Source organism: Convolutriloba macropyga, chromosome 10 (assembly GCF_964194025.1).
Source record: "Convolutriloba macropyga chromosome 10, txConMacr16.3, whole genome shotgun sequence".
In the NCBI taxonomy this organism is placed as follows: Eukaryota; Metazoa; Xenacoelomorpha; order Acoela; family Convolutidae; genus Convolutriloba; species Convolutriloba macropyga.
In genome coordinates this window covers 12,835,376-12,976,752 of record NC_134477.1, presented here as the reverse complement: position 1 = coordinate 12,976,752, position 141,377 = coordinate 12,835,376, and the positions used below count along the sequence as shown (strand labels likewise).

Here is a 141,377-nt window from a genome sequence, read left to right as displayed (position 1 = left end):
CTCAACTTCTGAACTTCTGTTGAATCCCCTTCGTCAAACATGCTTAGTCATTCTGGGGAGAGGTGAGATCAAATTGACCAAGTCTGTCCAAACTTGTTTTTATTCAATTTTTGCTTCTTTCTGGATTTTATCACTGGCCTCAGAGCTTCCGATAACTGATCCCAGGACTCAAGCGCTCTGCGCGATTTCCACATTTGTGCCTACAAACACAGTTGACGCTTAGCGCTCGCCTCCTGGCTTAAATATCAACTGACACTTCGGAGGATTGACAAGATATCCGTACTTTGTACCAAGTTGAGTGAGCTTGTCGAAGAGTGGGTACCCTGATGTCTTTCAACTTACCGACGACGCTAAAATCATCAGCATACAATTTTTGGGTCAAGGAGTCATTGTGAAGTCTTGTTATTAGGGGTAGGTTTGCGATTCCATACATTGCCATCGCAAGGGGATCGCCTTGTGTCGTACCTTCCTGAGACAGAATCGCCGATTTACTGATGTAGAGATGAGACGGGTGGGCATAAGGCTTTCACGTCCACTAATGCTGTTCGTCTATTGAGCAAGTTAAATGCTTTTCTGGCACCAATTATTAGAATTGCTTCGTTTTTGGTATCAGCAAAACTCTGGCGAAACGAATGTATGGCATGTTCTATGCCGCATTTCTGGCCGAAGCACAGCTGCATATTTCCACCGAGGGATGTTAGTTCTTGCCAAAACCAATTGGTCTCCTACTTGGACATTTATCCAGAGCCACAAGTCGACAACCATTGTATGCAATCAAATCATCCGGTGGTATTATGGACAGCCTCTTAGCAAATTGGCAACAACTTTGCACAGATTCGTGGAGGTTTGCGCGAAAGCAGAAAGTAGTCTACGCCCAGTCATTGGCATCAAGACCTGAAAGCGCCGCAGAGCCATAAGTCTTCATTGCATGCTTTTCGACGAGCTTGGCACTGAGTTTGTCAAAAACAGCGCGGTGGTAGCGAAATTTGCGTGGATGTTTGCTCTGAATGCAATTGGGCTCCAAGGGCTGCTGTTCAGAATGTTTGTCGCGTAAAATCTCGAGGACCGGTCCATCGTCTTTGAGATTGGTAGCTGCGAGCCCGCTGCCTTTGTGCTCATCCGAAAGAACGCAAATAGCATAACTGATTCTACCACAAAACACTAAATCGTTGAACATCTTGAGGTCAGAGTGCTGCTTTTTGTTCCTTGAACTCGTTCTCATTTGGATTGCGTTCGCTTCACATGACAATTCAGAGAAGTTGCAGCTGTGCAAAGCACGCAGTCTACGCTCGACGATCTTATTGTTCAATCCATCGTCCGTGTTCATTAGTCGACTGAGGGTTAGGTGCGGATGTATCATACAGAGGGTCAGAGATACATCGGATCCATCCCTGTTTACGTCAATAGGAGAGGACGCTGTAAAAGGCTTCGGCGAACTGCTCCCTTGTCTTGTTCTTACCGAGCGTACAGGGCTTCCATGTGTCGATCTCGCGATATATTTCGCGCACTGTTACCGCGTGATGAGGCTGGAAGTTGTCCTATAAGTTATCCGATGGTACGTTGACGGAACCTTCGGGGTGTGCGATGTTGCAAGATCTCTGAGTGCATTGTCGGGAACGGTCAAAAAACTTTGTGGTGCCGGCGTTGCGATTGCTGCTTTGGTGGCTGCCTTGACCTTGGAGCAGCTTTTGCAGCTGAAGTTTTTTGTCCAATCTTTCGCTGCGGCTAGACCACTGCATTTCACGTAAAAATGATAACACGTATGACACCAGACGCCTCCCTTACGTAGGGGAACCTTGCAGAGTGGACAATGGGTTTGATCAGCCATCAGGCTACGGGCTAGGAGTGGGGAAGGCTGCACTGAGGGGGACTAGAATAATTTAATTACAAGACTGTGATAAAAGCAACGTTATTTATATTATTGTACGATATTAAACTAAACAATAGTGAAAACACGGTTTCCATGAGACAAGCAGTGCACGATGTTTTTACAGAACAGGTTAGGTTCAAGAACATTTGCTAAATGAGGGTAAAACAATCAACAAATTTGAGGCACAAGAATCAATATGAATTCACAAAGCGTCGTTAGGGACACTGATTTTCTTATTTATGAGGCGATTACAGCAAATGCGAAACCGAAAAAAAACAATGGGGAGTCTGCCATTAAGTCCTGTACCAAAACACAACAAAAATTATGGGCCAAGGGAAGCCGGAGCCAAACAGAACAAGGGGGGGGGGGTTTGTCTTGGTGAAGACCACAACCAAAAGATACAAGGAAAGCGAGCATATGAGATTCACTAATTTAGTGATTTCGATGCAACTCTACAAGGAAAGCGAGCATATGAGATTCACTAATTTAGTGATTTCGATGCAACTCTACCAGCTGATGGTTACTACCCCAGACGAGACGGGATAGTTATCTTGCGAGATCTTGCAAGATGAACGGTTAACTTGCAAGATCTTGCAAGATGAAGGGTTATCTTGCAAGATCTTGCAAGATGAAGGGTCTGTTGGGTCTGTTGGGTCTGTTGGGTCTGGCCCAGGTCCTGAGTCTTTTCGGTCTGGCGCATGGTTGGCCCTGGATCTGTTCTGTCTGGCCCAGGGTGAACAAGGTCTGTTCTGCCTGGCCCCTACCTGAATTCGGTTCGGTTCGGTCTGAAACCCCCTGTCCACGACCCAGGTCCGTCTGACCCATACCTGTCTTGGTTCGAGGAGTTCATCCTGGGTAACACTGAATATGAAAGGCAGGTAATTTCATACTATTAACTAACAAGCTGAGAGAAAGCACCTATATATATATATATATATATATATATATATATATATATATTTAATTAAATTTATATATATAAATATATTTATATATTTATATATATATATATATATATATATACATTTATATATATATATATATATAGCACACATGAGGAACTGGTACGGAAGGATTAAAATAAAAATGGAATATCGAGAAATAAGCAAAGAAATAATGTTAAGCAGCCAAACACTCAGTGTAGCCTTCCATCTTCCACGACGGCGCTAATCATAGTCTCACTGAGAACACGAGGGTTGAGGGCTTGACATCCCCTCAAGGAGAGAACACAGCTCCTCAGAAATGCAAAGCTGATTTTTGTTCGGATGTAATTTTTTAGTGTCGGCGTACGGCTCTCCGCGTTTTTCGCTGATCTTGGTTAGGAGTTGTTTCATAACACGCGATACTAATGGCCCAGCGCCGCCCGAGCAAGCAAAAACCAGTACGTTGAAGCCGCTGTGTTCGGTTTCGCGGATTGGCTCTTCGTATTCATTTCACTTGATGCTCTCGTGATATTTTTATGCATCTTTTATGGTCTTAGGGCAGCTCATCGCATGAGGGTTGAAAATCTTCACATCGAAGAAAATGCGATTGAAGCCTGGGCGCGACAGACAATTAGCCTTGATGTCTAGTAGACCGTCATCATCAGTAGTGGTGCAATTACTCGAGAAAATGTCTCCATCGAGCGACTGAAGTTTTGGCTCTATCTGGACATCGTGGCAAACGTCATCTGTCAGATTTGCAAACACGTCTTTGATTTCAATGGGTTGTAGGTGCGTAAACCCGCCTTTGGCGCAATGTAGGGCATGGCTGATGCTAAATTCTTTCCCGCATGGGCATATGGCTGGCGTGTTCTTTGCTTCCCAGGTGTAGTGAAGTGCTATTCCATAACAGTTAACGGAAGCGCGTCGATAACGGAAGCGCGTCAAGCCAGCTGGATGCTCCTTTTTCAGAGGCCAACTGGATGGTATACTTCATTCCTGGTAGATTGCTTTCGATTCTGGATTTTTTCGAGATGAGTTTACGTTGCATGTCTGCTTTCTGCCTCAGACTGATCTCGGTTTGTTCTGATTCCCATTGGTGAATTTCGAATGAATCATTATTGAGTGACGCCAATGGACTTGAGGGTTCAATTGATTGCTCAAGATTTTTTGAAGATCTTGTGATAGGGCGATGTTAAGCCCACCCATTCTGAGAGGTAGAAAAAAAAGTTCTCTTTCCTCTTGAATTATTTCTGTGCCGACGATGTTTGGTATGACTCGGCCAAGCAGCTCCTCAAATTTGTCAAGAACTCTGTTCAAGGAAGGTGTAGTACGCGAGAGGAAGCTCAACTTCTGAACTTCTGTTGAATCCCCTTCGTCAAACATGCTTAGTCATTCTGGGGAGAGGTGAGATCAAATTGACCAAGTCTGTCCAAACTTGTTTTTATTCAATTTTTGCTTCTTTCTGGATTTTATCACTGGCCTCAGAGCTTCCGATAACTGATCCCAGGACTCAAGCGCTCTGCGCGATTTCCACATTTGTGCCTACAAACACAGTTGACGCTTAGCGCTCGCCTCCTGGCTTAAATATCAACTGACACTTCGGAGGATTGACAAGATATCCGTACTTTGTACCAAGTTGAGTGAGCTTGTCGAAGAGTGGGTACCCTGATGTCTTTCAACTTACCGACGACGCTAAAATCATCAGCATACAATTTTTGGGTCAAGGAGTCATTGTGAAGTCTTGTTATTAGGGGTAGGTTTGCGATTCCATACATTGCCATCGCAAGGGGATCGCCTTGTGTCGTACCTTCCTGAGACAGAATCGCCGATTTACTGATGTAGAGATGAGACGGGTGGGCATAAGGCTTTCACGTCCACTAATGCTGTTCGTCTATTGAGCAAGTAAATGCTTTTCTGGCACCAATTATTAGAATTGCTTCGTTTTTGGTATCAGCAAAACTCTGGCGAAACGAATGTATGGCATGTTCTATGCCGCATTTCTGGCCGAAACACAGCTGCATATTTCCGCCGAGGGATGTTAGTTCTTGCCTGATGCAGTCGACGATTATGCGTCCGGTGATGCGACGCATTACTTCACCAAAACCAATTGGTCTCCTACTTGGACATTTATCCAGAGCCACAAGTCGACAACCATTGTATGCAATCAAATCATCCGGTGGTATTATGGACAGCCTCTTAGCAAATTGGCAACAACTTTGCACAGATTCGTGGAGGTTTGCGCGAAAGCAGAAAGTAGTCTACGCCAGTCATTGGCATCAAGACCTGAAAGCGCCGCAGAGCCATAAGTCTTCATTGCATGCTTTTCGACGAGCTTGGCACTGAGTTTGTCAAAAACAGCGCGGTGGTAGCGAAATTTGCGTGGATGTTTGCTCTGAATGCAATTGGGCTCCAAGGGCTGCTGTTCAGAATGTTTGTCGCGTAAAATCTCGAGGACCGGTCCATCGTCTTTGAGATTGGTAGCTGCGAGCCCGCTGCCTTTGTGCTCATCCGAAAGAACGCAAATAGCATAACTGATTCTACCACAAAACACTAAATCGTTGAACATCTTGAGGTCAGAGTGCTGCTTTTTGTTCCTTGAACTCGTTCTCATTTGGATTGCGTTCGCTTCACATGACAATTCAGAGAAGTTGCAGCTGTGCAAAGCACGCAGTCTACGCTCGACGATCTTATTGTTCAATCCATCGTCCGTGTTCATTAGTCGACTGAGGGTTAGGTGCGGATGTATCATACAGAGGGTCAGAGATACATCGGATCCATCCCTGTTTACGTCAATAGGAGAGGACGCTGTAAAAGGCTTCGGCGAACTGCTCCCTTGTCTTGTTCTTACCGAGCGTACAGGGCTTCCATGTGTCGATCTCGCGATATATTTCGCGCACTGTTACCGCGTGATGAGGCTGGAAGTTGTCCTATAAGTTATCCGATGGTACGTTGACGGAACCTTCGGGGTGTGCGATGTTGCAAGATCTCTGAGTGCATTGTCGGGAACGGTCAAAAAACTTTGTGGTGCCGGCGTTGCGATTGCTGCTTTGGTGGCTGCCTTGACCTTGGAGCAGCTTTTGCAGCTGAAGTTTTTTGTCCAATCTTTCGCTGCGGCTAGACCACTGCATTTCACGTAAAAATGATAACACGTATGACACCAGACGCCTCCCTTACGTAGGGGAACCTTGCAGAGTGGACAATGGGTTTGATCAGCCATCAGGCTACGGGCTAGGAGTGGGGAAGGCTGCACTGAGGGGGACTAGAATAATTTAATTACAAGACTGTGATAAAAGCAACGTTATTTATATTATTGTACGATATTAAACTAAACAATAGTGAAAACACGGTTTCCATGAGACAAGCAGTGCACGATGTTTTTACAGAACAGGTTAGGTTCAAGAACATTTGCTAAATGAGGGTAAAACAATCAACAAATTTGAGGCACAAGAATCAATATGAATTCACAAAGCGTCGTTAGGGACACTGATTTTCTTATTTATGAGGCGATTACAGCTGGTGGGTATAACTTTGGTAATCATCAATTTATTTGGGCTAAATTTAACAATAATGAGCGGAATGAGGAACTTCCAAAGCTCTATGAAATTTTTAACACTACTACGGTGATGATTGAAGCCAGCAATTACTGCAACAGTGTTCAACTTCTCATTTGAGTGATGATTGATAACATCACAGAGATCTAGCAGTTTAGCACCTCGATAGGAGTGAACAAAACCCAGTACTTGACCCTCGTCTATATAGTTGGTACGAGAAGTACCCAAGACAAAGTACGGGCAGCTAGAGGGAAGAGGGTTGGCATCAAAATGTCCCATTCATGGAGCTTGCTAACATTCAAAACACCAAAAATTGTTCTAAAAATGAAATCAGTTAGAATGTTACGACTTGATGTGATGAAGAAAGATGATTGGCATCAAAACATTCCGTTCACGGAGGGAGACTAGTTAAAGTTAATTACGGGAGCGTAATAACAGCAATGGTATTTGATTTATCGAGTGATTTAAACAGAAAATTGCGAAAACATGGTTCATATGAGACGAGAAGTAAACGGTGTCTTTACAGAAAAGCTTAGGTTCAAGAATATTTGCTTAATGAGGGTGAAACATAAAACAATTTTAAGGCACAAGAATCAATATAAATTCACAAAGCGTAGTTAAGGGCAGTGATGTTCATATTTATGAGGCGATTACAGCTGGTGGGTATAACGTTGGGAAGAATCAATTTATTAGGGCTAAATTTAACAATAATGTGCTGAATCAGGAATATCCAAAGCTCTATGAAATTTTCAATACTACTACGGTGATGAATGAAGCCAGCAATTACTACAACAGTGTTCAGCTTCTGATTTGAGTGATGATTGATAACATCACAGAGATCTAGCAGTTTAGCACCTCGATAGGAGTGAACACAACCCAGTACTTGTTCGTCGTCTATAGATTTGGTACGAGAAGTACCCAAGACAAAGTACGAGCAGCTAGAGGGAAGAGGGTAGGCATCAAATTGTCCCATTCATGGAGCTTGCTAACATTCAAAACACCAGAAATTGTTGTAAAAATGAAATCAGTTAGAATGGTACGACTTGATGTGATGAAAGAAGATGATTGGCATCAAAACATTCCGTTTACGGAGAGAAAATAGATTAAGTTAGTTACGGGAGCGTAATAACAGCAACGGTATTTGAATTATCGAGTGATGTTAAACTGAATAATTGAAAACAAGAATTATATGAGACGAGAATTGCACGTTGTCTTTACAGAACAGGTTAGGTTCAAGAATATTTGCTAAATGAGGGTGAAACAATAAACAACTTAAAGGCACAAGAATGAATATAAATTCAAAAAGCGTAGTTAAGGGCACTGATGTTCATATTTATGAGGCATTTACAGCTGGTGGGTATATCTTTGGGAACAATCAATTTATTTGGGCTAAATTTAACAATATTGAGCTGAATCAGGAATTGCCAAAGCTCTACGAAGTTTTCAATACTACTACGGTGATGAATGAAGCCAGCAATTACTACAACAGTGTTCAGCTTCTGATTTGTGTGATGATTGATAACATCACAGAGATCTAGCAGTTTAGCACCTCGTTAGGAGTGAACACAACCCAGTACTTGACTCTCGTCTATATATTTGGTACGAGAAGTACCCAAGACAAAGTACAAGCAGCTAGAGGGAAGAGGGTAGGCATCAAAATGTCCCATTCTCGGAGCCTGCTATCATTCAAAACACAAGAAATTGTTCTAAAAATGAAATGAGTTAGAATGGTACGACCTGATGTGATGATAGAAGATGGTTGGCATCAAAACATCCCGTTCACGGAGTCTGCTAACATTCAAAACACAAGAAGATGTTCTAAAAATGAAGTCAGTTAGAGTGATATAACCTGATGTGGTGAGTCAGATCTTGCATCTAACGATCCATACATTTAGCTTGCCTTTAAAACGCTCCCATTGGAGGTCTCCAGTACAAGGATTTTGTCATAACAAAGTTAAGTAAGTTTTTAGGTGTCTAAAAACACCTCGGTAACCCTTCAAAATCACGTTATAGGGCGTCACTTTATCTTGGCATTGTGACTGTTAATTTCAGAAGAATCTGTTACTGATCATTGCGGCTTAGAATGGCAAAAAAGTCTCCGGTTCTTGCATAAAAAGTCTATTCTGAGTTCTCAATATCTTCGAGGGGTTTGACTGACTAATTTTTGTTGTACATTTTTCAAATTATTGGTCTGGCTCTTTGCGAGAAATCCAATTTCCTGAACGACATCGTTTATTTGCAGACAATAGCTGTTCCAAAGTTGCAGAAGTTTTTCTACGTCGGTTTATCCTCGAGCTCTCATCAACCGACTGTTTTTCGTTGTCTTCAAGTGCAAATTATTTTTTCTGCTCCTGCAAAAAATTAAACCACTGCAAATAAGTGTAGTTTTGATTTTCGGCAATGCAACCAGTGGTTTTTTGTTATTTTTTTGTGTATCTGTAATTACTGTTTTGTGGGGCTGTGGAGGGCACAGTTAATGATCACTTGGCGGTAAACTTCGAAGCAACACATCACTGAGCAGTCAGGTTGATAAGTTTTTTAATGGTTCAGAGTTGATGCAATATAAGATTGCAATAACAACACCAACATAGGTGTGTTTGGAATTCTTGGGTACCTTCTGCGGTTTTGTTGCTATTGTTGATGTATAGTCCAGTAATTATTCAATTGAACCGTTCTTGTTTTTTAGTCATGGCTCAATTACGCAGTACATGCAACTTTCTTCTCTTCATGAGACAGAGACCTTTTTTCTTCGTGTTCATTGTTATTTTTTTTATCTGGAATGGTACATCCATGAGTTATAGTTATTAATATTATTATTATTATTATTATTATTATTATTATTATTTTTATTATTATTATTATTATTATTATTATTATTATTATTATTATTATTACTATTATTATTATTATTATTATTATTATTATTATTATTATTATTATTATTATTATTATTATCATTATTGTTAGTATTATTATTATTTTTATTATTAATGTTAGTATTATCTTTTATTATAGGTTTACGCATCATTTACAAACTCAAAAGTGCTTTCAAAAGCAAATATTAAATTTTAAAAAGTTTTCAGTTTTTTGCGATAATCAAACTCACGATGTAATAGTTTCATCTCAAAAAGCAAGTTATTCCATTTGAAAGCAACAGAAAAATTGAATGCAGTTCGCCCAAATGCAGTCTTCGCCCAAATGCAGTTGTGACATTAGGAACCGTCAAAATGTACAATTTTAGCATCTAGTCATCTGATCATTTCGGAAAACTAATGTGCAAAGATACATCGGAATTTTCCACGGATGGTGAACTAAACGGTGAGCAAAAAGTAGAATTTTGTAGAGGATACGTTGTTTCATGGGTAGCCAGTGAAGCTCTTTGACATAATTTGCTGTTGGTGAACCAGGTGATAGTCTAAAAATGAGACATGCTGAATTCATTATACGCTGTAATTTCTGTATAATATTTACAGATAGTCCATAGTGCAGTGAGCTGCAGTAGTCTAGTCGCGAGGGAATCAATACGCGAACTAATTTGATCAACGACTTTCTGTCGACTGTATCTCTGATGGAATAAATTTTTCGCATGAAATTATAACATCTACGGCACACGGAACTAACTTGTTTCGCATATGAAAGTCTGGAATCTAAGTTGAAGCCCAATAAAGTAACATTGTTAGAAAAATTTGCATCCGTTGGAAGTTCAATATCGCTATTAAAACTATTCTTTCTACTTACAAACATGTATTCAGTTTTATTCGAGTTTAATCGGAGCTTAGCACCACTGAACCACTTTTGCAGAGTCGTAAGTATCAAATCAAAAGCCTCCTCATTTATAGAAGAATGGTAAACAAAATAGATAACAGAGTCATCGGCATAAAATAGATAATTGACATCAAGACGTTCAAACACAACTTCCACAGGAACAAGATAGCATGAAAAAAGAACGGGACCTAGAGTAGATTTGAGTAACACCCGTTTTTATAGTTCTTGGCATCGAATATTCACTATCAATCAACACTTTTTGAGATCTACTACTCAGATAACAATTTAAAAAGCTAAGCATTTTACTTTTGAAACCCAAAATTTATTCAAGAATTGAAAGAAGTAATTCATGATTGAGAGTGTCAAAGGCAGTTGATAGATCAAGTCTAATATAAAAACTGCTTTTTGTCCTGTCTAAATTGAGGAACATATCATTTGTCACCTTAACCAGCGCTGTTTCTGTAGAAAAAAGATTCCTGTAGGCACTTTTTTTGCCAAGGAGACTATTCTTAAAAAATTTTTCATGCATTTGCATGAAAACCGCCCGTTCTAATAGTTTTGAAATGAGGTTAGGTTTGATGTAAGTCGATAATTTGAAAAGTCTTCATTGTCAGAATTTGCTTTCTTCAAGTTGGGCTTAACAATGGCCGTTTTAAAGGTCTGGGGGAAAATCCCGCCTTCAGCGAAATATTAGAAAATTTCAGGAGGTGGAGAAAATAATAATCTGGAAAGGATGTGTCGTAATGGTGTCCAGTGGAGATGTACTGTTTGACGACGCCAAAATCAAAGCTCTAAAGGGACTTATCGACAATTCTGTGAAAGAATTCATTGAGTTAACTTCAGTTTTTAGAATTTCAGGTCCTATTTTGGGGATCGAAACTATAATACTTTCCACTTTAGATATAAAGAAATCGTTGAAGTCGTTTCTAAGCTGTTTTTTGGTTTCATAATTCGGGAGCTGTTCTACATCTTGGCCAAGAAGCAACTTTAAGGTGTCAAAATTTTTACGGCTGCATTTTTCCATCAACGCATTCTCAATGTACAGTCTACGTTTTGTAAGATTTTTTCAAAAAATATTTGGTTGATATTTTCTTATTCAGATTTTAGGACAGATGTTTTCAACTTTCTGTATTTACGCCTTTTTTTTCTCTTCTTTCGTTTCAATCTCAAAAGCTCGTAGTCAAAGAATGGGAGAATGGGCACTGATGTTAAGTAAATATTTTTATTTTGAGTGGTAGAACGGAATCTAAAATATTCTCCTCAAACCTTAGATACATATCTCATGCGTCATCAATATTTGAGGCAACATCAAACTTTTAACACGACTTCAATAACTTAATAAAACGTTCAGAGTCAAACTTCTTCCAATTTCTATATATCAAAAGTTGTTGAGATTTGCGTTGTTTCACACTGCTGAGCGAAAAACAAATAAACGAACGGTCCGAAGAAGAAATGAAGCTACTCGATTTAATGTTAATTGGAATATTTTTTGACGCAATAACTTGGTCAAAAATCCCACCACTTCTATGCGTTTTCTCGGAGACGTACTGAGTCAGGCTGAAATCTTCAATAAATGAGTTACAAATTTTTGATGCATCGTCATGTACATTCAGTGAAGTGTTAAAACCAACCAGGAAAACAATCTTGTCGAATTGTAGCCTTTTCTCTTCAAAAAGAATAGTAAAGTGATCAATGAAAGATATAACATTTATTCCAGGTGGTCGATAAACAGCGATTACGGAAAAACTGCTAGCCCCAACAGTTAAAGTGTCATAGCAGAATTCAAAAATTCAGAGGTAAAGTTTTAAAAGTTTTTCAAATGAAGATCATATCTGTAAAAGAGGCAAATCCCATCTCCTCTTTAATTCACCTTCGGTGCACTATAAAAAAAACCCCCGGGGGACAACACTGCTTGGAATAAAATCGTCATCTGAGCTGTTCGTATTCCGCGATTCTATAAATTCTCCCAAACTAAATTTATTAAATCCCAAGAAGGCATTTACATATTTTATTTTGTTTCTGAGACAGCGTACATTATGTTAACAAATGTTTAGTTCTGTAGGTCTTTGTTTCGTCGAACTTTGTTTCGTCGATCTTTGTTTTAAAGAAGGACTGACTAGTAGTCAATCTTGATAATTTCTTAGCCAACCACGGGCGGCTTCATTCAGGTAAAATCTTGACACCGTAACGTTTTCAGGCCAGAAATCAGGTAACTCAACTTTCTCTTCATGAAACTTAAATACACAATGGAAGGCTTTCAGGTGAAACTCTGATTTCGGAATTTGGCAAATTTGACGTTATTTTCTGCACAGTACTCCTCTATTTCTGATGCTGTTATATTCTGACTCAATTGAGCTACTTATAAATGACGACGTTTCGGCGGCGTTTTGACACCCTTGATGACTGCTGGATTGGTGTTCGTTCTCGTTTTTACCTCCTTAGTTGATCTTAATTTTCTCTGTAGTGTCAAATTCAAAATCATCCGACTTTCTCTTTTTGTTTACTGTCGCACTATGATAACTGGATGTGCTGTCGTTTCGATTCCTGACGGGTCCACTTTTTGCAGCTTTTAGAGTTTCAGTATATAATTTACAGTTTTGTAGTCAACAAATTTTTTCCCATTTTCTTCCTGAGTTGTTCTTCAATCCACTCTAATTGTATACGTTTCCAGATGCTGAACATTCATTTTGTATTTTGTTTTATGGGTAACTACAAAAGATGTGCTGCCTCCATTTTTATCTATAGCCTGAGCACAGATTTTCATCACTCACACGTTTGTTGAATGGCGTAATCTAATTCTATCTCTGCAAAAGTTTTAGGCAAGCTTATCGCTTCATTAGGCAATTACTTATCTCCAGTGATTGTTAATTGAACTCTTATCGTTCATCTTCCCAATGATACGCTCTCTTAAAAAGATGGCGCCCTTGTTTTTGTTCAAACAATTGTTGCAGAAGAGCGTTGCAAGCTGTGCCAGCACTATGTTGCCAGTTTACTGCCACTTCTATTACTCCTAAGCAGCTGAGTTTGGCTTTAATGAGAACATAACATCACAAATGATTGTATAATTAATCGGACTTGCAATAATGATCAATTTCTTGCATTTATAGCAGGTTTTTTAATCTTCATTTAACACACTCGCTTTAATTTGTAAAGATAGAAAACGGCTCAAATATTAACGTCTTCGCACATAACCTGGTCAAATTAGGCTAGTCTCCTCGCAAAGCTGAATTAATCAATTTGCAGTGTTAAACTTATACAAGAGTCTTGAGCAACAAAATCTGGTTAACTGAGATTTTTATTACACAATAAATAAACTCACTTTATTCGGAATCAACGTCTTAAATGGCTGTCCTCTTTCTATTCACTTCTAGATTTTTTCAAAATTGGCGTTTGCTTTTTCGCAAATATGTTTGTTGCTTGAAATTGTTATTGAAAACAACTTCAAGAGTGGTCACTCAATTCTGTGGTCCTGGTCTTGATAATTGGCCACGTTTTTCGTGTTTTTGTTCAATAACAAGGTTTTATAACAAGGTTTTTCACAACGTATACTACTCCGAGCGCTGCGACTGATACTTGCATCGCCTATTTCGCAGTACACGGTCACATTAAATTGGCGGAGAGCCTGAAACTCGTGTAGAAGCTATGCAGTTTTATACGGAGTTCGCTTGTCGTAGGGATGATTGTTGATATTGTTGTTTGTTACGTCATGCCACAAAATCACTTCTTCGAAATTGTTAAAGTACCGTAGTATCTTTATTTCATTTGACGTTCAAATCAAAGTTGTTCGGCACTGCACAAGTGTCTTGTCAATTTTGACCCCAGTTTGATCAATTCGGGCTCCTGGGTGTTGAGAGCTCTGACCAAGGAGTTTGATCACGGCCTTAAAGGGTAACCACGGCTGCTTTGAATATGATTTCTTTTTGAACCTTTCAAGGTTAGATCCCACATAGGAACCAAATTAGTTTTTTGTGGTGTAGGCTAATGCGACGAAACGAAGGAACCAAAAGTTCATCTTTCACTGTTCTCGATGAGGGACGGTTGAAAAGTTTTTGCAAATTTTTCCTACTTAGGCTTGAGCTGACAAATCAGAGCTGCAAAGAAGAACAAATTGTCCATTAAATATGAATTTGATCTTTAAAGACAAGCGCTTTCACATTTTCTGTTCATCAGGTTGACTTTAATTTGATTCACACTCGAACAAAATGATTTACGAAACATGTACCTCTAAGATTATTTCTATGACTAGATTCAACAATTTCTACGAAATGAGTTTAAAAAGCAACTAAATATTGAAATCCTTGACAGCTTTAATTACATTTAGAACTTTGTATTCACTTTTAATACATCTAAAAATTATATTTTTTATGCCGTACTTTAAGAAATTTTGGGTTTTTTGTTTTGTTTTCAATCCTGAACAGAATTTTTTTCCTCAATCTTGTCTGTTGTCACGATTACAACAGACAAGATCGAGGAAAAAACTTCTGTTCACCAAAAAAAAACTATTCGATCACAAAGTTCAAAAAGTTAGTTGACAAATACCCGAGTTTCATTGTTATATGTTCCTTCATATTACGCAGATAGCAAAATTTTTTATCCACCGAAAGGTCTATGTATGTGTGCAAATATTTTTACGCATTGACAATTGTATCCCTCTTCTTCTATACAAAACATGGAAGATGTATCTAACGTCCAGTAGATACATGTAGCAAAAGAAGTTGCTGGGAAAATAAGAGCTATGAAAAGAGGACCACCTGCTCACAGAAAAGAATTGATGATAAATGGTTCGTCAGGTTCGAAACGATTTGTTGCTTCAGCAATCTGTACACTATTTTGACTCCAGAAATTTTGATATTTAATTGCGTGGTGAATGGGAAAGGATGCGTTGAGCCTTTTGAGGTCAAATAGGGTTTAAATTGGGTGGTCAATGAGAAAAGATGCGGTGATCATTTTCTGTTCGAATATGTTGTAAATATATCGAATATATCGATATCGAAGATGTCGAATATATCATTGTAAATACTACCTAACTGAAGAAAGCTTAACTTGAAGTACATAGGTAAAGTTCTGCGTCGAGAATCAAGTCTACTCTGTTTTGTCACGGTCGATCTGTACCGATCCTAGACAGTGTTTGAAATCGTTCAAGTGTCCTTTTTTTCAGCTTATGTCTAACTTTTGGGCGAGGACCCGCCAGGTTTTCTTAATTCAATGTAATTCGCCAGAGACACTAAAACATTATCGGAGCACCAACTCATTCTTTCTCTTATTTTAGCACCAACTCATTCTTTCTCTTATTTTAGCACCAACTCAATCTTTCTCTTATTTTAGCGTCAACTCATTATTCTCTATAATTTATTCATCAAAAGGTCATGTATATGTGCTGATACTTTGGTTTATTTTTACCTGTAGCAAGATCTCAAAAATTAGGTTTAGGGTTATTTAGTTAACCTGAAGCAGGCATTGACGATGAGTTCTACAAATTGAGATCTGTTTTTTTTAAAAAGTATCTGGTCTGCTACTCCTTATAAAAATGAAAAATTAGTTTATTTTTCCGTGAGTTCCGAACAGTATGATGGTTCCAATTTAAACCAGATGTCTTGTAAGGTATCACGGCTGTTTTACTTTTTGTGAAAGTGGTGGATGACGACAACTCGAATCTGATACTACCTGAGGATATATATAATGATTGTCGAGATATATAAAGATGGTCGAGTTTTCAAACTGCCGAAGAGACGCACTGAGAGGAGACTAACTGAAATTTTGGATCTTTTGCGTTGGTGCCCCCCCCCCCCAAGTACGTTATGCTCCCCCCAGTTACAGAGCACGTGTCGGATCTTTTCAACAATTGCCCCCAACCGCTTTGGTACTGTATTATCTTTTTATGCAATATGAATAAAGGGCCGTGTACACCATCCGGCATCGATGGATGTAGGTCAGAAAATAGGGCATCATGAGTAGCACGTAGTAGCCGGATGCTGCACTCCAAGCTGTTCCCCTCCAGACAGTGTAAAGACGGCCCAGTCACAAAAATAAGTAACAAATGGAGGGGAAAGCACCTATATATAGCACACATAGGGCACTGGTATGGAAGGATTAAAATAAAATTGGAATATCAAGGAAAAAGCAAAGGAATAAATTTAAGCAGCCTAACACTCAGTGCATCCTTCCCTCCTCCACGACGGCGCTTATCGAAGTCTCACTGAGAACACGAGACTTGAGGGCGGGACATCCCCTGAAGCAGAGAACACAGCTCCTCAGAAGTGCGAAGCTGATTATCGTTCGCATGTGGCTTATAGTGTCGGCGTACGGCTCTCCGCGTTTTTCGCTGATCTTGGTTGCGAGTTGTTTCATAACGCGCGATGCTGATGGCCCAGCACCGCCCGAGCAAACAAAAACCAGTGCATTGAAGCTGCTGTGTTCGGTTTCGCGGATTCTCTCTTCGTACTTATTTCGCATGATGCTCTCGTGATATTTGTAAGCATCTTTTATGGTCTTTGGACAGCTCTTCGCATGAGGGTTGAAAATCTTCACATCAAAGAAAAAGCGATTAAAACGGGAGCCCCACAGACCGTTTGCCTTGATGTCCAGTCGAGCGTCATCATCAGTATTGTTGGAATTACTCGAAAAAATTTCTCCATCGACCGACTGAAGTTTTGGCTCTATCTGGACAATGTGGCGAACGTTATCCATTTTGTCTGGTCATTTTGAGTGTCTCATCATTTAGGAGAAGAATGTAAAATTGACCTTTTTAACAAAAGGAAAGCTATAGTTCCCTCTGCAAATTCCTCTTCGTTACTGGCTACCACTGTTTCTTCTCGATTTATGTCTCTGATAAGTACTAGCGTCCTGATAGATGCAGACAAAACTTTCATGTCTTCCGCCGAGGTCGTTTATTGATAAAAACATAAAGGTCGGAAAATAGAGCCTTAGGCACTGTAGTTTACTTGACAACGGACTTGATTTGACGTTACCTATTCGTATTGATTTACTGGTCCAGCACTTTTTTTAAAATGTGAAAAAATAAAAGCGAGGCTCTTTTTTCGACAGTCAATTTTTCACTTTTTGTTTACGCATCGTATGGAAAGAAGAAAAAATCGTGTGGCTCTCACAGTTCTGATTTATTTTTAAAAAATGTGCTTTTAGAATTTTCAAAAAGAAAAATGCTTGAAAATTTAGCAGGATTGCCACCTGTAATTCTTCAGTTTCGCGTCTAAAATTTAGCTTCAATTTAAAAGGAATTGTCAATTGAAAATGAATTGGATTAATAAAAACGATCGGTTTTGAACTGTGTGGTCATCGTCAGGTTGACCTAAAATTACGCCAGGATTCGTAATCAATTAAAATATTTTACTGAGTACTTACACTTGTCTTTGTCTAAAATTATTAAATTCTTCGAAATGCTTTAAAATAACAAATTTTTGAAATCATTTAGATTAAATTAGATTTAAAGTTTTGTTCACATTTAATACATCCAACAATTTATAATGTTTATTCAAGAGTCTTCATTTTTGGTTTTAGAATGGAAAAAAAATGTCGAATAAACGTGAACCAAATAAAGAAACTTAATACAAATGTTCATATTAATTTTTTGAAAGTTATTTTTGACTTATGTGATTTTATCTGTATTTTGAAAACGCTATTCGAACTTGTGCTTTCTAGTCCGCGAGTGTTTCTGTAGATTGAAAAACAATGTACGTTTTTTATCGTGAAACTTGTCAAAAGATGAAAAATTTTTTGAACAGTTAATTTTTTGATATTCCGTTCACATAAAAGTTCCGTTTGTATTCCAAAGAGTGAAAGGTTCCAAACGTAAATATTACTGAAAACCAATGTTCCTGAACAGTTCTAAATAACTGAGTGTTAGAAAACGGAAACAGTAACCACAAATTGATGGAGGGAGCAAAAACTCAGTAATCTTAAGGAATTAGAAAATAGTAATGTTTGCTACAAATTGTGGTTTTAAATATGTTCAAAAAGAAGATGTCTGTCTATTAGAACTAGCTGCTAAGCCATTTGCGAGATTTTCAATTAGTTGTTTGCATATTGTGCTCATAACAGATAAAAATAAAAGAATAACAATTTTTCTGGGAAAAACTGTTTAAAAGTTTATTTCAAAATTTTGTTTCGAAATTGCAACTACCGATACATTTTCTTCAAAAGAACACGCATCATTTCTAAAAAAGAGGTTCTAACTGAACGGTGACGAACCTTAATCAAAGAGAAATTACCAAAAAATAAGTTTTTGCGGTGTCGGGGTTTTCTGTTAGTTTGCCTGTTTACGATCGTGTGTGGGGGTGGGTGTTTATGAGAGTGAGTGAGAGCGTTGGTGCGTGTTTGTAGCTTTGTCTGTATCTTTCAAATTGTAATCACGAATTTTTGTTTGCAGAAGAAAGACGGCATATGATTTAGATCAAACATTACGAGTAATTTCCTCCAACAGATATAAGTTGCTTTCGGATACTCCCAACCGTTTCTCTGACAGAATTTTGAAGTTGTTTTCAGAACCTTAGATGAATGATTGAACATTCTGTTCCGCAGACAGACTAGCACGAGACGTCTTGTTTCCTTTAAGTAACTGATTTTTATGCATTGAATACAGCCCTTTGATAGGGAACTTCGTCGAAAGCAGTGTAAAAACTTACTAATTTCGAGTTGGCTTTATCTTTGAGGTCTGTATAAACATTGTTGTGAGATAACAGTTAATGTTGATTTATTTTTGATAACCTCGGTCTCTTTAGTGCTATCTGAGGTCTTATATTGTGCATATAGTGAAGTATAAATGCATTGTTGGAAGAGTTTATGACATCTAGAAGTCACTGATCGATAATCATTTTTGTTGAATATTGTTGGGATTGCTTCGACTTTCCTGGCCTCGAGAGTTTTTTTGTCTTTAAACGTTCTCGAAAATGAGGTTGAGAAAAAGGCTTATTGATTTGTGAAAACACCGGGGAACTCTTTCGGGTTTTCGCGATTTTGTGACATCAAGTTCAAGCAGAACACAATCAAGTCCAAAAATTAGAAGTCTATTAATTAGATCTCTGAATTTTGAGATCTTGCTTATGTTTTAGTCATCGTTATTTCCACTTTACCTATTGGTAAATCACCCCTCAGTCATCAGTTCTTTTCATTGCATTTTTTGAACAATATGCACAACACAGAGCGTGTCATTTACAGTCTGGAATTCCAATTTGACGAAAATGGAATTTCGATTTTCTGCGTTGATTTAGACTTGAAACTTTGGATCTATTCTGCCCCATTGAAAATTATGTGTTGTTATATAGTACGCTGCTATGTATAAATAGCACGTGCTCCTGGGGGCGTAAAAGTCATGTGCCCACTTGCAAAAAAGTTTTATGTGGAAACAGAGTAGATCCTAAACTTTTTCGAAGTGTTTGCTGTGAACCCGAAGTCTCGCTATGTGATTTCACTCTTGATCTCAATGACAAATTTCTGCGACATTTTGAGATTGAGAATCTTATTTAAACAGCTGTTAGATCAGTTTCCGTAGAGTTTAATTCAACAAGATCTACTCTTATGTAATGTGAATTGCTGCTCAGCTCAATTCTCTATTTGTATCAGCTCGTTGGCTCTATCTTTACAGAGAATATTAGTGGGATGTTATTAAAGTGATGTCCTTTTATCTAGTTAGTTTCAAAATATCGCTTCCGGTATTTCCAATATTCTAACTTTTGTTGGTGCGTAATATTCACAACCCCAAAGCGAGCGTGCTTGCATCTATATAATGCTTTACCCTGAGTTGATATATAAAGTGAATCATCTGGGTGGGGTAATGTGTGTGTGTGTGTGTTGGGGGGGGGGGGGGTGGCTTAACCGGTAAATATCAGCTGTCTCCACTTAGTCCGTACTGCTTGACTTTACTGAATATCTATTAAAAGGTCTAACTGAAAAATGACATTACGCTCCTAAAATGACATTACGCTCCTGTTGGGGGGGGGGGGGGGGGGTGGCTTAACCGGTAAATATCAGCTGTCTCCACTTAGTCCGTACTGCTTGACTTTACTGAATATCTATTAAAAGGTCTAACTGAAAAATGACATTACGCTCCTAGATTGTTTGAACATTAAAGTACAGAAAGAAAATTCATTTTGATTTAGCTGTACTTTTTTCTTCCTTTACTTCTGATTTTGTTTGGTCAGTGAGACAAATAAGGCTCTAGGTTTTGGGGTTTCTTTGAAACAGTCATAGCCGTATTAGTGAATGTAACAACTGTAATGTCTGCAGTATGTGTGACATTAGTATTCCGGCTGGTCTGGTGCGACTGGCTAGCCGTAAGCGCCAATTTACAGGCAAGTGAACAATTTCTGTTTCAGGTTTCATGTTCCTATTCCTGCTGACATGAAATCAAGTTGGTGTTTTTCTTTTCTGTCTATACTTGTGTTTGGTGGGCTCAGCTTATGTTGTGATTTCGAGAGTGAGCAGACGATAGAGTTAAAGGTTGACGAACAGCTAATTATCAACAGCTCATGCAGCAAAGCTGATCAGCAGAGAACTACTTGGTATTTCATACCGTTCGTCAATAATAGCCCACAGTTGCCAAAACAGGATTACACTGGCTATGCTGTGGGTGGGAAATTACAGATTAATAGGGCTAAGAAAATGCATAATGGGACTTTCTTCTTTGGGGTAGCTTCTGACGAGGGTACAGTCAAATACTCCAACAATGTTTCTGTCATCATTAAATGTGAGTGATTATCCCTCTTAACTCCATAATGACATCTCGTGTTTTCAGGGATCCAAGAATTGTATGCCCGAAAGTGATTGTGACTTTTTGTAAATATTTACATGTAATGTTGGGACTGTACCGGGAGAACATGTAAATTACGGAAATGTGCAAATATCAAATAGCCCTAAGGTGACAATTCTATAGATTTCGAAATGTGACGCTTTTGAAGTCTACAGAAGTTGGGGCTACATGAGCCTAATATTTCCAATTAGTTGCCCGTCAAAGTAACGTGGATTTTAAGTCAGTAAAAGCCACAGTAAAAATACTATGAATTAGTTCATTAATTTCAAGGTGGTTGCAAAAAGATGTAATGTTGTTCATGTAATCGGAGTCTAGCTATCTACTATTTATACCCTTTGTGTGCTACTTACATCAGCTTTGATACCTAAAGGCACTGATGTATTAAATGAGTTTTACATCCGAATTCTGCTGTGGCAAATAATATATAAAATCAATTGGTTAATTTTCTCCAAGCTATTGTTGCATGTCATTGAGAAAACAAAATCGTGATGTCAAGGTCAATTTTTAGGAGGTACGAACTTAATGCCATACGCCGGCTTTTGACCAAATTTTTAGCCTGGCAACTGTTTTCGCGAAAAAAGCGGAGTTAAAAATGACCCAATATTAATTGAAGAAGATTTGAATAATTGCTGAAGATTGGCAGGCTCTAAATACTTTGCCGGTTTTGCCGTTGCATTTAGCCATGTATGATACTCAAATAGAGATAATGTTGTGTTAGATAGCACGTTTTTTTTGTTAAAAATAATGCGTGCTCTTCGGTAGGTGGTGGTGGTTGGGTATGACTTTTGTTCTCACTATGCTGAAACAGAATACATCCAAAATTTACTTTTTTTTCAACACAAGTTATTTTTATGATCGGTGTTATTAAATTATCAGGTTAAAAACTCTTTATTCGGTTTGACATGTGCTCAAGCAAATGCTTTAAGGCAGCATGAATTGTGGTTAAATATTAGACAGACAATACAGTATAGTAACAAACATGAAGAAAAGGAGTGTTCCAATATTTTCTCTTTTATAATGCATGTGAGCACGTGCTAACGGACATCAACATAGAAAATTACGCAGAAGCTATTGATTTAGTGTGCATCTTTGTACAATGCCGACTGCACATTTCTTGAATTTACCTAAAATTCCACACCAAATATTCTCCAAAAATGATCAATTTCTAGCTAGTATTGCTTGATTCAAAAAGTAGCCGTTTTAAATTGTCTTTACAATTTTAATTGCCTATTGCCATTTTGAATGGCTTTAAGTGGCAAAATATCTTGTAACTCAAAGCAACAAAGAAAAATTTGAAAATTCATTTGTAAGATAAAATTTTAAAATTGATAGATTGATCGATCCTAAATGGGATGCAAACTGGATTCATTCGTTTTGCAAAAGATCAAAAAACGCATCTAAAGTGAATGTTTTATATTGGTAAAAAACAATAAAATGGTGCAAAGAAATAAAATCTCCCAGAGTTATAGATTCAATCTTATGTGCAACTCAAAAACAAGAGGACAAGGAAAAAGCTGTTTATTTTGTTACTAAGTCGTTTTACCACGAGACCAGCATTAAAAGGAACTAACTTTGAAGAAACAAAAATGAACAGATTTCACTTTTTTCCTTAGATTTGTCTTCGGAGCGGAGTACCTCGATGTGAATACATAGATAGCTCAGTGACGTCTTTGTTATTTGCTTTTGGAACGTGGATTTTGGATTTGCTTTTCGGATAAAAAATTAATTTGTTTTTGGAAAGTTTTTTTAGAACACCTGCACATCTATGAATTAATTAAATTTCTTTGAAGTCAATCAGTGGCCTTCATTCTGAAACTTTGTAATGACTTATTGGTACCTTATAGGTTCTAGAAAGAGACAAGAGGATCGGCAAGTAGGTTACTCAAACAACCTTTATGTGAAAAAAATAAGTCACTGTTCAATTAAATTTCGAGCATCAATACGATACAATAAATTGAAAAGCCTGGGAATTGTTCCAGCAGACTTCGAACCGCAGACCTGTTTTTTTTTTGTTTTTTGTTTTTTTTTGCCATAAGTTGAATGGTTCCTTTTTAGTTAAATCACGAACTTGCTAGATTTATATCTAATGTTTATTTTTTGTTTCTCAATTTCTAACAGTATTAAGATGTAAGTTGAAATTGTTGTAATTGTAGTTTAATTTTTGTGTAATATGAAACGCAGGGGTAGACTGAAAAGTGGGTGTCTATAAACTTGTTGCCCGTCCCCTCCAATGCAATACGGTATTTTGCTGTAATTAGTACATATTTTTTTCATTGGAGAAATTAATTCTTTTTCTAGAAAATATCCTCTTTGTTAGCAGTTTTGTTTCTCATCCACTACCCTATCCCATGAAAAAATTTTGGCCCTCCTAGATTTGAAATTAAGATTACAGGAACCTGAGATTATTTTTGAATGACCTCTATGAATTGTGACCAAGGTCAGTTGAACAGCAGCAACAGTTTGTCTGAAAAACGGACAAAATTGTGAAAACCACACCACATTCTGCTCATAATTTTTTTTGATCGTTCCACCTTAAATTGTGGCCTTCCCTGTAACACCAAGCATAATGATTGATAATAATAATTGTGGTTTCTGCTCAAGCGCAGCGAACAGCATTAGGCCACAACGGCCCGTCCTGAGCTTCCTTTTTTCTTTTTTATACTTGAAAGACAACTAAAGCCAGCCTAGGACTCTGTTGCAACTTAATGCCACCGGTATTTACCTGTTTATCCCGTTTCGAAAAACAGTGAAAGTAATCGAAAAAAATGTTAAACCTCTTACATATTGCAAAAATAGCAGCAGGAGACGGTCCTAATTCCTTGGATTGTAAAAAGACTGGCACAATGTTGCCAATAAGGGCTTCGTGCAGACTCAAAAGTGTACGGTTCACCAAAGCTGCTTAGAGAAATTCATGATCTGAAGGAAAATTTTTAGGGAGATCTGAACCCCCTTCTCCCGTTTTTACCCCCGTCGTGCGGAGTTAATCGGCTATTTTTCTTCTTGGTTACTCTATTTCCGTTGAATTTTGCAGACCAATGATTTTATCCCAACCTGAAAATCTTCTTATCAAAATACATAGATGAATTTATTACAGTCTACATCATCTGTGGTTGGTTAAGTTTAAATAGAAATAATAAGAGATTATTTCGAGGTTTAAGGCAATTTTTGTAGTGTTCGACCCCTCACTTTTTACCCCGTACACAGTAGTTTTACTATAGTACTATTAGCTAGCCTACATTAGTAAGTTGTAATAAAGAGAGATGTTAAATTTAATTCTAGGGCGTGGTACGGAGACGTCTGTAGCTTTGTTCAAACCATCAGGAGACGATGTTATCAGACTTGGGAGTCTTGTCAAGCTAGTTTGCAACTTCCAAGGTCATCCTAAGCCGGAAGTGACGTGGCTGAAAGATGGATCAGAAGTAGTCCCTTCTGACAATGTGGAGTTGAACGGAGATATTCTGACAGTGAAGTCACTCACACATGATGACTGTGGTTCCTACATGTGTAGAGTTGACGAAATCTATCAAGAGAGGCCTTACATTGTGGACGTTCCAAATGGTGAGTGTGCGGCATCTAGTGCTAATCTGCTACTGCTAGCTTTTGCTGTTTCTCTAGGTTTGCTATTTGAGTTCGTTATTCCAATTTTATTCAAAATTCTGCTGAGTTTTTTCCGAATGGTGGGCTCGGCAAATACGTACTGTTTGTTGGGTTAAATTCTAGGTTATTTCGCAGTGCTGCATAGAGCCAGCTCAATTGTAGAGCGATGGCATTAACAGCGGAATTTATAAAATTTTACTCCATGCATTAGTTTTTCCTGTTAGACTTAACAGCTAATCAAAAGCTGGAAGCTTGATTGAGTTCTTCATGAAACCCCTTACGGTGTCTTTAGTGTTCACACATTTTCATGATTTTTGAAGTCAAATTGGAGTAGTGATTTGATCACGCCGAAACAGGAAGTGGAGCGAAAAAGCGAGCGTTTTTGCGGCTTGAAAATTTATCGCTCTAACTTTAAAGTAGAGTGAGAAAACGGCGTCTGGACTAAAATTCCCTTTCTCGCTAGTGGCAACTAGTGTTCACATGCGGCAATTTTACTTTCATTTTTTGGATCGGATTTTTTTTCTAAGTTGTTTTCCCACTCCATTCATAGTTCATTCTAGGCCTAGTTGTTTGTTTGAACCATATTTCTTTTTCTCGCTTGTGGTTTTTCAGATGCGGAATTTTGACGTTGATTTTCAGTTTAAGAAATTTTTGTTGGTCTGATTTATTTTTGGAAATGGTTTCCTCAATTCACTTATAATCCGTTCTAGTTAATAGCCGCACAGCGATAGCTGGGGCTATTATTGGCCTTCTCTTGGTTTTTTTTTATTTCGTCGCGATTTTTGTTACGACCATATGACGTCACAACCACTTCAAATCTGCTTTTTGTTCATTCGTTCCTGCAATTTCAACTGAAGTGCGTTCGTGAAGTCATTTCTCGCTCTTATTGGAGCGATTTTTTTTGTTCATTCGCTTGATTCAATTTTTGGTCACACTTGACTTACCTCATTCTCAAAAATGACTTCCTCACTTTTAATTTGACTTTTATTTACTTTAATTAAAGAGATATGGTCAAATGAGTCTGTGTCACTTTAAATGAAAGTTATTTGAGAGCAGCTAATAGAGGCAGAAATAACTTATACAGATTCTTAATCAAAATATAACATATCTGCCTTCAATAAAAAGACGATTTTTTTTGTCTGTCTTTTTAACTTGTTTTTTGAGACTGCAGATCTACGAATCTATTGCGGCTATTTTCTGGCAACCTGCCAATTATGTTTCTAGTTTTTGATTAGTCAATAAAAGTTCTTTGAATTGTACGTCAGGACTTCCCCTTCTTCTTCTTCTGAGGGCTTCGCCCAGTTATTGGGCATCCCCTCCCGGTCGTCTTCGACATTTCTCGTCGTGTCGGGCCATGTTGGAAGCTGAATGTGAGACAGTGCACTTCTCACATATCTTCCGTTTGGCTTTATATACTCTGGCTGGGTCAGGTTTGTGGTCTTTGCTGGCTTTAAGGCAGCTTTTTTGTGGTTCTTTTAGGTGTTTTCCGACTGGAAAGTTTTTTCGCAACCCCGACATACAGACGTGACGGTTGACTCTCCATGCATGCGTTTTGCGTGGATCTTAAGGCCACCAATGGATTTACATACTTTTCCACAATCTCTGCAGGTCAGCGAGTCGGTTGCGCTTGTTTGGGGGTTCCGTTTCAGCGTCGTGTCTTCGTTTGTATTGCCATTACTTTCCCACTCATATAGGTGGAGCATGCGACTTTTAATTCTCTTTTCCCACTGTTTTCTGTCTTCGGCAAACTTTTGGTCACAGCTCCAAGGTATGTATGCTTCTCGTAGTATTTTCTTCCAGTAGAAAACAGTTTTCTGCTTCCTTCCAGGGTTTTTCGGCAGGTCCTCTAGGTGTGCCATCCATCCCAGAGTGGCAGTCTTGACTAGTCTCTCATTCGGTAGCCTCAAAACGTGGCCTATCCGTTCGAGCGTCCTTTTTTCTATTTTCCACTGGATTGACTTTATTCCAAGTATATTCCGGATATCTTGCATGTTGAGGTGTTCTTGTTCCATTTTTATGAGGGGCGGGAATCTGCCTCCGCTCCATATTGTTCTGTACCTGCGATCGATCCAGGACTGTAGGTTCTTGCCCTCTTCGTGTACCACGGTCTGGCGTTGCAGTCGAAGAGGAGTCCGCTCTCTACACACGCTTCAACTACTTGTGCTTGCTTCTGCTTCGGGATTGTTGCTCCCTTGAGCATCCTTCAACATTTCGCCAAAAGAGCTCCTGCTCGTTTCTTTCTGTTCTTCAAGTCGCTTGCGGGGCCCAGCCAGCTACCGAAAACACGTATTTCTCCAGCATCGACGTTTCCGAACACCACCTTTTCTTCTTTGTCGTCGTTGTTCCGTTCTTCGAACTGGCTCATTACTGCTTTCATTTCGTTGACACCTTCCTCGATTTCTCTTCGTTCTCCGATTATCGTGGTGTCGTCCGCGAACAGGATTAATGACAAGTTCCGGGTTTCGGCTTCACTGTTAAACTTTTCACTCTTATTCTGGTCCGGGATCCCCGCGCCAGGAATCCATCTCCAACGTGCTCCCATGTTTCCATATTCTTCCATGGCCGACTCGTATCTCTTCTGTTCTCCCAGTCTCATGACCACTTGATGAAAAATATTAAACCGAGCCGGAGATGTTGAACACCCTTCTCGTAGACCTCTCTCAGGGACCCAAGTAGTGCTTTCCACTCTGCCTTTGATGCTGTACTCTGTCCCTTCATGGAGATCAATCAAAGTGTTCAGAAAGGGGCCATGCATAACATAGTTTGCCAGAATCCTCCAAAGCGCAGGTTTGTTTACCCTAGGGTAAGCTTTCCTCAGGTCTAGCAATCTCGCTTCTGGGTCCGTGTTCTTCTCTGTTGGGAGATTCGCTCTGCTTCTGCGACTTTTCAGATCCCTTGTGTGTTCGTGTATCCGTACTAATAATTGGGTCTTGTCTGCCGTTGATCGATTCGATCGAAAGCCACTCTGGTTCTGTTCCAAAAGATTTAGTCGCTCACTCCAACCTCTCAGGCGATTGGCAGCAATCTTTGCAATTATTCGGCTCCCCATCGCCAAAAGACAGACGCCTCTGTAGTTATTCACATCACTTCGGCAGCCCTTTTTGTGTAGGGGGACAATTTGTCCTGTCTTCAGGATGGCATCCCAATTTGCAGCTCTGGTTGTGAACATTTTTTTCACAATTTTCACAATTAAATTCTGCGTTCAACTCCATGCATATTTAATGAACACACTTTTAATACCGTCCTTTCCAGGTGCAGAGTTCGAATTTTCGATATGCACTGTTCGATTTCGAAACTTGAGGGCAGCTCGTTTAGTTTCTCGTTCTCTCTCTCCATTTTGATTCGGTCCACGTTGACTGGCATTTGCTTCGGGAGCATTCTCGAATCTTTGAGCTGACACCTTCTGGAAGTGGTCTTTGAACTGCTCTGAGGTTATGGTGGTTCCTGAGTTCGTTTTGGAGTTCCGCGTTTCGAGCTTTCTCAAAGCACGGTACATCGCTCCGCTGTCTCCTTTGTCGTTAGCTTCTGTGCACTCCGCTATTATGTTTTCCCGCCATTTACTCTCCAGATTCCGCAGTTTACTCTTCATTGCTTTGCGAGCGTCTTTCACTAGCCGCTGCGCTACCTGGTTTCCTTCGTTTCTGCTTTCGATAGCCTTGTTAATGCGGTTGTGAAGTTCTTCTAGCTCCGATTCGTGACCGATCGTCCATGGGTTCGCTATCTGTCTCTTCCTTAAACCACATACTTTGTTCGCCGCTGTTGTGAGTACTTTCGCTACATCGGTCCAGCTGCTTCGTCGGTAAGGAATTTCTGGTGGAGTTCTTTAGTTTCCTTCTTGTACTGTACTAGTTTCTCCGTTCCAGATAGGACTTCCCAGTTTATTGTCGGTACAAGTTTGATCGGCCTTTTCTTGGCGCTCGTCGGGTTTCGCAGGTACAAGGTTACTAGCTCGTGATCTGACAGGGCGTATTCATGCGTCACTTTCATTTTCCAGGCCTTGGAGTGCCTCTCTCTGCTGCGCATTAAAAATCCGTTGAGCTCGTACCACTGTTTGTGGCTTTTGTTGAACCACGTTCCTCGTTTGGAGCAGGCAAAATAGGAGTTGACCCACTGCAAGTCGGACTGCAGGCAGCAGTCCAGGAGATCCCCCTGCTGGTGTTGTCGCTGTTTGCAGTCCTTGTGGTCCTCTGTTTCTCTGGCTTGGGCCTCGCCCTATATGAGCGTTGTGGTCTCCGCCGGTCGCTCCATTTGGGGATCGAGATAATACGTTTTCGAGGGCGTGTCTGTATTCCTCGATACCTTCTAGGCCGTTGCTCCACAGTGGTTGATATACTGCAATCAGGTGCCATCCCGCCAACTGAACCTGATGTAATTCTGTCGGCGAAATTCTTCCTCTGGCCTTCCGCTTTCCATGCCTCCAAAGCGGTCCCAAGGAGGATAATTCTGCTGCGTTCGGAGTGATTGATCGCTGCCTCGTCCTCTCCTTCGCCAAGGAATATCACACCAATTGATCTTGCTCGCACTTCAGAGATGAGAGTTATCTCCCATCCTTCTCGTTTAATGAACGAAACGGTTCTTCTTAATCTCGCTCTGTTTCGTTCGTTCATTGAAATGCCCTGGAAGTTCCTTGTTGTGATCTTGATATTCGTTGAGGCAACTTTCGGGGCGTCGGTTCGGGCTCTTTTGTCATTCCGTCTCTGTTTCCGACGTTCTCTTCGTGCCTGCCTCTGTTCCTCGGTCTGGCGTGTTTTGCGCTGTCTGACTGTTTGCCGACACTTTGCGCATTCGAACGCATAAGACCGTTGCTTTGGCATCTCTCTAATTTGGGTTCTGTCCAGACCACTACATTGTTGATGAATTCAGTGTTGGCACCAAGTACATCTGATGCTGTTGCTTCCCACCTTCTTCTGGCATATCCCATCCCGCACAAAGTGGGACCTGGATTGCTTTCAATATCGCCTGCCAGCAGGAGCAGCAGACCTAGGTAGGCTGGTCTCTTTGGGTCTGCCTCCAAAAACCCGACATGCGGTGAGGTTTTTCGGACTGTTGGGGTCCGGGCCTTGAAAATTTGTTGAAGGGGGGCTTGGATTGGCTGGGTCCTTTGCCCCTCTGTTGGCTCCAGGAGGTAGGTTGTTGTCTTGTTTCCCAGTTGGCAAGCTCCTTGCTGGGTCCCTGTGTGAGTTTTTGACATGTAGACCACGTTCTCGCTTGCGCCGCTGGGAGGCACACAAGCCCCCCCAGGACTTTCCCTTCAATGTTTTTTTTTATTTCTTCGTCAAGATTTTTGTTACAACCATATGTCGTCACAATCACTTCAAAACTGCTTTTGGTTCATTTGTTCTTGCAATTTCAACTGAATTGCTTGCGTGACGTTATTTTTCACTCATAGTGAAGCGAGTTTTTTACAATTCAAAGACAATACAATTTTACAATTCAATTTACAGTTCACGCATTTTCATGATTTTTGAAGTCAAATTGGAGTAGTGATCTGGGTCAAGCCGAAAAGGAAGTGGAGCGAAAAAGTGAGTGGTTTTGCTGTGTTATTTTCGCTCTAATTTTAAATTACAGTGACAAAACGGTGTTTGAACAAAAGTTTACTTTCTCGCTAGTGGTTTTTTGTTCACATGCGGCAATTTCACTTTGATTTTTACTGTTTTTTTAAATTTTTTGAATCAGATCCTTTTCTAAATGGTTTTTCCAATCCATTCATAGTTCATTCTAGGCCTATTTAAAACAAATTTCTTTTTCTCGTGAGTTGTTTTTTGTTCACATGCGGCATTTTGGCATTGATTTTGTTTTTTTTTGTAATTATCTGATTTTGGAAATGGTTTTCCCAATTCACTAATATTCCGTTACAGGTCTAGTTTTTTGTTTTGTCAATGAAAATTCTTTGAATTGTACGCCAGGACTTGTCCTGCTATGTTTTTTGTTTATCTGCGTGATTAAGTTTTTGATCACACGTGACTTACCTCTCTCTCAAAAATGACTTCCGCACTCTGAAATTGACTTTTCGTTACTTTAATTCTAAGAGATTAGGTCAAGTGATGGTATATCCTTCTAACTGAGGGTTTTTTTAAGAGCAGCTAATGGAATTAGTATGTTATACAGATTCTTAATCAAAATTGAACATCCCAGCCCTTAATGAGGAGAATAAGTTTCTTTTTGGTTCGTCTTTTTTAATTTTTTTGAGACTGCAGATATACGAAGCTATTGCGGCTATTTTCTGGCGATCTGCCAGTTATGTTTATTATATGTGCAGTTTTGAGATTTTAAATGTTCCTAAAACCAATTATGTCAATAATTCATATTTTATAAACTCTGTTCAACATTGTGTCTCTGGGCCATGAAGAATTATATAGATCATTGTTCGGTGAAGGGCTGAGAACAATTAAAGACCGGATATGAAGACCTAACTCAAACTCCATGTAACCGTCAGTTATATGAGTTATAACATTCTTCTCGACTTGTTGATCATATAACACTGTTCCAATTAAAGGCCCGTGCTTTCTCTTAGTTCCGGCTTTGTGCTATAATTAACTTCAGGTTGGTTTTAATTAAACTTTGAAATTTAGAGGCTTATCTCACTGCTTTGTTCCTATGATGTCAGATCAAAATGGGGGAGGTTTATGGTGAGAATAGTTCCAAAGTATGAGGAGGGTTATAGTAAAAATAGGTTCGAATTGTGGTGAGGGTAATGGTAAAATTAGGTCAATCATCTCACATTTTTCATTGTCGTTTCTGATATTCTAACATGAAATTGATGAAAGCCTTGGTAATTTGCTATCAATCATACTGAATTGTAGCATGTCAATGCAGACCATCTTGTTGGCCATTTATCTTCTCGTTTTCTAACTCACCTTTCATATTTGGTTTGAGGTATCTCTAATAATCTTGTTGGCTCCTTCGTGTCTCTGCAATTGTCGCCTATCAAGGACGAAACGGTACAGGTGTTTCAAAAGAACCAAATACTTCAAACATTTACACCAAAGATCCGGAATGCGTTTTATAGCACGCGTTGACCCCCCTGGACCACGACATGGTCAAGAATCCTGCATTTGTTCACAGAATATATTTTGAACCAAATTTTCCAATGTTTGCACTGAAAATGCCTTAAACTGGTCGAAATTTTCTCTCTAGAATTTGTGCTTTTGTTTATATTGCCCTTCAATTCAAGTAATGTGTATACCAAGCAACCTGACGCCGTTTCATTAGCTTCACACTGGATGCACTGGACAAAATGAGAAAGCATAAAATTTTGTTTCTGGTTTGCATGTTGGGGTGTGATTAATTGCATCAGTGGGCAATGATTGATGTTTATCACATGCGCCAATGTGAAAGTTTTGTTTTTCATAATTTATGTCTGAAAATGTACATTTTTTAATGTTTTAATACGCCTTTTAGGAAGTGGTCATTTGTGTGAATCAGAGGCGAAAATGAGAACTATATGAAAATTTCAATGAAATTTTAAGGGTAAAAGGAAACAGGTAACCTAGAATGTCCCGAAGGAAAGGGTAATAGGGAATCGGGGCAAGTTGGGAATCTTTGCTTCAGTTAGAGAGTTTGGTTAGAGACATGGGAAATATCAGCTTTAGTTTTCTGAATTTCTATTCTGTTCAGGGCGTACAACGGTGCATTTTCTGGAATCAAACACACTCTGCCCTATCACAACGGAGGAGTCCAAGGATGTCTGGATCGACTTCCGTGCCTCAGGTGGAGAATTCCTGCTGAACGGTCGACCAGCTCAGAACACAGACAAGTAATATCTGTTTTTCTATACATCTGTCAATATGCCCCCCCCCCTCGCATGCCTAAGACTCTAAGTGGCTGTGCTGGTTGTAAATTTTCCTGTACTGCCATTTAGTTTAATCAAACAGAGGTTTAGTTGGCTCTCTAGAGAGGCGTAGTTGAATCTAATTAATGGTCTCAGTTGATTTGATATCTACTGGTACCAAGAAATTACACTATATGTTCATGAGACAGTGAATTTTGCAGCTCTGCCAGTTTTTGTAGTCTTTTTACTGTCACGTAGCTGGTTTAGGCACAGGTCTCATTGGCTTTCTAATGAGCCATAATTGTCATCATTGAGTACTTTTAATTGTTTCTATTCATATCTAACCATTTCAACTACTCAGACACCATTTGTGTTCACGAAGTTTTCCTAATTCAGCTCTGACCGTTTTAATAGCCGCAAAGCGATAGCTGAGGCTATTATTGACCTCCTCTTGGTTTTTTACAATTCAAAGAATTTAAATTGTATTGGGGCGCTGTCTTTGTTTTTAAGATCTGTTCACACCTTTTCATGATTTTTGAAGTCAAATTGGAGTCGTGATTTTGGTCACGCCGAAACAAGAAGTGGATTTGGGGGGTGAAATTTTTTCGCTCTAATTTTAAATTAGACTTAGAAAACGGTGGTTGAACAATTTTGCTTTACGCTTGTGTTAATTTTTTTCTCATTTTACTTAGTTTTTTTCTCATTTTTAGTGATGTTAGCGAGCTTTTTATTGGTTGCCTAATATTTGCCTAATAAGTTGCCCAAGAGCAATTTTTAAAGTCTAGAAAAGAATTGTTTAGTTGTACTGTATAAAAAGTAATCGAATTTTCATGATTTTTTAAGATACATTTTCTTTTTGGCTAACTTTTCTGTTGTTAGCTGCTTTCATATGTGCTTCTATTAGGCACTAGTTGTTTGGAAGTCCTTTTTTTTGGGATGACGAATTAGAGTTGATTCTGGAATTCTTCTGGTTATATATTTTTTAAGATCTGTTCACACATTTTCATGGTTTTTGAAGACAAATTGCAGTATTGATTTTGGGCACGCCAAAGCAGGAAGTTGAGCAAAAAAAACGACTGGTTTTGCGTTTTATTTATTTTTCCAAGTGGAGTGGAAAAATGGTGTATGAATAAAAAACGGATTTCTCGCTTGTTTTTTTATCACATGCCGCATTTTGCTCAAGAATTTGATGCTAATCGTTTTCATAAAAAAATTCGTGTGTTTTGTTTTTTGTAGTCCTTTGTTGCTGTTCTCCTAATCATTCAGATTAATTAAAGGTTGTACCGTATTTCTTTTGTGTTGGCACGTGCGTCTGGGCTGGGGGTTTAAATAATATGACCCAATAAGCTGGGGGGCACAAACGGAAAAGATCCGTTTTCACAAATTGTTGGTGATTTTTTTTGCTTTGTTAATAGCCGCCCTCTTCTTCTCAGCCGACTATTTTAGTGCTCCTAATTTCTTTACTTCGTCGAACAAAAAAGTGTTTGGATTTACCTCATTTTTCCGCCTTTTCAACATTTTGCGTGAAATCATTTTGACTTCTCTAGGCTAGTTTCTCTCTTCTCTCATTCTGTTTAAAGTGATTTTGAACATCAGTTGCTCAGCAAAGCAATTTAAAATGAACAGAGTTAGTACAATAAAATGGAAGTCAGAACTAGAAACGGGATAAACCCATAAAGCCCAATTTTAGATGCCTGCTATTTGAACGTCGTTTCTATAAGTCTTAGTTACCATCTCTAATGCTTATTGGTATTGATGGTACCCCCTGTAGCCTCTCTCTAAGAAACAGAAGTATGTTCAACTACGAAATGCCATCAAAATAAATCGGACTTAAAAAAGTGTTTTTGTACGAAAATTTTTTTTCAATATCTTCTATTCTTTCAATCCCAATTATGCTTATTGGAATCAACGGCGGCTATTTTCCGGCAATCTGCCGGGTATGTTTGTCTAATTACTCTGTCTCAGTAGTTTCGAGAAAACATTTTGCATTTATGTTGCTGCAAAGACTCTACCTTAATGAACTTAGCTTTTTTAATATTAATGTTAAAACCTGTTGTTTCAATGTTTCCAATTGTTCGATGCCGGACTTGTGTGTATATACTCAAATCACTGAGGTGGTTTTTGATTTGTTGGTTGAATACTTTTTTGTGAACGGTTTTTACAACCAGAAAACAATTTTTTCTCTACGCTTTTTCCCGATAATTGCTGCTTATAACCGGTCTTCACGAATGCACCCACTAAGCTGAGGGGGAGGGGGAGCACACACGGAAAAGATCCGGAAAAAGATATGCAAATTAAGGCCAGTTAAATTTAGAAATCAGAATCTAGGTAAATTAGAATAAACGAACTAATTTGTCTTCTTTTGTAGTTGCCTAATGTTCCCAGATTATTTGAAATTTAACTGGCCTTCTGAAAGTATGAATAATGAGACACTAAGGCGCAATCAATAGTTCTACATAGTAAACGATTGATTTTGTTAATTGTTCTCAGACGAAGAGCATTTCTCTTAGAGTCGTTCGGCTTATTAGTCTTTTGTATGCGGTTCACCGAATTGTTTTTGAGACTGAAATTTATGTTGTGAAGGGCAATTCTTGGCGTTTTACCCCCTCCTCCCCCCATACACACACACACACACACACTTCACATCCCTATCGTTTCTCTTGTGACCAATCGTGCTGCGCCCCCATCGTGGCCCTCCATACCCCCGTGGAGCTCACCACGCCCTTCAATTAAACTAAAGCTATCCTCCCTAAACCGTAGCTAGCTTGTGACGAAGCGAACCGCTCGACAGTCGTTTAAAAGCAATTTTCCTAACGTTTGTTGGTTTTGTTGACTTTAGTCCTGTTGATTTTTTTTCATGCATTTTTTCATTGATTTTTTTGTCCTTGGCTTTTTCGTTTTGCGTGATCTAAATTTCTCTCTTATTCACAAGCGTCCCTTAATGAGTTTAGTTAATGTCTCCCCCGACTGAAGCAGGCTGCAATAGATTTAGTTTCCCTTGTAGTTTTTGAGAGCAATTTTTCGACGTTATTTGATTAATAATTTGATATATATTTGATAATTAATAAATCCGACGATTAATTTAATCAATTTTTCCGACGTTTCTTAGCCTATTATGGCTTGCCTATTGTTGTGCGAGCATTTGGATACCCTATTGGCTGGAAAGAATTTTTCTTTGAAATTAGGTGCTTTTGTAATATTAAAAAATTTATAAACTTTTTCCAGTTTTTTTAGACAAAGTTGTTTGTAAGAGCTTATTTTTTTCATGATTTGGCTTCAAGTATTTTTTAAAAATTCTAATGAGTGGTTTTAGTAGGTACTAGTTGTTTTGATGAAGTAATTTTGCAGAGATATTTATTTCGGGAACTCAATTTATGACGAAATCTGATCAGATATTTTATCATATTTTTAACATATTTGATTTTCTTGTTTTTACTTTTATTTTAATGGTTTTGTTTTGATAATCATAATCTAGTGGAGACACGTTTTGTTTGATGAGTAGCTGGATGGCGTTTAAGTGGATTTGCACTTCGAGTCGTTTCCGGAATTCTTCCGGCTATGTTTTTAATTTTGTAAGATGTTTTCACACAATTTTTCATGAATTTGAGCTTTCAAAACGAGATAAACAGGTAAAGCTCTGCGGGCATCAAGTTTCATTAGAGGCCCGTAGCTGCGTTTAGTAGTCCTTCAAGTACTTAGAGTGGTGAAACTACTGAGAAGGCCGTAATTCAAAGTTAAAAGATCATTTTTAGTTTGAGCCCAAAATATTGATTTTTTTTTTTGTCATTTTGCAGACTTTTTGTTGGACCAGTCTAAAATTGAGGTTTGTAAAAAGTTGATAAGTCTTTTGCAAGACGAAATTACTTTTTATTGCCATTTTAAGAGCTATATGTATTGCTGCTCCAAACATAAACACGGTAATTTATACTAATTTTTTCCAGTTTTTTAAAATTTTTGGCTTATTTTGAATTATTTCAGCGCTTGAAGTCAAGAAACCTCTGGGGTTTAATAATAAGTTGTTGCATTGTTTGTAGTAGTAATGGAATGGTTTTCAACATTTTTACTTCACGAATTTTAACATTTTTTTGATAAAACTTGCAGTTTTTTTCAAATTTTCTGACATTTATTGTCGTTTTTCAAGTTTTCCAGCCCCAGTAGCAAAAAACCTCATCTAGGGTTTGCTAATGGTTTAGTTTATTGAAAAATTGTTACGGGCCATGGAATGGTTTTATTGGTTTATTGGAAAGTTTTTAATATCACAAAATTTGCCATTTTTTTTATACAAGGGCCAATGGATCTCCTCTAGTATTTTTAAATAAGGTGCTGCATAGTTGCTGGTTGTATGAGGAATGTGTTTCAAGATTTCATTTTTAACAATTCTAGCGATTTTCAAATTGCAATTATTTCCGTTAAATTTCTGAAATTTTATTGTTTTTCTTCAATGGCCAGTATGTTACTGCATAATTTCTAGTAGCAATAAATTAGTTTTTCATTTTTTTAATTCTGCAATTGTTAGCATTTTTTTAAATAAGCTTGCAACTTGAAATTTTTGATAGCTTTCAATTTTTTCTATTTTTTTGTCATTTTCTGAGTTTAACCATCTGTACTGGCCAACGAAACTTTAAATGTTGCAGGCGGGTTACAAGACAGAACTCCAGAAAACAAAAAATGTTTTTGAACTTTTTCCCAGCCATATTTCCGTAAATTTTTATAAAATTTTAACTCCGCAATGTTTTGAAGCATTTGTCATAATTCCCAAGTTTATCTACATTTAGTAGCAAAATGATCTCTTTCAAGGCTTTTGCGTAAGTTAGTGAGTATATTGAATTGTGTCATATATGTGGCCTTCAGGTTAAAAGGTTCAAAAGTTTTAGCGATGATTATTTTTTTGTATAGCTTGTTTCATTCTTTGTTTCTTAACTTTTGAGATTTTCTTTTTGGCTAGGATTGTTCAATTGATCTGCTGGTCAGGCGCATTAGGCCCGTTTTTCATTCAATTCCTCGGATTGTATTTCAGCACTTGTCCTGCTATGTTTTTTTACTTCGTCTAACAGATTTTTGTTTCGTTTTACCCTGACTTCTTGGAATTGACTTTTTCAATGACTTACCTCACTAAAAAAACGACTTCTGAACTCCCTTATGGAACTTTAAATTTTACGAGCATTTACTTATTAAAGGTCAATAGTGTGCATCTAAGTAGTGCCAAACGTATATTCCCTAATTCTTGATAATTAGAGTCTAGAGTTTTTGATTTCGAATATTAATTTTGGATCTTTTCCGTTTGTGCCCCCCAGTACGTTATGCGCCCCCCAGTTACAGAGCACGCGCCATTACATAGTAAGTCATTATGTAAAAAATGGAAAAGATCCTAATTTTGAAAAGCCTTATTAGGGCTTTTCCTTATAGAGCTTATTTGTCTCATGAAAATGACAGTCCGAAGCTAACTCAAGAAGTCTAGTGGTCTATTAAAGGACTGGTGGTCGATCTGTCTATTTTATTTCTATAGTTGTTTCAATTCATGCAACGCCACAAGCGTCTATCGCGGCTATTTTCCGGCAATCTGCCGGCTCTGTTAGTTTAAAGAGGTCAAGTGTCACTAGCAGTGGTCTTTATGGCAGAATTGGTATGAGAATTAAAAGTAGCCCAATGGTGCTGCTCGTCCCTTAACAGGAGGATTCAAAGTAGCTGCAAAACTTTTGTGATCGAAGTGTTAAACAAATTTTTTTCATTGCTTTAATCTGATTTATTTATGGCTATTGAGAAATAGCGAGAAAAAATTGGTGAAGGGGTTTAAATTGAAGATGCCACTGCTTAAAATCCAAAAAATTTACATATATTTTGTGTTATTTAAAGCATTTTTTGTGAAGATTTTTGATCAGTATTGGGGACATTTGAGTACTTTATGCTGCCTGATGGGTTCCTTATTTACGCTTTTATGTGGTCGTCTAATTTTAACTGAATTTAAGCCACTAAAATTTTGTAATTCATACAGAAGTTGAGTTGGCCTAATAGAGCTTTCGCCTAATATAGTGTAATTGATGTATGAAAATGCTATTTTATTTCGATTCGGCGTTTTGGTACTATAGTGACCGAAAAATTAGATTAGACGGTCTTTGTTTTTCAATTGGCTACATCTATATGCGACTTTTTTATTGTACCTACCAAAAGTCCGCCATTTCTGTTGTTTCTGGTTTTCTTCTAATGCTATCAAATGGCATTTAAATCGGCGGTTCAATCTCTTTTTTGAGTTTTTCTGAACAACTTATGTAGTGCAATACTACAGACGGAGATTTGTTGTTTGTTTTCTTGTAAATCTAATCAAGGCTAATTTTCTTATGATTACCTTTCATTGCTTTGATTATGGCTTTCCGCCATTCTGCCTCTGATAAAAACGACTTTATTCTCAGAATGCTTTGAACCAAATATGGCGGCGGTTGTTTTTGTTTGATTGTGATGTACTGTTTATTTGTTTGTTTGTGTTTACAGAATCCACCTGTTCAAGCACAATGGCTCTGTGCACATTGAGGACATTGAGAGAGAAGTGAAGAATGTTGACATGATCAATGCTAGGAACACAGACGGAGCTTTAGTCTGTGAAATCAATGTACAATGTAAGATCAATCACCCGGTTTATCCCATTATAGATCTCCAGCACAATTATAGCCCTCTCTCCCCTTTGTGATATTGGACCCATGGGAGGGGGGATATACGTTATGTGACCACTAAGATGGGGTGGGGGTTATAAAGAGAGCGACCCTATCTCACCTAACTTTAGTGAAAATTGTAAGTTCTTTGGGATAACCTTTCGATCTTGTGCTTTGGCCCCTAAATTAGTGGACGTATAATGTAGAAGGCTCCGTACGAGCAGGACGAAATTTAACTTGTACTGTGCTGTATTTTGGGTGAGTTTTATGGGGGTGCTATATAACATCTCGTGATTTGGGTGGTTGATTGGGTATACCGATCCTTACAAATGTGTACCAACCAATATACGCTAAATGCTGAAAAAATGCTATAGAATCTAGCAGCGAATAATGATCTGGTGTGAACCACGTTTGGGTATAGAAAATTTGAAAAATGATATTTTAAAGGAGATAACTGAAAGTCAACCGTTTCTGTACTAGAGAAAAAGGTTTCATTATTAACGTCGAGGAGCAGTTTTGTATTTCTATATACAACATGGGCTGTACTAACGAAATTTTGCTCCAATTTTGCCATCAGTTGTGTACAATATGCGTTTCAGGGTCACAAACTGTTTTTATTTCCCAAATCGATTACTTTAATTAGTTGAGTCACGATAATATCTGAGTCAGTATGCTTCTACTTTCTTTAATATATCTAAGATGTGGTTGGAACGATGTATTGACCTTCTTAGAAACAAACGGTGTTATCTGTTTAAACTGGGTCAACTGCGCGTGTGAGCATGCTTGCTCCCATTTCTGTTTCATGGCCCCATTTTTCAGGTTTCAGTAAAATCAAATCTTTGCAATCTGCTACTGAAATTGAGATGTTTGCAAGAATTCCATGCTGCATACTAGATAAACAGTTGCAGTTACTCGAAATATGGACTACATGTTTTCCAAGTTTTAACTTAACTATCAGAAAAGGTGCTCCTGCAATCGTCTAAACATCTGAAACATATGAAGTGATTTTGAGCAATTTAAGCCTTCATCTGTTTTCTTTGGATTATTCCGAATATTTTAATTGAAATCACTTACGTTCTTTTGGCTCATGTAGCTTTCAGCGTGGCTTAATGCCAAAACCCTATTCAGTCGTCTGCATTGTTTCTTGAAATGACTTCAACCAATGATTACCGACTTTTAAATAACCTTGAATGAGAAAGTTACTTGTGCAATGCATAATATAGATAAATTGTTAATTGGTCTCAAACGAAGTTTGTAGCAATTATATTAGTCCTGTCGGTCTTTTTTAATGCGATTTTTCGCTTGAGCAATTTTTCGTCTGACGCATTTGTCTTTTCATCCTCAAAAACGGGATAAACAGGTAGCGCCCAGCGGGCATTAAGTGCTCTTAGAGCCTTTCAGCCCACTAGTGTTCAAGTATGTGATTCACAGAATATGTTTTGGAGTTATACTGTGAGAGTTTTTGATTTAGTTCATTTGGGAAGTGAACCGTGGATATTGTTTTTATAATTATTTTAATTGCTATTATAAATTATACTTATGGTGCGAAGGGCGGTTCTTAGAGGTTGACCCCCCCCCCCCCCCCACCCACTGTTACCACCCCATCAGCCCCCGGTGCAACCCCCCCCCCGCTGCACGCCCCTTCAATTAAGCTAAAGCTAGCCTCACTAAACCGTGCGTAGCTACTGACGAAGCCAACCGCTCGCCGTTCGTTTGAGAGCAATTCGCTCGACGTTAGTCGGTTATGTTTGTAGTTTCATCGATGGATTCTTAGATTGGTACAAATTGAGAGAATATACGTAGAGTTCATTTTTAGAGCCCTCGAAACGGTTTGAAGTGATCACCTTATTAACGTTTTCCGCCGTCAAAATTGTTTCCGATTTTGCTCATTTTTAAAGCCAGGAGGTCCGAAATTTATGAGGTCGTTCAATCATAAGGCAGTGCATAAGAAACAAATTCACAATAGAAAAAGTCACAATTTCCCGACAAATCGCTTTCTAGTCGGTTTTTAACAGTTATCTCCAATAGTTGGACAGCAAAATTTTTCTAATTTAACAGAGAACCTTTTATCCCCTTGAACGGTTAATATTTTTTCTTGAAAATTACAACAGATTAGCGCTCAAGGTTATAACAGCTTGTCAAAGCGAAAGATGATAATGTTTTCTATTATTTGTAATATTTTGAACTTTTTTGAAACGTTTTCTGTATGAAGCGCTGTTATTTTCACAGATAATAGATGTTCTGGTATGTTAAGGTATGAGCCGCTCAAGGTATGGGCAAGTCAATTGCGCACATTTTCAGTGGCTCGTTCTAGAGTTTAGTTGTTTTTTATTAATAGCCGCTTCAGCTTCTCGGCCGGCTATTATAGCGCTCCTAATTTTTTTTTTTTACAATTCCAAGAATTTGAATTTTATTGGGGCACTGTCTTTTTATTACGACTCGAAGAGGAGTATTGGAGAAGTGCTTTTTTAATCAATTTTTATTGGAGTGATTTTTGAAGCGGGAAATGAAACGCGTAAAAAAATTGGAGTGATTTTGGTGCTGAACAAAAGTGAAGAGTGGACCGAAGAGAGAGTGGTTTTTGTTCATACCGCTGTTTTTAAAAGAGAGCGAGAAATTGATGTGTGAAAAATTTTTCTCCAAGCTTTTGTTCTTTGATGAGGTCAAATGGGTTTTGTTGATAATTAATAGCCGCATCAGCAATTCCAGGCGGCTGTTTTTGCGCTCCTACTTTTTTTTACAATTCAAAGAAATTTTAAAGTAGAGTGAGAAAACGGTGTTTGAACAAAAATTCGCTTTCTGGCTAGTTGTTTTTTGTTCACATGCGGCAATTTCACTTAGATTTTTACTGTTTTTTCGATTTTTTTGGATTTGATTTTTTTTCGAATTGTTTTTCCCAATCCATTCATAGTGCATTCTAGGCCTAGTTTTTTGTTTGAAACAAATTTCCATTTCTCGCTAGTGATTTTTTGTTCACATGCGGCATTTTGACATTGGTTTAGTTGTTTTTATTTTATGATCTGATTTTTTAGAGCGTTTTCACAATTCACTGATAGTCTTTTCTAGGTCTAGTTGTTTGTTTAGTCAATGAAAATTCTTTGAATTGTACGTCAGGACTTGTCCTGCTATGTTTTTTACTTCGTCGAATAAAAAGTTTTTGCTTTACCTTAGTTCACAGCTTTTTCCACATTTTGCGTGAAATCTTTTTGACTTCTCTAGGGTAGTTTCACTCTTCTTTCATTCTGCTGAAAAGTGTTTTTAGACAGCAGTTGCTCAGCAAATCAATTCAAACTGAACAGAGTCAGTATCAAAAATTGAAATCTGAAATAGAAACGGGATAAACCCATAAAGCCCGATTTTAGATGACGGGTACTCGAACTTTGTTCTTAGTTAACATCTCTAATGCTTATTGGTATTGATACTAGCCCCTGTGTGGTCTCACTACGAAACAGGGGCGTGTTAAGCTCCAAAATGACATCAAAATAGTTCGCACTTTAAAATTGTTTGTACAAAGTTCATTTTTTCACTAGCTTTTTCTCTTCTTTCAATCCCAATCTTACTTATGGGAATCAGCGACGGCTATTTTCCGGCAATCTGCCGGGTATGTTTATTTTTATTAGCGTCTTTTTAGCGTTTTGTGCTTTTTTAGTATTTAAAAGCTTATATTAGCTAGTTTTTAGTATTTTATGCTCAAAGTAGTAAATTAGTTTATTAGAGAATTTATTAAATCGCGTGTCCTGACTATTTGCAAGCTATTATAAACTTGACCTCATTTGGTAAGCTCTTTGGTTTGAGATTCAGTCCTGTTGATTATTTTTAGAGCAGATATTCTTGTTTTGAATTTTTTATGAATCGCACTGAAGTGATTTTTTTGAATTCTGGCAAGGGTGTATTACTGAGAAAGCTTAATGAAACACGTACATCCCGTTATAATTCTTTGGTTTAATTTTGTTTGTGACGTTTTGATTACAGGTCTGGTTGTCAAATTACTCTTGATTTTAAATTTACTCTTAGGATTGTACATGAAATTGTCTGAAGCGCTGTAAGTCATGTTAAGTTTCTTTTAATTGTTCCAATTTATGCTTATTTAGAACAGCAATTTGGATGTAAATGATATTACTTTTACTCGTTTTATGCACTTCTTCAATGGACGTTTTGTTATCTCCAAATTGCTGTTTCCGTTGATGAGTTACTTTTGAGCTGATCACCGTGGTATTTTAAAGCACCCGACCCACTTGTGGAGACTCTTTTCTATAGCTGCAAAGCCGTAACCTGAGCGGAGCTATATTACGGTGCTCTTGTTTTTTTACAGTTCATAGAATTTGAATTTTATTGGGGCGCTGTCTTTTTAATTGCTCTCAAGCGAAGTGTGAAACAATTATTGTAAACGTGTTGGTCATTTTTGCCTGATGGATTTGACTTTTCGAGTGAATTTTGCGCCCTTGACTTTGCGTTTTGCGTGATTTACATTTCTCTCCCTTTCACAATTTTAAGCTGCTGAACTCAAGTAGCAGCAGCCCACTACTAAAAAATCAACTGAAAAGTGCGACGAATTATGCGGTTTTTTTCACTTCAAATTTTATGAGTGACTATAGTAGTATATATAATCTCTAATGACGTCATTCGAAGCCCTCATATTGAGGTGCTTGGTTTTTTTACAATTCAGAATTTAAATTGTATTGGGGCGCTCTCTCTCTCTTAAGATCTGTTCACACATTTTCATGATTTTTGAAGTCAAATTCAAGTGATGATTTTGGTCACGGCGAAACAAGAAGTGGAGCAAAAAAAGCGAGTGGTTTTGTCGCAAAAAGTTTTTTCACCTAAATTTTAAAGGAGTGAGAAAAAGCTGTTTGATTAAAAATTCGCTTTCTCGCTTTTTGTTTTTTGTTCACATAAGGCAATTTGATTTTTTTTGTTGGTTTTTTCATCTTTTATGATAGGATTTTTTCTAAATGGTTTTCCAATCCATTCATAGTCCTTTCGAAGTCTAATGTTTTTGTTCAGTCTGTAAGAAATTCTTTACCATGCTATGTTTTTTGTTTTGTCGTTTGACGCTCATTTTTGTCATACATTATTGTTCACGCAGCCAAGCTGGAAAGTCAAATTTTCTAAATGATTTCTTCCTCTCATTTACGGCTTTCCCACGCGTATTGTCGTTTCTTACTCCCTCTTGCAAAAGTTTTTAGGTCATTTGCGTGATTAGATTTTGACCATACGTGACTTACTTCACTTAATAAAAATTACTTTGCACATAAAGACCTAAGTTTAATTTGAATTAGTGTAAGGTCAGAGGAGCTGATATTTGTGATAAAGTTCACTGATAAAAAGGGTTTTGCGGAATGAATTTGAGAAAGCTTTAAGCTTGATTAATAGCCGCAGAGAAATAGCTGATGCTATTATTGGCCTTCTTTTGGTTTTTTTATTGCTCTTGAACGAATTTCACAGCAATTATTGTAAGCGTGTTGACCAACACGCTTACAATAATTGTTATGAAATTCGGTCATGAAATTTTTTCGGAATGGAAAATTTTCGCTTGACCGTTTTGACTTCTCGAATAACTTTTTCAAATTACATCTGTATCTGTCTCTATCTATACTATACGGCACGCATTTTATATCTCAGCAAGTCTTACTTCTGTCAATCTGCCGGCTATAATTTTGTCTTTTTTGCATTGCTTGGGATCTGCATATTGCCAACAATTTTGTTAAAAATATTATTTTGATGTGAAATCCTCACTAAGATTTAAGCAATATCAAAGTAATCTAAGCTCTTGTTGGGAAGAGCTTATTTTAACTGTGAAGCGTTAGCTTTGAAACTTCTACTTGCATAGTTAAATTTTCATGTAATGAGCGGGAACAGCTCTGCAACGATCAATTTTCATAAAATTAATCCAGGTCATTTTTTAAATTTTTGCTCACATATGTGGTAGTTTTTTTAATTGCTCTCGAACGAAATTTTATGCAATTATTGCAAGCGTTTGTACCTTTTTTGTGCAAAATTTTTGCTTGACCGTTTTGTTTTAATTGATTCCTGAGTGACTTTTTCTTGCTTCGGTTCTTCATTTTTTAGTTATCGAAGCTAATATAAAAGCGAGTTTTTGCGAAAGGAATCAGAGCCGCTTTTAGCTAAATGGATAAGATGTTTGATTGGCATCTGGAGGTCCTGGGTTGGCTATTTTCTGCAGACCTAAAATATTTCTAAGCTAAACCCTCTCTAACATCAATTGACCCCCGTGTCGTTTGAGAGCAAATCATCCGACGGTATTTAATATTTAATTATTACGTAAACCTCAAATATGCTTTGCAGAGCTGACTATTTATTTGCTTTTATTTTCTTTAACACCAGTAATCGCTCTTGAAAGCATTTTACCCCTTTTTTTTCTAATTTTCAACTTCCGTTAGCTCATGTTTTCGCTTTATCTGTCTTGTCATATTTTTTTACCTCAGCTGCAAACACATTGTCTTATTAACTAATTGTACTGACATTCTAAAAATTGCATTATCACTCGTTTCCTTCGAACTGATTTTGAATCAATAGTAGCTTTTAATGATCGTTTCTGGCGTTATTTTAAAAATAATTAGGTGTTCATAGCTTTTTGGTGTATTTATAATTGATAAGCATCATAGAATATGATATTTGTGTTCAGATATTGACGCTCCAAAACTTTCTCCCCCGAGAGCGTACCATGGAGCTGGACCTCTAACACCCACCAGGTTCGTCTGCAGTGCCGGAGATGCCAACCCACCAGCCAACCTGTTCCAGTGGTTCAAAAATGGCAAGTTAACCCAATGCTTCTACTTTTATTAATACATCAGATTTGCTTTAGATTGATAATTTTGATGATCAGGCAACCATTTACACTGCCTGGGAAATTTATGCATTGTTTTGCTACATAATGAAAAATGTTTTAAGTAATTATTATCTAATTTTTTTTACCATCATAATGTGCTAATCTATAAAAACCATTTCCTCTCTTGTATTTCTCTGCTGATTATTTGCTCGTCTTCCTGGCATCTGTTTGATAGTAAAATCTATTTTTGTTTTGCTGAATATAACCATCAATAGTTGTTTTGCAGCCTCTTAGCGGTATGTATCAGCTTATCTTCTAAAGACACCTCAATAGGATTACAGAGCTGTTCCGAGACAAAAACGCGCTTCACTTTGTGTTTGAGAGGCTTATGGAAACACGCAGGCTTATATATGAAAAAGTATCATTCCCGAAGTTTAAAAAATTGGAACTATTTCCTTTTCCCTCCGTGAAAAAAGTTTTGTTTTCATTACCACATGTGAACAAACTAATGCTCTTTTCGCATCAACAATGGTTTGCATAGCCTGATAAGAGGTGACATTACCAATCATAATCGATGCATACATTAAAAAAGAGTAATTTAGATGTTTTTACTGCCAGTTCAATCTTTTACTACCCTGTGAAAGAAAACAGTTCCAAGAAAGTTTTGAAATTCTGTGCAATGAATTATTACAACAAATTGGAATTTTATAGGCCAGCTTCTCAATTCGTCAGACTCGGGGAGCGACTCAGGATCTCCGAGTGGACAACCAACTGTGACGAAGGCTTCCAGTTCAATCATTCTGCAGTTGCCAAGTGACTATCAACCTCCATTTGATGATTTCAGCTGTCACATTGGGAATGGAGTGAAGACTCTCAGCATGGTCCTCAAGTTCCAAACAGGTTACTAATTCTTTCTAAAAGCAGATAAAGACATGGTATAAGAAAAATTTTACGAGCTTGGCCAATAAATTGAAAATAAGCATATAGTTGTAGCACCATGTAGATGGTTTTAATTGCTGTCCAATAAAGTGCACAGAAAATATTGGGGTCTCTCTCTAGTCTTATGCCATTATTTGTTGCTGGATTGTTTTTTGTGCGGCGGAGTTGACCTTCTGTCGATAGAAACGGGATAAAATTTCTATTGTTAGATATTTACTAATCTCTTAGCGCATGGTTCAACCAAACTGCTTCTGCCCGATTTGAATTTTTATGTTCAGAAACGGGATAAAGCTCAAAGGCATGGAGTCGGTGTGCAGTTTTGTTAGAGTTCTGCTAGTCTCTTAGTTTACGGTTCATTGAAACGGATGACAGGAATAAATTCATGTTACAAAAGGCCATTTTTGTCATCTATCGGGCGCTCTTATCTTGCCTTTTGTCCTCTTACCCATCTATTCTATCTTTCTAAAGCTAAAGCTAGCTACTGCCAAAGCCAGTGGTGTTAAAATAATTCGTCAAAAATTAATCGGTTCTGTCTAAAAGATTGTTGAATGTAAGGGAAAATGCGCGCTATAACTCGAAACAAAGTTTTGGGGTTCGTGATGGTAGAAGAATGCATTAAATTTGTTCTCAAATCAATCAATGATATACACCAGCATAATTTAGGCAAAATTTTGTTTCACTTAAAATCGAAGGACAGGAAAACGAGAAGTGTTATTATAGCTGCGAAGCTGTAAGCTGAGCGAAGCTATATTGCGGTGCTCTTGGTTTTTTACAATTCAAAGAATTTGAATTGTATTGGTGCGCTGTCTTTTTTTTACAATTAAAAGAATTTGAATTGTATTGGGGCGCTGTCTTTTTTTTAAGATCTGTTCACACATTTTCATGATTTTTGAAGTCAAATTTGAGTAGTGACTTTGGTCACGCCGAAACAGGAAATGGAGCGAAAAAGCGAGTGGTTTTGCGGCGTGAATTTTTTTTGCTCTAATTTTAAAGTAGAGTGAGAAAACGGCGTTTGAACAAAAATTCGGTTTCTCGGTAAAGGTTTTTTGTTCACATGCGGCAATTTCACTCTGATTTTTACTGTTTTTTCGATTTTTTGGATCGGATTTTTTTCTAAATGGTTTTCCCAATCAATTCACAGCTCATTCTAGGCCTAGTTTTTTGTTTGAATTAAATTTTCATTTCTCGCTAGTGGTTTTTTTGTTCACATGCGGCATTTTGACATGGATTTTTTGTTTATTTCTTATTTTTTTGTTCTGATTTTTTTTTAAAATGGTTTTCTCAATTCACTCATAGTCCACTCTAGGTCTAGTTTTTCTGTTTAGTCAATGAAAATTCTTTGAATTGTACGTCAGGACTTGTCCTGCTATGTTTTTTTTTAAGATCTGTTCACACATTTTCATGATTTTTGAAGTCAAATTGGAGTAGTGATTTTGGTCACGCCGAAACAGGAAGTGGAGCGAAAAAGCGAGTGGTTTTGCGGCGTGAAATTTTTTTGATCTAAATTTTAAGTAGAGTGAGAAAACGGTGTTTGAACAATTTCGCTTTCTCGCTAGTGGTTTTTTGTTCACATGCGGCAATTTCACTTTGATTTTTACTGTTTTTTTGATTTTTTGGATCGGATTTTTTTCTAAATTGTTTTCCTGATCCATTCATAGTCCGTTCAAGGTCTAGTTTTCTGTTTAGTCAATGAAAATTCTTTGAATTGTGCGTCAGGACTTGTCCTGCTATGTTTTTTTGTTTCGTCGTCTGACGCTCTTTTTTCGTTTTATATTTGTTCACACAGCAAAGCTGAAAAAGTCAAATTTTCTGAATGACTTCTGCCTCTCACTAACGGCATTTGCGCGCGTGACGTCATTTCTCACTCGCTTTAGCAAAAGTTTTTAGGTTATTTGCGTGATTAGATTTTGATCATACGTGACTTACCTCACTCAATAAAATGACTTTTGCACTTTAAAACTTAAGTTTAATTTGAATTTGATAAGGTCAAAGGAACTCATTTGTGCAGTAAAGGTCCCTAATAAGAGAGTCAGCGGAGTGAATTTTATCAAGCTTTATTAATTTATCGCTAAATGTTTTTTACCTAGTTTTTTTTAGTGGCGTCGATTTTTTTTTCAATTTAGATCTGTATCTGTTTCTATCTCTATTATATGGCACGCAGGTCTATTCTTTCGCAGCTATTCCGGCAATCTGCCGGCTATGTTTCTTAAACCCCTGCAGGATCCGTTTTGGAACAAGAAGCTGGAGCGCAATTCAATGCGTTTTAGAGGTGCTAAACTATAACAAATTAAAGATAATGGGGATCATTCCCACTAACTTAAGACAATTACCGACAAGCTTTGCGGAAGCTGAAGTGACAAGGTTTTGCAAAAAGTTGAAATTTATTACCTGTTGTCGAACTATGAGCTAATTAGGTTCGTTTTTAACTTAAGCAAAGAACTATATTTAAAACATGTTACTCTAGTCTATAGAATTTGTGTCAGTTTATTTGAATCACTTGTTTGCTATTTTGTGAACATGTTTAACAAACGTATATTGTCATTGTATCTTGTCATTAATGTATTTGGGCAAATAGAAAAAGAAAGTTGGTGGGATCTCGCTATTTGTCCCCGTTGTCTGTAATGCTTTTTATTATTAGCCGCACAGCGATAGCTGGGGCTATTATTGGCCTTCTCTTGGTTTTTACAATTCAAAGAATTCGAATTGTATTGGGGCACTGTCTTTTTAATAGCCGCGAAGCGATAGCGGCTATTATTGGGGACATCGTGTTTTTTTTAATTCGTCGTCTCCATCGATGATTCTTACGACCTGACTTCTTGGAATTGACTTCTTGGAATTGACTCCTTGGAATTGACTTCTTGGAATTGACTTCAGTGACTTCTATTGCTTTGCAGTTAAAATTTGTGCGTCTGACGTTATTTCTGCTTTTAGGTCAATTGCGTGACTTACCTCACTCACAAAAATTACTTCTGAACTCACTTATGGAACTTTTAAATTTTTTGAACATAAAATAGTGTGCATCTAAGTAGTGCCAAACGTATATGCCCTAGTTCTTGAGTATTAGTCTTGAGCTTTTGATTTCGAATATCAGTTTTGAAAAAGCTCTCTTAGCGCTTTTTCCCTATAGACTGTATATGTCAAAAAATTGACAGTCCGAATCTAACCCAAAAATTGTAGTTGTCTATTAAAGGACTGGTGGTCGATCTGTCTATCTTATTTCTTCTGTTGTTTCAATTCATGGAAGGCCACAAGCGTCTATCGCGGCTATTTTCCGGCAATCTGCCGGCTATGTTTTTTAAGATCTGTTCACACATTTTCATTTTTGAAGTCAAATTGGAGTAGTGATTTTGGTCAAGCCGAAACAGGAAATGGAGCGAAAAAGCGAGTGGTTTTGCGGCGTGAAATTTTTTTTGCTCTAAATTTAAAGTAGAGTGAGAAAACGGTGTTTGATTAATAATTCGCTTTCCTGCTAGTGGTTTTTTGTTCACATGCGGCAATTTCACTTTGATTTTTACAGTTTTTTCTATTTTTGGATCGGATTTTTTTTCTAAATGGATTTTCCAATCTATTCATGGTCTGTTCTTGGTCTAGTTTTTTGTTTAGTCAATGAAAATTCTTCGAATTGTACATCAGGACTTGTCCTGTTATGTTTATTTCGTCGTCGCGATTTTTGTTACGACCATATGACGTCACAACCACTTTAAAAGTTCTTTGTGTTCATTCATTCATGCAATTTCAACTGAAATGCGTACGTGACGTCACTTTTCGCTCTTAGTGGAGCGAGTTTTTTTTTGTTCTTTCGCGTGATTAAATTTTTGGTCACAAATGACTTCCTTACTTTGAAATTGACTTTTATTTACTTTAATTCAAAGAGATAAAGTCAAATGGGTGTGTATCACTCTAAATGAAGGTTTTTTGAGAGCAGCTAATAGAGGCAGCAAAAACTTATACAGATTTTTAATCAAAATATAACATATCAGCCTTCAATGAAAAGACGAATATTTTTGTTCTGTCTTTTATACTGTTTTTTTTTTGAGACTGCAGATCTACAAAACTATTGCGGCTGTTTTCTGGCAATCTGCCAGCTATGTTTTTAAATATAAAGTAACGGAATTACTGCTTTCTCTTTTTAGAAACAATTGGCGGCACTAATGTAATCGGTACAACGATCTGACGTACCATGGGATATGATGTAAAGTTTGACAAGTAGCCGCATGATTAGGTTTGACAACTTACGAACTGGAACTCGATCATTTTGTGGATTCTTTTTCATATCATGGTGCGTTGCAATTGATAGGAGAGTGATGAAGAAAAAATCTTCATGTTCCAGCTTCAAGTTTTGCTCGACCGTATTTGTTCTATTCTTTATTTTGCTTGTGCTGTTCGACTTTTTGTCAAAAGTATAGTGATAAACTTGTATAGCTCGAGGGTGTGAGGCGTCAATGTAGCCCTCTTAGATCCTTAAGAAGCAGGTCTTCAATGTGTGAAGGGAAATTTTGAATTTTGGTTGACTATCCCCCGTAGTTTTTGTACGTTCTCTCCTTTTTTAATACGTGAGGTCATTTGATACCATTTCTTTCTATCGAATCTGTTGGATATAATTACTGCCATTTAAGTTTTTGAGTAAATTCATCGGTGATTTTCACCACTTAGTTCGCATAGTCGAAGTGCTATTGATATGCAAGTCTCTTCTACTTAAAGTTTTAAACTGTAAAGATTTACGAAGATTTTATTTGAGCTCTTTTTTGAGATCTCTTTAGCTGGTTAAGAGCTAAAGGAAAAGTGGGTCTAAAACTTATTGGTATGTTCAATGCTGTAAGAATTTTTGATAATTCGTTGTTTTTCTAAAAAGAATGTCCGTTTTTAATATCTTTGTTTCATTTCCAAATGGTGTTATGAGAATCACTTGTGGCAGAATTTGGCCTACTAATTAAAAGCATTTTTTCAGCTAAAATTTTATTTTTCAAAGTTTTTGTTCTTTGCTGCAGTTCATGAATGTTAGGAGATTTGAATAGGTTGTATTTGTTCATAGCTCTATAATTTCAAAAATTTCAAGGTAGTGCAAATAATTCATAGCTAAATTAGTTTAAAAATTTCAAGGTAGTGCAAATAATTTTTTATTGCTCGATATCTTCGATTAAATTCTGAGCGATTCTTGAAAGGTCCATTTTTCAGGGCTTGGTAATCATCTATTGTTTCAAATTGCTTAAGCAGAACTTGATTATAAAAATGTTAATTTAAAGTTTTAGTGCCACCTGCAGATATTTTCTGGAATTTTGTCCGTTGATGAGAATTTTTATGAATGTGTTTGTTTAATCGAGTATGTTTAATTGCTCTGGAACGAAGTTCACAGCAATTATTGTAAACGTGTTGGATTTTATGCAAGTTTTTTGCTTGATGGCTTTTGCGCTTTGTTTCGAGAACGTTTTTTGACTTCTCAAGTGGCTTTTTCACGCTTCCGTGCTTCATTTTTGAGTGATCTCTAGTTAATCGCCTACTTTCGTTCTTCTCAGAAATTCGAAAAGTATTGAGCGTTGAATAGATTTAGCATTAAGTTTCGTGCAACGCCATTGCTCAACTTAGAAGCAAATTCTTACAAGATAAACAAATCTTGAGATCTTACACGATAAGAGTACATCTAACAATTTTCTTCTAAGATCTTGCAAGAATAATGTTAACTAAGATTACGTAATATGTTACGTAAGATCTTATAAGATATACAATATTGAATGACCAGGGTAAGTATGACGCACTGAACGTCATATGTCATCTCGTTATTCCTGAGATTTGGCTATTGACATGTGTTTCAAGTTAGTGTTTTTGCAGTGGTGCACAAGCCCTCAGAGAATACACGGATAGTGGTGAAGGAGGGGGAGCCAGTGGTGGCCAAGTGTTTGAGTGACGATAGCGATGTGGATCTCTTCACTATTGAGTGGAACTCATTCGGAACTACTGAGGACCCTAACACAAAGTCATTTGTAAGTGTCCCTCCCCTTGTTATTCTTGTTGCCAATAGAATTTACTGAATTCTAATTTAACATAGTTCACGGCAGCAAGTTGGTGCTGCTAAATTGGCAATGATATACGCAACTTTGCAACATTAGAAAAACTTTGTGTCGGAGCGTTTTTTTAAATAGCTTTTCACATTACTTTCAATATTATTTTCGAAACTTCGTTACCCTAAATTTAGAAAACTTCAAAGGAGTTCAGATCGATAAAGCGACAGGAAATTGTATTTATTGTTTGACTAGATCTCTGGTTTCTTAATTTTGAATTATGAAGTTCATGCAATTTTAATTTATAATAAATATATTTGAAAAAATCATAGCAATTTAAAACTAGAAATCTTGATGGAGATTATTAAGTAATATGCAAACATATATAAAAAAGATAATATATTAAGCTTTTCTTGCGAGTCTTGGTATAATATAATGAAGTATTGGTGTGTTGTTAGCTTGGACGAGTGAATAGAGTGAACAATGACAACGAGTTGTCTCTCAGCAATGCGACTCTGAGTGACTCTGTCAAAGTGACATGTGCTGCATTTGGGAAGTATACTGAGATCGGATCATTCACCACATCCAACACTGTCACCATCACTGTCCTCAGTTAGTACTTCAGTAGTATACATAGCTGTGTTGTAACTATTTTAAGCTGCCCAAGAAATTTTCTCAACGTGTCGTGATAAAATCTAGTCAATATCTCACCTAGGTGATCCAAGACATTTTTGCCTCTCGAGATCTTGGCAACATGTTTCAAATTTCACAAGAGTTCTCAAAATCATGCACCATATGCACGGTGTATTAAGTTTCATTTCACTGGCAGAGGGTCTTAAATATTTTCGGCTAGTAGCGAACAAAAAGTAACCTTTTGTTGCCATTTCAAGAAGCCAATTTTTCTCTGATTCAATCCGAGTTTTTAACATTAGCTGCCTGATTGCATGATTTAAAGGTCGACCTGAATTCTCGATATTAATCAAATGTTTTACAGGACGTTTCAAGTTGCTGAATCCTACGTCATGGACCAACAACAACTTCGTCCACTATTTAAAGGAAAAGCAAACATCAACCATTAGATGTAGAGCTGAGGGTCCTGATAAAGACCCACCACTAATTTCGTGGACTAAAGACGGTCAAACAGAATTGCCACAAGGCGTGGTGAGTTGATGCTGATATTTAGCATACTTTAAAATTCACATTTGTTTAACTTAGTGTTTGTTAATCTTACTAAAGTGAAATGTGGGTCCTGTTGAACCGTATGCAATTTTGATCTCGAAGATTTTGACTTTTCGGCGAAATTAACGCTTTGTTATTGCCATTTTGATCTTTGTAGATTTTCTGCTAGAATTGTCCTCGTGTCTGGAGTCTAGTTTCTGCGGTTTTTTGGACTTAAAGCAGTAGAAGCCATGAATTATCAAGATGTTAAAATTTTTCTTTCTAGAAGCAATAGTTTTGACAAAATTTAGTGCTTTAATACAAAAGAATTTCTTGTCTCTGAAGGAAATTTGTTTGTCTCTTATAGCTTATTAATAGCCGCCATCAGCCTCGCAAACGGCTATTATTTAGGCGCTCTCTCTTTTTACAATTCAAAGAATTTTATTTGTATTGGGGAGCTGTCTTTTTTTCAAGATCTGTTCACACATTTTCATGATTTTTGAAGTCAAATTGGAGTAGTGATTTTGGTCACACCGAAACATGAAATGGAGCGAAAAAGCGAGTGGTTTTCCGGCGTGAATTTTTTTCGCTCTAATTTTAAAGTAGAGTGAGAAAACGGTGTTTGAACAAAAATTCGGTTTCTCGGTAGTGGTTTTTTGTTCACATGCGGCACTTTCACTCTGATTTTTACTGTTTTTTCGATTTTTGGGATCGGATTTTTTTTCTAAATGGTTTTCCCAATCCCTTCACAGCTCATTCTAGGCCTAGTTTTTTGTTTGAATTAAATTTTCATTTCTCGCTAGGGGTTTTTTTGTTCACATGCGGCATTTTGGTAATCATTTTCTTTGTTTTTTTCTTATTTTTTTTTTCTGATTTTTTTTTAAAATGGTTTTCTGAATTCACTCATAGTCCATTCTAAGTCTAGTTTTTCTGTTTAGTCAATGAAAATTCTTTGAATTGTACGTCAGGACTTGTCCTGCTATGTTTTTTGTTTCGTCGTCTGACGCTCTTTTTTCGTTTTACATTTGTTCACACAGCATAGCTGAAAAAGTCAAATTTTCTGAATGACTTCTTCTTCTCAATAACGGCATTTGCGCGCGTGACGTCATGACGTCATTTCTCACTCGCTTTAGCGAAAGTTTTTAGGTTATTTGCGTGATTAGATTTTGATCTTACGTGACTTACCTCACTCAATAAAATGACTTTTGCACTTTAAAACTGAAGTTTAGTTTGAATTTGTTTAAGGTCACAGGAACTCATTTGTGCAGTAAATGTCCCTAATAAGAGGCTTCTGTGGATTGAATTTTAACAAACTTTATTTATCGCTGAGTGTTTTTTACCTAGTTTTTTGAGTGGCGTCGATTTTTTCAATTTAGATCTGTATCTGTTTCTATCTCTATTATATGGCACGCAGGTCTTTTCTTTCGCAGCTATTCCGGCAATCAGCCGGCTATGTTTTTCAATTGAAAGAATTTGAATTGTATTGGGGCGCTGTCTTTTTAAGATGTGTTTACACATTTTCATGATTTTTGAAGTCCAATTGGAGAAGTGATTTTGGTCACGCCGAAACAAGAAGTGGAGCGAAGAAGCGAGTGGTTTTGCGGTGTGAAAATTTTCACTCTAATGTTGAAGTAGAGTAAGAAATCGGTGACAGAACAAAAATTCGCTTTCTCGCTTGTGGTTTTTTGTTCACATGCAGCATTTTGACATTGATTTTCTGTTTTTTATTTTTTGATCTGATTTTTCCCAAAATGGTTTTCCCAATTCACTCATAGTCCGTGCCGGGTCTAGTTTTTTGTTTAGTCAATGAAAATTCCTTGAATTGTACGTCAGGACTTGTCCTGGTATGTTCTTTTAATTCGCTTTACCTTTCCATCACGTTTTTCGTTTTACATAAGTCACCACTTTCACGTTTGACTTCTGACTTACCTCAATCACTATTTCAACTGAGTGGTTTTTAAATCCATTCACTCAATGGATTACGCAAAATAGTGAATACAGTCAAGGTGAAAAGAGCAAAATCAAAAGAGACGGGATAAACCGATAAAGCGCGATAAAGAGTGTTTGCTAGTTGACATTGGTATTAAGCTTATTAGCTTTCAGAAGCTGAATAAAGTATAGCTTTAGAATCGAACTGAAACTGCACGCCGAATTAGAACGCTGTTTGACACTGAAAAAAATAAGAAAAACAGTTTTGTCAATTTATCTGTTTCGATCCAGATATGCAGCAAGCGCATCAACCGCGCCTATTTTTCGGAAATGCCGGCTCTGTTCTTATCTGCTTTATATGCTTGGTTTTATGGGAGTTCTGGCAGTTATCCTCAAAGTAAGCGCTTAGGACATCGGTTTTTTGCGCACATGATTGCTGAATAACTTTTAAAAGATGTCTTAAGTCAAATGAAAAAGTGCAGATATATTCAACAGTGATTTTTTTTTGCTCTCGAACGAAATATGAAGCCATTATCGTAAACGTGTTTGTCTTTTTATGCTAACTATGCTACCTCTAGAATATTCTCTCAAGTGACTTTTTTACGCTTGACTTCTTATTAATTGCTCTCAAACGAAGTTTGTAGCAATTATATTAGTCCTGTTGGTCTTTCTTTTTTTATGCGATTTTTCGCTTGACCGATTTTTCGTCTGACGCTTTTGACTTTTCGTCCTCAAAAACAAGATAAACAGGTAGCGCCCAACGGGCATTAAGTGCTCTTAGAGCCTTTCAGCTCAAACTGTTTTGGAGACTTATACTTATGGTGTGAAGGGCGGTTCTTAGAGGTTGAGACATCCCCCCACCCAGTAGACTTCCCACCCCCACTATTGCCTCCACCCCTCACCGCGCTGTTGCACCCCCCAACCCAGTGTTGCCCCCCATCAGCCCCAGGTGCACCCCCCGTGGCTAGCTACTGACGAAGCCAACCGCTCGCCCGTCGTTTGAGAGCAATTCGCCCGACGTTAGTCGGTTATGTTTTTTCGTGTGATCTGAATTGCTCTCATTCCGAAATAAAGTTGCTAAAATAGAGATTCTGAGCGGTTGAGTATCAAAGCCTTTATAGTTTAGTATTTGAGATGAAAAACTGCTGTCCTGGAGGTCGAGGTTTCGAACCCCTATGTAGTCAGATTTTTTTCACTCATAAAAATCTTTTAAGTAAACCCCTCAAATGAAATTGCCAACACCCTCCTCCCCCCGCCCGCCTCTGGTGCGAGAGCAATTCAATCGAAGTTCTTTTGGTTTATTTTATGATAGCCCCTCAGCTTCTTAGCCGGCTATTATAGTGCTCCTTCTTTACAATTCAAAGAATTTGAATTGTAATGGGGGCGCTGGCTTTTTTTAAGATCTGTGGAAACAGGAAGTGGAGGGAAAAAGCGGGTGGTTTTGCGGCGTGAAATTTTTTCGGTCTTATTTTAAAGTAGAGTGAGAAACAGTGTTTGAACAAAAATTCGCTTTCTCGCTAGTGGTTTTTGTTCACATGCGGCAGTTTCACTTTGATTTTTACTGTTTTTTTTTTAATTTTTCGGACCGGATTTTTTTCTAGCGTTTTCCCAAGCCATTCATAATTCATTCTAGGCCTAGTTTTTCTGTTTGAACCAAATTTCCATTTCTCGCTAATGCGGCATTTTGACATTGATTTTCGTTTTTTTTGTTTTTTATCTAATTATTTAAAAATGGTTTTCCCAATTCCCTCAGTCCGTTCTAGGTCTAGTTTTTTGTTTAGTCAGTGAAAATCCTTTGAATTGTACGTCAGGATTTGTCCTGCTATGTTTTTGCAATTCAAAGATTTGAATTGTATTGGTGCGTTGTGTTTTTTATTTTAATGTGTTCACACATTTTTCAATGACCTTGATCTTTCTAAACGGGATAAACAGGTAAAGCCCAGCGGGCCTTAAGTTTCATTAGAGGCCCAAAGTGGGCTTTAGTAGTCCTTTAAGTGCATATAGTGGTGCAGCTGATGGTATGGCCTTAATTTAAGGTTAAAAGGTCATTTTTAGGAGTTTTTGGGCTCAAAATGGTGCAATTTTTCATGTTTTTTGTGCTTTTTTTAAAGTTTTTTGCTTGATTAGTCTTAGGTTGAAGTTTTTAAAAGTTGATGAAAGCCTTTTGCGAGACAAAATTGCTTGTTAGGACCATCTTATGAGCTATGTGTTTTGGTACTACAAACACACACACAAAATTATACTAGTTTTTGCAAATTTTTTCAGGATTTTTTTGAAATTTTTTTGTCATTTTCTGAGTTTTTTTTGCCATAGGTGTCAAGAAACCTCCTCTAGGGTTTGATAATGGGTTTGATGATAGATTACTGCATAGTTTCTACTGGTAATGGAATGGTTTTCAACTTTTTGCCATCATGATTTTTAGCATTTTTTGACATTGTCATTATTCAAGTTATTTGAGTCCCAAGGGCCAGAAAACCTCATTAGGGGTTTGATAGTAAATTACTGAAAAATTTTTATTTGCCATGGAATAGGTTTCAACTTTTGAATATCACAAATTTTGGCATTTTTCCAGCTTCAGGGACCAGGCAATCTCCTTTGAGGTTTGTTGATAGGGCACTGCATACTTTCTAGTAACAATGGAATGGCTTTTAACATTTTAATGTCTCGAAATTCCGTTTTTTTTAAATAAAATCTGCAATTTTTTCAAGGTTTTCTGAAGTTTTGGTCAATGTTTGATATTTGTCCATTCTCAAGTGCCAGAAAGCCTATTCCACGGTCTGATAAAAAATTACTGCATGCTTGTTAGTTTCATTGGATTTGTTTTCAGCAATTTAATTTTTCTAATTTCAGAAATTTTTTGATAAAATTTGCAATGTCTTTTATTCAATTTTTCTTGCCTCAGTAGCTAGCTAATCTCATTCAGAGTTTGATAATATGTTATTTGATAGTTCGGGGGCAATTGAGCGGTTTTCAACTTTTTAATAGTACAAATTTTTATTAGTACAATAATAGTACAAATTTAATAGTACAAATAGAAATTTGAAATTATTTCTAAAAACTTGCCTACCTATCTTTGAGCCAATGAATTTTTTAAGGCTTGGAATTGGGTTACTGAATAGCCTCTAGAGACACAGAAAGTATTCCGAAGGTTTTCATATAACGATTTTTAGCAACATTTCATTAAAATTTGCAATTGATTTCATTTTTTTAAAAAAATTTTTGGGTATTTTTCCAGTTAATCGATCTTCAAGGGCCAATGAATTTTTTTTCGGGTCTTGCAGATAAATGCTGGACCGATTTCAGAAACAAAAATTGTTTTGAACATATTTTTGAAATCGGTATTTTTAATGGGATCAAATGTTGCCTTAGGGGTAAAAGCTTAAAAGTTTTAGCAAGAGTTTTAAGAGTTTATTTTTGTTTAATTTGTTTGATTATTTTAGTTTCTCATTTTTTTTTGATGATTTTGTTTGTGTATTGGCTGTTTGCATTGTTCAGTTGATCTGCTGGTCAGGTAGAGTACTTCTAATTTTTACATTCAATTCTTCTAATTGTATTTCAGCACTTGTCCTGCTATGTTTTTTTTATTCGTCGAATAAAAATTTTTCGCTTTACCTTAGTTCACAGCTTGTTCAACATTTTGCATGAAATCTTTTTGACTTCTCTATGCTACTTTCACTCTTCTCTCATTCTGCTAAAAGTGCTTTTACACAGCAGTTGCTCAGAATGGGTTAGTACTCTTAGTACTCTAGATGATCAATACATGCATGGAATCTAATCGCAAAAACAACCAAGAACGTCATCGCCAAGAAATAATGACTGCTTTTATTTATTAAAGCTGCGAAGCTGTAGGCTGAGCGTAGCTATATTGCGGTGCTCTTGGTTTTTTACAATTCAAAGAATTTGAATTGTATTGGGGCGCTGTCTTTTCACACATTTTCATGATTTTTGAAGTCAAATTGGAGTGGTGATTTTGGTCACGCCGAAACAGGAAGTGGAGGGAAAAAGCGGGTGGTTTTGCGGCGTGAAATTTTTTCGGTCTTATTTTAAAGTAGAGTGAGAAACAGTGTTTGAACAACAATTCGCTTTCTCGCTAGTGGTTTTTGTTCACATGCGGCAGTTTCACTTTGATTTTTACTGTTTTTTTTAATTTTTCGGACCGGATTTTTTTCTAGCGTTTTCCCAAGCCATTCATAATTCATTCTAGGCCTAGTTTTTCTGTTTGAACCAAATTTCCATTTCTCGCTAATGCGGCATTTTGACATTGATTTTCGTTTTTTTTGTTTTTTATCTAATTATTTAAAAATGGTTTTTCCAATTCCCTCAGTCCGTTCTAGGTCTAGTTTTTTGTTTAGTCAGTGAAAATCCTTTGAATTGTACGTCATGATTTGTCCTGCTATGTTTTTGCAATTCAAAGATTTGAATTGTATTGGTGCGTTGTGTTTTTTATTTTAATGTGTTCACACATTTTTCAATGACCTTGATCTCCAGCGGGCCTTAAGTTTCATTAGAGGCCCAAAGTGGGCTTTAGTAGTCCTTTAAGTGCATATAGTGGTGCAGCTGATGGTATGGCCTTAATTTAAGGTTAAAAGGTCATTTTTAGGAGTTTTTGGGCTCAAAATGGTGCAATTTTTCATGTTTTTTGTGCTTTTTTTAAGTTTTTTGCTTGATTAGTCTTAGGTTGAAGTTTTTAAAAGTTGATGAAAGCCTTTTGCGAGACAAAATTGCTTGTTAGGACCATTTTATGAGCTATATGTTTTGGTACTACAAACACACACACAAAATTATACTAGTTTTTGCAAATTTTTTCAGGATTTTTTTGAAATTTTTTTGTCATTTTCTGAGTTTTTTTGCCATAGGTGTCAAGAAACCTCCTCTAGGGTTTGATGATAGATTACTGCATAGTTTCTACTGGTAATGGAATGGTTTTCAACTTTTTGCCATCATGATTTTTAGCATTTTTTGACATTGTCATTATTCAAGTTATTTGAGTCCCAAGGGCCAGAAAACCTCATTAGGGGTTTGATAGTAAATTACTGAAAAATTTTTATTTGCCATGGAATAGGTTTCAACTTTTGAATATCACAAATTTTGGCATTTTTCCAGCTTCAGGGACCAGGCAATCTCCTTTGAGGTTTGTTAATAGGGCACTGCATACTTTCTAGTATCAATGGAATGGCTTTTAACATTTTAATGTCTCGAAATTCCGTTTTTTTTTTAAATAAAATCTGCAATTTTTTCAAGGTTTTCTGAAGTTTTGGTCAATGTTTGATATTTGTCCATTCTCAAGTGCCAGAAAGCCTATTCCACGGTCTGATAAAAAATTACTGCATGCTTGTTAGTTTCATTGGATTTGTTTTCAACAATTTAATTTTTCTAATTTCAGAAATTTTTTGATAAAATTTGCAATGTCTTTTATTCAATTTTTCTTGCCTCAGTAGCTAGCTAATCTCATTCAGAGTTTGATAATATGTTATTTGATAGTTCGGGGGCAATTGAGTGGTTTTCAACTTTTTAATAGTACAAATTTTTATTAGTACAATAATAGTACAAATTTAATAGTACAAATAGAAATTTGAAATTTTTTCTAAAAACTTGCCTACCGATCTTTGAGCCAATGAATTTTTTAAGGCTTGGAATTGGGTTACTGAATAGCCTCTAGAGACACAGAAAGGATTCCGAAGGTTTTCATATAACGATTTTTAGCAACATTTCATTAAAATTTGCAATTGATTTCATTTTTTTAAAAAAATTTTTGGGTAATTTTCCAGTTAATCGATCTTCAAGGGCCAATGAATTTTTTTTCGGGTCTTGCAGATAAATGCTGGACCGATTTCAGAAACAAAATTTGTTTTGAACATATTTTTGAAATAGGTATTTTTAATGGGATCAAATGTTGCCTTAGGGGTAAAAGCTTAAAAGTTTTAGCAATGAGTTTATTTTTGTTTAATTTGTTTGATTATTTTAGTTTCTCATTTTTTTGATGATTTTGTTTGTGTATTGCCTGTTTGCATTGTTCAGTTGATCTGCTGGTCAGGTAGAGTACTTCTAATTTTTACATTCAATTCTTCTAATTGTATTTCAGCACTTGTCCTGCTATGTTTTTTTTTATTCGTCGAATAAAAATTTTTCGCTTTACCTTAGTTCACAGCTTGTTCAACATTTTGCATGAAATCTTTTTGACTTCTCTATGCTACTTTCACTCTTCTCTCATTCTGCTAAAAGTGCTTTTACACAGCAGTTGCTCAGAATGGGTTAGTACTCTTAGTACTCTAGGTGATCAATACATGCATGGAATCTAATCGCAAAAACAACCAAGAACGTCATCGCCAAGAAATAATGACTGCTTTTATTTATTATAGCTGCGAAGCTGTAGGCTGAGCGTAGCTATATTGCGGTGCTCTTGGTTTTTTACAATTCAAAGAATTTGAATTGTATTGGGGCGCTGTCTTTTCACACATTTTCATGATTTTTGAAGTCAAATTGGAGTGGTGATTTTGGTCACGCCGAAACAGGAAGTGGAGGGAAAAAGCGGGTGGTTTTGCGGCGTGAAATTTTTTCGGTCTTAATTTAAAGTAGAGTGAGAAACAGTGTTTGAACAAAAATTCGCTTTCTCGCTAGTGGTTTTTGTTCACATGCGGCAGTTTCACTTTGATTTTTACTGTTTTTTTTTTAATTTTTCGGACCGGATTTTTTTCTAGCGTTTTCCCAAGCCATTCATAATTCATTCTAGGCCTAGTTTTTCTGTTTGAACCAAATTTCCATTTCTCGCTAATGCGGCATTTTGACATTGATTTTCGTTTTTTTTGTTTTTTATCTAATTATTTAAAAATGGTTTTTCCAATTCCCTCAGTCCGTTCTAGGTCTAGTTTTTTGTTTAGTCAGTGAAAATCCTTTGAATTGTACGTCATGATTTGTCCTGCTATGTTTTTGCAATTCAAAGATTTGAATTGTATTGGTGCGTTGTGTTTTTTATTTTAATGTGTTCACACATTTTTCAATGACCTTGATCTCCAGCGGGCCTTAAGTTTCATTAGAGGCCCAAAGTGGGCTTTAGTAGTCCTTTAAGTGCATATAGTGGTGCAGCTGATGGTATGGCCTTAATTTAAGGTTAAAAGGTCATTTTTAGGAGTTTTTGGGCTCAAAATGGTGCAATTTTTCATGTTTTTTGTGCTTTTTTTAAAGTTTTTTGCTTGATTAGTCTTAGGTTGAAGTTTTTAAAAGTTGATGAAAGCCTTTTGCGAGACAAAATTGCTTGTTAGGACCATTTTATGAGCTATGTGTTTTGGTACTACAAACACACACACAAAATTATACTAGTTTTTGCAAATTTTTTCAGGATTTTTTTGAAATTTTTTTGTCATTTTCTGAGTTTTTTTTTTGCCATAGGTGTCAAGAAACCTCCTCTAGGGTTTGATAATGGGTTTGATGATAGATTACTGCATAGTTTCTACTGGTAATGGAATGGTTTTCAACTTTTTGCCATCATGATTTTTAGCATTTTTTGACATTGTCATTATTCAAGTTATTTGAGTCCCAAGGGCCAGAAAACCTCATTAGGGGTTTGATAGTAAATTACTGAAAAATTTTTATTTGCCATGGAATAGGTTTCAACTTTTGAATATCACAAATTTTGGCATTTTTCCAGCTTCAGGGACCAGGCAATCTCCTTTGAGGTTTGTTAATAGGGCACTGCATACTTTCTAGTAACAATGGAATGGCTTTTAACATTTTAATGTCTCGAAATTCCGTTTTTTTTTAAATAAAATCTGCAATTTTTTCAAGGTTTTCTGAAGTTTTGGTCAATGTTTGATATTTGTCCATTCTCAAGTGCCAGAAAGCCTATTCCACGGTCTGATAAAAAATTACTGCATGCTTGTTAGTTTCATTGGATTTGTTTTCAACAATTTAATTTTTCTAATTTCAGAAATTTTTTGATAAAATTTGCAATGTCTTTTATTCAATTTTTCTTGCCTCAGTAGCTAGCTAATCTCATTCAGAGTTTGATAATATGTTATTTGATAGTTCGGGGGCAATTGAGCGGTTTTCAACTTTTTAATAGTACAAATTTTTATTAGTACAATAATAGTACAAATTTAATAGTACAAATAGAAATTTGAAATTATTTCTAAAAACTTGCCTACCGATCTTTGAGCCAATGAATTTTTTAAGGCTTGGAATTGGGTTACTGAATAGCCTCTAGAGACACAGAAAGGATTCCGAAGGTTTTCATATAACGATTTTTAGCAACATTTCATTAAAATTTGCAATTGATTTCATTTTTTTAAAAATTTTTGGGTAATTTTCCAGTTAATCGATCTTCAAGGGCCAATGAATTTTTTTTCGGGTCTTGCAGATAAATGCTGGACCGATTTCAGAAACAAAAATTGTTTTGAACATATTTTTGAAATAGGTATTTTTAATGGGATCAAATGTTGCCTTAGGGGTAAAAGCTTAAAAGTTTTAGCAATGAGTTTATTTTTGTTTAATTTGTTTGATTATTTTAGTTTCTCATTTTTTTGATGATTTTGTTTGTGTATTGGCTGTTTGCATTGTTCAGTTGATCTGCTGGTCAGGTAGAGTACTTCTAATTTTTACATTCAATTCTTCTAATTGTATTTCAGCACTTGTCCTGCTATGTTTTTTTATTCGTCGAATAATTTTTCGCTTTACCTTAGTTCACAGCTTGTTCAACATTTTGCATGAAATCTTTTTGACTTCTCTATGCTACTTTCACTCTTCTCTCATTCTGCTAAAAGTGCTTTTACACAGCAGTTGCTCAGCAAAGCAATTCGAAATGAACAGAGTCAGTATTAAAAAAGTCAGAAATAGAAACGGGATGAACCCATAAAGCACGATTTTAGATGCCCGTTACTCGAACTTTGTTCTTAGTTACCATCTCTAATGCTTATTGGTAATGTTACGAGCCCCTGTGTGGTCTCACTACGAAACAGGGGCGTGTTAAGCTCCAAAATGACATCAAAATAGTTCGCACTTTAAAATTGTTTGTACAAAGTTCATTTTTTCACTAGTTTTTTCTCTTCTTTCAATCCCAATCATGGTTATCGGAATGAACGGCGGCTTTTTTCCGACAATCTGCTGGGTATGTTTTATTAAAAGGAAGATATTATGGAAAGAAGAAATCATTGTCGTCCTTGGTGTCTTTCACTATTTATGCAAAATTTTGACTGGACCGATTTGACTTCTTTAGTGGGACTTCCGATTTGATCCATGCCCTTGACTTTTTGAGTTGTGACTGATCTAATTTGATCTTTCATAGTTTTAATGAGCTGGGGTCAATTGCGGAATTTACGACAAAATGTGATGGTTGATTGCGCCAAATTGGTTTCATCTCTTTAAGTCTTGTAGTGGTCAGGAATAAGCGCAATAACATCATTTAAAGCTTTTTATATGTTCTGAAGTAAAGTTTGTAGCTATGATTTGGGTCCTATTAGACTTTTTAATAGCCGCCCTCATCGAGCGCTTATTTTATTTACACCGTCTTACCGAAATTTGTTTCTCTTTTACCCTTATTTTAATCTTAATTTTACCCTTAGAGAGGTTGTTTGCCATTTGGCGTGAAATCTTGTCTTCTGATGGCTGGTTTCACTTGTCTCAATTGGCTTACAGTAATTTTAAACACGTGGTGCTCTGTAAAGCATTCTAAAATAAACGGGATCATTATCGAAATATTTCTAAAGCTAGTTCAAGTTTTGTATACTTTTTAATAGCCGCCGTCAGCCTCTCAAACGGCTATTATTTAGGCGCTCTCATTTTTTTAAATTCGCTTTTTGATCACGTTTTTCTTAAGTCACGATTTTCACGTTTGACTTCTGCCTGATCTCTTAAATTTTGCGCATTGAATTTGCAATGTAGTGAATTCAGTCAAGGTCAAAAGAGTAAAATCAAAAGAAACGAGATAAAACTGATAAAAAGTTCAGAGCGATTGCTAGCTGATATTAGTATTGAGCTTAATACCCTTCGGTTTAGAAGCTGAAGTAAGTATAGGTTTAGAATCTAACTGAAACTGCACACTAAATTAGAACAATTTTTGAAACTTAAGAAAAATTTTCGTCAATTTATCTCCTTTTTTCTTTTTCTGTTTCAATCCCGATGTGCGTCTAGCGCGTCAACGATGGCTATTTTCAGGCTTCTTTGGGCTATGTTCAGTTATTGTATCACATTTTGATAAATTGTTGGCAAACAAAGATAAGCAATATTGTTTTAGTTCGTTGGTCCGTTTTTAAGTTTGGTATAATTTCATGATTTGTAGGTCAATTTCGGAAATTTTGGACTCCCACACGTCTCTTGTATATGATACTCATAATTTTGTTTCATCGTCGCTGCTCTTTTTGTACATTTCCTCAAGCAGCAAGGCTGAAAACTTCCTCGGATCTATTCTGTCCCCCCCCCCCCCCCCCCCCTCCCAAGTTTTTTTATGACCCCCAGTTACAAATTATATGTTGTTATATAGCACGTTACTATGTAAGAAAATAGCACGTGCGCCTGGGGATGATGAAAGATTTATGCTCACTAAGGTCGGGGGGGACAGAGTAGAGCCCTTCCTCTCATTAACGGCGTTTGCGAGCGTGGTGTTATTCCCTCTTTCTTTCTCGCGTGACTATTTAGTTCATTTGCGTGACTTACCTCACTAAACAAATTGACTACTGTGCTTTAAAGGAACGCATTTGTGGAATGAAATTTGGTAATGACAAGACATGCGAAATGAGTTCAACAAGCGATATAAAATTTGCTGTAAACTTTTTAGTTTTGTAAGCGGCATCGATTACTACAACTCTGTATATTTTGTATATTTCTATCTACATTAACCGGTACGCACTATTTCGCAGCTATATTAGTTCGGCTGCTGGTTAGGTTTATGTATTTCAGAAGCTAAATTTCTCACTTTGCTATAGTTATTTTGTAGATGTTCTTGTTGTTTTTTGGCGTCTGTGGGAGGCTAGGGCGATCCAAAAAGATGCGCAGAGGATAAAAACGACCTAACCACCGTCATTTAATAGCGATTGCTTTGACATTAGCGTTTTTTGTTGTAGTCTCGAAATGGAAGTGGTGGAGGTGACCTGGTCTTCCAAGATGCACATAGAGATCAGAATGGAGAGTACGAATGTGTCGCCCAACTCAGGAGTGCCTCTTCTTCAGCTAAAAATGGTGGAGATGGTCCAACTACTCTGTCACGGACATTCGATGTCAGAGTTGTTCCTCAAGGTTAGATTCTGACGGACTGAAATATTTTGCATTTGGTCTATTGCTCACGTTGAAATTTACATTTTTTATGCTCAATTATTTACCTTATTTGTACAGACGGAAAGTCAATTAGATCAAGGGCCGTGTTCCTGTGTAGAATAAGTTTAATTCTTTACGTTGATTGCGTGTTCTTACGCCTCATTAGAGGCGTTAAGTTATTACGGACAGTGTTTATTGGAAAAAATCACGCGTCATGTGCTCTTTATCTTTTTCGACATCAATGTTCTTTAAGCCTATTTGTGAACTAGAAGGTTTTGTATTCTGTTGTGCTGAATGACTACGAAACACATCAAAGCCAGTATTGGATGACTTGGATATTTTTATTGATTTTTCGGAGGTAATTTTTTGTTTCAACTTTTTTTTAAACGTATAGTTTTATATAGAAAAAGCTTTCATGGTTCGCTGTTTTGCTAAAATTTGCTGCTTTGCGACGAAAGAAACGACTGTTCCACTTTTTTTATTACAATCCTCCCTGTTCGCTTTCGGTCAAAAAATTTTGAAATGCGATTAATTTTTTGTTTGATAAATCTGTTTTCACGGAAAAAGCTAATGCTTAATCACAGTAACGGTTGTTTCAGACAAATGGCACAGAGCCGATGTCTAGGCAAACAAAATGGTTTTATTTTAAACTTGCATAATAATATTGCATTTATTAGAGAAATTGTTCAAAAAACTGTACCATTTTGCGTTGTTTAAGCTTTCGTAGCCGTTTTTATATTTTTCAACTTTTTACAGCGTTTGGGAGTATTATTGTTGAGAATAGTTGTTCTAGCAGTTTTGGCTGTCTTGAAGTTTGATTGAGTTGTTTTGTCAACGAACATTGAGTAAATTTGAGCAAATTTTTCACGATTTTTGTCATTTAAACATTTGTGTTATTTCTCTACCGCGTATTGGATGGGTGAATGATCTAGCGGAGGAAGTTATAATCAGTTTTCTCCCAGTAGTGATCGGGAAGAAACTTGAAAATTAAACACGGCACTTTCCTTTTAAATATTCGGTGGCTGACTAATATACCAGTAGATGTAATAAAAATTGTTTTCAGAACAATGCTTGAATTTGCATTTGAGTTTTTTGTAGATAAATTTTTTGGAGAATACTGTTGTTAGTTTTTTGTCCATCGTAATCGTTCCTTTTCCTCGGTTTTATTTTTACGAACCCAATTTATGAGGTTGTCTGACATTTATTAATATTTTTAATAGCCGCCCTCATCTTCTCAGCCGGCTATTATAGCGCTCCTATTTTTTACAATTCAAAGAATTTGAATTGTATTGGGGCGCTGTGTTTTTTTTAAGATGTGTTCACACATTTTTCAATGACTTTGATCTTTCAAAACGGGATAAACAGGTAAAGCCCAGCGGGCATTAAGTTTCATTAGAGGCCCAAAGTGGACGTTAGTAGTCTTTCAAGTGTTTAGAGTGTTGCAGCTGCTGGAATGGCCTCAATTGAAGGTTAAAAGGTCATTTTTAGGAGTTTTTGGGCTTAAAATGGTGCAATTTTTCATGTTTTTTGTGATTTTTTTTAAGTTTTTTGCTTGATTAGTCTTAGGTTGAAGTTTTTAAAAGTTGCTGAACGCCTTTTGCGTGCAAAGGGTACTTGTTATGACCAGTTTATGAGCTATATGTTCTGGTACTACAAACACACAAAATGATACTAGTTTTTGCAATTTTTTTCAAGTGTTTTGAAAATTTGTGTCATTTTTTTCATTTTTACACCTTCAGGGGCCAGGGAATCTCCTTTAAGGTTTGATAATAGGGCACTATATAGTTTTCAGGTACAATGGAGGGGTTTTCAACATTTTAATGTCTCGAATTTTAGCATTTTTTTTTTTGATAAAATCTGCAATTTTTTTTTGAAGTTTCTTGAAGTTTTTGTCAATTTTTGATATTTGTCCATTCTCAAGTGCCAGGAAACCTATTCCACGGTCTGAAAACAGTTACTGCATAGTTGTTAGTTTTAATTGATTTGTTTTCAACAATTTAACCTTTTTTTGATAAAACTTGCAAGTTTTTTTATGTTTTCCAAGACATTTGTCTTTTATTCAGTTTTTCTTGTCTGAGTAGCCAGATAACCTCATACAGGGTTTGATTGTAGGTTATTAAATGGCTGCCTGGGGGTAATTGGATGGTTTTCAACATTTTAATAGAACGAATTTCTGTTTTTTGAAATATGAAATTTTTTATAAAAATTATTGCCTATCGATCTTTGAACCAATTATTTTTCTAAGACTTGGAATTCGTTTACTGGATAGCCTCTTGAGACACTAGAATCATTTTTCAAGAAATGATTCTTAAGATATTAATGTCACGATTTTCAGCAACATTTCATTAAATTTCAATTGATATTTTTAGTTTTAGAAAATTTCCCGAGTTAATCAATCTTCAAGGGCCAATGAATTTTTTCAGGCCTTGGAGATATAATACTGCACCAATTTCAGAAACTGCACCAAGTTTTGGTTTTGAACATATTTTTGAAATAGGTATATTTAAAGGGGTCAAATTTGCCTTAGAGGTAAAGCTTCCAAGTTTTATCAAGGATTATATATTTGTTTAGTTTGTTTGATTGTTTGTTTCTCAATTTTTTGAGATGATTTCGTTTGTGTTGTGGCTGGCATCGTTGAATTGATCTGCTGGTCAGGTAAAGTAATTCGAAGTTTTTCATTCAATTCTTTGAATTGTATTTCAGGACTTGTCCTGCTATGTTTTTTACTTCGTCGAATAAAAAAATGTTTCGCTTTACCTCATTTTGCCGCTTTTTCAACATTTTGCGTGATATCTTTTTGACTTCTCTAGGCTAGTTTCTCTCTTCTCTCATTCTGCTAAAAGTGATTTTGAACATCAGTTGCTCAGCAAAGCAATTCAAAATGAACAGAGTCAGTATAAAAAATTGAAGTCAGAAGTAGAAACGGGATAAACCCATAAAGCCCAATTTTAGATGCCCGCTATTTGAACGTCGTTCCTATAAGTCTTAGTTACCACCTCTAATGTTTATTGGTATTGATTGTAGCCCCTGTAGCCTCTCTCTAAGAAACAGAAGTATGTTCAACTACGAAATGCCATCAAAATAAATCGGACTTAAAAAATGTTTTTGTCCAAAAATCTTTTTTTTTTCAATATCTTCTATTCTTTCAATCCCAATCATGCTTATTGGAATCAACGGCGGCTATTTTCCGGCAATCTGCCGGGTATGTTTTTATAAAGTACCTGTATTACAGGGTTTTCTGCCAATATTTTGTAGTCGCAACTAAAATCATTTTATTCTGATATAGCAGTTTTTTCTGTCAGTTTTTCTCAAACATACATGTCTTTGTACGGCGGTTAGTTCAAAAGCTTAGTAAAAACATGTAGAATGTGCATTAGGTCAGGGAGGTTGGTCATTTTTCTACTTCTAGTCGTTTTTTTAAGTTTCACTTTTTTGACCTTTTCCTGTCAATGAGAAGTCGGAGTAGTGATTTTAAACACGCTGAAATTCAGCAAAAAGCGATAAAGCGTTATATTGTTTCAAATGCTCTAAAGTCAATTGCGAAAAAGGTGTTTAATCAGGGTTTGTATTTTGGAGAGCAAATTTCTTTTAGGTGCAGCAATGTGACTTGTGTTTGTGCTCTTTTCTCGTCATATTGTGTGCAAATTCTTATGAATGGTGATTCATATGTTCTAATAATGCATTATTGCAGTTTTCAAAACCCAACTAATAGTTTTCAAGACAGGCGCTATTTGTCTTCATAAAATATAATTGATTTGTGTTTTTTTTTCGTACATCTGATTTGTGTTTTTTTTTTCGTGTTGTGTTTTTCGTACATCAATGAGTTTTTTTTGTCCATTCAATCCTAATCGGGGTATGGGAATCAATGGAGGCTATTTTTCGGCAATTGGCCGGTTACGTTCAAAAATCGTTTTCTAAAGTGTGTGTTTGGAAGAACGCATGTAAACCTAAAAGTGCGATAACTGTCCGTCTTATGCAAGCAGTTAACTTCGATCAAATACGTTTTCATCAATTTCAGTCAATGTTTTTGTTAATAATGCCTGCAACAGTGATATCTGAGCATAGTTATTAACGAGGAGGTTCGGCAATATGCGTGCGCACATAATGTTCCGACCCGGGTTATCCTGTTTTTTGACTTAAGTGTCTACTAAATGAGCAATAGAAAGAAAACTTTTAAAAATACTCATACTTGAAGTTCAAAATTAAATGGTTTGTTTTAAACTTTTTAAATTTTAAACGCAATCCACAAAATGAATTAAATAATGTTGCAATTGAGGGCTGATGTTATCTGCCATTTATAAGACGACTAGAAAAGATAACAACCTAAACATTAATTACGGTTAATTTCAATATCTATATTTTAAAAATCATTAGCGAAGTCACAATAATACCAGATATAAGAGAAATCTAAACTAGAGAAAACAACTTACAAATCAGCGGTCGTTATTACACGTATGGTTTTATGTACATAGTAGCCATGACCATGTCTCAGCGGCCCGTGGGACTTGATATGAAAATATCACAACGAAACACGGGATTAAATTACTCCAATCCCCCTCCCATGCTCACCCAACCCCCCTAATCTAAAACTAGACTCCCAGTGCTATATCTCTATATCTAGCTACTGACAGAGCCAACCGATCTGAGAGCAATTCGGCCGAAGTTAGTCGATTATGTTTAATTGCTCTCGATTTGTAGCTGAGTTGTCGGGCTGCCAATCCGGACCCCCCTATGGTGGCGTTTCTTGCACTCATAAAACATTTCTCAGCTACACCCCCTCTAAATTAAATTGCCCCTGTCTGTTGTTCTAGAGCAATTCATCCGACGTTAGTCGGTTTATGTTTTGGTACTCTAAAAGCTTCGGCATTTCCTCAAACGCCCTTTTCTCTCAATTGCAGTAATATTTTGGCATCAAAATTATACCTCGTGACTCTGAGGTCAATCACTGTACGCTAATGTTTTTTTCAGTTGATCTGGAGGTGCTGCGTCACCCAGTGGACCAGAAGGTACAGGTGGGTGAAAGTGTCAAATTCAACTGTCTACCCAAACATATGGGCAGAGAGGGTGACGGGGAACAGCAACCAGACACGAAGTGGTGGTTCAAAGCAGCCGCATCGTCCAGACGCTACCAGAACCAAACTGGTTCAAGTCAAGGTAATTGCTTGATGCTTTTGAAGTTATCATACCGCAGATGCTCACCTGAAGTAGACTAAATATATTAGAAGTCTTGGTAGGCCCTGATTTTGCTAATAGTGAAATTGCTAATAGTGAAATTTTCCTGAAAGCTAATTATATCAGAAGCAGGGTTAAAATCGAATAGAGCGTTTATTGCTAATTTTCTTAAGAATGAAGGGGTCGCTTTCCTTCGTCCGGGAACAGAATTTTTGTCTCAGCATGTGTGAAGGAACTAATGGGCGTCATGGCATTTGTTTTTTATAACAATTAGTTGTAAAAACAGCCAGGATCGAGGTCATAGTCTACCGGGAAAAGGAAACAGTTGCGAGATTGTGAAAGGCAATTGTGTCTGTTGTAGGTAGAGATGGCAGTACTCCTCTGGGGAGCACAATGGCACCAATTTCACTAGAGAGTCTAATTGAACAGCAGCAACAGAGGAACACAAATTCACAGTCATCCAACAATGACAACAGATCCAAATCCAAATCTAGAATTCAAGTTAGTTTTTTAAGACAATGGCTTCTGCGAGATACCTGAATCAATCTGTTTGGTTTAAGTCGAACTATGATTTAAGGTTTCACGACTAATTTCATGAACCTGCTTTTATAAAAAAAAATAAAGTGTATAGCAGGTGTTTTATAGACGACTGAGTAGATAGAGAGGTCGCTAAGAAATTACGTGTGCCTTTTGTTTAGATTTTGAATGGGTCAACGTTATTCATTGAAAATGTGGAGCCAGTTGATCAAGGTTTCTACTATTGCATCTTCAATCGATCAGCCAACCTGGGCACCCAGGCGCTCAAGACCACGAATGAGGCTACCCTTATTGTCATCATGGCATCTCCAGGTACACAAAGCTTCTGTATTAAACAGTTATTAAACTAAAGCATTTGTTTCCAGAAATTCGGAAATATTCACATGACCTGTAAACTATGAATTTAATAATTTTATCTGTTTTTATAATTTGCTCATCAGTCAATGAAGGGGCTCAAAACGGTTGTTTTTACTCAAAACAAGGTGTGTAGCGATTATTTGGGTCGTGTTTCTCCATCAGACGGTTCACCAAAGCTGCCCAGAAAACCGAAATTCACAATCTGAAGGTCAATATGATTGAACCACATATGTTCTCAGACATTATTCTCATTCATTACCGACAAAAACAGAACAGAAAAAGCGTCTGTCTCCCTGTCAAGTGTTGTTTTCGTTTTTCAGTCGTTCGATAGTCGTTGTCAGCTACTCAGCGCTTCTTAAAAAATCCCTATCACATTTTATTCACGTTTTTTATTTCAAACAAGGCGCATTTTCCACGTTTCACTTTTGACTCAACACACTGCTTTCACTCTCAACTGATTGAAGCTTCGAATCCGTGCAACAAATTTACAAAATGTAGTAAATACGGTCAAGGTCATATGAGCAAAATCAAAAGAAATAGCATAAAGGGTTGAAGCGCGGTCATTAAGTTATACTGCATTAGGTTATCAGAGTTCATAAGATCGATTGCAAAATATTAATAGTATTTAACTTGAGAGCCCCTTCAATTTGTGAGCTGAATTCATTGTAATTGTGTAATCAATGCAAGGGAAATCAAATCAGAAACAGGAAACTACTAGACCTCGTTGCCTAATGTGCTAAACTTTTTTTTGACTTCACACTATTTGGGTGAAAATTCAGATCTAATGCTAATTGGTATAAAAAGAGTTTAACTTGTGCTTGAAGCAGTTTCCTCCGCTTTATGAGAACTAAAATCCATCTGAATGTTTGAATTGGCTTCGTTGTCTTTTTTGCGGTTGTCTGGTGGCTATGTTCGTTTTTATTAGCCGCCCTCAGCTTCCCAGCCGGCTATTATAGCGCTCCTATTTTTAATTGCTCTTGAACGAAGTTCATAGCACTTATTGTAAACGTGTTGGTCTTTTAGGCAAATTTTTCGCTTCACCATTTCTTTGACTTCTCAGGTGACTTCACGCTTTCGTTCTTTATTTTTGAGTGATCTTCATTGTTCTCACTAAAGGACCTGATAGCCGAGGGGGCAGTGAATCTGATTATGGAGCGGGAGGTCAGTGGTTCGAATCAAGGTGGGCTCAAATGTTCTACCACCCACCCGTCGTTCGAGAGCAATTCCGACATTAGTCGGTGTGTTTTTCTTCGTTGTGCTAATTTTTTTTGCTTTACCTAAGTTCACAGCTTGTTCATCTTGTTGACTTCTCTAGGCTAGTTTCACTCTTCTCGCATTCTGCTAAAAGTGTTTTTAGGCAACAGTTGCTCATCGAAGCAATCCAAAATGAACAGTCATAATGCATTAGGTTATCAAAGGTCGTTAAGGCCATTTCTAGCTGGCATTTAGTGTTATGCTTAATAGCCTTCAGTTTAGAAGCTGAATTAAGTGTATTTTTAGAATATTACCTAATAGGCAGAATTTACACACCAAATAAGAACACTTTGAAAAATAGTGTGAACTTCTATCCATTTTTGCGTTTTTCTGTTTCAATCCAAATGTGCGTCAAGCAGGTCAACGGCGGCAATTTGCCGGCTATGCTGTTAGTCCTGCTGGTCTTTTTTATGCAATTTTTCGCTTGACCAATTTTTCGTCTGACCCATTTGACTTACATCAAAAACTGGATAAAGAGGTAGCGCCCAGCCGGCATTAAGTTCTTTTAGAGCCTTTCAGCTCACTAGTCTTCAAATATGTGATTAATAGAAACTGTTTTGACGACTTATACTTAGGTATGAAGGGCGGTTCTTAGTGGTTGACCCCCCCCCCCCCCACAACCACAACCCCCCACACACATCAATCCCCCCGAAAAAGATTATCCACCCGTGCCTCAACCCCCCCCCCCCGTTCGAGAGCAATGCTTCCGACATTAGTCGGTTTATCTTTTTTTTCTTCGTTGCACTAAGTTTTTTTTTGCTTTACCTTAGTTCACAGCTTGTTCATCTTTTTGACTTCTCTAGGCTAGTTTCACTCTTCTCTCATCGTGCTCAAAGTGTTTTTAGGGGAGCTGGTATCAAAAACGAAATCAGAAAGAGAAACGGGATAGACCCATGAAGCCCTATTTTATATACCGTTACTCAATCTTTGTTTTTAGTTACCATCTCTAATGCATATTGGTATTGATACTAGCCCTTATGTCGTCTCACTCCGAAGCAGGGGTATGTTCAGCTCCAAAATGACATCAGAATTGTTTGCACTTTAAAATTGCTTGTTTACAAAATTTTTATTATTTTTCTATGCTTTTAATCCCAATCTTGGTTATGGGAATCAACGGCGGCTATATTGCGGCAATCTGCTGGGTGTTTTTTAAGATAGTTTTTTTAATTCCTCCCAAACGAAGTTTGTAGCAATTATATATAGCCGCCGTTAGCCTCTCAACGGCTATTATTTAGGCGCTCTCCTTTTTTTAAGTTCGCTTTACCTTTTGATCACGTTTTTAGTTTTTCTTATGTCACAATTTTTACGCTTGACTTCTGACTTATTTCACTGTGTTTCAACTGAATTATTTTAAAATTATTTATCGTATTGAATTACGTAATGTAGTGAATATGAGTAGTATACAATTCTGACTAGAACCTCAACGGGGGGGGGAATTTTTGGAAGGTGATTTCCTCGGCCCAACAACATCGGGGTGGGACACTTAATTCAAATTTTAAAAATTTTCAAGTGTCCTACCGCGTTTTTGTTGGGCCGAGGAAATCACCTTCCAAAAAATGTCCCCCCCCCGTTGAGGTTCTAGTCAGAATTTTATACTACTAATATGGTCAATGTCAAAAGCGCAAAAATCAAAAGAAGCAGGGTAAACATATAGTGCCCGGTCATTGAGTCATAATGCATTAGATTATCAGAGGTCGATAAGGCGATTTCTAGTGGCATTAGTGTTATGCTTAATAGCCTTCAGTTTAGAAGCTGAATTAAGTGTATTTTTATAATCTGACCTAATAGGCAGGATTTACACACCAAATACGAACACTTTGACACTCAGAAAAATAGTGTGAATGTCTATCCAATTTCGTTTTTCTGTTTCAATCCCAACGTGCGTCAAGCATGTCATCGGCGGCAATTTGCCGGCTATGCTATTAGTCCTGTTGGTCTTTTTTGGTTTTTTCGCCTGACCGATTTTTCGTCTGACCCATTTGACCAACAACGGGATAAAGAGGTAGCGCCCAGCCGGCATTAAGTTCTTTTAGAGTCTTTCAGCTCACTAGTCTCTAAATATGTGATTCACAGAAACTGGTTTGAAGACTTATACTTATGGTGTGAAGGGCAGTTTCTTATTTGTTAACCACCCCCCCCCCCCCACACACACGCACAGCCCCCCCCCCCCCTCACATAAGCCCCCCCCCCCCTGAAAAAGAATATCCACCCGTGCCTCAACCCCTCCCCTCCCTCCCACACGCAGACCAACGCTGTGCCCCTGCCCCCATCCGCCCCTGGTGCCCCCACCCCCGCAAGGCTCGCCTCGCGCTCCTCAATAAACCGTGGCTTGCTACTGACGAAGCCAGCCGGTCGCTTGAGAGCAATTCACCCGATGTTTTTCGGTTATGTTCTGAATTTAGTTAGTAAAAAGTTAGTAAAAAGCCCTTTATGCGGTTTTTCGCTGAACCGATCTTTCGTCTGACTCTTTTGACCTTTTTTCCTCAAAAGCGGGGCAAGTTGGTAACTGCCCAGGGCATTCTATTAGTCTCAATATATGCGTTCCGGCAAAACTGCGGATGAGTACTACGACGTTGAGTTCAATTTGGAAAGCTTGGACCCATCGCCCCATTTTGTTTGCAAGCCTCTTCGACCGCATTTTCTTACCACGCCTTTTTCCCAAACCAGGGAAGGAAGCTAGATTCCTAAAGCCTAATCTACCTAATGCTGAAGCCAGTGGCTCCCCGTCGGTTGAGAGCAATTCGCTCGAGGTTAGTCGGTATGTTTTTAATAGCCGCCGTCAGTTTCTCAACGGCTATTGTTTAGGCACTCTCCTTTTTTGCAATTCAAAGAATTTTGAATTGTACTGAGGCGCTGTCTTTTTAGGACTCGTAGAGGATTTTTGGTGGAGCGTCTTTTTCGATCAATAATTTTGTTGGAGTGTATTTTAAACAGGAAGTGAAATGCGTGAAAACAATTTTTCGGTCAAATTTCTGAAGAGCTGCGAGAAGGGAGAGTGGTTTTTTTTGTCCATTTCGAATAGTTGAGAGAGAGAGAGAGAGAGCGAGAAACGTAGTTGTAAAAATATTTCACTGAGAGGGCAAAAATTTTGATCACGCGCGACTTTTTGAAAGCAGTTTTTATAGTTTTTAACTTAGAATTTTACACTTTGGTGTCAATTTTGCAATTTTTGCCTTGTTTTAAGCTTTTTCAGCAATTTTTCTGTTCTTCACATTTTAATACCATTTGATGTTTTTTGGTTAAAGTCAGTTCTTCTAGTACTTTTGCTTGTCTCTAATTTTGATCATCGTTAACTTTGAGTTGTTTTTTAAGAAAATCGAGCAAGTTTAAAGTTTTTTAACCTAATTCTTCCAATGTTATGGTTCTCGCTGTCGTTTTTCTTGATCGACTTTTATTTAGAGGAATTCTCCAGGTGTTGCTACACTGATATTACACTTGAAAGCTTAGGAAGGGCACTTTTCACTGAAATAGGTTATACAAATTTCTATTTTTCAGTTATATTAGTTTTCTGTCTTTGCTTTTTTAACTTTGTTCTTTTATGAGCCTGTCAGATCCTCTTTCGTTTGATATTATGTTGTTTTGAACTAAGTATATTTCTGTATCATCAAGTCTTAACTGTACTTCTGGAGTCCCAACTTGATGTAAATTTCATCAGATTCTTTTTGGTCATTTCGTTTTCTGGTTAATATTTCAAAATTTTTAGTGTAATCAAGTGGGAGGTCCTTGAGGTCAAGGTTTTTCTACTCCGAGTGATCAGGAATTCTTTCGGCTATGTCTTTTTCTAAGATGTCTATCTGAAGTCAAATTGTAGCGACGATTTTGGTCACGCGAAACAGGAAGTGGAGCGAAAAGGCGAGTGGTTTTGCGGCGTGAACTTTTTTCATTCTAATTTTAAAAGTTAGAAAACCGTTTATTAACAAAAATTCGCTCTCTGGCTAGTTGTTTTTTGTTCACATGCGACGTTCTGCAATGATTTTTTATTGGTTTTTTCATTTTTTTATAGGATCTTTGTCTAAATGGTTTCGCAATCCAGTCATTGTCCATTCTAGGTCTAGTTTTTGTCAATCAATGAAATTTCTTTGAATTGTAGGTCATGACGTGTCCAGCTATGTTTTGATCACGTTTTTCGTTTTACCTAAGTCGTGATTTTTACGCCTGACTTGTGACTTACCTCTCTCACTATTTCAACTGAATGGATTTTAAATTCGTTCACGCATTGAATCACGTAATGTAGTGAATACGGTCAATGTCAAAACCAATAGAAACGGGATAAACCGATAAAGCCCGGTCATTAAGTCATAGTGCATTAGGTTATCAATGTTTATTAGAGCGATTGCTAGCGGGCATGCGTATTAAACCTAAGAGCCCTTAGTTAAGAACCTGAATTAAGTATAGTTTAAGAATCTAATTGAAACTACACACCGAATTAAAACACTTAGTCTCTTATTCTGTTTCAATCACGCTGTGCGTCAACGGCGGCTTTTTTTTCCGGCTATTTTTGATTTTTAACAGCCGACGTCAGCCTGTCAAACGGCTATTATTCAGTTTTTTCTAAAGCATAAATAAGCTGGTTCACTGAAATTAAACTAAGACCCATAACTATAGTTTACAGTGTTGCATTGGATGAACTGTTCTTTTAGCTGGTCAAAGCATGCGTACAATCTTGATAGCAGTAACGTGTGCAGTTGCCTACATCCTGTTCATGCTGGGATTGACCATCTACTGCCGGAAAAGGCGCCTAGCCAGTAAGAACAAACAGCTGGCGAAGTTGGCCGCCAACGCAAATGCCAACGAGATGCAACAGCAGCAGAATGGGGGAGGGTCCGGTGACAAGTTAATGGGAACCCCGGGTAAATTTTACAGCCTTTCTTTCTGAAACAAGCCACAGTTTTTTGTCTCAGTTACTCAAATATCTCTCACAAAGATGATAGAAGAAGTATATTCGATTTCTCACTCATTGTTTGTGTTTCTGGTAAATTTTGCTTCAATTTATACCAATGGTAAGTTCAATTTGTAACCAATTCAATTAGGCATAATTGTGGTGACAAAATTTGATCGGCCGATATTTGCTGTCTAGATTTCTTTGCAAATGGAAGCATAATAGTTAAAGAACTTGTGTGGTTTAACCCTAAATTACTAATAAGTATGACTTAACTGATCCGAACTCCCTTCTGAATTGAACTTTTTCTCCAGCTGCTGAAGCGAAAGAGCCTTTAGTTGGGGGAATGACGAACAACTTCGGACGGGGTCCCGATCTAGTGCCTCTTCAGAAACGATCTCTAAGTGTAGAAAAGCTTCAGTTCCCCAGACACGAGTTGCAAACGACGTCCTTGCTCGGAAGAGGCGAATACGGAGATGTATTTTTGGCAGTTGCGCAAGGATTGAGCATGAGTGATACTGGATCGGTATCTAGGTCTCAGAGGTCGGGAAGTTCAGTTGGTGCTCACCATCAACAGACTGCCTCTTCTTCCAGTGGGAGTCCAGTTGGGAATCCCAACGAACAACTTGTGATGGTGAAATCTTTGCTACAGAGAGACAAACTTCTACAGGTGTGTTTTATTCCGTAAGGTCCCTGTCCAAATAATTTGTACCAAAATGATTTTTCATGCTAGATTTTTGAAGAAATATTAGCTGCATCTCTTATAAAGTGAGTATGCAATGGAGAATCATACCTACTTTAATTGATTGGTATTGCAGTGTCCCATCAAGACATCAAAGTAGTGATTTCCTTGATCGATGTTTCGTCCTCTTCTCTAAGATATCGGTACTCCCACTTTGTGTTGCTTTGCCTCGCAATTTAGAAAGTACCAATACCACACTTTGCCAAATCAGCGTGACTTGGTCTTTTACCACAGTGTGTTGATGGCAACACATTATTGATTTCGTTTAGAATAGTAGTGCTTTTAAATAAAGAAACAATACGCCTTCCGGCCCAATTGTGGGAGAGGAGCTATATACTCAAATGGGTTTTTTTTTGTTCAGACAATTTTGGCCGATCGATATATTCATCCTAGAAAATTGAGACTGGTATCACGAGAAAGCTCGTCCAGTGAAGAATATGGAATTAAAAAGATTTTGATTTTCGTTTTTTACAGGGAGTTATCGAGGTTTAAACTTTTGAGAAAAGTAGAGTGAATTCCGTTGTTTTTATTCACATTTTCTGTATTTTTTTCGTCAATTTTGCTAAAATTTGTAAATATTTTAAAAAACAATGTTATTAATTATACGGTAAAGGATAGAGAAGGCTCGCCAATTTGTTTTATCCGAGTTTATTGGTTAATATTTTTGCTAAATTTTTCGAAATTAAGAATTTCTTAAATCAAGCTTTAAGCTTTTGAGACTTTTGTTTCCTACTGCGTTTAATTTTGCAGGAAGTAGAGACCTAACATCTGCTGCCACAATCTTTGAAAAAAGATACCTGTACATTCGCTTCCTATAGGAGTTTTCCGGAATTAAACTTTTGCCGGTTCGAAAAATAAACCTAATATTTTTACAAAATGCACGATTTATTTGTGGTTTATGGAAATATTTCATTTGCTAATTGATCTATTTTGCAAACATATGGAATGAAAATTTGCTTTTGTTGGACTCTGAGAAAAATCAGGTCTAGGTTTGAACTCATCGTGGATTCTTACAATCAATAATTATTCGGATTATTTTCAGGCGCGATCTTTTTCAAATGTTTTTCGCAGTTTTGTTTTATATTGATTACTGACATTTCAGTTAAGTGACTTTTTTTCAGTTACTGACTTTTTCATGAAATATTTAAGTCACGGCCCAATCAATCACTGATCCTATTTAGTGCAATATACGGCCATATAGTATAGAATGCGCAAAATAAGCATTTCTCCTGACTACCGTGAATGGCTGATAGTTTTAACGACTGCGAAGCCGTTCTCTCACAATTGGATTTTTGTCTCTGCCTGAAAATGTGGTTCGTTTTGTTTTTTACGGCATATTCCTGTCAATCAAAAGCCCTAATTGCTTCTATAGATGTTTAAATGATGCTATTTACTAATTTTGGATTAGAGCTAAAAGTTTTAATGACTTTCATTTATTTTTTTTTTTAAGAAAATAATTTTGTACTTCCCAATTTTTGCATATTTTTCTTTATTTGCGGTTGTTATTTGTTCGCTTCAACTTATCACATCGAAGATAGTTTCAACTGGCATTGAAGGAACGAGCGAAAGAACCTGTTTAAGAACTTCAGTGACAAACCCATAGTTTTAACGACTGCGCATCCGTGCTCTCCAAAATTTGCCAGGTTTTTTTTGTTTTTGCCTCTGCTTTTTTTTTGTTGTCGTTCGGCATACATATGACAATCAAAGGCCTTGATTGCTTCAACGGTTGTTTAGTTGAATCTTTTGTGATTTTAATTTACAGCTAACGGTTTTCAAGACCTTCAATTAATTAAAAAAAACATTTTTGTTATTCTCATTCTTTGTTGTCAACAGGTAACCAAGTCTTATTATTGATACAGCTCATCATTTTTCTGGTGCTCAAAACAATATTTTTGCTGTTGGTTATCTTTTGACAGTTGTCTAGGGACCATAGATGTGTGTTTTCATAAGAGTTCTGTGAGTTGTCAATATTTGTGTGGAATAGACAACAAAAAGAACCACAAATATTGACAACTCACGAAACTTTTATGAAAACACATTTGTAAGCTCTATAGACATCTGTCAAGAGATAGGCAACAGCAAAAATATTGTTAAAGGCAACCGAAAACTGATGAGCTGTGTCAATAATAAGATTTGGTTACTTGTTGACACCAAAAAGAAAAAAGAATGACAAAAATGTTTTTTTTTTAATTAATTGAAAGTCTTGACAACCGTTAGCTGTAAATTTAAGTCAGGAAAGATTCAATTAAACAATCGTTGAAGCAATCAAGGCCTTTGATTGTCATGAATATGCCGAAAAATAACAAAAAATAAGACAGACTCAAATTCCAAAAAAATCCTGACAATTTTTAGAGAGCACGGATGCGCAGCCGTTAAAATTATGGGTTTTTCCACTTAAGTTTTTAAACAGGTTCTTTTGCGCATTCCTTTAATGCCAGTGTTTGCGGAAAAGACATCAAAATGAACCAAAGACCCTTTACATAGAAGACACAGTTTAAATCAAAAGGGACCAAAGCAACTCATTTAATTGCTTTTGTCAGTTTACGGTTTTCAATGATGTTTAGTGTATTATAGAATAAATGACTTCAACACTGTGGCTTCGATAAATTGCTAGTGAAATTTTGTTCTGTCCTTATTTACTGTTTTTTGTCGTCCCATGATTTGGTCTTAAAAATAACAAGCAGAATTGGATTCCTAAGCAGTTGCCTATTTATCTGTTTTTTTTTTAAGTTGAAATCTTTGGTTTTTTTTAGTTTTGTCACTTTTATATTATTTCTTTAAATTTTGTAGCTTGGTATCTGTAACGACAGTTCGTATCCTCTTTCCAGTAAATCAAGATCCAATCTTTATAATAGTTTTTTTAAACTAGTGGTTTCTTGGCTTTGGTTCTACGCATTTTCATATGAGAAGTGTGATAGGATATTTGCTCAATATGAGTTTGTGTTTTACTTTCCACATTATCACAATAATGGGGTGGCCCAATAAGCATTAAAAAAGTGCAAAATTAACGGTGTTTAATTTTCTCCATGATCAGGCTGCGGTTTCAACGGATGCTGCTCTGCGTTCTTATTAAATTCAAATTGTTTTGTTTCGTTTTTGCTGTTATTTTGGTAATCGTCAGACATATTACGGATAGCGACAAGTCTCAATTGCTTTCTATGACGTATAAATTAGCCTTCCTAGTGAGCCGTGTTGATTAGAATTGTTTTCAATCATTTTGAAATTGGTTGTTTTTCAAAAAGAAACGTATATTTGAACTTTGCCCCTTTTTGCTCTTCTTTGTCGGCCTGTCACCGAGTCGCGTTATTAAGAGGCCTTAAATCTTATCCGGTGAACATCCAATGAAGTACAGGTTGATTTGTTTGGATTGGGTTTTATCGGATTCCTTTTCCATTTTTTATTTTCTGTTGTTTAAATAGTCATCGAGTTTCGGTCAAAATTAATTATTGCTATTATTTGTTTTTGTGTGTGTCTTGTCCAGTACTCTCATTGATGGCAACTCTCATAGGCTCTCTAATACAGCATTATTTTTTCACTTAATTGTTTGTTGAAAGATATGTTATTTTTTGTCTTTTCGTTCTGTTCTGTTCTGTTCTTTGTGCAATCGTCTGTTTTATGACGAGGGGTATACCCCAGTGTCCTTTGCGAAATCGAGTATTTTCTCCGGTGTCTCAAACGGGTTTGTTGGCAGTCCTGCTTTCTTTCTCTGTTTCTTCCACTTTGGGCACTTCGTTAGGAAGTGTAAGGCAGTTTCCTCTTCCAGGTTGCAGTGTGGGCATTGAGGTTCTGGTATCTTGCCGAATCGATGTTTGCATTCGGCCAAGATAGGGCATCTGTTCACTCGTAACTGGTGGACGAATACTTCGTCCTCTCTTGAATGTGGTACAAGCAATACTGGAGGGGGGTCTCCCCTGCAGGTTCTGTCGTAATCCGAACCTTCTTTTCTCGCAGCTAGGTAGTCATTCTTGATCCGCATCTCTTCTGTTTGTTGTAGCTTGTTTTTCGTCTCTTTTGTGTTGGTGATCTGTAGTTGATGGTAGTGCTCTTCTGCCGTTCTCCGCCAGTCCTTCCTGTATTCTGCATCTCCTCGTGATTTCAACCGCGCGCGCGTGTATGCGGTACGGGTCAGCTCCTTAAGGTGGTGTCCCTCCGGAAACTCTAGTAGTTTCGAATATTGCCGTACTGCTTCGTCCTTGATGAATGTGGCAATTGTGGGTAGCTGTGCTTCCGCTAGAGTGTTGGCGTTGTTGGAACCACTTGGGCAGCCTGTAATGAGCCTTGCGGCTCTCGTGTTGCAAGTTTCCAGCTTCTTGAGATTCGTTTGCGCTATAAAAGGCCCCCATACTCCACACCCGTACAGTCCTCCGGGGCGCGTGTACGCCTTGTAAGTTATACGTCTTTTCGTTCTCTTCCTCATTTGGTAGATTATTAATTGAAAACGTGGATGGGCGGGGTCGGAACATCATGTGCGACTGCACATTGCCGAGCCTCCTTGTTCGCCGTATCGGTTAGAATACCAAGCACAATTAATCGTTTTAACATTTTTAATTGGCGCAAGCTGAGATTGTTATATTGAGGTGATCGTGTTTGTTCTACAGTTCGAAGAAATTAATTTGAATTAAGGCGCGCTGCCTTTTGCAACTCGACTACGTTGGTCTGTTGGAAACTTTTGGTACTCACAGACTAACATGAACAGTCTTCTTTGTGTTTCTGTTAGTGTTTGATTATGGTGGTGTAATTGAGGTTAAACAGTGTCAATTGTGCTATGTATCTGGTATCTTTTTGTATGTTAACCTTGAACCAGAAACTTTTTCTTTAAACAAACGTGACGTCATCTGAACTCATCGTTTGTTTTAATTTGCTGGATATTTTCAAATGGATCCAATTTGCTTTTTGTTCAAATTGTCTCTACATTAAAACAAACAGTGCTTTCATATAAGGCCCCGTCTCTTGTCTGAGAAACAAATTCGAGTAAAAGTTGAATAAGAAAAACGGTGTGCATTACTTTGTAAACGTTATCCAAATTGACGTTCAATTTGCGTAATTAAATGTGAGAAATAGGTGCGTGTGTGTTTCAGGAGAAGTTCCAGAATGAGATGGAACAGTATGCGCAGTTGAGAAGCGGAGTCAATGTTGCCAGACTTGTCGGAGTGTGTACTGAAATGGAGCCACTCTATGCCATATTTGAGTACACAGAATGGGTTAGTACTCTAGGTGATCAATACATGCATGGAATCTAATCGCAAAAACAACCAAGAACGTCATCGCCAAGAAATAATGACTGCTTGTATTTATGCTTGTATTTAATCTATTCAAAATTTGCGATGAAGAGCTTCAACTGGATTTGGGTTTTAAAAATAATTTTCTTGGCCAGATTTGTAGTTGTTTTTAACGACCTTCTACGATAGAACTTTGAAAGGACTAGGACTATTGTTGCCGTTCGCCCGCACCATAAAGTCTTTGATGGTACACTATATGATATAGGGTGACATGAAGAGGTTCCTGATGTCTACGAAGGGCCACAATGGACTGCCTCAGACACCGGCTGTCTCCCTCTCTCATAAGCTGCACTTGGCCTACCAGGCACTCAGAGGCCTAGAGTACTTCGCCAACCACAAAATGGTCCACAAGGTACGTTATCCATAACCTCACGTACATATTATGTCTTCTTATGTATAAGTCAGTTATGCAAAAGTTCTGTTCTTCATATAAATTACTTTGATCATATAAGTAATTGTTGCACCACAGAAAAAGTTGAAGATGAGATTTTTAGCTGCTCTTTAAACAGATTTCTATCGTTTGTTTCGGTCTGGGTGCTCTTTTTAAGTTATAATTTTTTCGACCTATTTTGATTTTCTCCAGTAGACAGCACTCTTTCTTATTGAGGTATTTAAAAAAGCTCAGTTTTGTTGTGCAATTTCAGGACGTGGCGGCTCGCAACTTTCTACTGACTGCCGACCTGGTAGTGAAGCTGTCTTGTGCGTCTCTGAGTAAAGACGTGTACAGGACAGAGTACTATGACTACCACAACAGTCTCATCCCACTCAGGTGGATGCCTCTGGAAGCTGTGTATGACGAGAGTTTCTCCCAAATGAGCGACGCCTACTCATTCGGAGTCACCCTCTGGGAGATATTCAGTCTGGGAGTGTTGCCATATGCCGAACTCAGCAACGAACAGGTTTGTAAATATTAATCTCTATGCGAGAAGTGCTCTATGTCAGAATTACGCAACCGCCTGCTCTTCTAAGAACAAAATTTGTTATCCACTTTCAAGGAAAAAATATACACGGCTCAAAAGTTTTGAATTCAAAATAAACGATAGTATTTATGTATCAAAACAGTCTCTAAATGAATGGAATTTATCGTAATCGTCGTTTTTTTTCAAAAAAATTTGGAAATTAAAATTTGTTATGTGTCAATTTAAGGCGAAACAGCAATTATTAACTTAGTAGCATTTGTATTAATCATGCTGTTCTTTTTAATGCAATTTTTAGCTTGGTCACTATTTTGTCTGACGCTGTGACTTTTATCACTCTCGATTTCTTGATCAGAAATTAAGCCGCTTACTTAATTCTTCGGCATTTCAATAAGTCAAATAAAAATTGCGCCAAAATTTTTTTCATTCCTTAAGTTTAAATCTTAGTTGTCGTCTATAATAAGCTGCAGTAACATCGTTAACGCCCCCCTGTGACATTATACTCCGTCCATGACTAAAGTAGGCACAATTGACCCCTTTGCCTATCAGTTGAGAGCAAGTCACTCGACCGCAGTAGGTTATGTTCGGTATGCTTACTTCAGGTTCTGAAAGGTCTGACTGTTGGCGAGTTGAAACTTGAAGTGCCCCCTGATATGTGTTGTCCTCCTCAAGTGGCAGAGATTATGGTGAAGTGTTGGGACGAGTGTGCTGTGAAGAGACCTTCCTTCTCACAAATGCTCGCCATTTTGACCTCTATCAACTTACAGAGCGACAGTCAAGTCTAAAAGGATCATCTTTAGAAAAAAGGATAACCTGAAGCACCTTTATTACTACTGTCAGTGGCCAATTATAAATCAAAGCATGATGAAAAAACCTGACAGATACCGTTAGACGAATCGGAACAGTTTGATTTTGCCCGGACGTGAACGATTGTTTTGTCTCTATAAGCTGGTGTGAACATTTTGGGTCCTGATAACAAACTCAAGCCAGAGCTAGCTGACGCTGTGTTTTTCAACCCGTAATGATTGATTGTCGATAAGCAATGGTGAATAGCAGGGTTGCATTTAAAATTGGTCCGGGTGAGAGTAAACAGTTCCAAGGGTTCCAACGCTCCTAGTTGTTCGAAGTATCATAACGTGTCAAAGTGCCAGAACAGTCAATTAGCTCTTCTTGTGCTTTATTTCTCTAATTTTGTAGGGTATGGTTGTCTTTCATTGTGAGCACCCTAGTGCTGCGCCTGCGTTGAAGCTGTTTTGTTCTGCAAAAATTTAAGCTGCTTGTTCTTGATCGATGAAAAATGTAAATCAATAACTGCTGTGTTGATAATTCTGTGCCTGTTAATTCAAAAATATCCTCATCAGAGCCCGACCGTTCATCGAACGTAAACCCACGACCCTCTTCTTCAATCACATGCCAAATTGCAACTACATCCCCCCACTCACCCCCAATGGAACCGGAAGCTGCACAAAACCTGGTCGACCAGATGTTACTGTTGGCAGCTCTACCTCTGTCTCTCGCTCTTTCTCGTTGCTTTATTTTTCTTAGTCTTCAAACAACTTAGCCACTTTAGAACTCACCTGAAAACTCAAGAAATTGCTCTATTCTGTCCTGTTTTGAGATTTTAAATCCGGCTCTGCATGACGGCATTGAATTGATCACTGAATTTTTTGGAAGTTAAATGTTCAGAACTGAGCAACCAGTCATTTTGCATATAGTTATGTTAATTTTTCGTAAAACTTCATTTGTTAAAAGCTTTTGTAAATCATTCGAAAAAATTTGATATTGATGCTAAAGTAATGGTTAATGTCTTGTAATGTCAGCAATTACTTGAAATCTTGTTCAGTTGAAGAGATTTGTTTCAGAATAAAAAATAGAAAAATAAATATTAAATTAATTTTAAAATTTAAAAGAGTGCTCAATAGAGGTTAGCTTTTTGATATAAATTTCTATCTTGCTTTTCTTTTCTATCTCTTCTTGTGCTGCTAGATAACAATTGTCTTAAGCTCGTTTCTTACTGTTCGGTGAATGTTTTATTGTTATCTTTCAACTTCGCCATGCTGTGATTGTTTCAAATTTGTTTAATCGTTCTCATGTTTAATTGTTTAATGCACAAATTGCCATTAATTTTTTCCACTCATTTAATTGTCAGCATTTTGAAAAAAATCCCTCAAATATATGAGTTTTGTTTCGGCCGCCTGTAAAAGAGCTTCAATCGGAGATTCTGTTTCAATACTTGAGGGATAATCTTAGACTGTTATTTTATGGTTAATTTGCTGATGATTTTGAAAAATATATATTGATAAGATTGTTTTGTTTTCGCAGCTACTTAACTATTAATTTTGCAATATTTATATTTTTGCTCAGTGCAATACTAATCTAATATCCTACTACGCGTGAGAAATGGGAATAAATATTTTCATCTTTTGAAACAAGTGTAGTGGGATAAATGGATAAATTTTGTACATACAAATTGCAGATACTAAGTTTCCATGATTGATTCAAAATTGTCTTTTTCTTTGAAAAATAAGCATGTTGTGCCAATTGAGTTTCAATATAAATAGTTTTTCTGTCAAGGGTATATTGCCAGCGGTGCTAGGAAAATTGGCCGACAGGGTGTTTAGCCGACAAGGGAAAAATGAGAAATTTAGCCGACAGTTTTTTTCGTAATTGGTAATAAAAGTCCATAATTGGTCCATAAATCAGTAGTTTGGTTGTGATAGATTCATATCAAGTCCCACGGGCCGCTGAGGCATGGCCATGGACCGCGAGGCATGGCCAGATGAGGTAAAATACGGTCCGACCACGGATAGACCTTCATTAGACTAGTTGATGCGGTATATTTGTCCGCTTACGAAAGTGTTTTAAATTGGCCAATCACAGCTTTAGAAAAAATTTATTGCATTTTACTTAATTTGTCGGTTAAATTTCTCAATTTTTGATTGTCGGCTAAACGCCCTGTCGGCCAATACGGCGGCCACCATTGCCAGCTATCTCCGGAATGTTGTTGAGGCAATTTTAGTTTCAGCTAGAAATCAGGTTGCCTTATATCGCCGCATTTGAGATTATACAATTCATACGTGGGATGAAATTACCCATTATCGCTATCCCCTTAAGGACAAAAGTTTTTTAATCTGATTTTGGCAAGAAAAGGAGACAATTAATTGCACTCGAATAAAGTTCGTAGCGATCATTTTGGTCATCGAGGCATTTTTTTACACAAAGCGAGTATTAGTGTTCTACAGGTTGTACAAACCGAGGGTGAGGTTTGGTATTCTATCGGTTTTGATTTTTATCGATTTGCTTTGCTCGGAGATTTGACCTGAAATAGAAGTAAGTCAGATTTATCATGACATCAGTCAACCTCAGCTTTGGCTCACAAACTCAAAATCAATTGAAGAATTTAAGTCAATGATTGCAATTATATTGTACTTTTTGAATTGAATACTATTTGGTCTCAGCTATTTCCTCAGAAAGATTATTCCATTGTTTTTCCGAGCCCGAACAAAATGTAATTTTTCATAGCCTGAGACGCAAATCGTTAGGAATGTTACGGTATCGTTAGGAATGTTACGGTCATCGAAACTAAATGTGCGACGTTATTTGTACCCGCAAGAATTATCTAATGTAACATTTTTCAAGAATGAAAACTATGACACACTAATGACCCTGAGTGGTCTTGGGGCCAAAATTGATAGCACAAGCTGCAGAAGATGTGTCTGAACCGCAAGAAACAACAGAACAGTAGCATAAGCATTTTGCAGCACAATTTTTCATTAAACAATAGTTTGAAAGATGCTTGAGGGATCAAGCACAGAAAAAAAAGATTTTCATTTAGAGTTTGAAGCTGAGAAAAGTCAAAGTACATTTAACGCTTTCGTGAGTTTCATTGTTGAAACGATTTTCACGTTTTGAATTGCGCAGATCATTAAATTCAACATAAGTTTCCAATTAGTAGTTCTCTTAAAACATGCTTATTTTTGCGTAGCATTTCAGTTTGTCATTTTCCTGTTCCCAAACGTCAATATCGCTTTTCTAACTTTGCAGCGCCATTTTACAGATTTCGTGCTGACTCTTGAATCTTGAAAATCTTTAAAAAGTGTAAATCCCCTGTTTGATTGAATCTTTGTCTCAGGTTGTGGAGTTTTCCTCCGCAAAAACGGGAGAAATGGGTAAAGCTCGGAGGGCATTAAGTTGTTTTTACTAAAAATTATGCGCGCAGTTCAATGACACTGCAGACAATGCATAAAACAATGGCGAGAAGAGCAGTTTTTGTGCTTTGGATGCCTTCCCTAGTTTCACCTGTTCGCTACTCACCTCCAATATCACAACTCCGCCTCATAGACACACCAAAAGCATCCATTATTCTACACTTTTAGCTCACCCTCTCTTAAGCTTAAGATAGCCGCACTAAACAACAATTAGCTACTACTAAATACAACGGTTTACCAGCCCCTTGAGACCATCTACCCGACGTTTTGTTTAAAATTAAAAAAATAAAGGAGACAGAACAATTGCTCCAACAGATGCTCTTAGTAGTGTTATACTGATGGAAAGAAGGTGTTGAGTTATGGGTTTTCGCAAGCGGAATGAAAAGTGGTTTTTAACTAAGTAGCAATATTAATATCTTAAAATGACAAAACTGATATTTTACAGTAGAATTTAGAGATTTACAGGAGAGATCTGATTATTAGATCAAAATGGTGATTTGGTTTTGGGGGTGAAAAATGTCTCAAAAATCAGCTGTATATATACCCATTATCAGTGCGAGAACGTCAAGATACAAATCTAATCTTAGCACCATGATTTACATTGGGGGTTGCAAGGGTTACCCAATATGTTGTGCTTCTGCAAATATCCTAGAAATCAGTCACAGGGGAACCATAGATGGTATGCATTTACACTTTTGTTAAAATTCATTCACATTTCCGGTGATTCACCAATTTGGGTTCACCAATTTCAACTGAATATTGATTCCGAATATTGAACCGAATTTTGATTAAGCACCATTTCTTTACGGTTCATTTATATAAATTTTGCGGCAAGAGTCACTTTGCTCCTGTCTTGGTAATCTGGTAAGTTAAACTTTCTTTCTAATAATTCTCACCAAGTTCAAGAGTAAAGTTTGATCGATATTCTGTCACCCCCACTCAGACTTTAGCTGATTGCCTAGAGTCTGTTCCCATCAAAACAGTTCTGAATGTTTCCACAGATACGGAAAAGAATTTTGTGAAGATTTGGTCCCCCATTTTGTCAGTAGGAACGTAATGAATTGAAATAGTCCCATCTTCCGTCTTGTCCCGAATGAAGTAAATTTTTGTTTCAATGTGTTTCTACTTCTTGTGCATGACTGTGCTTTGACACAGTTTGATACAACTTTGGTTGTCCTCTCCAATTGCTATTGGATGTTTTTGTTGGATACCGAAATCCTTCAAAAGTTTTTTCAGATACAATTCTTTCTGAACTGCTGCTGCCATGCCCTGATATTCTGATCAAGAAAAAGCAACTAGGGCCCGCTTCTTGACACCCCAGCTGAATGCTGCGCCACGTCCGTTGAGCTTGAAATAATAGCCCGTGTCGCTCAAATTACCAGACCTGCCTGCATCGCTTTTCACAACTAAATCTTAACTAGCTTCTTTTGTATAATTAAGTTTTAAACCTTTTGAACCTTGAAGATATCGCAGAATTCGTTTTCCTCATAGCCAGTCTTGATTGGTGGGTGTAATCATGTGTTTTCTCAGAATGTTGACTGTGAGCATGATGTCTGGGCCCGGCTAATTAACCAGATGCAGAAGTGATCCAACTAAGCTTCTTCTGATCCACTTCTTCGTCTCTGTTCTATGCTGTCTGAATTTTCAAGTTCAAATCTCTGAGACTCCCTCTTGTTGCAGTTGATTCTTCATCTAGTCCTGCTTCCTCAACATCCAAGGTATTCCTCAACAACCCTCCTATTTTTTTGCAAAAGATGTACCCTGTTTTTCCTTGTTCCATCGTCTTGATGATCATCATCTGGGTGCCAGATCCCCAATAGCTCTGACTGCTCATCTAGTAGAACTGGCGTCTCTGTGTTATCAGGAATTGAGCCCACTTCTGACTCCTTGATGATCACATCTCGAACAGCCACCACCTTGCGTGCATTGGGTACGTATACCAGGTATTCGTTGTCTCCTTCAGTGTAACCCACAAACTTTCCTTCCAGTGCCTTGGGTCCGGACAATTGTGAACCGGAACACTGACAGTGATTCTACTCTGAAAGGTCCCATCACATCTGTGAATACACTCTCCATATTCTCTTCTGCTTGGATCTCTGCCGCTCTTGGTACTGGAGTCTTCGTGATCTTGTCCAGTGCGCACACATTGCATACATCATCGAGTTTCCCCACTGTCTCTGATGCATTCCTGGCCATATCCGCTTGGTTCAAGTGATCCAATAGTCTGTGCCACTTCTTTCAATGTCAAGTTTCACGCTGTTGGAACTCATCTTGAATTCTAGAACGCTGCAAAGGAAGTGAAACAAATTATATTCTTGTTAGTTTTACTAGAGTTCCCTTCTGGAGTTTCATGCAGCCATTTTTTTTCTAGGAACGTGAAGCTATGTGGAGGGTATGCGGATCCTCGCACAGCCTCTGCCGACCACTCTGAAAGCTTCTCCGTTGGGATTCCTGACCACTGTTTGTATAGACCCAAATTCCAAGAACGCGTCGATGTTCGTCACTATGTGATCTTTACAACCATGGTGCACTATCATGCCTGCTGTCTTAAACTGGGTGAGAGCTGCCAGTGTTCCTCTCCTTTTGTAGCCAATGTTGGACTCATTGCCACTTACCATGTTTACCTCCATCTCTTTGGCTCTTCAATGCCCAGTCTAGTGACCCCCTCTCGCCACACTTGCTGCATTGTGCCGTCTCCTTCCTCCTTCTGTCCTTGGCAGAGATCCCACATACAAAGAAGTATCTTCTCTTGGGTCCCGTCTTGAAGTCACGCTTCTTTTTTAGTGCCACTGAACCACGTTGTCCCTTGTGTCACTCTGCTGTGCTCTCATGAAAGTTCTGCAGCCTTTTCATCAAATCTGTAAAATTCATTGCCGGGATGAAGCTTTCCTGCATAACAAAACTTTCATGCCTCATTGGCAGACTATTCAGGACCAAGGCGTTGAAGAGGGTCTTCGAGACTGCTTGCCCTGCTTCTTGTAGCCTTGTGAGCAACTCTTTTCCTCTGATGAAGAAGCTATTTAAATCCTCAGATTCCTCGAGGTGCAGTCGAGCAAGCTGTGCCACCAATGTCGCCACTGTCAGCGTTTCCGACTCTGAAATCTCTCTTGCAAAAGCTTCCAAGCCTTTGCTCCATCTGCGATGCCATTATCTCCCGCACAGTCACGTCTCATCAGCATGAAAGTTGTTGCATCTAGAGCCAGTGTCAGATGGCACCACCCATTGTTCAATTTTTCCTTTATGTCTGCAACTTCCTTCTCATATGCATCCTTCAGCATCTTGTGGTTCTTCTCATCATTGCCTGCTCCAATGGCTTCGTCTGCATCATTGCCACAAATCTCGTGCTCCAGATTGTAAAGTCCTGTGCCTTTCCTGTGTAGGTCAGCAGCTTCACTGTCAGTTGATCAATCGTGAGAAAAACAAAAGTGATTTTTTACAGTAGAATATAGAAACTTACAGGAGAAATCTGTTTATTAGATCAAGATGGTGATTTGATTTTCGGGGTGAAAATTGTCTCAAAAATCAGCTGCAAATATACCCATTATCAGTGCGAGAAAGTCAAGATACAAATCTAATCTTAGCACCATGATTTACATTGGGGGTTGCAAGGGTTACCCAATATGGTTTGCCTCTGCAAATATCCTGGAAATCAGTCACAGGGGATACCACAGATGGTATGTATTTACACTTTTCTTAAAATTCATTCACATTTCCGGTGGTATCATTATGATTCACCAATTTGGGTTCATCAATCTGAAACAAATAATGATTCCGAATATTGCACCGATTATTGAATAAGCACCATTTCTTGACGATTCATTTATTTAAATTTTGCGGCAAGAATCAATTTGCTCCTGTAATCTGGTAAGTTAAACTTTCTTTCTAATTTTTCTCACTTTGTTCAAGACTATAGTATGATCGATATTCTAACACCCCCACTCAGACTTAAGTTGATTGCCTAGAGTGTGTTCCCATCAAAACAGTTCTGATTGTTTCCACCTCCGATACGGAAAAGGATTTTGTGAAGATTTACTCCTCCATTTTATCAGTAGGAACCTAATGAATTGAAATAGTCCCATCTTCCACAATCCATTGGCCACATACGCTCTCGGAAGACCTTTCAATATAGCGGCACAGACAATACACTAAAATTTACACTAAACAGATTGAATTGCTACAGAAAAAAGATAGCAAAAAGAATATGAAACACTAGAAGGATTGAGCTGGAAGTGCAATTTTGTCGAATGCGTCAAATCACCAGTTGCTTTGTCATTGCTCCGCCACCACCAAGTGCTAAAGTGGAATCGGACATCAACTTGAATCAAGGATCTGGCCCAGCAAATTCTCTTCGGACGAGTATACAAATTTCTGACTCATCCCTTATATGCAGTAGTATAGTAAAGGAGCAAGCCGCTGCACCAATTACTGTGGTTTTGCAAGTAACTGAAATTCTGACCAATCAATTGTCTCAGCATCATTAAATTTTCCGTCAGTACCAACAGCAAACAATTTGCCATGATCTATTTTCTCAAACACATGAAGACTCGCTTCACCGATTGATCAATTCCGGATCTGCATCACCTGCGAATGAGGTATCTTATTCCAGATGAAGTACTCCCGCCTAACAATCTAGTAGGCTGAGAATGCTGAACTTACCATGGATTAGAAAACTGTTCGAGAAACTGCAAAACTTTTTCAGGGCAAATCTTTTTCTGCTCTCAAAATTTACTTTGTTGTTAATCAATTTTACATTTTGCTAGATATGATATCCATTACATGTATTTTATTTACGGCTGTAAAAGTAATATTCTTAAAAATGTTATCTATGTATTACTGAGCAACAGAATTCTCGTAAGCGGGGGAAAAGTCATCAGGTCCTACTGTACTGTTTAAATTATTTTTTTTCGTTCAATTATATTTTTTGCCTTTCAGTTACATGTAATTTTGTTCATATGTAATTCATGTAACTCGCAAATCACTTCTCTGGCTTTTTTGTAGCGCCATTTGAAATTTAATTTGCCCATATTAACTGTCTGATCTGAATTTGCTCTTTTTCTCCGAATCTGTTCATAGTTTGCCATTCTCATCTTGAGTTTTTTATCTGCAAATTTTCTAGCCGATGCGATTAGTCCATTTCGCAAAACCTGGTGCTCAAATTCATTAGTGATTCGCTCCGCAAATGCAAACAATCTAAATCTCTCATTCCGATAACTCAAAACCAGTAACCGTATGCCGATAATACGACAAATTCCTTTCTCCGAACATTGTAAAGGTACTTTCGTGAAATCTTCCAAGAGCTATCGAACGCTCTCTGAATTAAGGCTTAGAAGTGTAAGAAAGATCACAAAAAATGTACTGACATTAAAACAAAAATTTAATATTTGGAATGTCTATTCATAGTGTTATAATATTTAGCTTTTAGTATTTGACTGAAAGTAGCTTGCGCGATAATATATTCAGTTGAAAAAAATTATCAAAAGATTTGTAAAGATTTTTAACAAAATTTCTGAAGACTTGTAGTTTAAAGTAAGTATGAAGAAAACATTAAGAAAACAGTAGGTAAATTTTGAAATTATTTATTGAGGCTTTCAAGCTGCAAGTTAATAAATAACAAAAATTAAATAAATTGAAAGTAAACCATTCTTGTTAAAACCTGTAGTTTATGAGAATTTTTTCATTTCTTTTTACTGAATTCTTCTGCGCGTTACCCAATTTGTTTAATTCAGTTCTTTACAAAAGACTTGCAACCAAGAGTTTGGTTTTCTTATATGTAAACCCGTGAAAACATTTTTGAAGAAAAATAACGGATTATTATAATCATGTGAGGAAAATACAGAAAACTGTCAATTTCTGGTATTTTTTCCGTGTGTGCCCCCAGTACGCCCAGATACAGATAACGTGTCATTACATAGCTCATGATTACTAATGAGCTAACTATATTTTTAGATAGTATCTAAAAATATAGCACGTAAGTCAGGGGGGGGGGGCGCAAATAATATGCAACCACTAAGCTGGGGAGGGGGGGGGCACTACCGGAAAAGATCCGATTTGTTAGTTAAATCTCTTTTTTAAGAAGATGCCTCATCATAGTACGAATCTGAAAACCTAGAAAACATTTTTTTGGTCGGGTTTTAGACAAGTGGAATAGAATCAAAATGGTAGTAAAAGGTATCTGATTTTCCCCGGATTTTCTTAATGTCTCAACAAACTGTAAATATGTGGCCTCTCTTCAAACATCTTCAGATCTAACACGGTTTCAGTTCTACTACCGGTAATTTTTTCCACGTTTAAATTGTATTTCAAAAATAAACTCTGATAGCAGAAAAAATTTTAATCATATTGGTTTAGAATGTAGAAGCAAAAGTTTGTTTGAAACAGTTAATTGATGTTTTCCATTAATACTACAACAAATTTTTGCCGAAGTCTATCACAGCTTTGCGCTAAAACAATTTAATTTCAAACATTTTTTTTATTTTGTCATTTTTCGGTAACCCATAAAAAATAAAGAATCTTTCCCGTTTGTGCTCTGAACCAAGCGGGTGTATATTACTTGCATACCCGAGACGTACATGGCTTCCGTTGGCAAAAATTGAAAACTTTTTCAACAAAAACGTTGAATGATGTTTTGCTCTCACAACATGAAAAAATTGCTTTGAATAGTAAGGTAGGATCTTTTAAAAGTCAGTTTTTTGGGAAGAAAACAATTGGTTGATGTGTATTATTTTATTTTATTTGAATGACTTGAAGTATTTTTTGTTTCAAGTATATTTAACCGTATGGTTATAATTTTAATTTACTTGTTGCAAAAAAATAATTTTAGAAAATGATTTACTAAGAAATGGCACGTGCTCTGTAATTGGGAAATAGAAGAGACCCAAGTTTAAAATTTTTCTCATTAGCACTCAGCTCTTGTCTTTCCGTGACTCAAAACGTGAATTAGTTTTTAAATTTAATTTTGTGTTGCAAAAGGCGGTGATAGAATTATTCAGGGTCATCATTGATTTTCTGGATCTTTTCTGTTTCGCTCCCCTCCCCCCAGCTTAGTGGGCTTATATTTCATACGCCCCCCCCCAGGCGCACGTGCTATTTTCTTACATAGTAACTTGCTATATAACAACATATAATTTGTAACTCGGGGCGTAAAACACACTGGGGGGGGGGGGGAAACAGAATAAATCCGATTTTCTAAACTAATTCTTACGTGATTTCTTCAGCTTTACGATTCGTAAGTTGAATTTCAGGATCTTTTCTGTTTGTGCCCCCCCCCCCAAATTTCATTAGATTTTCTACTTTCTACGTTCTACACCAAAATGTTGTTTACTCTACCAACCTCTGGAAAAATTAAGCAAAAATCATTGCGTGGCATAAGTTTCTGTAGCGCTTGAACAGCTTAAAAAGTGCAGCAGGATTATCGCTAGAGGGGGGTATATGTGCAGAAATATTTGATTGCTCGAAGGTTTAATCAGAGGTCGCTGGGGAGTCCTGTCCGGGATCAATTATCAATTACGTTTTGAACTAAAATAATCACTCGTTTAGTATTTTCATGTTTATTTGAAGAATGATTTGAGCAAATTTTAATTCAGTAACGTTGCTTGCTGTTGATTAGCGAAAAATAATTTACGCAGCATACGTTTAGTGCACAGAACATAGCCACAGGAAATAGCAGACATCAAAAAGAGTGCACTTGTTAGTAAACAACTTTTGTAATATCCAAAATGGTCCATGAATAATCCCCCCACGAGAATCGGACCAACCATTCGTCCAAACGCAAAGCATGCATTTATCAGAGAAGCAATCATCAACTTGACATTGTTGTCGTTTTTGAACCCAATGCTGTACGCAAAAGTCTCAAAAATCACATAAAATGACGTAAAGCCTCCGGCTGACGTAGCACCCAATACAACTAGCCAAAATATTAGCCAGACTTGCGATTCAATTGAAGTTACCACTCCAGGTAATGACAGCATAAGGAAACCCAGAGATCCTCCGAGACCGGAAATAAGGTAAATTCGGCTGCCGTGACCTTTGTCAATTAGCCAGCCCCAGAGAGGTGAAATAATTGCAAACATGCCAGTGTAACCAACAAAATAGTAGCCAGAAGTATTACCCCCAACTCCAAATTTGTCCAGAAGATAGGGACTGACTATCATAAACAGAGATCTACCCTTTCTCTCTAATTGATTTTTCTCAAAATATTTATTGAAGTTTAGAGCAGAGCTGCAAGATTTGCTTTGCTGTACAGTTGAATTCTTCGATGAGAAAATCTAAATTTTTGTTTGTTTTTCTAAATTTAGTGAGAGGCTGTTGGTTTCATAGCAAAAGGATGTTGCAAGACACAGGAACATGCTTGAGCACTCTATTTGGCCTGATTAGACCCTTCGTGGATTCGGACATGGCGTCCCGGGACTTGGTAACATAGTAACACAGCGCTGAATCATAGTATTTAAACTCTGCATTTTTACCCTGAACAGCTCTATGTTCATGTCATTTTTTACGTTGATTATGGTAAAAATAAAGAACAAAAAAAGTGCAGATCAATTTTACAGTCTGCTCTACATTTACCAAAACTCAAAAGTTAAGCGATTAAAGGTAACAAAAAACTCCGTGCCCGCCTTTTGCACTTAATTTCGCAAGGCTGTTGTTGAGCACGATGGAACAGCTGAAACCAAAGTTGAGGCAACCTTTTCTCATCATTGGTTGAAAGTTCATCAAAGATAGATACTTGTCGAGCCATGGCTTTGCAACATAAAGGCTGCAAATAATCTAAAATGAATACATTGCCGTTGTATTTACAAACAGTAGAATTTTCAATCATCCCTGGTGATTATCTCTCAACATTGTCACTCAACATTGTCCCTCAACATTTTGGTCTATTCAACATTGTCAAATTGTGAATTCAAATATTTCAGTTCGAACATTTCAGCTAAAGGTAGGCTTCTTTGGATGGCTATTCAGTCGGAGGCGGCGATGTCTGGACTTCGCTTCAGCGGAAGTTAGGCGTCTTTGGATGACTAATCAGCCGCAGGTGGGCGTATTTGGACCCTCTTTCAGCCACAGGTTTTGTTCGTTGGATTGGTTTTCGGTGGCGGGTGGATGTAATTGGACTTTCGTTCGGCCACAGGTTGGTTCCGTTCGATCGGTATTCAGTCACAGGCACAGGTGGATGTATTCATATGGGGGGGGGGGGTGGGGCAGACCATAAAATACAGTAAACTGCTTGTTAGAGATTCATTCATTCTTTCATTCACACCCCCCGTACCACCCCTCACCCAGTATATTATGCATTTTAATCGGTATGGTCGCAGGTGGATGTATTTGTCCTGGGGGAGCAGAAGATAAGGTTGGGTAAACTGCTTGTTAGAGATTCATTATTTTTTTCATTCAACCCCCCATACTGCCCTCTCCACCCAGTATTTTATGCACCCACCAGTGCAAATACATCCAAAATCAATAGCAAAAGACATCCAACTGCGAATAAAGAGCATAAGCAGTGCTTACAATACACAATACTAAATAGATGTGCGGATCTTTTTTTTCTCTCTCTCCTCTTGTATCTAAATTTCCAATGGTCTCCCGGACCCTCGTCCCTTACTTGCCAGTATTGAACTAATTTGTTCCGCCTGTATGCCGTCGGTCCCGTTTTGTATATAGTTAGGCTAAAAACTATAAAACATACACATTTCCATTACAATCATCGAAACCATAGAAATTTGCAAATCAGCCGGTTCCAGGCACTGGGCGTGTTTATACTGGTTTTGGCAGGTGTTTTTCTAATTTTATAACGTTTCTTCAACTGTTTTAATATTGTAAGTCATTGTCATTCTCACAAAGGGCATCGACCAAAAGTTTTTTCGAAATTTTCACAATTTACCATGATTTCTCTATGAAAATCATAGGAATCAAAATCAAGGATGCACAGCCTATTTTCAGAAAAAAAGTATCTATAAGACTTAAACTTCACATAATGAGGTAACACTTTACTCTTTGGATACACTGATACAGTACTGGGTCGACGATATACAATTGGAATACAATGTTTCAGTACTGACATATTATGGGACGATGGTCCGGGGTGTCAGACTAAACTAACCAGGTAGTCTGTCTGATAAGATATCAAACGGACTTAAAAACGGTTCTGATTAGGGTTCTTCAACAGGGTGCTTCAAACAATTTTTTCAAGGTCAGAGTTGGAAGAAATTTTTGTTAGCAATTAGCTCAATTTTCCGCAAATTCAGCTCACGAACCTTAAATAATGCGTTAAAGTTATGTAACGTTTTTGTGCTGAAATAACTAAAATTCAGAGTATTTCGGACCACTTGTTAAAATTTCAGCGCATTATTATTTGCTCGTTGAACGCACTGTAGACCCGGGTGTGTTCAAATGTGGACCCTGCTTGACCTCAAAATTGAAAAATAAACCTGCAATCTCCCATTCAGGCGTTCATGGAAACTTGTCATAAAACTTTGTTGAAATGAAAGTTCTAAAAAATTTCTACAGAAAACCTAAAATGTGCTCAAATAAAGTGCAAAACAAATGTTTCAAAACAATGCTGAAAAAAATAGAAAATATGTTTTTTTTAGTGACCCGGCATTCAGGGAAAAGTTATAGTCATTTCTGGACTAAAAATCTCTTGATCGAACAGTAAATTTGATAATATACAAGATGTGCTTGCACAAGAAGCTTATTGATTTTTACTATGATGGCGGGGAAAAAGGGTGAAGGAAATTCCTGCGACGTCTATGAAGCCCATATTAACAGAATGGCAAACTAGTGGCAAACAAGCTAGCATCACAACTGGGCGAGATGCGAAGTAAATAAACGTAAACCCTTTTTGTTCCGTCAGGTCTGTACAGTTCGATTTCGAAGCTTCGATATCTACAAAACCCGAATCCGCAACATGCTTTTCATCTCTTTTGGAATGCTTGTTTGGTAGGATAAATATACAAATTATACCCAGTAAAATTTCGGTAAAGGCTGCTGAAAGAAATGGCAGTTTGTACCCTCCTATTGAGTACATAATGCTACCAGATGTAGGTCCCACCATTGTTCCCAGCGCGGCTGCAGTCTCAATCAGGCTTGTAACTCTACCAGACCACTCTGGGTATATTGGAACTAATAAGGGAACTCCAGTGGCCCAAATCATAGAGGCACCTGTGCCCATAAGTGCTCTGATTAGGGTGCATACTGCAATGAATGGTGCTCCTCCGACACTGTTGAAGGAACTTCTTCCTTTTTTAAAATTTTAGTCGGGACTAAATTTATCACGCGTCGAGGCTTCACTTGAAATTAATATACTTTTTTTCCTGGAAAATGTACCATTGTCCCCAAAAAGCAAAGAAGAACCAAAGAATTCTTTAAAGGTCAGCTACATAAAAAATTTGACAATTTGAAATCAATCTTTTTTTCAGTGACACAGTCATGAGGTTTTTAGTTTTTTAAAATGGCTTGTAGATTCCTTGTATTGTTTCGATACAAGATGCTAAGTTTCAAACATTTTTTTTTTCAAACTTTTGCAAAATTTCTCTGTTCAGGAAAGTTTAGATATAGAGCATATGCTGGCCGAGCTAGTATATCCTATCATTTTTTTCCCACTTATGCAAAAAATAAATTCGTTGCAGAAAGGTCTTGAAAAGTCTTGAAAAGAAGTTGGCAATTTTCAAGTTTTCTTAAAAGATCCATTTAACAAAAAACATTACTTATTTGTGCTGAAACACTTGAAAGATCTTGAAACCACCTGCAACCGAAAAAAAATAGATTATATCCAAAATCAAAGTGTTTCCGTTTTATTCATGAAAATTTACAAATAATTTACGAAATCATTGTGTGTTGAATGATGAATCCATTGACACTATAAGCTTTAAAATATATAAGCTTTGAATATGTTATATATGTTTGGGGCCTCATTTGAAGATAATTAGTGACCGTTCTTCAAGGGCTATAGTCAACATTTAAAAAATACCGAAAACCAGGCACTAGATTTATTTATAAGTTTACGATACCACCTTTAAACCGCCTTTAAGCTATGAATTTTTCTCTGAAGATTAATTTTGTTCGTCGGACTTTGACTGAATAAAAGTAAGATGTCATCTCTTAGTTGAACCTCTAGTGATAAATGACTTTTCTGCATTTAGCATTATAAAAAAATGATTGAATTAGTTTGTTTTTTAAATTCTAGGGTGACAATAATTTTGTCCGTGCTTTTGCTGTGAGTCTATTAAAAAGACCTAATTGCTCCAAATCTTAGGGTAAAAAAATTGGCAAAACATTTTTATTATAATAAAAACTGACCCTTTTTGATAGAAAGTTATAAATTAGAAAAGGCAGGCAGAATTTTAATTTTAATTCCAGAAAACTTTCTTAGCAAGCAAAAGTGAAAATAGCCCTCAACTCAGTGAATGGAGATTTCTGCAACCTCCACTATCTTTAAATGAATAACAGATAATAATTTTTATGATAGTTTTAATTTAGCCATTTTTTAAAAAAATTTTGAGCAAAGTTTACGGAAAATGTGCACAAAAACAACATAAATCAAGAAATCAGCCGAATGTTCGCAAAAATTTCAACCTTGATATCTCCCCGGAAAAAACGAAAAAAAAACGATATTCGAAAAACTTTTCAAATTGAATATCTACGCTTGACGGGCTTTTTAAATATACCACTCACAACACTTTACAATGAATATATCGATCGGCCAAAATCGGCTGTTCGAAAAACACATTTGAGCATATAGTTCCTCCCCCACACCCACTATTATAATGTCATCCCGAAAATGTTCGTATTTTGCCTCGCTTGTTGTTCCGACCCTCTTGAGGGGGGAGGAACTATATACTCAAATGGGTTTTTTTTTTTTTTGTTCAGTGAATTTTCGCCGATCGATACATTCATCGTAGAGAGTTGAGAGTGGTATCATTAGAAAGCTCGTCCAGCGTAGAATATGGAATTAAAAAGATTTTTTTAATTTTCGTTTTCTACAGGGAGTTATCGAGGTTTAAAGTTTTGTGAAAATAGTGTGAATTCCGTTGATTTTTATTCACATTTTACGGAATTTTCGCTAATTTTTGACCAAAATTTCGCCAATTTTGCTAAAATTTGTCAACATTTTTTAAAAACTTGTTGTTGATTTTATTTTTAAATATAAAAAATCTTCTCGGCTTTTCTTATTTTGAATTTCTTCTGAGAACTTCAGAGAAGTAGAGTGAATTCCCGTTGTTTTTATTCACATTTTCCGGAATTTTTGCCTAAATTTTCGTCAATTTTGCTAAAATTTGTTATAATTTTTAAGAATAGTGTCGTTGATTTTATTTTTGAAGACGAACAAGCATTGTTCATTGTTTTGATTTAATTTTTTTGGTCAAAAAATGTGGATAAATATTTCAAAATTTAGCCTTTTTCAGCAAAAACAGCACGAAATAAGCTACTTTAGTCCGTTTTGATTAAGTTTGCCGACAGTACACCTCCAAACAACACTCATACAATCTTTGTAGACTCAGAGGGGGGCTATTTCTACTTCAGAGTACGCTGAGAGTGCTCTGTAGTTAAAACTTTGCCTTTTTTTGCTAACTTTACTCGTTGATTATCAAAAATGCAGAACTTATTTTGAGTTTTCAACTAACAAATTATCTATATCTGCAACATTCGAAAATCAAATGTTCCTAACGGACAATAAGCAATAGCAGGGCTTGTTTTGGGCCATTCTTGGACTGCTACCACCCAAAGAAATCGGGTTGTAATCAGTCGGTCTTTTTTTTTAAAAAAAAAGGACCCTTTCTTTAAAAATAAAAAACAGAACATATCGAATCAATGCTCAGGAGTGATAGGTCCAACCAGTTTGCTTACTAAAAAGCTCCAAGCTAATCCATTTAAATTTTAACTTGAAAGTTTATGGTCGTTTCTTTTAAAAATAATTGACTTTTCAATAAATAATGGCTTAATTAAGTTTTCCTCTATTTTTTTCTTAATTTGTTCAACTTCCAGCTTAGTGTCTGCAAAAAAAGAATGCTTCTTCTTTCTACTGATTTAACATTTCTTCTCGGTTGCAGTTTTAAGCCTGAAGTTATTGTTTTCTGGCTTTGATACTACAAGATTTCAGATTTTTGTTTGTTTCGATATTTGCCAGTTTTTCACGTTTCCGAATTTTGTCACATTATCACATTATTGACAGTTCTCTTGTCACATTATTAGCGTTAAAAATAAAGCACAATTGAACATATTGAAATCCTGAATGATATACATAATCGTTTTAACGGCCTCGACGCCTCTTTCTTGAAGAAATCAATTGAATTTTTTAATTTTGTTTTTAACTGTCATTTATACTTTGTCGTTTCGGTCGTATGAAATTTCCTGCATAGTGATAACTTTCATTGGCTTTTCGTGGAAGAATAGAAGAACCGATATTCTGATATTAGTAAATAGCTGATGGCTTTCATGACTTTGAAAACAATCGTTTTCCAAAATTAAAAAAAAAAAACTTTTTAACTTCGCAATTTTGTTCTTTTTATGTTTCTTTTTGTTAGCTAATCTCGTTATTTCATTACAGGTCAAATATGACACTATGGGTGTCAAGGGAATAAAAGGGATTGGTGTCCCAAAATCTTTTTTTTTAATGAATTTGTTATGACCTTAGTGGCTTCGACACCGGTTTTTCACAAAAATGTAAATTAGTTTGACTTTTTGTCTTATTTGACGTTCTTTTTGTAGATGCGAGAAATATTCTGGGTAACTGCAGGTCTCGAGGGCTTCCTTTTTTTGAATAAACGACCCTATTCAAATAGTTCTGTTTGTAATTAATGCCTTTTATGACATTGAATGTAATTTTTCTTCGAAAAAAAAATTGAAATTATTTCATACTTTAGCACTTCGCTTTTTTGTCTACTTGTTACCTAGTCTTACTAATGAATGGACACGTACTACTTTATAGCTGTTTGATGAAGGCGCAATCGAATATATTTTGAGGGACAAAATATGGCTCGAGGGTTTTGGCAGCGTTTTCTGGCAAGTTTCAATTGAAATTTTGTTTGTTTTTTTTTGTTGTTCATTTTAGCCGCTTTAAAAAATGAAGAAGGACAGATCCTAATGCCCTTCTCTAGAAACAGTGGTAATTGTAAATTTGTGGTAATGTTAATTGATTCCTAATGGTATTTATTACTTTGAAGTTAACTGTTTCAAAAAAATAAGTTATATTTTTCACTTTAATGTTTTTGTTCTTTTTTGTATAATTGTTACCAAACCTTTTTATGGACTGGTCGCATATGGTTTCTGGTGATTTATTAGTTATTTTTGTTTAGTTTTAGGTTTATCTGACGGTATGTTGACTTTGTTATTAAATTTAGTTTTTAAGAGGGAAAAAAATTTTTTGATGTAAATAATGTTTGTTGCTGTTGTTGTTGTTTGTTTTTGACGTTCATCTTGACTCGCTTTCTTAATATTGACATATTACATCAAGCTAATGCATCAATTTTTAACTCCACTGAGTTATTTGCTTTGGAGGCTATCTTATCGTTCATACAGAATTTTTTGAAAAAGACTTTTCGCAAAAAATAATTTTTGGGTTTTTCTATCTGTTCCTCATTTGCTAGACAATTATGCCAAAATTGTGGATGGGCGGGGTCGGAACTTTATGTGCCATCGCACATTACCGAGCCGCCTTGTTTTTACTATGTTCTCAACAATTACGTTTGCAAGTCAGATACGTTTGCAAAAGAATTTGTTCCCTATAACCCATCACACCAAACAGCCCACTACATGTCGCAGACAACAGGGCCCCAGTGCAGTAGAAGAACTTGTGATCACGCGGCGAAATAATTGATGCGAATACAAATGCGCCGAAGAAATTTGCAACGTCAAACGCTCCAGTTATGACTCCAATAAAAGTTGTCGACACTTGTTTATGAGCTGCAGCTTCAGTTGGGAAAAACGGCCCAATTTGGGAATAATTCAAACCCTCTCCGAAAAATAGTGTCACAGCAAAGAGAATTATCAGAGCTTTAGCAAGATCGGATCTCGCCATTTAGATGACAGAAAAAGAAATCGATCAAGACTTCTAATATTAGTTGAACTCTAAACTATAAAATAAGCAAATATGAAATTCATATCAATTAAGATTAATATTTGGTGAACGATAATGTTATCAAAAACAGTTAAGAGATGAATGTCGTTAATTAAGGATGCAACTATATATACCAATAGCGGGTTTGGGCTCCGTTCTGGTTCTGATATTTTCGAATATATGAATTCAAATTACCATCTCTTCTAATAATTTGAGGAATTACTCCTCAAATTTTTTCGAAAGTTTTTAGATATACAGGAAGTAACATCACAATTGATTTTGTTAAATTGACAAACCGATTTTGGCGACTTGGAATATATCATAGCTGAGGAAAATTTTTATTTGTGACCAAAAATGAACTGAAATTGATCTCTGCTCAGACCGAGTAGGTATCTATCGATCGTTATTAAAAACTGAGTAGAACTTTGTTTCGTAAATGAGTATTAGCAATAACTTTTCAAATTGACCTACAAAAGCTAAAATTATTTAATTCATTCATGAATTTACAACTATGAAATAAAAACTTTCAGCGTGTCTGTGACAGTTGATAGTCTTTGATATTCATAAACAGAAACATTGAATCACTCGAAACAACTTAAGATTTTTGCAAATAATTGCCTTTTTTAAGCAGCGCTATTGAGCTAGTGATACTAGACATCAAAACGCAGATGTTGGGGGGGGGGTTCGACCTAACAACTCTTAAGTCAGTCAAACTACTAAGTCAAAATATCAACCTAATTTCGTTTAATTATGTAGAATTGTATAACAGTTAGCTATTACTCCATCAGCTACCGGCCACAATAAGAGGATTTTTTTGCATGATATTGAAAAAAATCTTGCAAGGTTACATGTCACCTTGCCAGCTCTGGCAAGATCTAACAAAATAATCGTCTATTTTTCATGATTTTGCACAATAACCGCCCCATTGGCCGGGGTCTTAGAGGATAAACGCTCAATTTGAGTTATATTGCAAAATAATTGCCTGCTTTGAAAAATTTGTGATTGATAAACGTTTCATAAGACAGTTTTTCGAAAAGATGCCGTAGCAGCGGCTTCAGCCTCTTAAGCTTCCTTGGCAACTAGATGTTCACTGGATCATATTGGCACCAATTCGAGTCCTCGATATTCTGAATCATAGTCGCAAAATTTTGCCATGTCCCGCAGAGTCGAAACATGAACGCCTTTTTTTGAATTACTTCGCAATAATTCGCAATATTTTGCACAAATTGGAATCATGGCCAAATTTTTGCCTGCATTGTCTGATAATAGCCAATTTTTGTCTGGACGACCAGCCGGATCAAAATTCTAACACCTCGACCCGGGTGGTGCATTAGTCAGATCAGGTTTCAACACGCAGCTGTTTTAATAAAAGCGGTCATCAAACTTTTTTGTTATTGGGTCTTTTCGTCACGTGGTTGACGGCAATTGTCACTAATTCTCATTTATTCATTAACGTGAACTTTTTGTATATTAACGTGATCTCATGTATTCATTAACAGGCTCATTTCATTCGATTGTTTGCCAGCCTCTGTAGTACTTTTAATTTGAAATTTGCAACTGTTTTCGGTTGAAAATGATGGAAACCTTTGGGCAACTATCTTGCATCTTGGCCTACTTCTACTTCAGAGGACTTAAAATACAGCTTCTCCAAATCTTTGAGAAATCTTTCCATGATCGAAAAAAAACATTCAGACATAACCACAGCTGGATGCAAATGCAAAATGTTTCTTTTCTTTTATGGTCAAACCTGATTGTCAAGAATTGTAATGTTACACATATTACAGTTTGCAGAAATTGAGGTTTCTTTGCTCCAATTTGCAGAATATTATACTAAGGTTCGCGCTTTAAAAAAGTTCACGCATTTAAAAGAGCTCAAGCGTAGATTCTTTAAAAATGCGTGCAAAGAAAGCAAGAACTTTCAAACTTTTTGAATAACATACGACAATTAAAAATCAGAAAAATTAATTCGTAAGATTTTTTTGCTTAAATTCCATGCTCGAAACTCTTAAATTGGATTTTAAAAGCACTAAAATAGAAAAGTCGATATGGTCAATTAAAGGTCGGTATACTGTCAATACCGTTTAGTCATTTTTTGTCCTGCAAAATTCTCCGAGCTCCAAAATAACGATCCAAAGACAATCAGATTTTGATTGAGTATTTCTGTCACATACTCGATAAGCATGCAGGCCCAGCAACTATGTCCTATAGTTAGTAATCAATAATCGTTTTTTTCCAACAATATCAATCCGCTGCATCCGTATCAATTCGCTGTATTTTCACAATTCACAGAGTAATCTAAAGGCTAAATTAAGTTGTTTGCAGTTTGTTTTTGCAGGAGAAGCGGACAGAAAAATTATCACATGTTATTATCAACAATTTTAGGAGAGAAAATACCTTAATTGACTCCTCTATGAATATTTGCTAAATTTTTGTTAAGTCTAAATCATTTAATTTTTGAAGCACATTAGCGCACTGTCATACATTGGAAAGACGCTAATTTTGGCTAAAAGCAAGAGCTGAGATCTTTATTCGAATATTTTGGCCGACTACCTTCCAACAATCTCGAAGCAACGACAGGCCAATTTTTCAAAAATTGTAATTTTTTTCCATACCAACAACACCCGCTGAATTGATTTAGAAAATCAACATGGAGGCTCGGAAATGTGCGTTTGCACATTAAATTCCAACCCCGCTCATCTACATTTTTGGCATAATTGTCTACCAAATGAGGAACAGATAGAAACCCCCAACTTTTTTTAAAAAAAATGGTGTATGAACAAAGAAAGAGATCGCCTCCAACGCAAATAACCCAGTGGAGTTAAAAAAAGCCCCATTAGATTGATGACATCTGCCATTATTAAAAAAGCGAGTCAAGACGAACAGCAAAATCAAACAACAACAACAACAACAACAACAACAACAACAACAACAACAACAGCAGCAGCAACAACAGCAACAACAACAACAACAAACATAGCCGGTAGGATACCGGAAACGACTCAAATCGTCGCGCAAAAAAATCTCTACCCTAACTAGGACAAAATCAGAATATCGAAAAAAACACTAGAAATAACAAAAATAGTAGACCAATATAACATAAAAGCGTTAAAATTTTTTCAGTTCAGGGGTGTGGGTAGGCGCTGATGGGGGGGGGGTTGGAGGTGGGGCAGGTAGGTGGTGTTGAGGGGTGTAGGTAAGTGAGGTGGGGGGTAGGTACGTTGCGGGGGGGGGGGGGGTAGGTAGGTACGAGGTAGAGGGGGAGGGGGTAGGTACGTTGGGGTTGGAGTAGGTACGTTGGGGGGTAGGCACGTTAGGGGGGTTTAGGTACGTGGGGTGGGGGTAGTTTTCGGGGGGGATAGGTAGTTAAATGGGATCAAATTTTCTCAAATTGACCTCTTCACCTTGAAGTACAGACTGTTACCAATCGCTATACATTACAAAATAAGCCATTGTTCAAGTCCAATGTTCGAAAACGGAAGTCAACAATCAAAAACGGAGGTAAAAGCTCGAATAGAAAGAAGTCAAAATTCAAGTCATGAACAAACTTGCTTTCTGCTAAAAACCCGTAGAACGTCAATACTCCGCTTCGAGTCGTAACAGCATCATCGACAACAACAGCAACAACAACAACAAACAATAAATGAATGCAAAATTGATGTCCACTTCTTTTAAAAAATAACTTATTAACAACATTTCAACAATTTTTGTTGAATAAAAATGGTAATTTTCAAGTACTAAAAACTTCTTTTTTTATTCAACTAAAATAATTGACGTGGTCATGCTTGTAGAATTGAGTGTAGCTATATGAGCAAAAATTCACTCCGCTGAATTGGATTTCAAGTTATTTTATTAGCTATTGGAATTGTTAGATTCGTGCAAGATGAGGAGTATGTTTAGAAAAATCTTCCAAAATGTTGCAAAGAAAATCTTCTACTGCAGAAGTGTGGGTGATCATCAAGTATCGAATCAACTCCTGACCTACCGTTGACAAATCTTAGCCGGGCAAAGTCAAACGATTAGTCATTGGGAGTAATTGAGTATCAAGTAATGCAAAAGTATCACGTTTGAATTTTAATTGTTGACATTTTCTTGTGTTCATTTAGAAAGACTATTATTGATTTTTGTTTTTTGTATTTTTTAAATTAATTTGCATCAATTAGTTGAACTTTATTGCGTTTATTTAGGTAATTATTATTCTAAAAATTAATCAAGCCCTGAAAAAATAGCAAACAATTTTTTCAGCTTCAACAACTTTTTCCGTAAGAGCAAAATTAATGTTTTACTGAATTAAATGCACTGAAAAAAACTTATGCTGCGCCTGATATTTTGACAAGCTTCTGAATATTCATGAGAGCCGGAAAGGAGAATTTAGGTCGTGCATCACTCATGACCTACCGTTGACAAATCTTGAGTGCAGTGTTGATGTGCATTCATTTGAAAACTTTAATCGAATTGGAATTTTTCATCATTTGTGCTATTGCCAACCGATATTAAACAGTCATCCGTATCTCTGTTTCTCAAAATCGGCTTTCGAAAGCGTTCCAAAACTTAAATGTATTCTAGCATTTGCCCATCATCGTGATACTTACTTCGGATTAACCTTTGAGACAACCGACAATATTTATGAGCATGTAGGTTTTTTTTATCAGACAGATAGAATGTGGCCCAAATTTAATTCTCAGATAAAGGTCCGCGGTGTCAAGGAACAGCTCAAATTTATATATATATATATATATATATATATATATATATATATATATATATATGCACTGGAGGGTGATATTTTGATATATACATTTTTTTGATGAGATTTCGTCATTACAAATATTTAAAAATATTTTTAAAAATTTATAATCAAATGTCAGTTTCAGATTTCTGTTCTTGATTTGAGTAAAATATTTTACGTAGCATGCATTTCGTAAAGAGAACATAGCCACATAATAAGCTAGAAAATAAAAAGAGTCCACTCAAAAGAAAACAGCTGTAATAATACCCAAAATAATCCATGAAAACTCCACCAACAAATACTGCTCCTAACGTTCGACCACACGAAAAATATGCATTCAACAACGATGGAGCCATCAATTTCACATTGTTCTCATTTTTGAAGCCGATTCTGTATGCGATAGTCTCGTAAATCAAATATATCGAAGTATAACCTCCGGCCGATGCGTTACCCAAAACGGCCAGCCAGATCACAAGCCAGACCTCAGATTCAACGCATGCAATTTTACATGGTAACGATAACATTAAGAACCCGAAAAATCCTCCAAAACCAGACATTAGGTAAATTCGGCCCGCGTGACCCCAGTCAATTAACCAGCCAATCAGGAATGAAGATGCAGCTGCCATACCTGTGTAAGCGATGAAATAGTAGCCAGCGGTGTTGCCGTTTACTCCAAATTTATCCAAGAGGTAGGGAGCAACTGCAATGGAAAGCTTCTATTTCTGTGTCATTAGAAATTAAATGTACAGGAACGAAACGAAGAACAAAATCTAAATAAAAAATTAATCAAAGCTCTCACAATTTTCATCGGAATCGCTTAAACTTGTTTAAAAAATGAAGCAATGGGAAGGGATTTTAAAAAGTGCAAGAACTCATTGTAGTGTGGTAGGAATGATAATTTTTAAAACAAAAATCAGTTTTGACTAAAATTCAAAGTCTGTTATTGCAGAGGTGTCCATTTCAATTCATTTTTATTTAAATTTTTTCAAAACAGTCGTTCGATCGCTCAACGTAATTATGTATATCTTGGTTGTGTAAAAAACCCCACTTCATCTTAGATACGAAATAAACCCCAACGGAAATAAACCGGCACAGAAATAAATCCCACCTTACTATTAAAGAGTTGCGCTTTTAGCGCGTTTGGCCATGTCTCGCGGGCCATGGCCATGCCTCAGTGGCCCGTGCGACTTGATATGAAACTATCACAACTGAACAAATTATCACAACCGATATTCACAATTTTATTTCCTAGACCCTTATGTCTAGGTAATCTATAGGACGGCACCCGCAATAGCCAACAAATTGAGTACGTTTTTCAGCTTTGCTAGCTCTATGCAAGTTCCTATCAATTGATAGATATTCAATCAAAACTTAAAAGCAAAATACAAAGCCTTTAGTGGTACAACGAAATTTTGTTACCGTTTTACTAGCTAACACTCATGCGGATATCTAGAAATTTTGTCACTGAACAACAGATCAGATAAGCTATCTATCCTACACAATCCTTCAAAAACCTTTCACAAGTTCTCTAAATTTTTGATATGAGGTTTTGATCAAAATACTAAATGGTTTTTTTTCGATTATAGTGTTTATTATTGAAAGAATATTGCCTTTTGAAACAATTTTGAATATTTTTTGACAAATTGTTCCTCAAACCATGTATTTCATTGACTATAGATTTTTCTATCTCTCTCCTCTCTCTCTCTTTCTCTCTGTCTCTCTCTCTCTCTCTCTCTCTCTCTCTTTTTCTCATTTACTATTTCTCAATGCCTCTTTCTACTTCTGTTGTTCTCTTTCGTTTTAGTTGCCTCTTTTCCACTCCGTCTTTTTCTTCCTCTATCTATACTGGAGTCCCTCAAGTCAATTTACATCTCTCTAATTATCTCTATCTCTCTCTCCGCTATATTATATGTCTGTGTGTGCATATGTGTTTGTGTGCGTGTAAGAGCGTTTGAATTTATAATTCTTCAAATGTAGATTTTCTGTTCAATCAAACACAAAAGCTTTCATGAATGAAGGAATCGCAAAAAAATCTAGTCCCTTTGCTAAGACTGTGCCTCTCTGCTTGATATCCATTTCTGAATTTTGTGTGCTCTTTTCTGCAATATACAGTTGCTCAAACTGACTTCTGCTATTGCGGCTAATATTGAAAAAAAAGAGAATTACTGCTATTTTTCATCTTCATTAAGTTTCCATCTTCTTTAAATTTAGTCAGTCAAAAGTTTTGACGCCAGCACCATGTTTTTCTCTGTTGTTGGTAGGTACAATTTTTGACATAAAATTGCAATTAATGGTCCTTCGGTTAGCACCCTCTTCCCTTTCAGTCATGCGCACAATTTTTAGTTACCACAGCAAGGCAAATTTTTGACTATTATAGTTTTTTTCCATCCATTTAGTTCCGACAAAGTGTTCTTCAATACAAATCATGAAATAAATGGTCTTTGAACACCATCAAACAACTGAAATCAGTCGACACTTATCAATTAATTACTACTCTAAAAATTCCAAAAAACTATAATAAAAATTTTGTTGTTTCGGTGAAACCTCATTTTTTGAAAAATTTTACAGATCAAAAATACTGAATTTATCATAAATTAGTCACAAAATTTTTTTTTGAGAAAGAACAGAAACGTTTTCATCCCTGCTACGTCTATAAAGCCAAAGTTAAGCGAGTGACAAATTATCGGTAAACTGACAAGAAGGACAGTTCGGTTAGTTGAAAAGTAAACAAACGTGTATCCCGGTTCTTCCTTGATTTCTTCTGTCCTTGTATTTGATGCCTCGACATTTATGGCAGAATTATTATTCAGTAACTGAGATCCATAAATATTTTCAACAAAATTGTTCGGGACAAAAAATATACAAATTATAGCTAGTATAAATTCGCAAGAAGCTGTAAAAGCAAAAGGCAATGCGTAACCCCCAACAGAATACATGTAGCTGCCAATAACGGGTGCTATCAAAAACCCTGCAGATTCGAAAGTTTCGATTAGGCTGGTAATTCTGCCGGACCACTCTGGGTAAATTGGAACAAGTAATGCAACCCCAGTTGCCCATATCATTGAGGCCCCAGCGCCGCCAACCAGTCGAATTAAAATGCATACAATGATATAAGGTGCACCCCCAACACTGCAATATAGGAACAGTTTCACCTTCACGTTGCAGATTTCAGCGGCATTTTTTGAAGCCGCTTTCTGGAATGGGAAAGATTCTCTTTTTTTCAGGAAGATTGCATGATACCCTGCAAGTGTATTTGCTATAAAAATACAAATTATTGTGATTGCAATTTTTCGAGAATTTTACAACAACATTTTACATGTACTTTAAGTTCAACCGATAAACAGCATCATGTTTTTGTACGCACCGGACAGCAGCGGTGTATGGAGTAAGATCTTTGTGCTGCCTTAAAATCCATTTCAACTCCACTATGTTTCGCTCACCAAATAAAACTATATTTGAAGAGTTAAATCCAATTTTTTTGCTACAGAGAATCTTTCAATTATAGGTGCTTCTAAAAAAGTGGCAGAAGATATTTTTGCCACTTACCTCTGCTCCTCAAGAACACAACAAGGAGGCTCGGTAATTTGCGTTCACACACAATGTTCGACACCTCTCATCTGCATTTTTGACTTGTCTATTGTCTACCAATCTGTTGTCTATTATCATACAATTGTCTACCAAATGAGGAAGAGATAGAAAACTTTCAAAAATAATCGCTTTAAGCTCAAACAACTTTACAAATTCAATAGTATTTCATTTGAAGGACGTTGATACTTGCCATTTTAAAGAGTAAGAGACAAGACAAACAAGATACTCAAAGAAAAACAACAAGCTTTTTTTACTACGAAAACTCACTGTCCAAATTTTTTTTAAAAAAGCTTACTGAAAAATTCAAAATAACATCAGATAAAAACTTACCTGAAATAAATGACCTGCATTTCAACAGAAAAGATATGTGATCTGTCTTTGTTGAGTATAGTTATCAAGCAGGTAAAAAAAAGGCAAAGTAAAAAAAAAGTACCTTCATATTTTTTGAAAAATATTAAACTCAGAGTCATGAAAACAATTAGTTATCAACTGAAATCATTAAAAGATTTCATTTGTGACTTTATGAAAACATTGAGACCGGTAACTATCAAAAAAGTCATACGACTACAAAAAGAATAATTACAGGCAAAAACGAAAAATCTAATCTATTTTGCTAGGAAATGTTTTCGAAGCCTGTAAAATAATAACCTATTGACTAAAACTAGTGAAAATAATCAATTGCGCCCTATTTTATTATCCTCAAAGCGTTTTATTACTTGTCTTTAATGTGCCATTAATGTGTTAATCGGACAAAACATCAAAAGAAAACCTCAAAAAACGCAAAATGTCCCAAATTTGTAAAAAAAAAAGTTACTGCAAATTGCAATATGAACGCCAAAAAACAATTTTTTAATTGACAACACAGAAAAAAACTACATTATGTTTCAGTAGAAAGAGACTGAAACTTCTTTATTGGCTGAGGTTATGCCAAAAGTTGTCTTAAATTAGGTTAAAATTGCAAAATCTCAGAAAAAATATCGAAACTTTTATTTTGTAAATCAGAAGTCATAGCAACTAAAACTTTTAACTAAAAATTGTATATGGATTTGTTTGTTACTGCTTGGGAAACCAGTTGTAAAGTTTTACGCGAATAGCGTTGAGGCCAAAACATATTTTTCATATAGGCTGGAATTGTCTTATATCTACATCGGACTTCATTTAAACGTAAATTTAGTTTGGACTTTAAATCATCCTGGTCTGTAGCTGTTAAAGAAAAAACAAAACATGCCTAAAATTTTTTTCGAGAAAACTACAGCGCCTCATTACAATGCGAACTATTTTTGAATAGTAAAATTCATTAACAGGACCACAACGAGACTTTCTATTTCTGATTGGCAATTAAAAAATCGCTCCGATTGTTAAAAATAGCTAATTTGACCAAAGCTAAATGTATCAAATGTAAATTAGTATTTTGAGTACTTATCTTTTAAAATGACGAACAAACACTATGTATCAACTGAAAGCGTTAAATAGTTTCTTTAATAATACCGTAGAAACCAATGTAGACATTTGATTAATTAGATTCAGTTATAGGACTACAAAAAGAACGTCAAATGCAGGCAAAATTTAAGAATCGAATGAAAATGTTTTACTAAGAAAACTCAATATGTTTTCATTGGACCTTATGTGAACATAAATGGGACCTCTCAATAATTGAACTTTTTAATTAAAACAGACTTGAATTCAATTAGGACGAAAAAAATCAACGAGCTTTTTTTTAAGAAGGACAGACCCAAAATGAAACATGAATCTTTTTCCATCGCAAAAATCAATCATTCGACCAGAAATCGCCCTGATATTGCTGCGCGGCTGTTAAAAAGAGAACTATTCCAAACAGTTGCGTATTTGGTTTTTTATGGCAAACGCATATCCTAATATATCAGAAATACCTACTGATGCTTCTTTTTTGAATATCAAATTAAATTATCGAAAAACCGTTAAATTGTTAGTTCTAGAACATTTTCATAGAAAGCAGAGGTAAAAATAGGCCTCTTCTGAGTAAGCGAAATTTTGTCAGCACTTTTTTCAGGTATGCAACTCCGGTCAAACTGGACAAAAAAGGCAAAAGCTTTTTTGACACCATTTTTATAAATTAAAAAATAAGAAAAACCAATTTTAAAAATTTTGCCAGAACTCTAACCAAAACAGTTAGTTCAAACAAAGCAGAAACTCTTTTCCATCATTAAACGTACCCTCAAAGAAACTCTTGTAAAAAATTTTTATCATTTTTTCTGCAAAAATTCATCAAAGTTAGCAAAAATAGCAAGTAATGTGATACAACGAAAGTTAGGCTAACGGTCATATAAATTTTAACCCCCCGTAACTCCTTGAAAAAAAAAGTGCTTTTAATTTGAAAACTTAGGCTGGACCAGGGTTATAAATAAACGGCATATGCCGAAACGCCGAATTTGCCGATTTAGGCTAATTGCGCGCCGATTTTAAAATTTATATGCCGGAGATCTATACTGGTAATTTGAAGTTAGGTTAATTGAACAAAAGTAAAAGCGGATTAATCCAACTTTCTACCGCGCAATTAGTCATCGCAAATCTATCATTCGCGCTTTGTTGAACTGGTAATTAACAGCTTTATTTAACTATGCCTAAAATCGCGCCTTTCACGTCAACTAAAGAGGCTGTAAAACAACATCCTTGCCTCAAAATCTTATCCACCGAAGAGAAAAAGCTTCTAGTTTTTTGCGATTTATGTGGCAAATCGTTCCATGTATCAAAAAGTAACCATATTGCCGATCACTGTGCTTCAGATAAACACATAAAAAACGCAAATCTTAACAAATTGCGGCAGAGTAACTTGACACATTTGACACGTACGAATAAAACAACTGTGGTAGACCAGTTTTTCCTCGATTTAACCGAGTCATGGATTGACGCAGGCCTTCCGCTGTCGGCATTAGACCGAGAAAAGTTACACGGTGTCCTCCAAAATGGATTCAAGCGGGTTATTCCAAGTTCCATTCCAAGCATTTTAATGATAATACTTAAAACTCTGTTCGATGAAAATATCGATCGGCGAAATTTGACTGAACAAAAAAACCACTTGAGAATAAAGTTCCTCCACCACTAAAGTGGGTCGCGGCATAAACTTGATGAGACTTATTTGATTGATATGTATATTGTCTCCTTTTTGTCTAATGTAAATTTAAAGAACAACCTTGTGAATCAAAATAGTTTTCACTAACGCCGCACTGAGGCATAGCTCTTTTGTTTTCAGCATATGTGACTATTATGGCCAATTTTATGGCATTGTTTAAGTCCTGCAGATAAAATGATAATTGTTGCAGATTTGATGAACACTAATTTAGATCGTTGGATACTTTAGCTGAAATTAGGAAAGATATCGCAGTACAGTGTTTCCTACCAGACTTCAATTTCAAATATGCTGGAAAAGTACATTAAGGCCATACTAAATTACAAAATATAAGATCTTCGTAGCAATGCCGGAAATGTTTCAGTAGCCATTATACTGTTTTGATAATTAAGGCTGAACAAATTAGGAGCAAGCAATAAACCTTACATTACACAGCTTGAATTAAAAAACATTTTTAAAAAAAAATCTAGTATAGTGGATAAAATTACAACGCGTTTATTAAGTCCTACCGTTATCGTGTTAATTAAGAGTAAGCCATGTATTGACTGTGCTTTTTCAAAGTTTATATTTAGGTGAACCCGTTTCTAACTTGTTTTAACTTCTTCATATTTTAATAACTATAACAAACTTCTATCAATTTTGAAACACAAGAGCGCGTTTTACTGATGATAAAACACTATCTATTAAACATATTTTTCTTTTTGTATAACAATGATAATCAGGTTTCGGTTATTAAGTCACCGGTATTCAGAAGTATGAATGCAAACTTCTTCTCAAGACATTAAGGCAAAGAACGCATTGACATCAACAAGTTATGGCATAATGCAAACTGTTTCTAAAACGGCAAATCTAGCAACACTTTTCCACAAGTCTTAGTCTAAAGTGGTCACCGATATGTTTTTAAACCTAAAATTATTCAGACTAAAAACAACGTAATTTAATCCATTAATAGGGTCATCAAAACATAATGTTATTTCAAATTTTTCGGTGTCTTCCACGCATTTTGCAAAGAGTTAGAATTATTTTGAGTTACTCCATTCTGATTGGCTAATCTTTTTATAAGGCTTTTATGGTTATTAAAATGAAGAAATACTTTTTCGCTGGTTAAATTGCTCATTTCTTTTACTCCCTCGGCCCGGAACAAGATATTGGGAGGATCTGGATAAACTTAACAAGCGGACGGACTAGTGATCTTGGCAACGTGCGCACGATGGTGGAGAGTGTAGAGCTGCCGGTATAGTATCGGAGTTCTTCAAAGCGAGCAATAGGATAGTAAACCCTCGTGTTGCCTTCTTCAACTTTTTGCTCTAAGTCACCGATCTTGAGGTGCTGCTCGGCGGGAATCTGCCACATAGATCTAGTGTTCACACTCTTTGAGCTAACGCGACAAAATTGCATTTGCATAGGACTGCGAGCCAGTGTACCACTTATGATTATCGAACTCATCAACGCCAACTGTTGATGGAATTCCGGTCACTTGGTTACCAAGTGGAAAAAGATTTTGTGTTATTGCGTCTAAGTGGGACTGCTCTGCGTTTGCGGGCGTTAATGAAAGTGCGTTCTTTGCTTGTTCGACAAGACGAAATGGGAAGTTTTGCGATGTGTACAGAGGATGTTTTATAGTACTCGTTTAGAACTACGGACTAAACTTTCACAAATGCCACCTTAATTTGGCTGATTGAGTTTGCACTGCGGTCCACGCAATATGTCCACGCATATATATATATATATATATATATATATATATATATATATATATATATATATATCTGAGTTTCTTTGTGTTTTTTGCTTTGTTTTTATGACTAAGTGATGAACTGTACGCTTCAAATCACGAAAAGATACAAAAGGAAACAGTTCCCTATATCCCATCAATCCAAATAAAACAGTGCAAATTGACGTTATCAAGGCCCCTGTGCAAAAGAAGAACTTCTGATTAACAGGCGAAAAAATGGAAGCTAAGGAGATAGTTGCAATAACGTTGGCCACATCAAATGCTCCAGTTATGATTCCAATCATAGTTGTAGAAACATTTTTGTCAACTGACGCTTCAGTTGGGAAAAATGGTCCGAGTACTGAGTAGTTTAAACCCTCTCCCATGTATAAACTCAAACCTAGCAATACTGCAAGAATTTTTGTAAATTTCGATTGCTGCATTTTCTGCATAAAAAAAGAATTTTATTTGTTCAGTTAACGCTAAAGTAGAATGATATAGATTTAAATAATCCCCTGATTTCAACAGTCAGTGTTTAATCAATTAAAATAAACCTTTCATTATTCTATATGTCAATTTGAAATTCAAGTTTTATCAATTTTATCGACAACACTATCGAAAGCAAATATAATTTAAGCATATTATTATTTATTAATCGTGCCTATTAAACGAGCTTAAATATAAATCTAACCTACCAGTAAATAGAGAATAAATAGCAAAAAGAAAGCTTAATCGAGCCGATATGATAAGCGGTGTCTTGAGAGCAATTACGATGTTTATATTGAGATATTATCGAAATCAAAAACAATTTCGACTATCAAGACTCTATGCTTCAAAGCGCCATCTAACGTTTCACAAAAATAGTTCTTCAAATCTTTTATATTTGTTCATAGGCATATACTGATCATGCTGTATCAACTTCTAATCTCACGATGTGTGATAATCAGCAAACCATTTGAATAAGTGCTTTTGAAGTGATGAAATTGATAATGTACAGCAAAGCCGACGTCAACAGCGCCGATGCAAATGAGAAGACAAGCAAAGTTATGGAAAAATGGCGAAAAGGCACACTTACGTTTCACTTAGGCCTCTATGAAATTTTTGCCCCAATGCAAAATTTTGGTATCTGGGGGAAAAACTTTTGCTTAGAGTACTGCGACATCAATATTATACCTTCATTGTCTATGGTTCGAATGACTGACTTTTTTAAAGGTTGTATAAAAAGTACAAGGCATTGGTACAATCACCGCTTGAGAGGCATTCAAAGATCCCATGAACCTATCGACTTATGTCTTTTTACAAGAACAATGAACAAAATGAAGCTTAATAAGGAGGGATATTTTACTGACCCCTGCCAGAATTGTTTCAAGAAGCATTGGTTTCATTGTATGTATTTATTCTTAAGCTTATGTAAAAAAAGTTCAAAGTTCTGTTTCAGATAGCGTAATCAGATTTTTAATTCGATCAATGTCCAGAATTAAAATGATATTATATTGCAAAATGCACATATGTTCGATGCACATGTGCTGTTTTACGCATTATAGTCTTATGTACTATCATTTAAAAAAAATGAGTGCGAAAGAATCCGACACGCTCAAATTTTGGTATGTAGGTCGGTAGATTTTGCATTTTTGAGTGTGCGAATACTAGCGAAAAGACTAATTGATTCTAATACTCTGATCTCTTCACTCTTTTCCGCACATTTGATGTCGGCGGCTACCACTTTTTATGAAATTTTTTTTCGGGAAAAAATTTGTTTTGAGTGAGAGATTTTTATAAAACTATTCAGTCGGATTATTTAACAGCCAAAACGTAGCAATTTAAAAATTGAATAAAAAGTATCCAGAGATGGCAAAGGAAAGGTACAAAATGGTGCGAATATTAGCCATGCGATTTAGGGGACTAATCGCCAATTTTCGCAATGCTTTTTTTGCAAGAATTCGCTGCCGAGTCTAGCGACGAAGAACACAAATTTTTGGTCGGTGATTTTTGCATTTTAGCTGATTTAGAGTATATTTGAACGAAACACCAACAAAATGGACTCTAAAGAATCGAATAATTAGCACTCGCGTTCTCAACAATTTTTTGTTCCTTCTTATCTATCAATTTCGCTGAAAAATTAAATTCTGTTTTTCTAACCTTCGACTAAAAATTTTTCTTATACAAATTAGCTAACCGCATAGTTCAAAAATGTTGGAAACCACCCTAATATGTCCACAATTGTTGTGCAATTTCTCTGCGTTTAATTTTATACTTTTTTGACTTTCGAGACGCATTCAAACTTTTGAAAACGAAAAAAAATCTGAAGATTTGATTTTCTGACCAATTTATTTTGTTAATTCAAGTAATAATTGCATTGTCTTACACTAAATCTCCATTTTGCAGAATTGGTTGAATTTGCGTTTTAAACAAAATTTTACGACTGAAAAAAATTTTGACACTAAAGAATCAAATTATGACCCGTATAAAACTCAGTCTCGTTTTTATTTATTCTGCAGAAATAAAGTTGTTAGTGCAAAATGTTTCCTCTTTTTTAAAATTATCACCAATTAATTTTTTTTAACCAATGCCATATGAACCAAACATCGATTAACATACATTCATTTGGTTTTGCGCCACCCATTCGCAAATGCCATTTGGATTTTGTTCGATATTGTGGTATCATTTTTACAGAGGGCAGTGATTTGTCGGTACATGAGCAAATATAGTTGCTTTGCACTTTTTGCACACAGTAGAAAGATCATCAACATATAAGGAAAAATAAAAATTATCACAGTACTGAACTTAGAAGAACACCACATCCAACGGCACTGTTTTCTGAAACAAAAAAATTTTATGTTCACAAGCTGTTTCCTTTTAGTTAAATGAGGTCTTTAATAGATAAGAAATTAGCCTCGATTACTGCATATTTTCTGTTTTCCTTATAATATCTAATGCTCGTAATTATCAAAAGCTTTACGTAGGTCAAGAAACACACAAAGAGTGATGATTCAAGGAACATTCTTTTTGTGTTATATTGGAATATTTTTTTTGAGCAACACCTCAGTGATATTTCGTTTACGTTTCCATCTGTATTGATAAGGACTTTGAATATTATAATTTCATCAAACATCATAGTTGATATTTTTTCAGACCACTTTTATTGAGCTGGTGATGTGCTTTGACACAATAAATGTTTCTCTGAGAGCTCTAATAGTAACATTTGTTGTAGAGAAACACTGAATAATGATCGGATAATTGACGCAACAATCTGCGGTACTTTCCTGAAAAATTTAACAAATAGAATGCTGCCTGCGAAACAGGCGGTTCACCTTTAACTATGTTCGCATTATTTAAATTGCGTCCAAAGTATGTCCAAATTTAACCATTTTTTTCTGCTCTGTTATTTTCTTATTTATCTATATTCAAATCCCTATAAATTGTGTATTTTTTCTACATCAAGGGACATTATGTGATCCGTTAGGACTTGGTGATTTATGTAGTCTCGCGATAAAAAATGCGTTTTTTGTCACCAATTTTCAAATCTCGAACTTTTACATTTGGAAAATTGCTCTTAAACTTGTTTAATATTCTTTCTCATTTTGTCTGAGGGGAACACTTCTGCATCTGCACGAATACTTTTGCGATTACATGTTACAGTATGATCATACTGTGGAAGAGAAAGCGTATAAGCTCGAGTTTACATTTTACCAGTCAAAGTTTGTGTTAGTGCAATTGCATGCGCTTCTTGTATAAAGCGCCCCAATAAAACTTCAGGTTGTTAACTTTTGGTAATAGGCATATGATAATAGGTATGTGCAGTTTGTCGAAGATTTTGCTTGTCTCTCACGTTGGTTGTTGTTTCATGGTTATTTCTTAAAGACGTACGCCGGTATTAAATTTCAGATGAAAAAGTTTTGTGTTGAGACAGAAATTATGTGTCATCCGCAGAAGTCGCAGATTAGTCTCGTTTATTGCTCTGGTTCAGCATAAAATCTTCAAATAAAAATTTAATTGAGATTTTTAGCGAGCAAGGTTTACTCAAAATGGAATCACTATAGAGGCACATGCTTCAGGAAAATAGAGACATCTTTTAGAAAAAACATTTTATGAATACAAAGAAATTAAACAGTAGATATCTTGCAATTCTCAGATCAAACCAATCAATCTGTTTACGTTCCAGAAAGTACCAAATTTGGAAGCGTGTTAGTGAAGTCTGTAATCTACCCTAGAGCACTCTCTACGAGTCAAGGGAAATTGCAGCCCTGCTGGTCACAGTCCTGCATTTTCGAAAAAAACTTTGCACTATCTTAATGGAGTTCAAATCCACAGTAATTGCAAAATGGACGCCATAAAATCATTTTTTGATAAAACAATTGATTTCATACTCTATTAAATCTATTTTAAAGATTCATCATTTTTTCTTCAACAGACTACTATGCTTAATCATGCTCAGATTTTAGGTTTTCTGTTGCTGTTTTGGGTTGCTGGTTATCATTTTTATTTGACGCAGATTACTATCCCTAATTACAGAATTGCGCAAATTATGTAAATCTCGCATCATTTACTTGTAAAAAACTTTCTGACGTTTATTATTTTTCTCCCATAAAACAAGCGTTTAGATTGATTTGATACAGAAACCATACAATTAGGCGAGCAGGTCTCCCAAACACAAGCATCAAGAGGTGACAGTTTTTTTTTCAAAATAGTGCAATAAAGGCAGACAAAATAGTCCCAGGCAATAAAGTCCCGGTTAAAGCTCCAAAAAATTGTCAATTTAATCTAAAAACAATTAACAAGCAAAATTTATGAGTTAATATTTTCAATTGATTTGAATTAGGTTTAAACCAAGAACTTGTTTCAAAATAAATTATTCGCAAAACTGTTTGTTTGTTCAATGAAATACAATCACATGAATAACTTAAGGGATTTCTTTGTTAATTGCTGTGCGTATATTTAACTCTATATTTATTTCGTAATATTTTATTTGGGACTGTTTCGTCTGGGATTATTTGGCTATTCGGTACTGTTTTGTCCGGGTCTGTTTAGCCTGGGACTGTTCTGACTGTTCACGTTTTATTCACTCTGGTAATTGCTTGAGCATCAGTTCAAATCAACTGTTGCCGAACTGCTATTAGATTTTCAGCCCGTTCCAAAAATACCCGTTCCAAAGAGGATCAAAAATACCCCCTAGCTTTGATATGAGCAGGCACAGCTGTCGGCAATCCTCGACCAAACTTGCCCAATTGGCGTCTAGTTTCAACTTGAGCAATCTTAATTCAATGACTCAAGTTCAACTGCAAAAATTTTTTAAACTTCTTCTGATCTACTGTTCCCACTACATCTGAGAAAAAACTTTCTCGAAGACAAAATTATATATTAAAAGGTCAAATTGAGTAGGATCACTGTTAGCAGAAGCACTTGATTGGTCAATAAAGATTGTTCTCGCCTTCGACCTAATGATCATTCGGCCTTTGAACCCATAAATTTCATTAATTCGTTCTTTTGATATTTGAGATATAACAACCATTTCCCTGCAAGCAGTTGAGTACAAAAGTTCTGATTAAGAGATGAACAAATCTGAAAAAAAACTGTTAATCGCATTCACATGTGCAAGTCAAAATTTTCATTCACAATTTGCCCTCCCCCGTTCTTAAGACTAATTGCACTTACAATGTCATCCAACCCCTAAATGTCTCATGATTTCAACTGCAAGCTCAAATTATAAGAAAATTTATTGCAAAATTGAGCAGTTTAATGATATTTTATGTGATATTAACAGCTTCTGTTTGGCGCAATTTTGAATTTGGCTTAAAATCCAGTGCCGAGGATTTCCCCCAAAATTAACCGGGAAAAGAGTGTAAAGAGTGTATTCATCCCTATTTCTCCGCTTAATTAAGAGTGGAAGAGTGTAATTTTAAAAATAAAAGTGGAAGGAGGTAATGATGATTGATCTCCCCATCTTCGAACATGTTACTTTCATTGTCTGCATGAACCACTTTGCCAACTGACACTAGGATTTAAATTTTCAATTTGGTTATATTGGTAATTGTGTAAAGAGTACAATTTTTTTTACTCAGTCCACCCTAAAAAATACACTCTTTGCAAAGAGTGGAAAAAGAGTGGAGAAAAGAGTGTAAATACAGTGTAATTTTCTTAAAAATTACACTCTTACCCTATTTTCCCAAACAAATAGGAGTGGAATACGCATTACATCCTAATAACTGCTAATTAGAGGCGGATTAGGGGTGAAACCTCGTCCCGGGATGTGAGATAAACGAAAATTTTTATATCGCATTTGTCCATAAACATATGCTGTTTATAAACTGTATAGGATAACAACGCATGTCAGTCTGTTAAGTGTAAGTATAGCTTGTCCCATAAAGTTGAAGTAAGCGAACGTTTCAAAAGCCACAGAACAGATTTCAAAGGTCAAATTTCAAGTTTAAAACGTGTAGAAAAAATTGATGAATAGAAGCTTAATCGAGAAAACGTTGACATTAAAATGACCAATTTGATGCTCAATTGCCTGTTTTTGACGTTTTCGAACGTTCGCTTATTTCAACTTTATGGGACAGACTATACGTATGGCAATGTTAGCTGCGCATGTTCAAACCAAACGTGAAACACATGATCAGATAAGCCACCGAGTGATTAATTTCAAATTTTAACTGAACGAGCGTTTAGCAGTGTAAGACATCGTGTAATACTTCATATACTATGCTAGAGTTCTGTTTCTAATTTAGAGCTCTGAAATACCTTTCAACCAAAGTACAATTGGTTGAGACAGATTTGATAATCGCAATAAAGTGATTGTATTTTTCTCAATTTCGGTACGTTAGAACTGAAAATATGTTTTTCGTCTATGAAAAACAACATTTTAACCTCAAAAATAGCCATTTTAGTTCTATGAACTGTTTATCCTTCTTTCTGTGTTTGGTGCAATCAGACTGCAAAATAGGGAAATTCATTCTTGAAAAAATTTAGTTATTTAAATTTATATTTGCCAATAAAGAGCTTGACAACGGATCAAAAAAGTAAATCGTGCATTTGACTGTTTGAAGTAAAAATCTTAAAACAATTTCCTATTTAACATTTAGATACGTCTAAATTTCTTCTTTTATTTTTTTCCGGGTTTATTAACAATTCGCCGAGCTGTTAAATAAAGAATTTTCATGAAAATATTTGGAAACTAAGCATAAAAATGAATTGATAAGAAAATTGAACTTAAAAGCAAACTGTTCGCAAATTACAGGTGCTGCAAAAGGGGGATTTTACGGTGTTTGGGTTTTTTTTCAACTAGCTGGTGCTATACAATTTATTTGGGGCTTATTATTCACATCAAAAATGATTTTTTAAATGACAGTTTCTGATTCGTTCGGACATTTATCTGGAGGTCATTCGATAGTGTCTGCAGCTGCTAAGACTTAATAAGAAGCTCTGTGTATCATGTAAAACGCAAAAAATGAAGATTAATAAGAAGATCAATCCGACAGCTCTCATGGAAAATGACTCAATTCGGAAACATTGTTTTTCTAATGGCAGGACTCTTAGTGTGAGATACTTAAGAAAGCACGCGCAAGTATAGAATTTTTTAGTCGAATATTTTACGTTTGTAGCTGCCCCCCCCCCCCCACGGCTTAGCTTATAATTTTCGGATCTTTTCCGTTTGTGCCTTCCCCCCCCAGTACGTTATGCTCCCCCCAGTTACAGAGCACGTGCCATTAAATAATAAATCATCATGTGAAAATATGGCACGTACTGCTGGGGGTTGCAAATAATATGCACCAACTAAGCTGGAGGGCACAAACAGAAAAGATCCATATTTTCACCCCCAAAGTCACAGATGCCATATTTTTACATAATGATTTACTATGTAATGGCACGTGCTCTTTAACTGTGGTGCAACACGTGGTGAACGCAAAGTAAGCCGAAGTAAATGTAAGCCGACATAAAAGCAAGCCGAAAGTTATGTAATAGTTATGTAATCTATCAGAAATAATACATTGTTAACCGTTACAATCAACTCTGCGCGTAGTATTATACTGCATAATGTATTCCAGTGCACCAAAGAAACAAAAATACGTCAATTGTTAAGTATCTAGTGGGTACGGGCTTCAGCGGACCGCTGTCCATCGCCATGCCTCTCATCCGCTGTGGGATGTAATCCGGGAATCGGGGGCCAGTTATCGCGGCGAAGTGCGCTCACCATCTCGCCAGGGGCACCTTAAAATACGGGTATCCCAAAAATTTTCGGCTTACTTAACCTCATTTTCAAAATTCGGCTTGCTTGCGTATCGGCTTGCTTGACCTCCACCGCAACGCGTACTGGGGGTAAAAACGGAAAAGATCCTTTTATTCTTACAACAACTTTGGTCAGAAACACATTTTGTATGAGATGCGTGACTCCAATGAAGCTATTGAAAATAATTAAGCCATCTGAAGACCTGGCATCATGAATTAAAGGGGTTCGATTTATAGGTCAGATTTTTAAGTCACCCAACTTCATTTTATATATATGTTTACAGGAAAATCTGACACCGCAAAGATGTGAATATGTGGCTAGAACTGAATGTTTCAAGGGCTTTTTCTTTCATTTTACCCTTTAAAATTCTGTGCCAACATACTGATGCATGTTTTTGAAATTGTATTTTTTGGAATGGGTTATTAAGAGGTGGCGTCAGCCATTATCTTTTTGTTTTTTCTACTATAAAGTACTGATGGAACATCAAAAGCGAGTTGTTTTTTCTGTTTTTGACCAAAAGATGAGTCAGTCATTAGCAAATAATAATGTTTAAAGAACTCGCTGCAGTTTGGCAAAAAATACATGAGCCGAAGATGAAGATTCTGGTAGAACGAGGGGGGACTGTTTCCATGTAACCAGAAACCGGTTTTGCAGATTCGATTTGGCTGTCATTAAATTTTAGTCACGGTCCTGGTCGAGAAAAAAATTATCTTGCTAGATATTGCACGAGAATACAAAAGTTGAGAATACAAAAGTTGAAATTTAAAATCAGATCTCAAAAAATCTACATTTATAAGTCACTTTTCAATATTTGTCCTTGCTTTTTATAGAATAATTTACGTAACATGCATTTAGTAAACAATACATAACTACACAATACACTAGACAATACAAAAAGTCCACTCAGAAGCAAACAGCTGTAATAGTAACCGAAATTTTCCATAAAAACTCCTCCAACAAAAACTGGCCCTAATATTCGTCCACATGCGAAACATACATTCACCAATGACGCAGACATCAGTTTGATTTTATTCTCATTTTTGAAGCCGATGCTGTATGCGATAGTCTCGTAAATTAAATATATTGAAGTGAAAGTTCCAGCTGACGCGGTACCCAAAAAAGCCAGCCATATTACCAGCCAGACCTGAGACTCAATGGTTGTAACTGCACCTGGTAATGATAACATAAGGAATCCAAGAGATCCTCCAAAACCAGACATTAGATAAATTCGGCCTCCGTACCCAGAGTCGATCGGCCAGCCCATCAAAAACGAAAATGCAGCGAGCATACCTGTGAACGCGGTGAAATAGTAGCCAGCAGTATCACCTTTTGCTCCGAATTTGTCCAAGAGATAGGGAGCAACTGAATAGAAAAAAATCATCTAGTTCTGCCTCGATAAAAACAGTTGGTCTATTTTTGATAATTTCTTGAGGTCTTTTTTTGTTTTTAGTTGCTGGCGAGCGTCCCTGGAACGCTCATTATAAAATTCTTCAATGAACCGTGTGTAGGAAAGCGAAGGAATGTTAATCAAACGCTTAAAAGAGTAATATTTTTGCTACCAATTGTGTTAATGTTTCCCTTGCAATTTTTTTTGCAGAATGGAGAGTTATCTTGCAACACTTCAGTATTTGGGCCGACAAATTTTTTATGATCATGCGAGATAACTGTCCTCCTTTCACCATGGAAGTCAAAAGAACGCGGCAAGAAAATAAGCGGAATTTTTGGAACGTTCAAATTTGACAAAATCGGAATAGGTTATCTCCTTTCTATTTTTCTTTAGAGTAGAAAGCAAATATTTTTTAAAAAACAAATACAAAAACCGTTCAGAAGTTTTGAAAAACTTTGATAAATTAGCATTTAATTTATTTTCATATAATTCTCTAATAAATGAATATTAGTGAAAAGATTATTTCAAGAGTTAAAAGAATAAATTATTCACAGTAATCTCATTCTTGCAATTACTTAGGGTTAAGTTATAAAGTTCTTGCTTCTTTAGGCAAATTGCTCAACAGGTGTGCATATTAAAAACTTGAGAAAATCTTTTTTTAAAAACGGTGCTTTTGTCGCATTTTATATTGTTTTTATGAGCGTGCTATATATTTGCTGTTTGATGCTTTTTTTTCAGTTGTTAGGTGTTGCTACACGTACACTTGTTTCAGCAATTCATTGGAAAATGAAAACAATCTAAGAAAATTGTATGCTCATAACAATCCAATTAAAAAAAAACTGTCAGATTTTGGTCAAAAGTTTTGTACTTTTTTGTTTTTGTTCGAGATTTTGAAGGTTTTCATGTGAAAAACTTTCAATTGTTTTGTTAGTTAACAAAGTTAGCATAAGTCTTACATCTGCATCTCATTTTTAGCATACTTTTCAGATTATTTTTGTGCTTTTCCAAAAGTTTTCAGTTTAAAAAGTCATTATTAAAAATTTGATATGAGGAATTATGAAGACTGAACTACCGCCAGATTATATAAATTATATCAAAACAATTGTCTCTATATTTAACGTCTGTAAAAATTCAATAATCACAAAAACAGGGTGTGCACCTAGCCATCAATTGGCTTGACAAAATAGCTTACTTATCAAACAGTTTCTTGGTTGTTATTAGGTTAAAGACATTATCTACTGATAATTTTTTAGATTTTATTATTATTTCAAATGTCTGCTTTGTTAGTTCTTTGCGTTTTTCAGTTTGTTCAACAGTTATTCCATTTTTTTTTTGGTTTTAGACTTCCAGAGGAATGACAGATGATATCAACTAATTTTGTTTTGTTCAATCAGTAGTCATGACTCTTTTTTTCAACTTTTGCTATCTCATTTTTTTTCACAAAGTTTGAAATATCGAAATAATTAAAGATGTTTCTTTGCGTTGTGAAAGTTATGAATGCGTCGAAGCATAAGAAAGAATTTATCTTTTTCATAGAGCCCAAATGTATATTGTCTTTTGACTTGCGCCATTAAATCGTTAAACAATAATTAGAAACTTCTTATGAGATTTATAGATCTATATATTTGCACAGTTTTCGTTCTTCTAAAATTGATGCTTTTTGGGCTTTAATTGTTCATTTTTTAATGAGTGCTGTAGAGCTAATTAAAAAACCGAATACAGCTCCGTTTTTTGGCCCGTTTTTGAGCAAAAAATTTGAAAAGAGCAGTCAAAACAATTTCTACACATACATTTGCGCCAATTTTCATTTGTGATGTGTTTGATTGTTCGTGTGTGTACTTTTGTTAGTCTGTTGGTGTTTGTGTGTGTGTGTGTGTGTGTGTGTGGGTGCATGAAAGTGTCTCTGTGCGTGTTTGTGAATTTTAAAAAAGACCTTTTGTGTTAATTTTTGCACCTTTTGTGTTAATTTTTGCAGAAATAGTGTAAAATAGATAGCACTTTTTTGCACTTAGTTTTTGTAAAATTTTGAGTTAAGTTTTGCATGAAAAACAAATCAAACGTTAATTAATTTTCATTGCCGCTTGAGCGTTTAAATTTTTTCACGAGGAAGAAAGGAAACTCTTCAATCCCTGCTACGTCGATGAATCCAAAAGTAAGCGAATGACAGATAATAGGTAAGAAAACGAGAAGAACAGTGGGGCGAGTTGAAAAATAAACAAACGTGTATCTCGAGTCTTCGTTGATATCGTCTCGTTTTTCTGTTGTTACACTTATGAAAGAGCTAGAATTCAGTAACCGAGATCCGCCATAATTATAGGCACACTTGTTCGGGACAAAAAATATACAAATTATCGCTAGTATAAATTCGCAAGAAGCTGTAAAAGCAAAAGGCAATGCGTAACCCCCAATTGAATACATATAGCTGCCGATCATAGGCCCAAACAGTTGTCCAATTGATTCGAAAGATTCGATGAGGCTCGCAATTCTGCCGGACCACTCTGGGTAAATTGGGACAAGTAAGGCAACACCAGTTGCCCAAATCATTGAGGCTCCAGTGCCTCTAACCAGTCGAATCAAGATACACACTGTGATATATGGAGGACCACCAACACTTCGATTGGAATAGTTTCCCTCTGCTGAAAAATATGACAGGGGGGGGGGGGGGGGGGCAGATGTTTTGATGATATAATACCTTTTTAAAATCTTATGGAGGTCAATTTACTCAATGTTAGTTACGGCGAAGGTTCAACATCCAGCTCATACATTGTACGCGCTACCAATTTACAAATGACAAAACAGGTCGAGGTCCAGGCCAAATTCATCTCTATTGAAATCGTCCCAGAAAAAATGACATCTGATCAGATCTGCCGAGACCAAATTGACCTATGATCAGACAATCGTGCGATCGAATCTTCGTGTGCGCGCGAATTCATCTGTGATTTGATCATCCCGCACCGAAGTAAGCTCTGGTTAAACAAAGTCCAAACAATGGTCTAATTTTGTACCGTCATGGTCTAGCCTGAGGTCATTTCTAGACCATTGCCTATACATGCGTTGGAAGGTGCATGGTTGTTTTTTCAAATTTCTGATATTCATTGCAAAAGTAGGCTGTTTACGCCAGCACAGTGCTTCAAAAGAATACTTGAAGACAAAAATAACAAAAAAGAAAAATTGAGAGGAATAAATCACTCAAAAATATATTCTGTAGGGCCTCGAAGAAACCTCGGATTCAATGTTTGTATCTCTCTTTATCTCTCTCTACCTCAAGCTCTCTCTCTCTCCTCTCTCTCTCTCTCTCTCTCTCTCTCTCTCTCTCTCGCTCTCTCCTCTCTCTCTCTCACTCTCTCCTTCTCTCTCTCTCTCTCTCTCTCTCTCTCTCTCTCTCTCTCTCTCGTGGGTCAGACCTTCGTTAATTCGGAATGATTTGTGTTCAATGTGCACTCACTTGAGTTCATCTCTAATCATACTATTGGGAGACCAGAAAACCTCTGATCAGGGTGTCACAGACTAAAACGACCTCTGATCTTTGATCAAACAAGTTCCAGACCGTAAGACATTTTAATTTCGAAGGCTATTGTTATTGGAGTTCGCATCGTGCGATGTTTTTGACCGTTCATCTAAATACAGTTGTTGTCATTGTTTTTTTTGTTTTGGTCTTGTAGAACTAAAATGTTATGAATTAGTATTTTCGCTAGACTTGCAGATCGCCAATTAAAGATACGGAAGAGCTAAACAGTTTCTCACTTCAGGTCTGATTAATTTTGCTACCAAAATTGATCTTCTATGAAATTTTTTCATTAATTGGGGATGCAAAAAATTGCCTGCTTTGAGATGTTCTTAACAAAAGATGTAGATGTTCTTTACGATGATTCTTACAAAAGGTTTAATACAACGAACGTTTGCAAGAGAACGGGAAGATTTGCAAACGGAACGCTTGCAAACAAACGTTTGCAAAAGAAGAAGAACGGGAACGTTTTAGAAGAAGCAGAACGGGAACTTTTGCAAAATTACTATCCTAAAAGTCATATCAGTACTGAATGCAGTCACTTATTACAACCTTCTTCTTCTATTGCTGCTTTTGGGGGGCGGCCATTTTGGATTTGACCAAACATGTGACTTAAACGAAATTTTCAAATGCACTCACTGTACAGTATGACTTCATGAAGCAGACTGCACATAGTGAATTCATGATGATAATAGCTATGCCCAGATAGACGGCATAGGGTACCTTCCCATGCTCAGCGATTGTTCAGTATGATATTACGATGTAAAGCCTGATCTATTGTTTTGAACTAGAAAATCTATGCAACAGTTCTGTTTGTAATTGGTATCCAATGGTTCAGTTCTGAAACACTCTGGGAGTAAGGTCCGGGCCCTCAATTTCACAATTTATATATATGTACAGTATAGTAATTTTTCCCGCTCTTTTGAAAAAGAGCCAGAGAACTTTTTGCTAATCTTACTTTTTTTCGTTCGGACACTTTGATTTTTTAGAAAACATCAGAGACTAATATTTTTGAGGAGAAACTCATTTTCTGGAATTAGTTTTTTGGATTAATGGTTGGCAGCGTTTTACGTTTGTTTGATGTAAATCTCGGCTAAAATAGGCAGATATTAGTTTTCCTTCTTGATGATTTATGACACGTTACCGAGTTTCTGACGGCATCTCAAGTCAACCATTATGCTAATTTTCTAAGGCTGTGGATAGTTAGCATTCAAATACTTCAAAATTTTGGGAAAAAATGGCGTTGTTTCATTTCAAAGGTTGGAGAGGATTAGTTCGTGTTTCAATCATTTCAAGCAAAGTGCCGTTTCTCAATGATATCTCAGAACATCAATTAGGTTAACCTTCTAATACTGTCATTAACAATTTCTACAACCACATTTGCTAAATTTGTTGGCCACTTTTTGCAGTATCGACAATATATGAGTATCAATATCAGTGTCTTTGTATCAACTACATTTTTGGGATTCAATCAAAATTACCCTAATTTTGCTTTTATATTTAGTCTGCTGAAATTTATAAACAAAAAGACCAGATGAACTGATGACACGAAATCAAAATCAACAATGGCACAAACCACACGCCCGAGCTGGTTATTGTTCGTGGTCTCGAGCACAACTAACAAGAATTTTATTATTTTAATAATTGAATTCAAAATGACCCAAAGGTACAAAATTTCACAGGTATTTATAGTCCGTATCAGTATGAACATTTACAGATCCGTCTAGACATAGGTAAACTGATATGGGATAATTTACACCTTAGTTGTGAACAAGTTTTTCCCCTTGTCGTATATGGCAAGTACTAGTGCAGTTTTTTGCACTTGACACATTGTTCTCCCTACCTGAGAACATGTCATTTCTATCTACTGGGAGGGTCGGAGAGTTGATTTCTGATCATATCTGTTGGTGGGAAGGTCGAATCTATCACACAAATTTATGGTTTATGTACGCTTACAAACTTGTGGTATGAACAATTTTGAATCGACGATTTGGTTCAAATTAGAAGCCATTATTCAATTTTACTCCACCAAACATCAGGTAAGAAAGTTTTCTTTATATATCGAACTCTAACTTAAGTTCGCTAAGTTCGCTACTTCTCGATATATCACATCCTCCCTCCTTTTTTAAGCAAATTTCTAGGAATAGCTTCTCCAAATCTTTCTGCTTGAAGTTCTCGTGGCCAGTGAAGGTTGTTCCCCTTCAACTACTAAGGTTTCTTCAGTAGAGTTGGGTGATGCCACGTCTATTTCGTCCCTACTGCTCTCAGACTGTGAGTCAGTAGATTCAGTCTTGATTTCGCCAGGTTCCAGCCGTGCAATTGGTTGTCACTATCAAGCACTGTCTTGTTTGAATTCACCGGCTGAATGAACGAAGTGTTCATTCCTTTACGGATAATGAAAGTAGCTGGAACCGTTGGTGAACTGTTCGTCGGTTTGAAGAGGACTCGTTCACACACTTCAAAATCAGTGACTGCTGGAAGTTGTACTTTGCGTCCCAGTAGCAGTTCAACAAGAGTTTTGCCCCGCGTCTTGGAAGTGTCCCGATGTGTCATCAAAGCCCGCTGTAAGAAAGCGCCAAATGACACATTCAGATTTGGACTCCAGGCTTGAATAGCCCGTTTCACTGTTTGGACTGCTCGTTCAGCAAACCCATTTGCTCTTGGATGGTAGATGGGAGAATCCATCTTTTCGATCCCCAGCCATTCACACCATTGCTTTATGTCACCGCTCTTAAACTCAGGACCATTGTCTGATACTAATATTCTTGGTATCCCAAATCTTGCAAAAATTTGACTCAAGTGCACCTTCACTGTTTGTTAGGTTCTATTTCCCACAGGGAAGGCTTCTATCCAACCTGATCCCGCGTCTACTATCACTAAGATATTACCTTGATCCTTCACCTAGCCCCAGTCCATGTGGAGTGTTTCCCAAACTTCAGCTTCCGGCCAAGAAGATACTGTTTTCCCCAGGCTAGGCCTGTTTTCTTGGCATTCCTTACCTTTACTAACATATCGAAGAACATCTTGACTGATGCCGGGCCACCAAGCCATCATTCGAACAGCTGTTTCAGTTGCATTTTTGCCTGGGTGAGTCTCATGAGCTTTGGTCATCACCATGGGTCTTAGTTTGGGTGGAATGAAAGGCACACCTCTTCGAAAGATGATTCCATTGTGAATGGTCAAGGCGTCTTTCTGTTGTTCAAATCCTTTCTCTGCTTCTGAGCACCGTTTCCAGGTGCCACTTTTTATTCGTTTGATGACATCTTGAAAGAGTCGTTTCGATCCCAGCTCAGTTTTGTTGTCTGACTGAGTCACCAGGTCGGACTGAACGAAGTAGATATTGTCAAGAGCAAAGCAGATTCGATCATTGTCATCGTCATCGTCAAAGTCTAGTCTGCTCATAGCATCAGCGTGAGGGATCTGTTCTCTGGGTTTATATTTCAATTCGAAATCAAATCCCATCAGCGCTATCGCCCATCTCGTAATTCGTGCTGATGCTGTTTTCGGAATTTCTTCGTCTGGGGCGAAGAGATATTTGAGATGTTTGTGGTCAGTCTGTAGAGTGAACCTTCTTCCGTGTAGGAATTGTTTCAATCCTGTGACCACAAAGACGATTGCAAGTGCCTCTCGCTCAATATTGGAATAATTTTGTTCGGCTTGTGACAACTTCCTCGAAAGGTAGATCACAGGATGTCCTTCTTATGAGAGTACTCCGCCTATAACTTTCTCTGAGGCGTCTGTTGTCACGGTTGCTTCCTTCGTCAAGCTGTAAGGCTGTACAAGAGGGTTAGCACATCACTCGTTTTTGATGTTTTCAAAAGCATTTTCCTCTTCTTTTTCCCATCTGAATTCTTCTTTTCGAATTTCGTTTAGGGGTAGCATTTTGTTGCAAAATCCGTTATCATTCGACCAATAAAAATTTTGCTAAGCCGACAAAGGACTCGAGTTCTTTCATATTTGAGGGCGGTTTCGCATTTTTGATTTTCTCAACAAGTTTAGGATCGGGTGCTATTCCTTCTTTGGAAACAGAGTAACAAGGAGCACTTACGCTTGAAACTGGTTTTGAGTTGGATTTCTTCTCATTGATGGTGAAACTTGTTCACTCAGCCGACTCTTGTCTGCAAGCATTCGTTTTTCGTATTGGTCCTTTGTTGTTCCATATACCAGGACGTCGTCTTGGAAGATGACCACACCCTTGATTCTTTTGAGAGTTGACTCAATGGAATTCTGGAAGATTGATGAAGAGTTCTTTAGGCCCTGAGGAAGCCTGCACATCTTGAAAAATCCTTGCGATGTGTTCATTGTGCATATTTGTTTTTCATCTTCGTCTAACTCAATTTGATAGTATGCGTCTGATAAGTCAATTTTCCATAGTAAGGGGCGCCATGGAGATTATGGAAAATGGTCACCATGTCTGGGGTTGGACAATCCTCGTCCATAACTTTGCCATTGATGTGAACTTTCAGGTCCACGCATAGTCTCAGATCTCCATTTGTCTTCCGCTGCTACACTACTGGTGATGCATTCGTGACCCCACCAGGTTGTACTGGCTGCAGGATGCCCTGTCGTACCATTGTTTCAAGCTTCTCTTTGACCCTGTCTTTGAGAGGTAGAGGTATCTTTCTGGCTTTGCAGAACATTGGATCCCGATATGAGTTTCACATGCGCTTTGTATCCTTTGACTGCAGATAGTTTTCATCACTCACTGCATGATGCCTTCTTTGGGTAGTATGTCTCTCCCAAGTAGCCCAAAATTTTTGTCGGATTCAACAACTGCTAGTTGTTGTTGCCTATACTTGCTTCCGTTCCAGTCAACATCACATGTTAATGATCCCAGAAACGTCAGTTGATGACCGTCATAGGCCTCAAGACGTCTGATTTTACCATTTAACTGAGGTTTACCAAGCTCAGTCCAGATTAATGATTATATCACGATGCTATCAGCACCGGTATCAACGTGCATTTTTATATTATGGTCTTTTACTGTAATTTACTCCCATGTCACCGACATGTTAAACACATTTTTGCGTGTATAGTACATTCCATTCCCATCTCCATTTCGGATGATGTTTGACCATACGACTTACCCTCTTCCTCGCAGAAATTGTTGTGCTGGTCAGACATACCTGACTTAGGTCCGGTTTTACTTCTGCACAATTTTGAAAAGGGCCCCACTTTTTCACAGGTGTTACATTTCTTGTTCAAAGCCGGACACGGCTTGCTACTGTGTGGCTTACCTCCGCATCTATTACACAAGTTATCATTGCTTTTATTACCAGTGAACTTTTCACTAGGTTTTCTGGAGGTCTTCTTGAAGTTGTATCCCACTTCTTCTTTTATTACAAATCGTCTATTACTTTTTGAGGAACTCGCAAAAGTCATTGCTCTATTTCTGAACTGTAAGTTTTCTGTCATTTCAGACAGAGACATTGTTGGCTTAGTTTTAATTGCCGTCTAATAGTCTTAATTTGGCCTCAGAGTCTCTCAAAACTGAGACAAATTTAATGTTTACCAACCCTTCCTCAGGGTTGGTTACTGTTTTAAGTTTTACGAAGTCACAATAACGTGCTTCCTCTCTGAGGCGCGCTAGAAAATTATCGTCAGATTCTCCAAGGCCTTATACAACGGACAGAACTTTAGCCCTTTCTGCCGTTTCTACTCTCTCTTTAGGAGAAATATAGTTTTGAATAGCTTGTCTGATCTCTTTAAAAGGAGTGTCTAACAATTTTTTAGGGCGCATAAGTCTCCTAAGTTTAAGAAGTGCGTCCTGGCCGCATATACTAAGAAAGAGATTTGTTACCTCTAGGTCCACGACCGTACCGTCGTTGTTGACCTTATCTTTTTTCTTCTCTGCGCGACATTTCGCCACAAAATACATGATCCACGCAGTACAGGATTCAGCATTCTGCAGATCCAAAGTTTGTCGGTCGTTTGGTGGTCTGGACACCATTGTCGTGGTCTCGAGCACGAGTAACAAGAATTTTATTATTTTAATTATTGAATTCAAAATGGCCTAAATGTACAAAATTTCACAGGTATTTATAGTCCGTATCAGTATGAAAATTTACAGATCCGTTTAGATATAGATAAACTGATATGGGATAATTTACACCTTAGTTGTGAACAAGTTTTTCCCCTTGCCGTATATGGCAAGTACTAGTGCATTTTTTTGCACTTGACACATTGTTCTCCCTACCTGAAAACATGTCATTTCTATCTACGGGGAGGGTCGGAGAGTTGGTTTCTAATCATATCTGTTGGTGGGAAGGTCGAATCTATCACACAAATTTATGGTTTATGTACGCTTATAAACTTGTGGTATGAACATTTTTGAATCGACGATTCGGTTCAAATTAGAAGCCATTATCCAATTTTACTCCACCAAACATCAGGTAAGAAAGTTCTCTTTATATATCGAAGTTTTAACTCAAGTTCGCTAAGTTCGCTACTTCTCGATATATCACAGTTATGTTTGTTTCATAGCAACACAGTTTTGCGTTGACAGTTTTCAAAAAATATATGCACAGAAAGGTTTTCCTGTATGTGGAAGTTAACTGCGACATTTCTGCCTAGAATTCTACTTTTCTATTTTTCACTCTTTTCTTTAATTTAAACATGAGGTCTACAACACCTGTCATTTTCGCTGAAGCTTGCTAAAACGCAAAATGTGCTGCCATGGCGAATGTTTCTGCAATAAACTGTGATGTCATTCCTTGTATGATTACGAATGTGACTTACGTGTCACGCAAAGAATAGAATTAAGACAGCCTTCCCGAAGTTTATATTTTCAACTTCATAGACTTTATCTAATCTTTACTCTTGAGCAAGGAAACAGTTCCTGTATCCCATTAATCCAAAAAGTCCACTGCAAGTCGAAGTAATTAAAGCTCCAGTGCAAAAGAAGAACTTCTGATTTACAGGCGAAAAAATGGAAGCTAAGGAGATAGTTGCAATAACGTTGGCCACATCAAATGCTCCAGTTATGACTCCAATCATAGTTGTGGAAACATGTTTGTTAATTGACGCTTCAGTTGGGAAAAATGGTCCGAGTACTGAGTAGTTTAAACCCTCTCCCATGTATAAACTCAAACCTAGCAATAATGGAAGAATTTTTGTAAAGTTCGATTGCTGCATTCTACGGAAAACGAAGATTAATTTAAAGAGTTTGAAGTAGGTTTTATTTCATCACAGTTTTCAATGCAAAGTTTTACATAAAATAGAATATTAGTTCAATTATTGATCAATTATGCCAACTCGAAATTCTTCTTCAATTTACGAGCAAATTAAACGAAAGTAAACATAAATGAACTCAAATTTTCTTGCATTTATAGTTTACATTCATTTGGTAATTTATAGCATCATAGAAAATGTTTTACCAGTAGTTATAAATCAGTTTATATGAGGCTAATTGAAGGAAAACAGAAGGACAAATTGATTGAAAGGAAATCTAAATCACCCTTAATATTATCTTATAAATCTTATCTCTAGAACGTATAATAAATAAATAGGGAATGAAAAGAAATTATAAAACTTAATCGGTTAGAAACGATAACAATGAGATTAAAGTTCAATAAAATGAGAGATATGTGTCAATAAAGCTTAGTTAGTTGAGGGTCATGTTGACCGGGGTCGTTTTGGCTTGAGACAACATAGATTTTCAAATCAAACTTGTAAGAGTCATCTCAGTGAGACAAAACTTGATTCAATTTGCCAAGACACGAAAACTTATTTGTTTCAATTTATTCCATAATAAATTGAAATTAAAACTGATCTTTCATATATGCTAAAACAAATAGACAAGGCCTTTCCAAAACGATAAAGAAAAAACAGGCGAAGATCTCGCAACTTTCTACATATTTTGACGTATTCCTATAAAGGATTTTTTATTAAGATCGCGTCTAGCTAGTTGAAGTGTCATTTCACTGGAAATATGAATCCAGTAAAAATTTGCAAGCTTATTAACTAGAAGTTTACAATTGGATCTAAAATTATTCGAGTCAAATTCACTATCTTTTATCAATTAGAAAATATTTTTGTCACGACAGCACGAAACAGCTGCAAATAGCCTGAACCTTTATTTTTTGAGTTTTGGTACAAGTAGTAATAAGCAGTGCAATACAGGATAGCTGAAATAAAATGTTTTCTGATGTCTTTCTGAAGACTGTATTCTTGATATGAATGCCGGCGACCAAATGCTAATGCGGCAGAAAAATCAAAAACAAAAGAGGACTCGCCATTTTTGGACTTGAAGCCATCTGTGCTAGTCTGATTCTGCAAAGTGCGCTAATGGTACGCTGAACAGCAATAGGTTTTTTAAATTCCGTGATGTGTGATTGAGATCGACAATTCGCGCTAAAGTGCTTCTCTATTTTATCCCATAAGATCAGTTATTTTTTCAATAATTTTGAAAACTCAGTTTTGTCATTTAACTGATTATTTTTCGCGCGTTCATGGCGAGACTTCAGTTCGTTCGTATTCAGACTTGCCTGAATTTTCCAGCTTTGCAGGCTATTTAGTTTTGAACATATGACAATAACCTCGGTCTGTGACCTCGATTTTGGCTCAATGACATATCTTCAACAATTTCGGATAGACAGCAAATCAAATGATTGGTCTGTTGCAAGATTAAATCCTTTTTCTGCAGAGTAAAGAATATTTTTCTTTTTTTTGCTATCTACAGAAATGCTTCAATTATTATTTTAAGTCTAGCAAACTAACGTCTCAGATCTTTAAACTATTTACGCAACCTGTGATTAACTTTCATCTAAAAAACTAGAATGAAAGTTCTCTTCAACCACTAC

At 36.7% G+C, this 141,377-nt stretch overlaps 2 protein-coding genes across 2 annotated transcripts; one reads left to right on the top strand and one right to left on the bottom strand.

The window, feature by feature from the left end:
- The first annotated feature begins 20,404 nt into the window (after positions 1-20,404).
- On the top strand, positions 20,405-88,471 carry LOC142348617 (inactive tyrosine-protein kinase 7-like). The gene is made up of 19 exons (XM_075400026.1): positions 20,405-20,808; positions 24,151-24,429; positions 32,086-32,224; positions 38,726-38,850; positions 45,530-45,658; positions 46,385-46,573; positions 52,439-52,590; positions 53,067-53,220; positions 53,603-53,769; positions 66,747-66,918; positions 71,905-72,090; positions 72,470-72,609; positions 72,807-72,957; positions 78,897-79,106; positions 79,450-79,805; positions 84,956-85,078; positions 85,362-85,508; positions 85,801-86,055; positions 86,676-88,471. The coding sequence occupies exons 1-19, from the start codon at positions 20,463-20,465 to the stop codon at positions 86,856-86,858; spliced, it is 3,603 nt and encodes a 1,200-aa protein (XP_075256141.1). The 5' UTR covers positions 20,405-20,462; the 3' UTR covers positions 86,859-88,471.
- Positions 88,472-97,855: 9,384 nt separating this feature from the next.
- LOC142347926 (MFS-type transporter SLC18B1-like) lies at positions 97,856-98,431 on the bottom strand. Its single transcript, XM_075399090.1, has one exon. The coding sequence runs from the start codon at positions 98,429-98,431 to the stop codon at positions 97,856-97,858; it is 576 nt and encodes a 191-aa protein (XP_075255205.1).
- Between the last annotated feature and the right edge of the window lie 42,946 nt (positions 98,432-141,377).

What these genes read in the sequence shown, in the direction of transcription:
- LOC142348617 (XM_075400026.1), top strand. Translation starts at nt 20,463, where the DNA reads ATGAAATCAAGTTGGTGTTTTTCTTTTCTGTCTATACTTGTGTTTGGT. An exon ending in TATTTGAGTACACAGAATGG is followed by an intron (nt 85,079 to 85,361) that starts GTTAGTACTCTA and finishes TATATGATATAG; the next exon opens with GGTGACATGAAGAGGTTCCT. An exon ending in ACCACAAAATGGTCCACAAG is followed by an intron (nt 85,509 to 85,800) that starts GTACGTTATCCA and finishes GTGCAATTTCAG; the next exon opens with GACGTGGCGGCTCGCAACTT.
- LOC142347926 (XM_075399090.1), bottom strand. Translation starts at nt 98,431, where the DNA reads ATGATAGTCAGTCCCTATCTTCTGGACAAATTTGGAGTTGGGGGTAAT.